This window comes from Heloderma suspectum, chromosome 4 (genome assembly GCF_057233095.1).
Source record: "Heloderma suspectum isolate Gila_16-S chromosome 4, 16-S_ref, whole genome shotgun sequence".
NCBI classification, from domain to species: Eukaryota; Metazoa; Chordata; class Lepidosauria; order Squamata; family Helodermatidae; genus Heloderma; species Heloderma suspectum.
In genome coordinates this window covers 8606953-8751131 of record NC_139461.1, presented here as the reverse complement: position 1 = coordinate 8751131, position 144179 = coordinate 8606953, and the positions used below count along the sequence as shown (strand labels likewise).

General features: G+C 46.7%; 1 protein-coding gene and 1 long non-coding RNA gene across 3 annotated transcripts; one reads left to right on the top strand and one right to left on the bottom strand.

Moving 5' to 3' along the window:
- The first annotated feature begins 46456 nt into the window (after positions 1-46456).
- Positions 46457-88085, top strand: LOC146346523 (uncharacterized). Its single transcript, XR_014789812.1, has 3 exons — positions 46457-46613; positions 71274-71489; positions 86647-88085. It is a non-coding gene; the product is annotated as an uncharacterized LOC146346523 (long non-coding RNA).
- Positions 55690-62019, bottom strand: ARC (activity regulated cytoskeleton associated protein). Of its 2 annotated transcripts, none has more exons than XM_084847944.1 (3): positions 58835-62019; positions 57799-57961; positions 55690-57374 (listed from the first exon to the last, which is right to left on the bottom strand). In XM_084847944.1, the coding sequence occupies exon 1, from the start codon at positions 61606-61608 to the stop codon at positions 60382-60384; it is 1227 nt and encodes a 408-aa protein (XP_084704070.1). In that variant the 5' UTR covers positions 61609-62019; the 3' UTR covers positions 55690-57374; positions 57799-57961; positions 58835-60381. The 2 variants fall into 2 exon arrangements, with proteins under 2 accessions (XP_084704070.1, XP_084704071.1); XM_084847945.1 differs by having other exon boundaries at positions 57799-57914; positions 58835-62013.
- Positions 88086-144179: the final 56094 nt, after the last annotated feature.

Genomic DNA, 144179 nt, shown 5'->3' with positions numbered 1-144179 from the left:
GTCTTTAAAGATAATTGAGCAGGTGGGTGCTTGGGATTGTAAATGGAAGGTGTGGGCGGCTTTTGAATACCTTCCTCAGGACTTGTATTGTGTATGCATGGAGTTGTTGCCTCTGTCTGCTGTTAAGACCTAATCAGCTTGAGCTTTCAGATTTAGAGGTAATTGAGTGCAGTTGGATGTCAGAACCTTGAGAAATGCTTTCACTTCAAACCCAGTGAAATCAAAACTTTGCAAGCAGAGTTATGACAATTAGGGAGGCTGAGTATTTTGTTTCAGTTCAGTTTTGATAAGGATTTGGCAACTTCTGCAAAGTTCTCCATATCTGTGTCAGAAATAACTTGAGATTTTATTTTATTTTATTTAAACCTGGGAGAAACTGAAGCTGACAGATTCATCTGTCCAGGCCCGGGGCTTTGAGTGCTTGGCTGTTAAAAGTCTGGGTTTGAATCCCTGTGTTTGCCATGTTAGTGCCAAGCGAGGACTGCCAACTTTTTTCTCATCTCTAACAGCTGCATGGCTGACAGAGACATCATGATCCTCCTTAAAGTTGGCTGGTGCAGATAGGTGGGAATTTCATTTCAGTTCATTCTTCATGAGAATTTACCAAAATTCACAAAGTTCTATATATTCAGGAGAGAAAGAAGTTGAGATTAAACATAATAATAACAGTAATAATGCTGGGAAAGTGAAACTGACCGATCAACCCATTCCTAATGACAGTTAGATGTAAGATGGAAAGAAGATGGGTCAGCTAGACTTGGATTCAGCCATGAGCTATGTAACAAGTAGAAATCAAAATGTATCCTCTGTATAAACCTATCAGAGATTTCTCCAAATTCTCTCTCTTGCTGATAGAATCAGTATCAAGCCTATGACTATGTGCCAGAACAGATGAGAGACTAAAAAGAAATCAACATGGCTTTCCTTGGTTCCAAAGGCTTCACCAGATGGAATATGCTTTGCCAGATGTGCAGAGACCTCCTGTGCTGACAGATACATATTGACTACTTCTTTGCCAGTGTTGTGACATCTAAGATCAGGAAAGATAGGCAGAGAGCCCAAATATTCCCTGTAAAACCTGCATCCTCCCTTTGACCCTCACAGAGGTGGAAGAACTGTCTGAATAGTTACTTCCCATTTCCAGTGTCTCTGAGCCTGCAAAAGGTCTTTGCTTAATGAGCTGCCAGGCAATCAAGTGCTCATCTGCCTAAAAGTTAAGAAGCCAGGGGTCTTGTTGGCTGAGAATTCCCAGAACCTTCAAGGATGTGCAACAGTTAATCAGATGGCTAAGGTGGATTATTTGTGACCCACAAAAAAAAATCTGTCTGATGCCACAGAAAGATCAAGTTTTGCATCAACCAAAGTCAGGTCAGCAACAAGTGGATGTATACATCAGAATAAAACTTGATTGATTACCAGACACAAAGTGCCCAAATGGGAACTCTGATCCATAATTGCAGCTCAAAATAGAATACTGATGTGGAGAAGGAAGTCTCAAATTTCTATCTGATTTAATAAGATGAGGATTCAGCTTAGTGTAGAAAAATAGCACCAGGCAGCAATGCTGTGCCTGGAAGAAACTACCATTGAAGACAGGGAAGGGCGGGAGGTCTGCATGCATATGCATAGGATTTGGCTGTAGGAAAGCATTTATAAAACCAATCCACAGGACCAATCCACTATGAAGAACGTGGACAATCTGTCCTCCTTGCAGGACCAAGGCCCTTCAGAGCTCAGGACAAGGTGAGAAAATGGTCTAGAAAAGGAGTGTGGAACTATTTTGTGGTGGGTGGGGGAGTGGGTTGTCCTCCACCAGGCCCACTGAGGGGTGGGTGGCCTTAGCCCTGATGTTGGGGGACAGGGCCATGTCCCCTGGTGTGACATCTCCCACCCTGTTTTTCTCTGTGTTGGAAGGAGGCACAGAATGGTGTCTCCTCCCAGCATGGAGAAAGAGACACGGGCTGCCGGTATGAGACTGGAGATAGCAGTGGGATGAGGGGCAGTGGGACTTGCCTGCATGGGGAAAAGTGACCGCTCTCCTGGGGTGGGCAAGTCCTGCCACTCGTGTGACCTTCTACCTCCCACAACCCTGCTGCTATGTCTGATCTGACATCAGAGCTAGTAGTGAGGATAAGGACTGGTGACCCACCTGCATCATGGAGAGAAGCCACTCTTCCTCGCATGGATGAGTCTCAACACCCAGGTTGCCCCACATCCCCACTGCTAGCTCCAATCTCAGATCAGAGAGAAGCAGAGATAAGGGGTGGTGGGACCTCCTGCACGGGGAAGAGGGGCTGCTCTTCCCATCATGGGCAAGTCTGGACACCTGGCACTGCCCCCACCCTCCACAGCAATCTCTGATCTGAGACTGGAGATAGCAGTGTTGCCTAAGGGCAGCAGGTGTTGGGATTCACCCACATGGGGAAGTGCAGAGCCTTACAAAATCTAGGGGGGCCCTGGTTCCCCACTCCTGGTCTAGGATAGCTCGGACTGCTTCATAGCTGTGTGTTCCTTTTCTTACAGAAGTGCTCACATGAAGACACAAAGATTGGAAGTGTTCCATTAAGACATTTGTGCAGTGGCTACTGGATGGAGTGGATCTAGACCAAGAAGATGCAGCTCAGCCTGTTCAGACTAGTTTCCCACTTTCCATGTGTTTGCAAGCTCTGGCACTGCACTCATAGTGTGTGTCAGCCAGGTGGTAAGCAGCTGAAGCAGATGCAAGTGCTGGCTGGCTGGTGGGCAGTTCATCTCCAATACATCCTCCAGTCCTCCTTCAGCAAGGAGTAGCCAACACTTAGGTCATCCAGCAGAACTAGGGCTGTAGCAGGCAGTGGCACCAGGCTAGCTCTCTTGGATCACCCGATTCCTTGAACAATGAAGATCCTGGGCTGTGAGCATGTGTTGAGGCTGAAGCCACCTGCGGTCTCTTCCTCAGAACAGCTGCCTGAGTGGAACATGGAGCAGGGCTTTCATCCCTCTGCACATCTGACACAGTGGTGCAGAGACCCTTCAGAAAGGTGGGACAAGGCTGAACCATTCACAAGTCTCCTTGTATCACAGTGGCATTTCAGGCACAGGGAATGCGTCATAACTCTTCAGTTGTTTTGGCCTACAACTCCCCCCATGCCTCATCATTATCTATGCTGGCTAAGGATGATGGGAGTTTTAAGCCTGTGGCATATGCCCTGGTTCAGAGATTGTCTCGAACCATATTGTCAGTATGTTGGCAACGAGTGATCACCTGTTTACTGTGTATACAGTCAGATTTCTCTTACAACCAGACCCCATCTAGAGCCAGTTCAAAACTTCACTCTGATACGGGTAATACAGAATTCTTTTTCTTAGAAACACACTCTCAGATAAGACTTGTATTTTTAATAGAAAATGTTAGCTTAAAAGTACTAAATACAAGAGCTTATGCATGCATAAATTCAAACACATGAAACACCTCACATTAGCGCTGTGCCGAACATTTATCCCACATTTTTTTCCTACAATTCTCATTCAATTTGATAGAAAAGAAATTGCTTTGGAAAGAAATTCAAAGGAGGAGAAATTTCGGAGAAATTCTCATGGGTTGGGTTTGGAGTTCTTGGGCTTACTTTACTTGTGAGGTGGCTGAGGAGTATGCATGAGTGTCCTGTCTGTCACTGTACAGCCATCTCTGTGGCAGCCTGTAGCCTCCTTGGCGTCCCACACTTCAGCTAAAGCCATCATGAGGAAGTCATCATGAGGCAATTCCTCCCATGGGGCTTTTTCAGTTCAGGAAGTGCAGGTGGCCTGGGAGGCTGCAGAACAATGGAAAGATGTGTAATAGAGTAAACACATGCAGTGCCCTCGGCCACCTCTCAGCTCAAAAATACCATCAAAAGAAATTCAGAGTTCTGCTTCAAAAAAGTGGAGGCCTCAACACAGTTACTGCTTTTGCCAGCTACAGAAGCAGTGCAATAAGCCAAAAACCCTGAGGAAAACAGAAAGAACCTGTGCTACAACCCCTGCCAATAGTAAGCCCCATCTTTGAGAAACTGTTGGAGAATTTCTCCTCCCCTAGGAGAAATTTGGTGAAATCCCTCCACCCCCGTTTCTCTGCCCACAAAAAGGCTGGAGAATTTTGAGAGGCCATTTGTGCACGGCTCTGTCTGACATCATTCTTCAACAAGGCTTCTAAGCAGAGTCAAGTACATTGGTAGTTCTCAATGATAATGAATATCAAGCTTACCAAGTTGATTCTACAGGCAGCACATTAAGGGTAGCAGCTCCTAAAGGACAGCTTCCACTGTTGTGTGTTCTGTATTCCCTCCACATACTCCTTGGATGCTATAAAATGTGTCTAAACTATTTTTACTATGGTTTATATTTCTTATCCAAGAATTTTAAAGATTACCTTTCTACTCTAAACTTTCATGTGTCTAAATAAGATTATCGAATTTTGAAGTTTCATGTTGAGATTAATGTGCATATCAACATACTTACTAAAACATCTTAGCTTTCTTTGAGATGTTACAGGTATATTTTCAACACAAAAATATTGACTCAACATCATCCTGTCTTGTGAGCTTGTTTTCCTTACATATTTGTGGTCTGGAATGAGGCCTCTTGGTCACTTCGCTGATGGCCCTTCTGGCCTTATAGTTTTATGATACCTGACTAAGTGAAAGTTGTAACCCCAATTTTAACATGGACACTTCCTTATCTCGATTCCTCTCTAATTAGTAAAAAGATGCTAGTGATCTACTTCTAATGGCCTGATGCAATTGTCTCTCATCTGACAAACCTCAGAGATGAGGCATTTTTATTACTCCTGGGTCAGAAAAATATGCTAGGTGCTATAAGGCACTGGGGTCTCATTTTTAATTCCAGAATTCTCTTGGAGGCATTTGATTACAGGATTTCCTAATTGATCAGCAGGGGTAAGATGATGCAACTATGAAAGATTTATTTGATCTGCCACAAGCCAGAACAGCTGGTGGACCACAAGATGTTTAGAGTCTACACCTTAGATTCAACTGCAACTATACTGAAAGGAAAGCAGAGGCTCAGGTAGGGATGTATGGACTGTGTAAAATCCACTCCATCTGTGTTTCACACCTTTTGTTCTGCCATCTGCCCACAGACGGATGAAAATATCTTTTTTTCGTCATGTGGAAAAATACGTAATTAAGTATTTATGTAAGTATTCACATAATTTGTGTTAGTACGTAACATTTAGCATATTGTCCCCATTCCGTTCAACTTTACCTCAGCAGAAACTTACATATTTTTCTACAAATTTATATGTGCAAATTTTGGGAAAATAAAAAAAAAACATCCAAAAGTCCACAGACTCCACACAGCCTGAGGGAGTCACTCCGCAGCAGATTCCAGGGGTTGGATTCTTAGAAATCCAAGCTCATTTTAGTCCATCTCAAATTTCTCCAGCATCCCTAGACTCAGGTATTGGGTAACTAGGGCCAGGTGTATTGGATTATTACACAAGAGCAGCAAAACTCTGGCTATACCAGATCTGGCTGAGGCTGGAGCTGCTCCAGGCCCTCCTTCTCATAGAATCATAGAATAGTAGGGTTGGAAGGGGCCTACAAGACCATCGAGTCCAACCCCCTGCTCAGTGCAGGAATCCAAGTCAGAGCATCCCCGTCAGAGGGCTGTCCAGCCTCGTCTTGAATGCCTCCAGTGTGGGAGAGCCCACCACCTCCCTGGGTAACTGGTTCCATTGTCGTATTGCTCTGACAGTCAGGAAGTTTCTCCTGATGTTCAGCCGGAATCTGGCTTCCTGTCACTTCAGCCCATTATTCCATGTCCTGCACTCTGGGATGATCGAGAAGAGATCCTAGCCTGCCTCTCTGCCACTTTATGTGGGTGAGCTTGCCATGCCCCAGCCTGCGGCCAATTATTCTGCCCCAGGAAGGGAACCAACGTTTTTGTATTACAGGAATAACAAGAACAGTAATAGTTAAGAAGAGGTCATTGTATCAGAGGTTACATAATCTCAGCAGTTCCTCCAGCAGCCCTGAAAGAATGGTACTGCTGCCCCCTGTTGCAGATGAGGGACTGAGGTTGAGTGGAAATGCCTTGGAAAGGGAGAGAACAGTGAATGAGGGATTGCCCAGTTCATAGCGTAGCCATTATTAAGCAAGGCCTGAATAATAAGCTTTGTTTTGAATGGCAATGTGATTAGGATGTTGCTCCTTATTACCTATTACTCTGACCTCCACTTCTAGTTGCCTCCTCATTCTTTTGGGTCATTCCCCGTGGAGCTAGATCAGTTAAGAGACGTGATAATATACTCTAGCTTGCCAGCAAATGGAGAAAGGAGGGGCACATTCCGCTTTGCTTTCTGGCTTTTAAGGAGAGGGTTTCACTTCCAATGTAGTTTCTCGACATTTTGCATTAATATCAGATAATGGCTTCTTGTAACAGAGATAGACTGCTTAATGGCAGTGTGTGTAAGTGACATCTCCTGAGTATCTTCTGCTCATTACCCAGGAGAGATTTTTCAAATTTTAATTACAAGCCAGGAGGAGACAAATCAATTCCAGGACAGCTATTTTCCCTTATCCCAGTTGATCTATTAAAACATACCTTGCCTACTGCTTTTTCATTCCGCACTTGCAGAGGGAAAATGTTGCTATACTGGGCCAGGCCTCAAGATGGCATTTGACACAACTCCCAGATTCCTTTGCTACTAAATAAGCTTCCTCAAAAACAAACTCCAACCCAATCATGAATAGGGATGTCTGTTGCAGGAAAATCCAGCCCTTTCAGGGCCCAACGGATTCCCACGATGCCCCCAGGCTCAGCTTGCCTTTGCGAGCTGAGCCGGGAGTTTGATCCCAAAATCGGGAACTTTTTTATTTTATTTTCTTTTTCTGCAAATGCAATGTGGAAATTATGGCCATAATTTGCAATACCATTTATGGAAGAAAAGAAAAAAAGAATGAATATGTTCCCGCCACCACTGCACAAAGCTCCCTCCCAACACTGGCAGGGAGAAAGGGACAGTTGCATGGTGGTGGAGGTGATGGGGGGAGGGGAGTGCCATGGCACTCCCCTACCACCCTGCTGCCACCACGCAAAGGCAGAACATCCACTAAATTGCCCAGAGTGCTACAGTCTGGGGGGCTGAGCCAGCAAAAACTCACAAAGCTCCACCACTCAAATGGATTCCTTCAACATCCCTAATCATGACTAGCCCTGTTGGGAGCCCCAGCTCCTACTGAGGCAGTGGGAGTGAAATCCAGACAAAGCAAGGCAAGGTTCAGCAGTAGGGGACGAACAAATCTGTCAGCATCGCTTTCTCCCACCTTCTTCTTCTTCTTTTTAATCTTTCTGTCCCATTTATGAAGAAATCATTATCAAAAAATGAAGTGAATACAATTCTTACCCATCTAGGAATGCCACATTCAATTGGTCCAGTTATTCGTCCCTTGGAGAAAACACTTTTGTACCTGCCTGTCATGTAGCTGTTAAAAATGAGGAGACCATCAGGGGGGGAAAGAAAGTGGCAACCCTGATTTGGCACCCCAAACATGGCTGAATGGAACAGAATGGAACTGAACGGAACGGAACAGAACTGAATGCTCACTCATCACAGCAGACTAAGTCAGCTGGGCTCAGACCAGTGGAGGCTGGTATCTGTGATGTCAGTGGGGTGGTGAATCCTCTCCAGGTTTCAGTCAGAGTTCTATCCAAGCATTCAGAGCCCCACTGACATTGGAACCACCAGCCTCCCACTGGCTCAGACGAATGAATCTGTGAGGCTAGGGATGTCACAGGCATCTGGCTGGGGGTCGAGGCATGGTGAGAAATCCCTCACCGGGCCACAAAATGGCGGCGTGGCCTTTTTTTGTACAGGCCAATTTGATGCAAATGGCCACAAAGTGATCATTTTCACAAGATTACAGGCAGAAATGACTGTTTATGCCTGTAATCTTGTGCAAGTGGCTGCTTTATGGCCGCCACTTGTGTGAAATCATCCTTTACAAAAAAGGCTGAACTGCTGTTTTTACATGAAAGGGAGCTTGGCAAGTGATCAGGCAGCCGCGCGCTGTTTGCCGGGCGCTCGCATAGTGCCTGGTGACTCGCCACATGTGGTAAGCAAGGGCTGGCAGCTGATGGGGGTCCAGTGAGCGGCGCGTGACCCAGACTGTGGTGAGTTTGCCCATCCCTATGTGAGGCTGTGGTCTATTTAACCCAGTGGGCTAGTGCTGTCCACTCCCAGTGGCAGTAGTTGAAATTATTTTAATTGGAAATTGAAGGTCATGCCTTCTGCATGCAAAACATATGTTCTAAAATGGAGCTAAATGGCTTCCCCTGCTTCTTCATGCAGTGAACCAGTCACATATTATTCACCACTGTTCTATTTCAGCACAAGGTACAAGCGCTTCCAGTCTCAGCAGGTGGCAAAGTGTGTGTGTCTGTGTGTCTGTGTGTGCACAGACTCTTTATGGGGGCATTATTCAACACCATTCTTCTGGAAAGAATCCCCTCTTGTTAGAGAATTAAGACATTAATCTGCAGCAGAAAAGAGGGTTACCAACAACAACCACCCAAATGCCATCATGACACAATATTGTCTTGTGCATTTGTGTAACTTGGAACACTACGATGGAAGCCAGGATGACTTTATACTCCTGTCAAGGGAGAACAGAACCTAGCTTCTTAAGTGGCAATTAGGGAAGCTAAGCTATTCATCATTTTAGATGATTAAGTATGGTGCTTAAACCAATTTCTCAAGATATTTTTTTAATCGAACTATCTTCATACCACACAATTTCACATGTGGTGTCCAACAGCAGGCACTAGCAAATATGTCAGGACTTGGTTTCTGTACAGATCTCTGGACTCCATAATATTTATGTGTTTGTGAGGCTCGCTGCTACATCTCACATCTAGCAGAAAACCATAGGGGCTCAGGGAGTCTCCGTGAATACATTAACAAGAGGACGCTTCAATATCCTACTCAACATTCCACCCAGACAAAAGCCCCACATTTCTTTGCAACTTGCCCACCCAGAGTAACACCATCTTAAGGGCATCCCAGATGGGTGTCCTGCTTTCATTCTTCTTTCCCATGACTAGCTTCTTTTCCTGGCAGAAAGGAAGCATCCAAACTGCTATTTAGAACAGGGGTAGGAAGACAGTAGATCTCTGCTTTAGACTTCAACTCCCAGGAATTCCTGCTCCCATGACCAATGGTCAGGAATTCTGGGAGTTGAAGTCCAAAATGTCTAGAGATCTACATTCTGCCCACCCATGCTCTAGAACACACTTTTTGGGAGTCAGGTCTTCTTGGATGTCTTCGTGCACCCATTGTGTCCTACCATTCCCATTATTGTTGTTATTGCTTTTGTTGTTGCTGCTGCTCACCTGGGTGCGATTTACTGTTCAGAATCCAAGGAGCCACAGACACCATTGATAAAGCAAGTCATAGAGTGGAAGCAAAGGTTCAGTGAGAAGGTTGAAAGAGAACTCCCTGCAGGTGGTTGTAGCAGTTGATGGAACCCCTAGCTGTTGCAAGCAATTGGGGGGCTTCTCACCTTATGGAGTTCACAGATTCCAACTAGGACATAGTGTGCTATAGTAAGTACACTCTTTTAAATAGGCAGCTACCTGCATAGTCAAAGTTAAATGTTGAACAACTTTGTTTCTGCATCTGCCTAGCATTTTGGATAGACTCTCTGTGGAATGGCAGAACTGGGCTGTCTCCAAGAGTCACTGCTAATAAAAATCTTATTTTGCTGTCAGCTTTATGGATCAACATTAAAATTGTTCTGTTGGCAGCATTTTTAAAGTTCATTAATTAGGATGGAGACTCTGCTGAGAATTCCTCCGACAACCTCTAAAGGAACATATCTTCTGAATGTCTGAGTAGGAAAAAAGATGTGCTTACGGGGACATTACACAAATAAGAGTTTTTCTTCATTTTTTCCTGCTGTCACTGTTAATAGTCTTTCTTCAAATTCACAAATGGCCTTTATGTCACATTAAGAGAAATGATGAAACAGCAACATTATCCTAATAGGACAGCGCTAAATCTGGTTCCTGTAAACTCCATGCATTTGTTGTACAAGGGGAAGTGGAGATGTCAATTTAATTGTGCCTGTAATGGTAAAGACTAAAGAGTGATATTATACTTCACTTTTGGATGAAGATGGAGGTAACATTTTAGTGTATTGGGGGGGGGGTATATTGATAGTGTTTTTACTGCCCTGAAATCACACATCCATTTTTTAACACCCTGAAGTGAGCTTCAGGAAGAGGGTGGGCATGTTTCCACACCTTGCAAGGGGAAACTCATGATAGAAGCAAATTGGCTATAGTCTGTACCATCATGAACTAGAGATGGGTGAGGATGTGACGTTTAATCTTGTTGAGGTTCTCTGAATTCCTCCTTGAAGCTCCATTCATCTTGTTCACACTCCCAAATGTGAGCATCCTTTTATTTTCAATCAGAAAAAAAATGTGCATTTCTGATCAGGGAAAACCACATTTTTAAAAGTGTGCATTTTTCCCCAATAAAAATGTGCATTTCTCCCTAGGCTGAAGTGTTAAAATGTAGATTGGGGGTGCTCATTTGCACAAGTGAGCACTTTTGAGCATGAATACAAGTTCAGGAATTGTGAAAAATTCCCATGAATTGTGTTCCTGCTTATATTAATAATCACATTCAGGGTTGTGAATGGGACTCATTGGCAGGATTTGTGATCTTGTGCATCCTTATTATGAACATACCTCTCCAAAATCCCTGGAGCAATTTTGCAACTTGTTTCAAGATGTTCACAAAGGCAATGTGCTACCCCTTAAAGGGATCAGAGCTGCCACATTTCAGATAGATAGGATGAAGCATCACTACTTTATAGGCAATTAAAAAGGCACACAGGCATAGCCTACATGCTCTTTCTCATCTCTAATCCTTGTAACATTTATGTGACCTGTAAATGCTGTTCCTACGAGAACTCCAACTGAAACAACTGAGAAACAAATGAGTTCTGGATGAAAATCCATTTGTTTGAATTGCCATTCATGACTATAACTGAAATGAATGAAATAGATGGAGCTCATTCATTTTGTTTCCCATTCTTAAAACAACAACAACAGCAACAACAATGAATGTACAGTGCTAATAGGCACATTGCATCATTCAACTGCAACATGTGAAGGCTTCCCTTGACACAGTGACATAGGAGCCAGAAACTGCTCCCTACCTTTAGACTGGCTTGAGACATGGGGTGTGGGCAACTGCAGTTACTGTTCTTCCATACTTGTCTGATGAATGAGAAATTCTTTTGGTTCAGATTTTTATGCAGATGTACCCAGATTGTATCTCCCAATCCTGTATGTGAACTGGAATGCATTTGCACAATTTTTGGAAGTTTGCGATGCAATTTCTAATACAACATTGTGCACAAAATCCATTATGTTAGGGCTAAATTGCTTGCAAAAAGTGTGCACACTAGGAAAAGTGTGTACAAAAATGTATATATTAGAAGAAATGTGCAAAAGAAAGTATGTGGAGTTTGGTTCTGACTCACCACCACCACCACAGAATTCACAATCCAAGGCAGAAACAGGCCAAAATGAACTTAATGCCTGGGAAAACTGAGCAAAACAGAAAATGACAGATTTGCCCATTTATGCACAATGCTAACCGAGCTCTTTGCTGTAATTCTGGTTTTTCTTACCAAATGTCCTGAGTCGTTTCTAGCTAAACTGATGAGGCAAGAGCCCCCCTTCTGTGTGGATGTTTCCCAAGCATTCAACAAAAGCATTGAACATTCTGAGCGGAGAGCAGTTCTGATCTCTTTTCAGTATTCTTTGAGAAAAAATGGAGACAGCTTCCCTGAACTGTGCTAGAGTTAGCAACAAATGGACACCTGATGATGATGGGAAGAACAAACTTCACAACTCAGAAGGGAAATGCATAGAAAACATCAAGGTGTTTCTGTTGTTGGTATTTTATTTTATCCTTAGATGGGCGGCGGCGGGGGGGTGGAGTGATTATAACCAAGAAGTTAGCGTCTTCACTTGGCAATGCAAATCCTTTTCAATTCCTTTTCTTTTTTATGGAAAAACAGCACCATCATCTAACCTCACAACTAACACTGGAGACCACACTCAGAAAACAATGTGAAAATAAATGCACATCAAAATAAACTTTCTACAAGATGTCCTTGGACTACTTGGGCTTTTTTTTTTTATGGCCTAGGCTAAAAATTATTTTTCTCCCTCCATGCACTGGTTTATTGAAGGGAATTGCATGCCTTCCTTGATTGATTTTTCGCAAGAGCAAACTCTTTCAGTGCAAGAGACAGGAAAAAGGGAAAAAAGGCTGTAATCAGGTAACTCAGTGGTGGGGGGGGGCACAGTTCTTAATCTGTCCCAGGCTCTGTTGCCCAAAAGGTCTGGGTGATTTATCCTCCCAGAAGGGTTTTCCCAGTTATCCTGAAACTTACCTGGACAGTGCTAGTCCTGGAGGAACCATAGATAACCCTTTCAGAGTTGGAGTCTCCAGGTTACTTCACATATGCTATATACTCCAGTAGTAACAATTTAGTCTTTAGGTACCATAACTCAAATCTCAGCACCAGCCATTAAAACTAAATGTTTCAATTGTTCGAGACCACCCAGGAAGTCTACAGCTAGTGCTGCCTGAGGAATTTGATCTCTGTGATTTCTGATGCAAACTTTCCTGGTCCATACCTCCTAGACCAATGTATGGCTTACCCATTGGATTTTTGCACTTCTCTGAATTTTGCACTGCAATTTTCAAATTTTAAAAAAGTAGCAAAAAGAGTTTTAAAATGTGCATCTTATGATAAAATGTGTTTTAATTGCATACATTTAGATAAAGATGTCTATAAATGTATGCCGTGTGAGAAAATATTCAAAATGCATGTTTTAACATGTGTCTATATATGAATTGTCATGCAATTTTTAAAACATTTTCCTGTATTGGTGTACAAATGGTATGGGACAGGCTAGTGAATGGACATGTGTGAAATTGACATGGATTGGAAATAGAATAGCGTGTCTGTCACTATCCATTATTGAGCTGTAGTTGAAACCCAGGACCAACTCTTTATCCAATGTATAAAACTGATTGGGTAAACATCTGTTAGCAAAGTCTTAGATTAGTGCTGAACAGAATGTTAGGAGAAATCCACAATGTGACAAATATCCAGTTTTTGTCTGGCTGTCAGTTAGATGAATTTCATTGTCATTTCCAAGTCTATGGCAGAAAGCCAATGTTCCATATGTTCAGAGCAACAGAATGTGGATATTAGGGCTGTTCACAGATGATGATTATGAGATTCAATCTTCACTTCAGAAAGGACCTTGTTTGGTCTTGGACTGCTTCACAGACTAGCCTTTTCATTTCATGTCCAAATCAGAATATCACTTCAGAAACCCAAAGTATAGTATATCTCTGCATTAACTGTGATGGAGAAATCAACAAATGGAAATAACTTTTTTGCATAATTGGATTAAATTCATATGCATAGTAGCTCCTTGTAAGAACATAAGAAGAGCAAGGCTGGATCAGACCAAAGGTACATCTAGTCCAGCATTCTGTGCACACAGTGGCCAACCAGCTGTTGACCAGAAACCCACAAGTAGGGAAGTCAGAGAAATCTGCAATGAAACCAAATGAGTCCAACTCATGGATTCCACAGCGGACTGTTTTTTTCCCCTATTAGGCAGATTCTGCAGACTTGCGGACTGGGTTTCTAAGTTTCCCAAATTTTGTGCAAATTTTGTGGTAGAACAATATGCATTAAAAAAGGCCAAAATTCACATTTCTCCCATAGGCTAAAGTGTGAAAATGCATATTTAGGGGCAATTTGTGCATTTTTGCATTTGCGAAATTGTGCAAATTCAGAAACAGAAACGAACTGATTCCATTGGTGGGCAACGGAGCAAACGGTGCCTGACAATCTGTAAAAAGCCAGAATGGAATTTACACAATCCATATATCCCTACCCACAAGCAGGACACAAGTACAGCAGCACTCTCCTGCCCATGTTCCCCAGCAACTGCTGCACATAGGCATACTGACTCTGATACTGGAAGTAGCATGTAGCCATCAGGACTGGAAGTTGTTGATAGCCTTCTCCTCCAGGAATTTATCTAACCATCTACTTGGATGAAGCCTGCCGTATGAAGCCAGCCTACCGACAAACAGGTGCAGGTGTGTTTATGCAAGTAGGCCATAAATATTTAGTTGTTTGGTTTTTAAAAACAAGGGACCTGCACATACCTTTTTATTATTATTACTTCACAGAATTGGATGAACTTTGCAAGAATAGTTCCCCCTTCTGACATAATGTAGCCTGCCAAATTTCAGACAGACAGGTGGAGGGGGTGTGTACAAAGGGAGACATTAAATTCTAGGATTTTCAGAATCAAAATTCATGTATCCCCCTATGTTTTGGAGGTGGGGAATTGTATGAAAATGACACATAGTATAGAGATAACCATAGGTATGTAACATGCTAAAGTTCAGAAGGATAGATGCAGGGGTTAAGATAGTATGGGTAGAAAACAGGGCATGGGGGTGATGTGTTCAAATGACAGCACCAAAGTCATACCAAAGCACTTTTAAGTATTTCATCCTTGCTGGAGTGGATGGATCTCACTTTATTGATCACACACACGTGCACACACACACACACTCACTCACTCACTCTCAACTCTATAGACCCTGTGCACTACACCATGTACTACACAAAGGATGCCTTTAAAGTTTGGGGTATTTTTGAAAGGCATTCCCTCTCTCCCTGCCCTTTTGTGGACAATTTGCTGTTTTCTTTGTGTGCCCACATTACAAGCACTTGCACAATTGGAGTGGTGCTTGGTACAATCATGAAACCCTATTTGTAAAGTCCCCAGAGCACTCCTCCCCCTATATTCTTTCAGGAAGATAGGGGGTGTCCCTACTCTTGTTCCAGAGAGAGGCATCCTGCTCATTGCTTGGTTTTACATTAAACTAGGGATGTACGCAAATCACTTACCTTTCGCGGATTATGCTGATGGTGGGGGGGGAGGTGCTCCGTCCCTCCCCCCGGAATCCTGGATGGGGGGGAGGCGCCCCATTCCTCCCTCCTGGAATCCTGGCCAGCTGGCTGTGCTCCGCAGCGATTCTGCGGAGCCGCCGGCCGGCTCCGCCAGCAGCCGGACATCCGGCCGCTGGCTAGCAGGGACACAAATGGTGGCGGCCGTAGCCGCCGCCGTTTGCGTCCCTGCAGTCAGCCGTGATAGGCTACGTAAATGTTTACATAGCCTATCACGGCTGACTTAAAAACAAAAACAAAAACGCACGTATGCAAATGGCGGCGGCCATGGCTGCCGCCATTTGCATTCCTTATTTTGGCACGTCTTAGTCTACGTAAACATTTACGTAGACTAAGACGGCAAAAATAAGGGGAACGCAAATAGCGTAGCATCTACACTATTTGCGTTCCCCTTATTTTCCCCGTCTTAGTCTACGTAAATGTTTACATAGACTAAGAAGTGCCAAAATAAGGAAGGCAAATGGCAGCGGCCATGGCCGCCGCCATTTGCGTACGCTTTTTTTTTTATGTCAGCCATGATAGGCTATGTAAACATTTAAGTAGCCTATCACGGTGTTTTTTAAAACCTAGTCGTGATAGGCTACGTAAATCTTTACATAGCTTATCACTTTTTTTGTTGTTGTTGTTTTTTTAACCTGGAAATGGCGGCGGTGGCAGCCGGTCAGAAGACCGGCTGCCGCAGCCGCAGCCGCCGAACCACAGCCACCGCCGCCACCGCCAGGAAGATCCACCCAAGGTAAGTCCCATCCCGGGGGGGGGGGCAGGGGAGCAGGCCGTTCCGCCATCAATTTCGGGGGGCCGAATGCGCTGGCATTCGGCCTCCCCGAGATCCATGGCACAACTTTCGTACATTCCTACATTAAACCCGGGATCTCCAGTCCAGTGTGATGCCCACAGACACTTTTCATCAGGGAACTACAGATTTTGTAAAATCTGTTCTGTCTGTGTTGCATGGATTGTTAGGTGCCTTTTGTTCCATGGTCTGCTCATTGGTGGAATTGGATTTTTTCCAATTTCCCAAACCTGCGCAAATTTGCAAATCTCTCAAGAGGCACAAATCTCCACCGAAAAGGTACAAATCCCTCCCCCATGTGCATTTTCATGATTTAGCCTATAAAGAAAATGTGCATTTTGAGCCTGTGGTTTTTTTAATGTATTTTTCTATTACCAAATTTGTGTAAAATTCCAGAAAGTAAAAACAAACAAACAGTCTGACAGTCTGTGGAGTCTGTGAAATTCAGGAAAATCTGGTCCTCTGTAGAATCTATGGGTCAGCTTTATAGAAATCCATACTAATTTGATTCCCTTACGGATTTCTCCAACTTTCTCCCTCTCTCTTCCGATATTCAAGATGCAATCCTATGCATGTTTGGATAGAAAATAATGTCCCACAACTCCCAGTGTAGCTGGGGCATGCTGGGAATTGTAGGACTTCTTTCTGTCTGACCATGCATAGGATCCTACACTAATTTTATTTATTAATATCCCCACCACCACCAAGCAAGGAGACTGGCATTTTGCAAAGTGCTGCCCTGCACCACCATCTTTATTTGGAGCCTGTGTTTTTGGTTTTGTGTTTCTCAGCTCAGGCTCCACCTTTGCCTTGTCCTTGACTACTTGGGAAAGTTTCTTTTACTCTTACCAGCTGCCACATGGGAAATTAGTGTTTTGTGACTGGCTGTGCCCACCACAGCAGCTATTATGTGAGAGCACCCATGGCACTCTCTCCAAACTCCAAATCTGCCCATCCACCCAAAAAGGTTGGGGACTCCTGCAAGCAGTCAGACAGGGGGCAACCGGTCTGGCAAGACCAGTTCTCTCATCCCCCAGCAGCTGGGCTCCCTGGCTAGAGCTGGCTTCCCCCTTGAAGTTGGTGGCAGTCAGATACCACCTTTCTCAGGAAGGGGCTCCTTGCCCTCCACTGTACCAGCCAGCCAGGGAGAAAGTGTTGCGGAAACTTAAATCAGGTTGTGGGGACTGGATGGAACTCCTCATACCTGGAGAAGTCACCCACTAAAGAGTCAGCAGTGGGTCTAGACATCTCCTAGTTCATGCTGCCTTTCAAGCCATCAGAAAAGACTTGCATGTTTGACACTGACAGCTGTCAAATCACCCACTGACAGCTCAGGAAAGGGGGAGCAAATTTCCCACTTGACAACCTGATCTTCAGGGTCTGGCGTTGAACTGACACTTCGGGTGCCCCGCTTCCACTGCATACTTACCCAAGTCTCACGCAAGTGGTGTTAACACAGATGCGGCCCTCTCCCCTTTTCCTAGCTCCCATTTGCAGTAACTGCGACAGCACTTCCTGAGAGAAGGGAGCGGGGGCTGACAAGTTGTTTGACAAGAAGGGAAAGTGGCTCTGCTGGGCTAATTGAAATAATATGTAGAGAGGATGAAACTGACAAGGAAATTGACAACAGGGGACATGCCTGAGGTGCTGCATAGCGGACGCAGGAGGACTTGCTCTTGGGCAATTGTGCAGCGTCACAATAAGAATTTGCTAAAGAACATGACAATATTTGTGCACATTTCAACACACACACTGCGCAATTTGCACAAATGGCAGAATGGGGGCGGGGGGAGACACACAAATTGCCTCCATGGGAAAAAAGAAGTGAAAATCTACGTATTGGCTCGACTTGCTACAGAGAGTGAGTCAGGGCCAGCAGAGGGAAGCAGAATGAAAGATGTGGGCCCAAACCAGAACAAATTCATTGAGCGTCACCCCCCAAACTGAATACTCTGACATCCCTACATTCATGAAAAGACCCTCCATGACTTTGCGACACTGCCATCTTGTGGAGTGCCTATACAGTACAGAGAATGAACCTGAGATACAAGCATGCCTGGTCATGGTATTTGTTTCCAAACTGAATGTATATTTTTCATTTACTGCTCTCAGTTCCAGAAGGCATTTGTGTAAACCTAGACCTCGAAGAACAACATCCTTTATCTTGGTTCTTGAAAAGTCTGCAGATGTGGGATAGTGGAATTTTTGAAAAGAAAAAGAAAAGCCATGCTTTTGCACAGAAGCATCCTGTGAAAAAACCCTCCCCAAATTCATCATGTATTTGCCTTCAAAAGTTGTTGTTGTTCAGTCGTTAAGTCATGTCCAACTCTTCGTGACCCCATGGACCATAGCACGCCATCATGCATGTTGAAGTCAGATTTATATTCTGGTTTTGGATTTCTTTTGAAATAGACATTTCTAAATCAGATTCCTCAAGCTTCCGTGGGGGGATGCCTCACTGAGCAGTTGTGGGGCTTGTTTCTATGAAAACATCTATAGCATTGCACTGTACATCTGTAATGTTAAAGACACTTATCTGGAAGTCCCATTCAGGTCACTGTGGAGCTTACATCTCAGAAAACATGCAGAGGCTCAATTGTCAAGTTCCAAAAAGTTCAGCCTATTTCTGCAATTATTTGTTCATTTAAAATCTAGTATCCTCCAAAAATGTGAACCTCAGACACAAAACATGGTCAAAGGAGAACACTTTTAGATACAAGCCCAAATGTAGGTCATAAAACCACATGTCCCCAAATGACTCTCCATTTGTGCCCAAGGATTTAGGGCCTATCATCTGTTCTCATGATTAGGGATGTGTTCTGAAGTATATATGAAGCAAAATTAAAGACCCTATCAACATATGGAAAGCGCTACCATTCAACAACCACAGCTTGTCCCTGATCAGGGATGTACGAGAATTTAGTTCCTGTTTGCAAATCATGTGACCATGTCCCATTCACAACCCCAGTGCAGGAAGACAGTCCTCAGGACATTTCTGTGTGCTTGTGTGCGAGAGAGAGATTTCCTGAACTTTTGTTTGCCTTCAAAAGTTGTTGTTGTTCAGTCGTTAAGTCGTGTCCGACTCTTCGTGACCCCATGGACCATAGCACGCCAGGCCTTCCTGTCCTTCGTTCTCTCCTGGAGTGTGCTCAAGTTCATATTCATTGCATCGGTGATGCTATCTAGCCAGCTCATCCTCTGCCATCCCCTTCTCCTTTTGCCTTCAATCTTTCCCAGCATCAGGGTCTTTTCCAGGCAGTTTTCTCTTTGCATTAGGTGGCCAAAATATTTGAGCTTCAGCTTCAGTATCTGTCCTTCCAATGAGCAGTCAGGGTTGATTTCCTTTAGGATGGACTAATTTGACCACCTTGCAGTCCAGGGGACTCGTAAGTAGGGGTGGACGAAAGTCACTTACCTGTCCTCGAAGGACGTTCGCGGTGGGGGGGAGGCGCTTCGCTGGTCCCCCCGCGAAGTTCAGGCCGGGGGGGGAGGCTTCCCGCCTCGGCCCGGCCGAAATTCAGGCCGAGGGGGAGGCTTTCTGCCTCACCCGGCCGAAATTCAGGCCGGGGAGGAGGCTTCCCGCCTCGCCCGGCCGCGAACGCGAAAGTTTAAAAAACAAAACAAAACGCCCCCTGATAGGCTACGTGACGATTCATGTAGCCTGTCACGGCTAGATCTGCAAAGTCAGCCGTGATAGGCTACGTCAATCGTCATGTAGCCTATCACGGGTGACTTTAAAAAAAAAAAAAAAAAAGCGCGTACGCTAATGGCGGCCCCCATAGGGAGCCGCCATTCGCGTTCCTTATTTAGTCGCTGTAGTCTACGTAAATGTTTACGTAGGCTACAGCGACCAAATAAGGAACGGGAATGGCGGCTCCCTATGGGGGCCGCCATTATCCGTACACACTTTTTTTTTTTTTTAAGTCACCCGTGATAGGCTACGTGACGATTAACGTAGCCTATCACGGCTGACTTTGCAAATCTAGCCGTGATAGGCTACGTGAATCGTCACGTAGCCTATCAGGGGGCGTGTTTTTTTTTTCTTTCATTGCAATGGTGGCGGCGGCAGCCGGTCGAAAGACCGGCTGCCGCTCCCGCCCAGCTCGAAGACCTGCCGAACCGCCGGCCAGACCCGCCGCCGGGAGGGACATTCGGCGAAGGTAAGTCCCGTCCCAGGGGGGGGGGCGGGGGGGCGGAGGATTTCTCCCCGAAACTTGTTCGGGGGGCCGAACACGTTGGCACTCAGCCCCCTAAAGTTTCGGGGAGAAATTCTCCGCCAACCCTACTCGTAAGACTAGAGTCCTCCAGCACCACAGTTCGGAAGCATCAATTTTTCGGTGCTCAGCCTTCCTTATAGTCCAGCTCTCACAGCCATACGTTACTACTGGGAAAACCATAGCTTTGATTCACACTTCCAAATATGCACACTTGTACAAGCACATCCTTGTGCAACTGGAGGAACTACATATTCTCAGCTGACAGAAATGCACACTTTTAAAAATGCAGATTTTTTCCCAATTAAAAAAGGGGGGGCAATATGTAAAGACCTCATGGGAACATTTACCTCATAGCATCTTTTCTTGGTATTTCAGTGAAGTGTGGGGAGCTTGGGAGGGGAGGGTAGTGCAGACCACTGGAGAGATGATAGTACAATGTGTCCTACTCTAGACTAGGGATGCTGGAGAAATTCAAGATGGACAAAAATGACCTTGGATTTCCGAGAATCCAACCTACGGAATCCGCTGCAGAGCAACCCCATCAGGCCATGTGGAGTCTGTGGACTTCTGGATGATTCTTTTTTACTTTCCCAAAATTTACACGTATAAATTCATAGGAAAATACATATGTTTCTGCTGAGGAAACACTTAAATATGCAATTATTTGAGTATTTTTCTGCGTGATGAAAAAAAAATATCCACACCCATCTCATGTGGGCAGACAACAGAACAAAAGGCACCTGACAATCCATGAAACACAGATGGGGCGGATTGTACACATCCTTGCTCTAGACTGAGTCTTGGCTCTTTGCAAGCAAATGCAGGGAGCTAAGCAGTACAAATGCAGGGAGCTAAGTCAGTCTGGTAAGCAGATGGTTAAGCAGAGAGGTTTCCTTCCAATGAAGTTTAGGCTAAGGCAGCAGTGGTCAAAATTCCAGGCAGCAGGCAGGCAACAAGGATGAGGCAATAGCAGGAGTGGTCAAGGTAACAAGTAAAAGGTCGAACATAGTAAATCAGTCAGGTACATTACTTGGTGGTGCAGAAGCAGGATCAAGAAGCAGTCCAAGTGTCAGCAGCACATCCATCACGGGGCAAAACACAAGGAACATAGCAGAGATGAGAACTGGCCAAGGCATTGCTTCCAGCACCTCTCAAGTTACCAGTGAGAGCTGATATAGCTAAAGCTACCAGAACCCCACCCAGTGTTCAGCAGCTTCCCATTAGAGGCTTTTCAGATGTCTTCCTCATGAGGAGGGCCCAACTCATGAGTAGATCTTTTCAGTAGGCAAGCTCTCCTTTGCCTGGCAACCATCCTTTCATGGACCTTAAGTCACCGGCATTCTTGGGGACCAGGTGGAGGTTCAACATCTCCTTCTGCCTCAGAAGCCAAACTCTCAACCTTAGGAAACAGATTCAAAGGCCTTGGCCCTGAAGGTCCTGCACCATCTTGGCTAGTGCTGGGATCTTCTGAGGGGGCAACTGGCTCTGATGGTTCTGCCTCCTCCTCTGAAAATAACTCCAGTGGCGGCAGGACACCTGAGACCACAACACAGTGGAATACAAGACACTCATCCACACCCCTTGGCCAGCTCATAGCTAAGGTAAGCATGAGAACTCTGCAGCCTGCCCATGAGAATTTCACCAAAACGTTCTTTTCCTTTGAAGTGCTTTTTGAGAGCAATTTCCTTTCTATGAAATTGAATGAGGATGGCCAAAAACAAAATGTGGAAGAAATTTTCAGCACAGCATTATGGTGCAAGACTCACCAAAAATCATGTGTGGTTCCCCAGTGCCTGCAAATATAGCTGAATTGGTTTTAAGATGCTTGCATCCTCCACAGATCGAAACCCCAGTGGCTACTGAATTGTATGAGCAGTAATGCAAGATAAAAATACATTGCAATTCCCTTTCCTATCCAATACAAAAATCAAATTTGTAATATAGCAGGTGATGAGAACTGAAATCCCCCTTTTATGAGCTAGAACTCTGAAACTTGCTCATTGAATGGCAGAGGGAGGCATCTTTGGGTATAACTCACATCGAGGCATAATTATAGAGGCAGGCAGGCATTTGGCTCAGTAACAGCTGCTAACAAGTTTTGTAGTCTCATTTTATTGTTTATGAGCATTCAGTGTGGTTATACATATTCATCAGGGATCTTTTTTCAAAAGATATTTAGGGATTAAAAAAAAACTGTGAGGAGAAATTCTTAGGGCTGCTCAGTTCCAATGTAGCTCTGGATTCAATAATCAGACATGAAATTAGATGAATCATGCTGACCAAATGGTTACTAGAGTTCAGGAATGTAGGAACTCATCAGCCAGGTGTGAGTGAGAGGAAGTGAACGGTTCTGCTCTGCAAAGTCTTGGCAAAGAGAAGAGTGCATCCATCCCACTCCATTCAAGGTCTGGAGTGGATTATCAATGTGGGAACGGTTTCCAGATTTCATTCCAGGCATGCACAAACAGGCCTAGCTGGCATAGAAAGTCAGCTCACATGCAGTCAGAGCATCTGAGCCAGCCACCCAGAGCATCCTCAAAGATGCGTGCCCCAATTGCACTCGATCTGCCTAGTGAAACTGCCACCCACTCCCCCGTGACACACACATAGCTGTTTCAGAAGGTGCTAAACACTAACCTTTCATGAAGAGAGGTTCCTGGTGCTGCTCTGAAAATGCTTGTGCCCCAGCTGCTCCTGGGATTCCTTCCTGGAATTAGGGATGTATGAGAAATTTGTTTCAGTTCGTTTTTGATCTGGATTTACCCAGTTCTCACCTTCCAGACCAAACACAGACCCAGACACAATCTGCAGTTGAAGTCCGTACTACTTTTACAAGTTTGTAATGTGATTTGCGGATCAAAAGAAATCTGTTCAATAGCATGGATATAATTGGAAAATACACATGAAAAAATGCATACTTAAAAAAAAAGGTGCAGATATACGATTTAATCAATGGGAGAAGAATGCATACATTTCAAAGATGAGCACAGTTCATGCATACATTTGGAAAAATATGCACAAAATTATGCATGGATTTTCATGCAAAAAAACAAACGAACAAAGCTTGCATTCTGATAGGGATTACAGGTGGAATGAGCTTTGAGATAGAATTGGGAGACCTTCCATGAGCTCTAATTTTGCTGATTTGCACCCTAGAATCTGGAAGAAAAAAATAGAGATTGCTTTCCCATGTTTGGCAGCAGACCATGTAACCCAGTATTCTGTTTCAAACAGCACCCAGCCAGGAAATAATTTCAAAAGCTTATCATGCAAAGAAGTAGTTAATACAAAATCGGACTCCAAGAGTGCTTATCAATGGGACCTTCTCAAACTGGGGAGAGGTAACGAGTGGGGTACCGCAGGGCTCAGTCCTGGGCCCAGTGCTCTTCAACATTTGTATTAATGACTTGGAGGAGGAGGTGCAGGGAATGCTGACCAAATTTGCAGATGACACAAAATTAGGGATGTCAGAGAATTCTGCCATGGATGTCGGGGAGGCGGAATGCCAGTGCATTCGGCCCCCCGAAATCAGTGGCGGAACTGCCTGCCACCACCCCCCGCCACCCCCGGGATGAGACTTACTTGGGGCGGATCTTCCGGGCGGCGGCGGCTCCAGCAGCGGCTCTGGTGGCAGGGCGGCGGCCGGTCTTCCGACTGGCCTCCGCCGCCACCATTTCCATTTTTTTTAAAAAAAAGATGTGGTAGGCTACGTAAAGATTTACGTAGCCTATCATGGCTAGGGTTTTTTTAAAAAAGAAATGTGATAGGCTACGTAAATGTTTATGTAGCCCATCATGTCTGACTTTTTTTAAAAAAACAAAGCGCGCGTATGCAAATGGCGGCGGCTACGGCCGCCGCCATTTACGTTAGTTATTTTGGCACATCTTAGTCTATGTCAAGATTTACGTAGACTAAGATGGCGAAAATAAGGGGAACGCAAATAGCATAGCATCCACTACACTATTTGAGTTCCCCTTATTTTCGCCATCTTAGTCTACGTAAATCTTGACGTAGACCAAGACGTGCCAAAATAAGGAACGCAAATGGTGGTGGCCGTGGCCATTGCCATTTGCGTACGCACGTTGTTGTTGTTGTTTTTTAAGTCAGTGGTGATAGGCTACATAAACATTTACGTAGCCTATCACAGCTGACTGCAGGGACACAAACGGCAGCGGCTACAGCCGCCGCCATTTGTGTCCCTGCTAGCCAGCGGCCAGATGTCTGGCTGCTGGCAGAGCTGGCCGACGGCTCCGCAGAATCCCTGTGGAGCGGAGCCGGCTGGCCAGGATTCCGGAGGGAGGGACGGAAAGCCTCCCCCCCACCATCAACATAATCCGCGAACAGGTAAGTGACTTTCGTACATTCCTACACAAAATTGGGCAGGATAGCTAATACTTTGGAAGACAGAAACAAAATTCAAAGTGACCTGGATAGACTGGAGCACTGAGCAGAAAACAACAGAATGACATTTAATAGGGAAAAATGCCAAGTTCTGCACCTAGGAAAAAGAAATCAAATGCACAGTTACAACATGGGGGATATGTGGCTCAACAACACTACATGCGAGAAGGATCTTGGAATTGTTGTCGATCACAAGCTGAATATGAGCCAACAATGTGATGTGGCTGCAAAAAAGGCAAATGCTCTTTTGGGCTGCATTAATAGAAGCATAGCTTCCAAATCCCGGGAAGTACTAGTTCCCCTCTACTCAGCACAGGTTAGGCCTCATCTGGAGTACTGTAGGTATGTACGAAAGTCACTTACCTTTTACGAAATTTGATTTGCGGTGGGGGAGAGGCGCTCCATCCCTCCCCCCAAAATTCTGGATGGGGGGGAGGCGCCCCGTCCCTCCCACCGCAAATCCTGGCCGGCTGGGTCTGCGAATGGTGGCAGCCGTAGCCGCCGCCATTTGCGTCCCTGCAGTCAGCCGTGATAGGCTACGTAAATGTTTACGTAGACTATCACGGCTGAGTGGGGAAAAAAAACCCACACGTATGCAAATGGCGGTGCCCATGGGCGCCGCCATTTGCGTTCCTTATTTTGGCACGTCTAGTCTACGTAAACATTTACGTAGAATATGGCAAAAATAAGGGGAACGCAGATAGCGTAGATGCTACGCTATTTGCGTTCCCCTTATTTTCACCTTAGTCTACGTAAATGTTTACATAGACTAGACGTGCCAAAATAAGGAACACAAATGGCGGCGCCCATGGGCACCACCATTTGCGTACATGTAGTTTTTTGTTTTTGTTTTCACTCAGCCGTGATAGGCTACGTCAACATTTACGTAGCCTATCACGGTATTTTTTAAAAATCTAGCCATGATAGGCTACGTAAATCTTTACGTAGCCTATCACTTTTTTTTGTTTGTGTTTTTTTTACTGGAAATAGCGGCGGCGGCAGCCGATTGGAAGACCAGCCACCGCAGCCACCGCCGAACCATCGCCAGAGCCACTTCCACCAGGAGGATTCGCCCAAGGTAAGTCCCGTCCCGGGGGTGGCAGGGGGGGAGACTTTTTCGCCACCAATTTTGGGGGGCCGAATGCGCTGGCATTCGGCCTCCCCGAGATTCGTGGCGAAATTCTCTGACATCCTTATCTGTGTCCAGTTCTGGGCACCGCACTTTAAGAAGGATGCAGACAAACTGGAGAGGGTTCAGAGGAGGGCAACGAAGATGATCAGGGGACTGGAAACAAAGCCCTATGAAGACAGACGGAAAGAACTGGGCATGTTTAGCCTTGAGAATAGGGATGGCGGAGAATTTCTCCCCGAAACTTCGGGGGGCCGAGCGCCAACGTGTTCGGCCCCTGGAAGAAGTTTCGGGGAGAAATTCTCTGCGCCCCCCCACCCCCCACACTCCCCCCGGGACGGGACTTACCTTTCCCGAATGTCCCTCCCGGCGGCGGGTCCCGGCGGCAGTTCGTCGGGTCTTTGTCAGGGGCGGGGGCTACAGCCGGTCTTTTGACCGGCTGCCGCCGCCGCCATTCCAATAAAAGTAAAAAAAAAAAAACGCCCCCGTGATAGGCTACGTGACGATTAACGTAGCCTATCACGGCTAGATTTCCAAAGTCAGCCATGATAGGCTACGTAAATTGTCACGTAGCCTATCACGGGTGACTTAAAAAAAAAAAAAAGCGCGTACGGCTAATGGCGGCCCCCATAGGGAGCCACCATTCACGTTCCTTATTTGGTCGCTGTAGTCTACGTAAAGATTACGTAGACTACGGCGAAAATAAGGGCAACGCTATTTGTGTTGCCCTTATTTTCACCGTAGTCTACGTAAAGATTTATGTAGACTACAGCGACCAAATAAGGAACTCGAATGGCGGCTCCCTATGGGGGCCGCCATTAGCCGTACGCGCTTTTTTTTTTTTTTTTAAGTCACCCGTGATAGGCTACGTGACGATTAACGTAGCCTATCACGGCTGACTTTGCAGATCTAGCCATGATAGGCTACGTAAATCGTCACGTAGCCTATCACGGGGGCGTTGTTTTTTTTTTAACTTTTTATTTCGCGGCCGGGCGAGGAGAAGCGCCTCCTCCCCGGCCTGAATTTCGGCCGGGCAAGGCAGGAAGCCTCCCCCCGGCCTGAATTTCGGCCAGGTGAGGCGGGAAGCCTCCCCCCCCGGCCTGAACTTCGCGGGGAGAGCAGCGAAGCGCCTCCCCTCCACTGCGAAAAGCTGCGAGACCAGGTAAGTGGCTTTCGTGCACCCCTACTTGAGAAGAGAAGGCTGAGGGGAGATATGATAGTGCTCTTCAAGTCCTTGAAAGGTTGTCACAGAGAGGAAGGCCAGGATCACGGCTGGACAGCCATCTGTAGATGCTACGCTATTTGCGTTCCCCTTATTTTCGCCATAGTCTACGTAAATGTTTACGTAGACTAAGACGTGCCAAAATAAGGAACACAAATGGCGGCGCCCATGCGTTTGTTGTTTTTTTTAATCAGCCGTGATAGGCTACGTAAACATTTACATAGCATATCACGGCTGACTGCAGGGATGCAACCGGTGGCGGCTACAGCCGCCACCATTTGCGTCCCTGCTAGCCAGCGGCCGGGTGTCCGGCCGCTGGCAGAGCCAGCCGGCGGCTCCACAGAATCCCTGAGGAGCGGAGCCGGCCGGCCAGGATTCGGGGGGGGGGAAGGGACGGAGCCCCTCCCCCCAGCATCAGCATAATCCGCAAACAAGTAAGCGACTTTCGTACATCCCCAACATGGAGGCTCGGGCTTTTTCATAAAGGCCAGTTTTAAACAAATGGTGGCCATAAAGTGATCATTACACAAGATTACATGTGTAAATGGTCATTTATGTCTATAATCTTGCGTAAATGGCTGTTTTATGGCCATCATTTACATAAAATTGGTCTTTACAAAAAGGCTGGGCCACCATTTTTATGCAAAATGGAGACTTGGCAAGGGATTACTGCGCATGGTGAGCAGCTGGTGGGGGGCTGATGAGTGGACCATGACCCAGACCACAGTGAATTTGCCCATCCCTAATTGATCCTTGTTAAGTCCTGATCTGGAACCTGACCCCACCCTTGTCTTTGATCATGTCTGGACAGGGATAACCTGGCTTCAGTAGCCTAGGTTCCGGTGTCATCCAAGTTAGATTACCACAGTGCTCTCAATGTGGGGCTGTCCTTGAAGACAGGCCCCATGCTGCAACTTGTGAAAAACGCTGATTTTGGCCCACTTTCACTGTGTGCCTCTATGTTTCTGAGCTGAATCGAAAGTGCTGGTCTGGACCTAAAAAGACTTGCATAAATCAGGACCGCAATACCTTTGTCCACAATAATAGATGAAGGCTTATGCACCACAATGGAGAGAACAGCTCCTATAGCGCCCAATAATAGTCTTCAAAAACATGTAGGAAGAAAGCCAGACTATGAAGCACGTGGTCTTTGATGTCTAAATAGTAATGTGCAGAGTATGGGAAAGGAACAGAACAACTTGAGCTCTTAATACAGGAGGGAAATTATTACTTGATAGGTGTAACTGAGACTTGGTGGGATGACTCCCACAACTGGAATACAGCAATTGAAAGGTATAGCTTGTTCAGAAAGAACAGGAGGAACAGAAAGGGAGGTGGAGTTGCACTATATGTTAAAAATACATATCTCTGCACAGAAATACAGGAGGATGAGCTTGGTAGCCCCATCAAGAGCATCTGGGTTAAAATAAATGGAGCAAAGAATAAAAGGAACCTGGCGGTCGGAGTCTACTACCAGCCACCCGATCAAGAAGAAGACAAGGATGAAATGTTTGAAAAGCAAATTGCCAGTGTTTCAAGGAAGCATGATGTAGTAGTAATGGGGGACTTCAATTTCCCCGATATTTGTTGGGAGACAAATTCTGCAAAACATGGCCCCTCCAGGAAATTCCTGACTTGTGTGGTGGATAACTTCCTCCTACAGAAAGTAGAGGAAGGAACTAGAGGATTGGCTATCCTTGACTTGATCCTAACCAACAGAGATGACTTAGAGCACAATCCTATGGAGATAGGCAGCCACCTCCGAACTCAGAGGCCACCGCCTATCCAATGCAGGGCAGGAGAAGTATGGAGGGGATCATTCCCTCCAAGCTTCTCCTGCCCTGCGTTTGGGGCTAGACAGACAATTTTGGCTATCTAACCACAGGAAGGTGGACCGGGGGAGGAGGCTGCCGGACGACACATGGGATGTGTCATATCAGCATTTCCACCTTCTCTGCCCTGGAACACCCCCCGGAATGCCCCGTTCTGGCCGCTCCACACTCGTCTTCCAAGAGCGGAGCACAGGGCTGTTCTGCACTGCCTGTGAGGCAGTGTGGAAGGGGGGGAAGGTTGGTTCTCCAGAAACAGACATCGGAGCACAGGCTCTGAGGTCGGTTCCCAGAAAACTGCATACCCTGCGGCCATCTAGCCGCTGACTAGCAGCCACAGGATTGCTCTCTTAGTGGATAAAGTAGCAGTTACAGGAACTCTGGGGGAAAGCAACCATGTTGTACTTGAGTTCTTGGTTATAGAGGAAGCAAAAGCCACGTGTAGCCAAATGCGTACCCTGGATTTTAGGAAAGCCAGTTTTAATACACTCAGAACAATGATCACTAAGGTCCCATGGCAAGAGACTCCAATGAGAAAAGGAGTCCAAGATGGGTGGGAGTTTTTTTGTTTGTTTGTTTGTTTGTTTTAAGGAAATTCTCAAGGTACAATTACAAAAGATCCAAAAAGAAAAAAAGGCAGAAGACAAAAGAAGAAGCCAATGTGGTTTCACGAAAAGCTTAGAAAAGACCTGAAAACAAACCAAAAAAAAAAAGAGGACACATATAGGAAATGGAATGAAAGCCAAGCTACAAAGGAAGAGTACAGGCAGGTAGCACAGAATTGCAGGGATGGTGTCAGGAAGGCTAAAGCTGAGAACGAGCTGAGGTTAGCAAGGGAGGATAAAAGCAACTAAAGGCTTTCTTGAGATACGTGCATAGTAACAGACAGAGGAAAGAAATGGTGGTTCATCTATTAAATAAGGATGGCAAAATGATCACAGATGACAAAGAAAAGGCAGAGGTGCTCAATTCCTACTTTGTCTCAGTCTTCTCCTGAAAGAGGGCCCATGACCCCCCTGGCAAAGGCGAAGTACAGGCTGAAGGGGCAGGTTTGCAGCTTGAGATCGATAGGCATATGGTCAAGGAACACCTAATTACTTTGAATGAGTTCAAATCTCCAGGGCCAGATGAACTGCATCCTAGATTAATAATAGGGATGTACGAAAGTCACTTACCTTTTCGCAGGGGTGTTTCGCGGTGGGGGGGAGGAGCTTCGCTTCTCTCCCCGAAGTTCAGGCAAGGGGGGGAGTCGTCCCGCCTTGCCCGGCCGAAATTCAGGTCGGGGGGGAGGCTTCCCACCTCGCCCGGCTGAAATTCAGGCCGGGGAGAAGTGCCCCGTCTCCCCAGCCGCGAAACAAAGTCTAAAAAAACAACAACCCGTGATAGGCTGCATAACGATTTACGTAGCCTATCATGGCTGACTTTGGAAATCTAGCCATGATAGGCTACGTTAATCGTTACGTAGCCTATCATGGGGGGGTTTTTTTGGTTTTTTTTACACTTTGTAATGGCAGCGGTGGCAGCCGGTCAGAAGACCGGCTGCCGCCCCCACCCCCGACGAAAGGCCGACGAACCGCTGCTGGGAACCGCCACCAGGAGGGACATTCGCCAAAGGTAAGTCCCATCTGGGGGGGTGGGGGGTGCAGAATTTCACCACCGATTTCGGGGGGCCGAATGCGTTGGCGCTCGGCCCCCCGAAGATTCGGGGAGAAATTCTCCACCATCCCTAATTAATAAAGGAACTGGCAGAAGAGCTCTCAGAACCACTGTCTATTCTCTCTGAGAAATCATGGAGGACGGGGGAAGTGCCAGATGACTAAAGGAGGGCTAATGTTGTCCCTCTTTTAAAAAAGGGTAAAAAGGAGGAATCTGGGAACTACAGACCAGTCAGTCTGACATCAGTCCCTGGGAAAATTCTGGAGCAGATGATAAAGCAATCCATCTGTAAGCACCTTGAAAACAATGCAATGATTACTTGAAGCCAACATGGATTTGTCAAGAACAAATCCTGCCAAACTAATCTGATCTCCTTTGTGATCAGGTCACCTCCCTTGTAGACTGTGGGAATGCTGTGGACATAATATACCTTGACTTGAGCAAAGCTTTTGACAAAGTGCTCCATGATATCTTGATGAGCAAACTAGCTCAAAGTGAGCTAGATGAAACAGTGATCCAGTGGATCCACAGTTGGCTACAGAATGGAATGCAAAGAGTGCCGATCAATGGCTCATCTCAAACTGGGGGAGGTAATGAGCGGGGTACTGCAGGGCTCAGTCCTGGGCCCAGTGCTCTTCAACATTTTTATGAATGACTTGGAGGAGGAGGTGCAGGGAATGCTCATCAAATTTGCAGAGGACACAAAAGTGGGTGGGGTAACTAATAGCCTGGAGGTAGGGATGTCAGAGAATTCCACCATGGATCTCTGTGAAGCCGAATGCCAGTGCATTCGGGGCCCCGAAATCCATGGCGGAACAAAGCCCCCTGCCCTCCCACCCTGCGAAAGGCGTGCGAAATGGAGCACTTACCTGCTGCCATTCGCGCTACTTTGCGAATGGCGGCCGCGTCTGCGGCCGCCATTCACTTCATTATAGCCATGATAGACTACGTAAATAATTACGTAGCCTATCACAGCTAATCCAGGGATGCCATTTGCATCCCTGCAGTGGCTGTGATAGGCTATGTAAATATTTACGTAGCCTATCACGGCAAAGAACAGGAACACAAATGGTGGCTGCCGTAGCTGCTGCCATTTGTGTAGGGATGGGGGAGAATTTCTCCCCGAAATTTCAGGGGCCGAGCACCAACACATTCGGTCCTCCGAAGGTTGTTTGGGGAGAAATTCTCTGCCCCCCCCGCCCCCCCCCCGGGATGGGAGTTACCTTTCACAAATGTCCCTCCCGGCGGTGGGTCCCGGCGGCGGTTCAGCAGGTCTTCGTCAGGGGCGGGGGCGGCAGCCGGTCTTTCGACCGGCTGCTGCCGCCACCATTACAAGAAAAGTAAAAAAAAAAAAACGCCCTTGTGATAGGCTACGTAACGATTTACGTAGCCTATCATGGCTAGATCTGCAAAGTCAGCCGTGATAGGCTACGTTAATCGTCACGTAGCCTATCACGGGTGACTTAAAAAAAAAAAAAGCGCGTACGGCTAATGGCGGCCCCCATAGGGAGCCGCCATTCGAGTTCCTTATTTGGTCCCTGTAGTCTATGTAAAGATTTACGTAGACTACGGCGAAAATAAGGGCAACACAAATAGCGTTGCCCTTATTTTTGCCGTAGTCTACGTCAATCTTTACGTAGACTACAGGGACCAAATAAGGAACACGAATGGCGGCTCCCTATGGGGGCCGCCATTTGCGTACGCACTTTTTTTTTTTTCAAAGTCACCCGTGATAGGCTACGTGACGATTAACGTAGCCTATCACGGCTGACTTTGCAGATCTAGCTGTGATAGGCTACGTAAATCGTTACGTAGCCTATCACGGGGCTTTTTTTTTTTTACTTTTCTTTTGAAGTTCGCGGCCAGGGAGACGGGGCGCTTCTCCCCGGCCTGAATTTCGGAAAGGCGAGGCGGGAAGCCTCCCCCCTGGACTGAACTTCGGGGGGAGAAGCGAAGCGCCTCCCCCCCACCGCAAATCAAGCTGTGAGACCAGGTGACTTTCGTACATCCCTACATTTGTGTTCCCTTTTTTTTGCTGTGATAGGCTACATAAATATATATGTAGCCTATCATGGCAAAATACAGGGACGCAAATGGCGGCGGCTACAGTTGCTGCCATTTGCGTCTCTGTGCAGCCCAGCGGCCAGATGTCCGGCTGCGGGCGGCCCCAGCCGGCGGTTCCACGGAGTCGCTGGGGAGTGGAGCTGGCTGGGGAGAATTTTGGGGGGAGGGACTGAGTGCCTCCCCCCACTGCAAATGTCACCCATTGAAAAGGTAAGTGGCTTTCATACATCCCTACCTGGAAGTAGGGATGTACAAATCCCTTACCTGGCTCCATGCAGGGGCATCCGCAGTGGGGGTGGAGGTGCTCTGTCCCTCCCCCCGGAATCCTCCCTGGCCGGCTCTGCGCCACAGTGGCTCCACAGAGCCACCAGTCAGGGCCGGCTGCAGCCGGAGTTCCGCCTACGGCTGAGCTGCTGCAGCCACAAATGACAGCCATCGTAGCGGCTGCCATTTGCATCCTTGCAAGCAGCCGTGATAAACTACGTAAGTATTTACGTAGCCTATCACAGCAAAGAGTAGGGATGCAAATGACAGCCGCTATGCCATTTGAGCCCCTGCTCTTTGCCGTGATAGGCTACCTAAATACTTATGTAGCCTTAGGGATGTACGAAAGTCACTTACCTTTTCAACGGGGTGATTCGCGGTGGGGGGGAGGCGCTCTGCACCTTCCCCCGAAATCCTAACCCAGCTGGATCTGCTCCGGGGAGATTCCTCGGAGCTGCCAGCTGGGGCCACCAGCAGCCGGACAACTGGCCGCTGGGCAGCCTTCCGGAAAAAAAAAACCCTGTGTACGGAAATGGTGGCGGCTACGGTGGCCGCCAGTTGGGTTCCCTTTTTTTTCGCCGTTTTAGCCTACGTAAATATTTACATAAGCTATTAGGATGGGGGGGGAAGGAACGCAAATAGCGCCCATGACGCTATTTGCGTTCCCCTTTTTTGCCATAATAGCTTACGTAAATATTTACGTAGGCTAAAACGGCGAAAAAAAGGGAACGCAAATGGCGGCCGCCGTAGCCGCCGCCATTTGAATACGCTATGTGGGGTTTTTTGCTTGCCATGATAGGCTACGTAAGTATTTACGTAGCCTATCATGGCAAAGGCAGCTATGCAAATGGCATGGTGGCTGCCATTTGAGTCCACAGCAGCTGGCCGAGAGACGAGCAGCTGCTTCCGGAGCCGCTGCCACTGGAACATCCGCCCCAGGTAAGCTTCATCCCAGGGGGGATTCCGCGGGGTGGGTGGGAGGCCATTCCACCACAGGTTTCAGGGGGCCGAATGCCAGTGCACTCGGCCTCACTGAAATCCGTGGCGGAATTCTCCACCATCCCTATGTAGCCTAGCATGGCTGCAAGGATGCAAATGGCGGCCACAGCAGCCCGGCCATGGCTGGCTGGGAGACCAGCTGCCACCACCGCATCCACCACAGGTAAGTTCTGTCCCATGGGAATTCCAAGGGATGGCGGGGGGTGGGGGCCGTTCCGCCATGGATTCCAGGGGGATGGATTCTAAAGAAGTCTTTAGAATTCAGATTCAAAACAAAAACAAGGTTCTAAAGAATCCGGCCTCACTGGAATCTGTGGCAGAATTCTCTGACATCCCTACCTGGAAGACAGAAACAAAATTCTAAGTGATCTTGATGGGCTGGAGTGCTGGGCAGAAAACAACAGAATGACATTTAGCAAGGATAAATGCCAAGTTCTGCACCTAGGAAAAAGAAACCAAAGGCACAGTTATAAGATGGGGGATACATGGCACAACAATACTGTAAGTGAGAATGATCTTGGAATTGTGGTAAATCACAACCTGAATATGAGCCAACAATGTGATGTGGCTGCAAAAAAGGCAAATGTTATTTTGGGTTGCATTAATAGAAGTATAGTTTCCAATTCACATGAAGTAGTAGTTCCCCTCTCTACTCAGCATTAGTTAGGCCTAGGGATGTACAAAAGTCCCTTTACCTGGCTCTGCTGGGTTCCGCTGGGGCGGGAGGTGCTCCATCCCTCCCCCCAGAGTCCTCGACGGCTCCCGCTCCACGGGGATTCCGCGGAGCCGCCAGCCGGCTCTGCCAGCAACCGGACATCTGGCTGCTGGCTAGCAGGGACGCAAATGGTGGCGTCCGTAGCCACCGCCATTTGCATCCCTGTAGTCAGCCATGATAGGCTATATAAAGTCTTACGTAGCCTATCACGTCTGGCTTAAAAAAAAAAAAACACGTGCGTACGCAAATGGTGGCGACTATGGCCGCCGCCATTTGCATTCCTTAATTTTGGCCATCTTAGTCTACGTAAATATTTACGTAGACTAAGTCAGTGAAAATAAGGGGGAACGCAAATAGCGTCTGCTACGCTATTTGCGTTCCCCTTATTTTGGCCGTCTTAGTCTACGTAAATATTTACATAGACTAAGACGGCCAAAAATAAGGAACGCAAATGGCGGTGACCGTAGCCACCGCCATTTGCATACGCGTTTTTGTTTTTGTTTTAAGCCAGACATGATAGGCTACGTAAGTCTTTACGTAGCCTATCACATCTTGTAAAAAAAAAACAACAACAAAGCGACAAGCCTGCAAATGGCGGCGGCGGCAGCTGGTCGGAAGACCAGCTGCCGCCGCCGCCGCAGTCACCGCAGCCGCCACAGCCCGGAAGATCTGTCCCAGGTAAGTCTCGTCCCGGGGGGAATCCGTGGGGTGGCGGGGGGGGTGGCAGGACATTCCGCCACGGAATTCTCTGCCATCCCTAGTTAGGCCTCATCTGGAGTATTGTGTCCCATTTTAGGCACCATCACACCAAACTTTTAGATGGATGCAGACAAACTGAGAGGGTTCAGAGGAGGGCAACAAAGATGATCAGGGGACTGGAAACAAAGCCCTATGAAGAGAGACTGAAAGAACTGGGCATGTTTAGCCTTGGGAAGAGAAGCCTGAGGGGAGATAGGATAGAGCTCTTCAAGGACTTGAAAGGTTGTCACAGAGAGGAAGGCCAGGATCTCTTCTTGATCATCCCAGAGTGCAGGACACGGAATAATGGGCTCAAGTTACAGGAAGCCAGATTCCGGCTGAACATCAGGAAAAGCTTCCTGACTGTTAGAGCAATATGACAATGGAACCCATGACCTAGGGAGGTGGTGGGCTCTCCCACACTGGAGGCGTTCAAGATGAGGCTGGACAGCCATCTGTCAGGGATGCTCTGACTTGGATTCCCGCATTGAGAAGGGGGTTGGACTCAATGGTCTTGTAGGCCCCTTCCAACCCTACTATTCTAGGATTCTGTACCTGATGGAATGTCTCTCCCAGTATGAACCTCTGCCATACACTACATTCAAAAACTGAGACCCTCCTATGAGTGCCTCCTCTGAGGGAGGTTCAGAGGATGCCAACAAGAGAGAGGACCTTCTCAACTTTGGAGTGGTTCTCCCCAGTGAGGTCTGCCTGGTGCCAACATTGACACCATGAAGCGTGATCAAGCTTAACCTCTTGGACCTTGCATGCAATAGTGTGTGTGTGCGTGCATGTCTGTGTGTGAAATGTGCCCCCATTCCAGCTCAGCACAACAAACACAAATCTGCAGGATTCTAGATGGGTTCTTCCTTAGTTTTCCCTTAGTAGTCCTTGCATCTTGAATTCAGAATGTACATTTCCTGCTTGGAACAGATTGTATGGTCTCATTTGTATTCCACTTATATCTACACAATGACTTCCAGTCCAGGGACCATCTGAAGCCTTGATTCAGCTCAGACTTTTTTTTCCTGTCCATACACAGCTGGGGGCCCATTAAGTGCAAGTAATTTACTTCTGCTCAGGTTTTCAGAGTTCTAACTCAAAATGTGTACCCATTTCAAGGTCACTCAGTGACAGGCATAGCATCTTTCTAAAGAATCTGAGGACTGAGTCAGAATGAACAGCTTTATATTGAGATACAGTAAAAACCTCTCACAGGAGTTTCTGTACCAAGGAACAACGTACTGAATCCAGAAAGCACTTTTGCACGTACAACAACGGCTTCAGTTGAAAAATTGGGCTTTTGTTTTCTTTCAGCAGCTTCCCATCACATGTAATGCTTTGTTGTAGGGATGTCAGAGAATTTCGCCACGACTCTCAGGGAGGCCAAATGCCAGCGCATTTGGGCCCCCAAAATTGGTGGCGAAACGGTCTGCCACCCCCCCGCCACCCCCGGGATGGGACTTACCTTGGGCAAATCCTCCTGGTGGCGGCGGCTCCAGTGGCGGTGCGGCAGCGGGGCGGCAGCGGCTGCGGCGGCTGCGGCGGCTGGTCTTCCGACCGGCTGCTACGGCCACCATTTCCAGTAAAAAAACAAAACAAAAACGTGATAGGCTACGTAAAGATTTACATAGCCTATCACGGCTAGATTTTTAAAAAATACCGTGATAGGCTACGTAAATGTTTACGTAGCCTATCACAGCTGAGTAAAAAAAAAAACACCGCACGTACACAAATGGCGGCGCCCATTGGCGCCACCATTTGCGTTCCTTATTTTGGCACATCTAGTCTACGTAAAGATTTACGTAGACTACGGTGAAAATAAGGGAATGCTATTTGCGTTGCCCTTATTTTCGCCATAGTCTACGTTAGGGGTGTCAGAGAATTTCTCGCCGAAACTTCAGGGGGCCGAGTGCCAATGTATTCGGCCCCCCGAAGTAGTTTCGGGGAGAAATTCTCCACCCCCCCACCCCCCTCGCCCCCTCCCCGGGATGGGACTTACCTTTCCCGAATGTCTCTCCCGGTGGCGGGTCGCAGCGGCGGTTCGGCAGGGCTTCGACAGGGGCGGGGGTGGCAGCCGGTCTTTCGACCGGCTGCCGCCACCGCCATTCCAAGAAAAGTTAAAAAAAAAAAATTGTCACGTAGCCTATCATGGGTGACTTAAAAAAAAAAAAAGCGCGTACGGCTAATGGAGGCCCCCATAAGGAGCCTCTATTCGCGTTCCTTATTTGGTCCCTGTAGTCTACGTAAAGATTACGTAGACTACGGTGAAAATAAGGGCAACACTATTTGCGTTGCCTTTATTTTCGCCGTAGTCGACATAAAGATTTACGTAGACTACAGCGACCAAATAAGGAACGCAAATGGCGGCTCCCTATGGGGGCCGCCATTTGCGTACGCGCTTTTTTTTTTTTTTTAAGTCACCTGTGATAGGCTACGTGACGATTAACGTAGCCTATCACGGCTGACTTTGCAGATCTAGCCTTGATAGGCTACGTAAATCGTCACATAGCCTATCACGGGGGTGTTTTTTTTTTAACTTTATTTCGCGGCCGGCGAGGCAAGGCGCCTCCTCCCCAGACTGAATTTCGGCCGGGCGAGGCAGGAGGCCTCCCCCCTGGCCTGAATTTCGGCCGGGCAAGGCGGGAAGCCTCCCCACCCGGCCTGAACTTCGGGGGGAGCAGCAAAGCGCCTCCCCCCCACCGCGAAGCAAGCTGTGAGACCAGGTAAGTGACTTTCGTACACTCCTAGTCTATGTAAATCTTTACGTAGACTAGACGTGCCAAAATAAGGAACGCAAATGGCAGCGCCCATGGGGTGCCGCCATTTGCGTATGCACTTTTTTTTCTTTTTTTTCCAAAGTCACCCGTGATAGGCCACGTGACGATTAACGTAGCCTATCACGGCTGACTTTGCAGATCTAGCTGTGATAGGCTACGTAAATCGTTACGTAGCCTATCACGGGTGTGTGCGTTTTGTTTTGTTTTTACTTTTTTTTTCGCGGCTGGGGAGACGGGGCGCCTCCCCCCCTGGCCTGAATTTCGACCGGGTGTGGCGGAGCGCCTCGCCCCTCGCTTGAACTTCGGAGGGAGAACAAAAGCACCTCCCCCCCACCGCGAAGCAAACTGCGGGACAAGTTAAGTCCCTTTCGTCCATCCCTACTAGGGATGCTGGAGAAATTTGAGACAGGCTAAAATGAGCTCAGATTTCTAAGAATCTGACCAGCCGAATCTGCTGCAGAGTACCCTCCCCCCCGCCCCCGGCAGCATGGAGACTGTGGACTTTTGGATATTTTTTTTACTTTCCCGAAATTTATGCATACTTATTTGTAGGAAAATACACGCGTTTCTGCTGAGGAAAAGTTAAATCGTATGGGAAGCAATACACTAAGTGTTATGTACTAAGGTAAATTATGTAAATTGTTATGAAACCTCTGGCGTAATTATTTGCTTATTTTTCTGCATGATGAGAAAAAACATACATCTGTCTGCAAGCGGACAACAGAGCAAAAGGCACCTGAAAACCTGCAAAACACAGAAGGAGCAGATTTACACAGTCTGCACTCCTGCTGTGTGGCAGCCCTCCTCAGTGGAACAGGGTGGAAAGAGCCCCTCCTTCAGAGGGCTGCAGGGGTGCACCATGGCAGGGGCCATGCTCAGGGGCGACAGAGGGCATGGCTTCACTTAGACAGGATGGAGCAATGTTTCCAACTCTGACAGCTGTGTAACTTTGGCTAGGAGGTTTTGCTGTTTCCATCTAAGGGCTATTCAGTGTGATGCTGCGTGAATTCACGAGCATGAAAGCAAAACAATCAAGCACGCAAATGAGGAAACAGTAGATTGAAACAGAATTTAAAAGACTGAAGAACAATCCTGCGCTTATTCACTGAGAAGTAGGGATGGACGGACTCGCCCAAGTCCATCTCGCACGCCACTTGTCAGTAGGGATGTTGGAGAAATCCCCCATGAACCCCAATGAGGCCTGATTCTATTGAATCTGGCCCCCCAAAGTCTGTGGAGGATCGGATCCCCTACCTCCTCCTCTGTCGCAAAGTCTTTGCCAGCAGATCCTGCCCACTGCTGGCTCCGAAGCCCCAGCAATACAGCCACCATTGCCTTATCGCTGGATGGACTGACAAACTGCGGACGCAAATGGCGGCTGGCGTAGCAGTAGGGATGTACGAAAGTCACTTACCTTTCTGCGGATTATGTTCATGGTGGGAGGGGAGGCGTTCCGTCCCTCCCCCCGGAATCCTCAATGTGGGGGAGGCAATCTGGTCCTCCCCCCGCAGAATCCTCGACGGCCGGCTGTGCTCCATGGCTGCTCTGCAGAGCAGCTAGCCAGGCCCAGGCCAGAGCTGTCCGCAGCTGGATTTCAGGCTGTGGAGGGCTCTGGGTAAAAAAAAACACACAACACGTATGTAAATGGCGGCGGCTATGGCCGCCGCCATTTGCGTTCCTTATTTTTCGCCGTCTTAGTCTTAGTCTACATAAATATTTACGTAGACTATTACGGTGAAAATAAAGGGGAACACAAATAGCGCCTCCCCCCCACCGCGAAAAAAGCTGCGGGACAAGGTAAGTCCCTTTCGTACATCCCCACCTGGATCAGCTTATCTTTGTGAGCTGAGCCTAGGGTTTGTTCCCCAAATCCAGGAACTTGCAGGGAGCGGCACTGCGGCAGAAGGGTGGGGGGAGTGTTCATCCACCCACCCACCCTCCCGCCACTATGGCGAGATGCTCTCTCTGTCCCTGTGGCAGGCGCAGAGAGAGTGCTTTGCTGCCGCTGCCCCAGCACTGGTACAGCATAGCAGCAGGTTGGGCAGGGACCAATCCCCACCCATGCATCTGCTGCTGCATCATGTTGCAGTGGTGGTAGCGGGGGCAGAGCAGCAGAAGGGTGAGCAGGGCGAAACCGTAGATACGAGCAAATGTTATTAGCTATGATAAATAAATGGAAACTCCAAAAAGGTGCTGCCATATCACATGAAAGAGCACTTTAAAATGCACTTATAAAAGTGCACTTTAAAACAACAACAACAACTGCACACTTTCTGAACTAGGGATGTCAGAGAATTCCACCATGGATCTCAGGGAGACCGAATGCCAGTGCATTCGGCCCCCCAAAATCCATGGCGGAACGGCTTGCCCCCCCCCCACCCCCCCCAGGACGAGACTTACCTGGGGCGGATGTTCCAGACGGCGGCGTCTCCAGCAGTGGCGGCGGTGGCGGCGGCAGCGGCTGGTCTTCCAACCAGCTGCCACCACTGCCATTTGCAGTCTGGTCACTTCTGTTTCTTTTTGCACAGATGTGATAGGCTATGTAAAGACTTACGTAGCCTATCACATCTCAGGGTGTTTTTTAAAAAAAACAACGTATGCAAATGGCAGCGGCTATGGCCGCCGCTATTAGCGTTCCTTCTTTTTGGCCGTCTTAGTCTATATAAATATTTATGTAGACTAAGACAGTGAAAATAACGGGGAACGCAAATAGCGCCCACTACGCTATTTGCGTTCCCCCTTATTTTCACCATCTTACTCTGCATAAATATTTACGTAGAGTAAGACGGTGAAAATAAAGGGGAATGCAAATGGCGGCGGCCGTAGCCACTGCCATTTGCATACGTGTTTTTTTTTTTTAAACCCAGATGTGATAGGCTACGTAAGTCTTTACGTAGCCTATCACGGCTGACTGCAGGGATGCAAACGGCAGCGGCTACGGCTGCCGCCATTTGCGTCCCTGCTAGCCAGCGGCCGGATGTCCAGCTGCTGGCGGAGCCAGCCGGCGGCTCCGTGGAAGCCCTGTGGAGCAGAGCCAGCTGGCGAGGATTCCTGGGGGGAAGGGACAGAGCGCCTCCCCCACCGTTGAGGATTCTGGGGGGAGGGACGGAGTGCCTCCCCTCCCAGCGGATGCCCTGACCGGAACAGGTAAGTGATTCATACATCCCTATTCTGAACACAATCACAAGTTCAGGAACTTGCAAGCTTTTCTGAAAAAAAGTTGTGCTCCTGTTTGCAGTCATGTTTGGGGTTGCAAATGGGGCAAATTAGAAATAAAAACAAACTGAAACAAAATGATCATACATCCCTACTCAGAAATTAATGGACCTGCTTCCTTTAAAATGTGGATGTAGCTCTGCTTATTTCTGAGCCAAATGTGAATTTGCCCTCCATAAAACCTGAACACCTTGCCTTCCACTGCTTCTACCCCCCCCCTTCCCCTTTAAACTCCAGTTACTGTTGGGGCTTCTAACAACAGGAGTTTTCCAGCCATAGGGAGAGGGAAGGAATGAGGTATCTTCCCATCTCCAGTGCCTAGCGAAAGACCCTGATGGCCCTTGAGAAATGCAGTTTTTCTAAGAGCTTGTGCAATATAGGGAGAGAGATAAACCAGGTTTTTTTTCTTTTCTGCAGGTCAGATTAAAATTAAAATAAAGGGAAGCTAGCATTTGCTCTTTTCTTAAGCCTCTGAAACTTTCTGTTCCCCAAACTATGTGATTTAGGTTATGCACCCCTGCTCTACACTCTTTTCCTGGCAGTAAACCCATTAAACACAGTGGGACTTACTTCTCAGTAGGGATGTTGCAGGAGTCCAAGAGGGGGTTGGGGGTCTGGCACACCCCACCCCGCTCAGCCCCCCAACTCCACTCTGTGGACCACTGTGCTTTCCCAACTTGGTGTGCGCCAACCAAGCCGGGCAAGCGTGGCAGCCCCCACCGGTCTGCCAAGCTGCCATTTTGCATAAAATGGTGGCTCTGCCTTTAACACAAAGGGCCTTTAAGGCAGCCATAAAGTGGCCATTGAGTAAATGGCTGCTTCATGGCTGCCATTTGCATAAAGGACACTTTATGCAAAAGAACAAGCTGCCATTTTTACACAGTATGGAGGCTCGGTGAGGGATCGGAAAGCTGCTTGCCACTTGCCGGGCACCTGCAGTCCACCCAGTGGCTTGCCACACATGGCGAGCAGTGGCAGGCAGCCGGCAGGGGTCCGACAAGTAGGGGTGTATGAAATCAACTTACCTTTCTGATCCGGAGCGTCCATGGGGGGGATGCAATCCGTCCCTCCCCCTGGAATCCTTCCCGGCTGGCTCCGCTCTGTGGTGAGTCTGCAGAGCCGCTGGCTGGGCCCATCCGCAGCCAGACTTCTGTCCGCTGTGGGCTGCGAGTGCAAATGGTGTCTGGCTGGCATAGGGGATGCCATTCGCATCCCTGCTTAGCCATGATAGACTACGTAAATCTTTACGTAGCCTATCACAAAAGGATCAGGGACACAAATGGCGTAGCGGCCGCCATTTGCGTCCCCTGCTCTTTGACGTGATAGGCTACGTAAATCTTTACATAGCCTATTGTGCGAAGGAACAGGGATGCAAATGGTGTATTTGTGTCCCTGTTCCTTTGCGCGATAGGCTACGTAAATCTTTACATAGCCTATCACGTCAAAGAGCAGGGGACGCAAATGGCGGCCGCTACGTAGGGATGTCAGGGAATCCCACCACGGATCTCGGTGAGGCTGAATGCCAGTGCATTCAGCCCCCCAAAATCTGTGGCAGAATGGCCTGCCACCCCCCCTGCCCCCCGCGGATCCCCCCCGGGACGAGACTTACCTGGGGCGGATGTTCCGGGCAGTGGTGGCTCCAGTGGCGGCGGCTGCGGCGGCTGCGGCGGTGGCTGCGGCAGCTGGTCTTCTGACTGGCTGCCGCCGCCGCCATTTGCAGTCTTGTCTCTGGTTAAAAAAAAACGATGTGATAGGCTACGTAAAGACTTAAGTAGCCTATCACAACCCGGTTTAAAAAAAAAAACTGCATACACAAATGGCGGCGGCTACGGCCACCGCCATTTGCATTCTTTATTTGTGTTCCTTATTTGCGTTCCTTATTCCAACAAAATAAGGAGCGCCATTTGCGTTCAAATCAAATTTCCTGATTTGGGCAAATTTCTGTAGTAGACTGAATCCACCCCGTTTTGGTCTATGGAGGAAATTTTTGTGCAGATTTGGGGAGATTTATGCAAATTTCACATTCGATCACCACTCAGTTTTTGCAAGTTTCTCGTTTATGCAGAGTAAGTGGTGATCGCAAATGCAAATGGGAATCAGGCACGAGGTGAGCGGTGAGACAACATTGGGAGAATCCTAGTGATCTCAGACATCGCTTGTTCTCCCAGCCCTAGGCATAGTCTAGAACTGTATGGGATTTTGTTAAAACATCCTTCTAAAATGGTGGTTAACAACTGTTGCATCCTGGGTCTGTTTAGGGCAATTCTGAGCAGGTTCTGTCATCACTAGACTGTTTGGGGATGTCCCCTCAGGTCCCCACAACCACCAACAACAAAGAAAAAAAAATCTATTCCTGAAAACCTTGGGGTTTCCTCAAGCGTGTGTGTACCTCGCTCTTTTGAGTGGGTGATGCTGTTTTGGCTACATCAGCAACAGCACCCACAGCCTGGACATCAGAAACAGAACAATAACCCTAAGGAAATAAAGAGAGAAAGAGAAGGGGTGGAAAGTCATTGTCTGGGCTTCAAACTTGTGGAAAAGATTCTCTTTTGAGTTCTCCTTTAATGAAGCCAGCTTTCCAAAGGAAGCTTGAGCTTTCATTGAAATTGTAGGGTTTGGGATGCCACAAAATGCCAATGGGCAAATCTTCCACTAGATGTACTGATTATCACAAGCAGTAAGAAACCTGCCTGTCTCCCTAGCAATGGTAACCATGGAAGCACTTGTACATAATGATAAGCTTCCCAACTCATTCATGTGCTGGTCATTTTCCCCTGATTTTCTGACTAAAAGGGGGACTTGGATGGTCTGTGCTAATTAAAAGTTCCAAACACCATCCAAATCCCTCTGTGGCCTGCACTTCCTTTGTCTTCCATTGGAAAACTGCCTACAATTAAAGATGGGTTGGGCTTCTACCAGATTCCAGCCTGAAATCATGTCAATAAAGGGAGATCTCTGACGAAGGGAAGAGGAGGAAGAGGGCGGGGCGGATCAGGTGCAACTGAGATGCTTGAGGATATGCAGTAAATTGCAAAAGTCATTTGGGGAGTGAAAAAGCATGGGGAGCGATGGTGCCAAGAAGTAGCAGCCACCAGCCAGGGGAAAGAAAAGTGCTGAACAGGATTGACTATTCACCCATTCCAAGAAAAATTACTACCTTATGGAATGGCAATTACTGATTCAAAAACAGAAACTGGAGAATATTAAAAACAGCACCACTGAAAAGTCTTTCTCTCTCCTTCTCCCTCTCCCTCTCCCTCTCTCTCTCTGGTCACTACCACATGTGGTCAGGGCACCCAGAGAAAGGCCTCACATGACAGTCTCAATGGATGGGCAGTTTGATGCCAGAAGGTGATGGATCAACAGGTATTTGGGTTCAGGCTGAATCCACACTTAGCAGTTATACCTTTATTATACCGTTATCAAAACTATTGGTGCCCATTGGTGCCATGTGTACCAATAGTTATGATAACAGACAGTATGATAATGGTATAACTGTTATGTGTAGATTCAGCCTCAAAGACACATCAGGCTTTAAAGGTTATGACCAGCACTTTGAATTGAACTGAATTCAGAAACTCAAGAGTACACTGCTTATTGTGTGTCTCACCATTTTAACCAGGTATCCAGCCCTTTGGTTACTTGTGACATGCAAACAAAAAATGATTATTGCCCTTTGCAAACCTCATGTAAACTGACCAGGAAATCCAGTTAAGAGGTACATTCTGCTGTGTCTCAGGAACCGGTCTTGACCTGGGTGCAAAATCAAATTAGAAGTCAGTGCCATTGACCAGTGTGATTTTCTCTGAAAAACTTACTCCAGAAAGTAATTTGGCTGCCACATTTACAGCAGGAGCAATTCCTGAACACTCTTCAAGGGTGGCCCCCACACAAAGCACGTTGCAGGAATGTAACTGGGAAGAGACCAAGTGCACTGTGGTCAGATCTACCTTCTCTACGGAGGGGCACAAATGGCACACCAGCCAAAGCTGGGCAAGGGGCAGCCTCATAGCAGCCACCTGGGTGGGCACTGAGCAGCAATGCTGGATCCAGGAGTACCCCAAGCTGCAAACATGATCCTGAGGTTTATGCAATTCCCAAAGTGCAAAGAGTCCAGTCTCATCCAAAACAGGCTGTATTCCCAAACCTACATTAGCTTGTCTACGCTGACCAACAGCACCTCTGTCTTGGCTAGATTAAGCCTCATTCCTATGGTGAACTGATGAATGCCTGGTGTTTCCCCTAGGCCTGAGTAAGGCTGTTGGGGGAATCAAATCTGCCCCTGAAGGAAGGGGGGGCGTAAAATGTGCAATGTGTCTCTGTATACTCTACACAAGCGATGGGCAACTTCAGGAGGTCCAAGAGGCCATTTTCTCCCTATGGATCACACTCCATGAGGTGCCAATGAGTCCATCCCCCCCCAAAAAAAAAACATTTTGGAGTTCCATAGTGCCAAAAGAACAATATTTTTGCCACTGCCAAATTCAGTGGCACAGGGGCAGGGCGGGGGATCTGTGTTGCTCACCCCTTGTCTACACAAAGATATACAGACCACAATGAAAAATATTTTTCTAGGTTGTTTTTTTAAAAAAAAAAATATCCAAAATATTTTGAATTTTTTTAAAAAATCCATTTCATGTTTGTTTGTTGTTGTCAACTAGGAACTGGGGGTGGGGAGTATCAATGCATATCTCCCACCTCTGAGGAGGGTACTTGTTCATTTTATTTATTTATTTTAAAAAATGTCTTGGCTGCCTTTCAGGGCAGGAGCCCTTCCAAGGCGGCTCACAGCAATCAAATCCATAAAGAACAGTTAAAATATTAAAAGTTATAAAAACATAAACACAATAAAATAGCGGTAAAAGCAACTTAACATACAATCCTCTCTAACCCCCTGGGAAGGAGTCGAGGCAGAAGAGATGGCGTCTCAGTGGAGACATAGTAACCTGCTTTCTGTTTCCATAGAGACCGGTTCCAGTTGTGCAGCCTTGATGGACATCTCACACCTTTTTGGTGTGGAAAGCCCTTTGATGTCATAGAAACCCGCAAAATATGTATGCACTCAGAAACTACTTACCACCAGGGATAGGAGGGGTGGGGCAGGTTATAGAGGGCATTCTTCTTATTTCCCGAATCCCCCCCTTTTTTTTTTCTTTTGGTGCCAGCCAGAATGACAGAGCGGCAAGCTTGGCTTCTTTGTTTTCATCACATTGAAAAGGTACAAGGCAGGCAAATGTCCAAATTTGGCTGCGATTACAGGGGTGTGGGCGGTCCGTGGGTGGATGGGGAAACAAAGGCGGCTGAGTGCTTGTGATTCCCAGAACTACTCCTGGGGTGGGTGGGGTGGGGAAGAGAATCCAGATGATGCAATGATCTCATGGCACGAAGGGGAGCTTTCGAGAGGCTTGCCTCCATAAACAGCAAGATGTCTGGCCACTGTTGCAGCAGAAACTGGACAATTTGTGCCTGGCATAGACTGCTGATGGAAAGCCAATGCATCTCAGGAAGGGAGAGATGTGAGTAATGATTTTACTTTGACACTTCGCTGACAGCTCCGATTACCTAGTGAGTCACACATGGGCATGTGAATAGCCCACGCAGTGGGTGTAGGTGGGCAGAGATGTTGGTACTTTGGGTCAAAAAGTGAGGGGGGTGTGAATGTGTCAGGCCTGAGTGTTCCTCTTAGCTCTTCTAGTTACAAAGGCCAGGCCGCCTCCATGACTTCTCATCCACCAAGCTGACATTCAGCCTACCAGATGTGAATTGTGTCCAGGGGAATGCCAAATGTCTCTCCAACATTGTCTTTTGACTGCCCCATTGGCAGGTGGTTCAAATGGCTGGTAGAGCCAGCAGGGGGTTCATCACTTTCATGGGGAAACAATGGGATAAAAGCTTCAAGAACACAGCTTACTGGCAGTGACATCAGCAGCAACTCCTTCTGTTGGTTTCCAGAGCATTTTCCCCCAGAAGCATCACACACACTGGGATGGGGGGGGGGGCTACCAGCCAGTGGCCACTAAGAACAAAAATCCTCCCACCATCACCAGCTGTGGAATGCAGGCAGCAGAGGTGAAAGACAGTGAAAAAGGGTGTAAAAATTCCACATCCCCTTTCTCTTCCTTCCACTCCCACCCAAATGTATCTGCACGTTCTCCTTGGGGAACCTTTGGCCCAGCACTAATTAGGGTGTCCCCCCACCAAAAAAAATTCAACATCCAATTCACAGATGGTGAAAATGGGGTGGGGAGGTCATTTCAGCAATTCTGAGGGTGGAAATGTGGGAACCGAAAAAGCCTACTTTAGGCAGAACTCTGCTCTGGGGTTGTTGTCGTTGCTTTCTCATTGGTGGATGTCACCACCCCCAAGGGACCCCTCTCTGTGTGATAGCTAGGAATGCAAGAGAAATTCAAGATGGACAAAAATAAGCTCTGATTTCTAAGAATCTGACCTGCAGAATCCACTGAGGAGTGACACCCTCAGGCCACGCAGAGTCCATGGACTTTGGGATGATTTTTGTTTTACTTTCCTGAAATTTACACATAGAAATTTGTAGGAAAATATGTAAGTTTCTGCTGAGGAAATGTTGAATGGAATGGGGGACAATACACTAAAGATGTTACATACAAAGGCAAATTATGTTAATACTTACATAAATACTTACACAATTATTTGTGTATTTTTCTGCATGAGCAAAAAACATATTTGCATCCATCTGTGGGTGGAGGATGGAACAAAAGGCACCTGACAATCAGTGAAACACAGACGGAGAAGACTTTACACAGTCCAGACATCCCTAGTGATAGCAAGTTATGAAGTAGTACCTGAAAAGTATCTGATGGCCACTGGGGGTGTGTGGGGTGGGGGGACACTGCTGAAAAACACAGGCGGAAATGGAGAAGTAAGATGAAAGGGGGTGATCAGTTTCAGCCCACCTTGTGTCCCCAATATTGCCCAACATTTTCTTTTGGAGAACTTTCACCTCCTCCCTCAGCTGACTGAAAGGGTCTTTGCCATAGAATTAGCATTACAAACATGTGTCAGTTCTGTGAGAATGACCTAGTGATGATGGCAGATGGTGAAGTCATAAGACCATAAGAAGAACCATGCTAAATCAGACGAAGAGTCCATCTAATCCAGAATTCTGATCACACAGTGACCAACCAGGTGCCCACAGGAAACCCACAAGCAGGACATGAGTACAACAGCACCCTCCCACCCATGTTCCCCAGCAACTGGTATACAGAGGCATACTGCCTCCAATACTGGAGGTAATCTATAGCCAGTTTCTCATATTTCTAGTCTTTAATTCAGTTCATCTTGAACTTATAGAATTTCTTCAGTCTTAATTTTGGGTCATCTGAAACCATAAGTTGTTGTTTTTTTAAGTTTGCATGAATATTCATAAACACCTTTGAGCCAATTTCTTCTAATACATGCATTTTGTATGGATTTCTGCCTAATATAAACATTTAAGCAAGCAATATTCCTAATACAATGAATTTTTAATGTTATGTTCCCTAATATAAACATTTGTGTATGCATTTTCTTAAAAAAAAATTGGGGAACTCCATTGCAGAATTTAGAAAAGTGCCAATTACAAAGGACAACTGAGTTTCAGTTTGCATAGTGGTTTAAAGTGCAACATTAGGTAAGTTCACTGAATGAACTTCTCTCCCATCCCTAATCATTACTTGTAGCCAGTGATACTATTATCCTCCACTCCAGGAATGTGTCTAATTCCCTTTTGGAGCCATCCAAGTTAGTGGCCATCACTACATCTTGTGGTAGTTAATTCCATAGTTTAACTATTCAGTGTGGCAGAAGTACTTCCTTTTATCAGCTTCATGGGATGATCCCAGGTTCATATGAGTGCTATAGCACCCTTCTGCCCATGTTCCCCAGCAACTGGTGCATGTAGGTAAACTGCCTCTGATTACTGAAGGTAGCATAGAGGCATCAGGACTCATAGCCATTGATAGCCTTCTCCTCCAGGAATTTGTCTAACCCCCTTTTAAAGCCATCCAAATTGGTGGCCATCTCTACATCCTGTGGCAGCTAATTCCATAGTTTGACTATGCACTGTGTGAAGAAGTCCCTCCTTTTATCTGTCTTGAAGCTTCCACCAAATCACCTTCATGGGATGACTCCTTTGGGGTCTAGTATTATGAGAGAGGGAGAAAAATATCTCCCTATCCACATTCTCTGCACCATACATAATGTTGTACACCTCTATCACGTCTCCCCTCACTCACCTATTTTCTAAGTTAAACAGCCCCAAACACTGTAACCTTTCCTCAATAGGGGATTTGCTCCAGCCTCTTGATCATTTTGGTTGCCCATTTCTGCACCATTTCCAACTTTACATTATCCTTTTTGAGGTGCAGTGACTAGAACTGTACAAAATATTAGGGATATACAAAACGGCTTACCTGTTTCGTTTCATGACATCCGTGGTGGGGGGCAGGTGCTCTGTCCCTCCCCCCGAAATCCTCGCTGGACAGCTCTGCTCCATGGCAACTCCACTGCTGGCTGCACAGGGACGCAAATGGCAGCTGCCGTAGCTGCCGCCATTTGCGTCCCTTTTTTTCCGCAGTGATAGGCTACGTAAATACTTATGTAGCCTATCACGGCAAAATCGTGACGCGAATGGCGGACGCAGATGCAGACACCATTTGCAAAGCAGCGCGAACGGCACCAGGTAGGTGCTCCATTTTGCACGCCTTTCGCGGGGTGGTGGTGGGGGCTTTGTTCCGCCACAGATTTCAGAGGGCCGAATGCACTGGCATTCGGCCTCACTGAGATCCATGGCAGAATTCTCTGCCATCCCTGCAAAATATTCTAAGTGTTGTCTCAAAATAGATTTGTGTAATGGGAGTATGATGTTGGCAGATTTATTTTCTATTCCTTTTCTAATTATGCTTCACATTGAATGTGCCTTTTTCATGTCAACTCATACTGGGTCAACATTTTCACTGAGCTGCCCACCACAACCCAAGATCTCTTTCTTGGTCAGTCACCACTAGCTTGGATCCCATCCGTGTATACATGAAACTAGGATTTTTTGCCCCAGCATGCATCACTTGCTTACACTGAAACCCATTCCCCCAGTTTGGTTATATCCTTATGGACCTCTTTGCAATCCCAGTTTGTTTTAACCACCCTAAACAATGTGGTGGAAGTAGCAAACTTGACCACCTCATTCCTAATTCCAGATCATTCATGAACAAGTTAAATAGCACTGATCAAAATGCAGATCTCTGTGGGAGCCTCCTGCTGCCTTTCTTCATTGCATCACTTAAAAGCTGCTAATGAACAAAGAGCCCCTATGTGGTTGGGGGAATGACAAAAGGGCACCTTAGTGAAAGAATCATTAAAAAGATCTACTAGTAAATGACACTAATCAGAACTATTCTACAAATATCTGCTTCCTGAATGGAAAGGAGAAATGGTTTAATTTCCATGTTCCTTGGTGTCAGCCTGTTGCCCAAGGGGTCCTCCACTGGGAACAGATCAGATGACTCTCTCCAAGCCAATTTGTATGTTACCAAGAAATGGCAATTACATGACTCATATCCTGCCCAGGTGTTCATAACCCACAGGTAATAAACGCATGAAGGAGCTATCAAAATGTGCAGGTCAGCCCCACCCACTAGACCAGGGATGGGAAAGTAAGTCTAGGTGGGAGGACGACTGAACCTCACCCAGCCCTCCATAGGCCCAGTGAAACCAGGGTGTGTGGCCATCTGCCCTGACATCACCCACTCCCCAGCCAAAGTGCTGTCTGGAGCTCCAGGTACCTCATGTGGTGGGGCCGCTTTACCACTTCACCCACCCCACATCCTCCTCAATGAGGGAAGGTGTGATGCAGACAAAGCCATCCTCAAAGACATACTGGCTGGAAGGTGCCCCAAACAAGGCACAGGCAGAGGAGTGATCCTCCACCCCATGCTTCGCTTGAGGTGGTTTTGCCTGCACCATCCATGCCTTCCCTCACTAGAGAGGATGCGGGTGTGTGAAAAACTTAGTTTGCTGCTCCCCCGCCCTGCAATTGAGAGGTAAAGCAGTGCCCTAAGTAAGGGGCATGCCCCTGTTATCAGAGCTATCCCCTCCCTGCCCCTGCCCCAACCCCTGGTAGACTCCAAGTGATGGGGCCTGGGGAGGGGATAGGTCCATAAATGCCATCTGTAGGACCTTCACAAGCTGGATTAGGCACACAGACCAGGCAGGAGCCCTACATCCTGTATATGTATTACCTGATTTGGTTTCTAACATCGCTTCTGTGTCATGACTAAGGATGCTTGAGGAACTGGATATTTGCAAATTCTGAAACATGATACTGCTCACCTGATGGGAGGGGGGTCCAGCCACTCCCTTTTAGACATGATCCCCCTTCACATTATAGAACCATGTAGAATGAACATATTCAACCACTGGCCTTTCCCCCAATTTTTATGTGTTCATTTGAAGAACAGCTATGCTTTGGCTCTAGGCACATGTTTTCCCCTCCACCTCTGCCAGATCCATGACGGAGGGCACAATCCTATGCATGTTTAGACAGAGAAAAGGTCTACAACTCTCAGCATGCCCCTGCCAGCATTGCTATGAGAATAGATTATTCTTCTCAAGGAACGCATTCCCACTCACCTTGGATTGACTAGAAATGAATTGAGCCAGTACCCCCAAATTGGAACTACCCTAGTTCATTTTCCCAGTTAGTCCAAAGTGTGGAAAAAAAACCCACCAGCTGTCCATAATGCCCCAGATTCCCTTCCCCTTCAAAACTTTTGGGATGGCAGCAGGAGCAGAGGTACAGGAAAGGGGTGGTTGAGAAATTTGCTCTGTCAAGATGTTGCAATGGATTTACCTGATCCACAACTCCCAGAAGCAAATGAGCAAAAGGCTGGATGTGCCCGATCTCATCTGATCTTGGAAGCTAAGCAGGGTCTGGCCTGGTTAGTACCTGGATGGGAGACTGCTTGGGAATCAGGCTTCCTGCATGGAGCAGGGAGTTGGACTCAATGGTCTTGTAGGCCCCTTCCAACCCTATGATTCTATGAATGCAATGTGTGGTCAAGAAATCCATACATTTCTGTGTTCACAATGTGTCCTCCTGTGAAGCAAAAGGAAATGTGTACAATAACATGCACACATTTGAAAAATGCACAAAGAAAACTGCAAACATTTCTGAAATGTCCACAAACATGCTTTAGTCAATGGATGGCTTTGCGCAACAATGCACACTTTTGAAAACATGTGTACAGCAAATATGCGCATGCTGAACAATGCACACCAAAAATGCATACAGATTTATGTGCAGGGAAGAAAACAAACACACACACACACAGCCACATGTGGAACTGGGATGGAATGAGCTTGGAGGTGGAAAAATGTGAACCTCAGTGGGATTAAGTATGACAGATTCGCCTGTCCCTAGTGCAGGATGCACTGCTATGTCCTCCATTGGCAACTGGACATTTTTTCATGGTTCATTGTCATGGGTAAGGGACAGACATTCTCTCTTTTGCTTTCCTGCCACTTGGTAAATCTGGGAGGGGAAAAGAGAAGATGTTTTAGGAACTGGGGAGGGATGGTGAGGAGGACAAGAGGAAAGCCAGGAATTCTTCCCTAGCTCAGATTTTAATCCACGTTGGGTTTCACGTTGGATTAGCTAACCTACATGCTCCCTGGAGGATTTCATGCCAGTCTCTATCTTTCAACTTAAGCTACCTCACGAGGTTGTTGTGAGACTAAAATGGGTGAAGGATGATCTTTGTGTGCTCTCCTGAGCTCCTTGAAGGGAGGGCAGGGTGGACATGAAATACACAGAAACAGGAGGCCATTTTTCCATAAACAAGGAGCCTCCATATCAATGTAATAGCCAAACTGAGTTAGGACCTGTTTCCAAATGAGAGTGTATAAGAAGAAGCCAAGAGGAGCAGGGGGCTGCCTATGGGATGCCAGAAGTGCCTCTCAACATGGATAATTTTAGTGAGGCAGGACCAGATGGATCACGCCCACCCAAAATGGGTTCTCCACAGATGGCAGAAATACTAGAGATTTGGTGCCATTTTGCTTTTCGTAGGTTTATTTTTCAACAGATGTAACAATTGAACTGGGGGACACCAGTGGAGGAGAACAGGGAAGAGTTTATTTTAAAGGATGATAAATATATAGTGTGAACTGGGGGGGGGATAGTTTAGTGGGAGGCCACATGCTTTACATGCAGAGCATCCCAGCTTCAGCCTTCAGCCTCTCCAGATACAGTGGATCAGATAAATCTGGATCAAATGAACCAGTGGTGTGATTGGGAATATGGCAGTTTCAGAAAATCATATAGGAGGCCCCAGGTTCAGCTGTCATCAGATCCAAACCTCAGGAGAGCCTTAGAAGGTTCTATGCCCAAGATTTGAGACTGGTACTGCCAGTGGAGGCTGGTGGCTCTGATTTCAATGGGGCTGTAAATCCATTCTGGGTTTCAGTCAGAACCAGTCAGAACTCTAAAAGAGCTATCCAAGGTGCTGATCCCTATCTTCAAAATAGGTTAGATACCTTGGATAGCTCCTTTAGAATTCTGGCAGGTTCTGACTGAAACCCAGAGTGGATTCACAGCCCTCCCAAAAGTGGAGCCACCAGCCTCCACTGGGCGCTGCCCATCAGAATTAATCATATGTGCCCACTGGTAGGTAGCAACTGAGTTGTTCATGGAATCATTATACTGGAATACATACTGCAGCCATCTATTCTAACTACAGCTGTGCACAAATGGCCTCTTGAAATTCTCCACCATATTTGTGGACAGAGAACTTCTTCAGGAGGAGGAGAAATTCTCCAACAATTTCTCACAGGTAGGGCTCACCACTGGCAGGGGTTGTAGAACAGCTTCTTCTTTTTTTGCAAGTTTTGTTTGTGTCTCTGTTTTTTGGTGTGTGTGTGTGTGTGTGTGTGTGTAACAGCTGCAACAGCATCAACTGCGTTGGCAGCCTGGCCCCCATTTTGTATCCACCATAATGCAGGTGTGAGGGGTGCAGTGTTGTGTCTAGCTCCAAGGAAGAGGCGGAGCTAATGCTCAGCCAAAATCTGCCCTCCTGTTTCCTGGAAATTCTCGTCTCCCCTGAAAGAGGCTTCCATTGTTCTGCCTCATTCCCAGGGTGTTTTATAATTTATTTTGGTGGGTTTTTTTTAGCTTACCTACTCATTGTAAGGCAGCCAAGGGTGCTGTGTGGGGTCTCTCTCTCCGTCTTTTACACATAGTTCCATTGCACTGCAACCACCCGGGCTGCCTGCACTTCCTGATCTGAAAAAAGCTCCTATGGGAGGAATTACCTTATGATATTTTCCCTGGGCTTTAACTGAAGTGTAGGAAGTGGAGAGGGCTGCAGGCTGCTGGAGAGACGACTGTACAATGGAAAACAGCCAGGACACTTGCACTCACTCCTCTGCCACCTCCTAAGTAATGTAAGCACAGGAAACCCCAACCCAACCCATGAGAATTTCTCCGAAATTTCTTCAGCATTGAATGTATTTTCTATCAACTTGAATGAGAACGGTCAGGGGGGAAAATGTGGGAGAAATGTTCGGCACGCCACTTATTGTAACTCTCTGTGAAAGAGGCTGGTGTCCTCCAGACAACAACTGTACTGAAAAGAGTTGGCATACCGCAAAACAAACAAACTAGAACATGGTGAATATGGAGCAAACGGACTCACCCAACTTCAGGAGTTTGCCTTATACCAGTCTGTTTGTCCATTAGCCCATTATTGTTGACTCCAGCCTTCCCCAGCCTAGTGGCCTCCAGATGTTTTGGCCATCAGCTCCCATCTGCACTAGCCAGTGCGAAGAATTGCCAGGAATGCTGAGAATTGTAGTCCAAAATATCTGAAGGGCAGGAGGTTGGGGAAAGTTGCTCTACTCTCAGATGGACATCCGTCACATCACCTGCTACCGTATCCTTTTAACTGGAGATGCCAAGGACCTTGGGTATGCAAAGTGTGTGCTCTACCACTAAACAATGCCCCCTCCCCTAAAGAGAGTGAGTAACCCAATCCACACTGTACAGGGAAAGCAAACTAGACTAAGGGAGCAGTCCTATTAGGACAGGCAGCTACCTCCGAATTCAGAGGCGACTATCCAGTGTACAGCGGGAGGGGCATGGAAGGGATCCTCTTCTCCATGCTCCAGCCACCCTCCATTCATGGCTAGACAGATGATTTTGGCTGTCTAGCTGCAGGATGTCAAACTACAGGGTGGGGAGGCTGGATGACACATAGGAAGCATCACACTGGCACTTCCACACTCCTTGCCCCTCCCCGCCACCGGGAACTCCCCCTTTTGCCCTTCTCCATGGTGCTCTTAGAAGCACAGAGCCTGGGAACAATCCGCATCACCTACAAGGCAGCAGAGGAGAGGGCGGGGAGGCAGTTCTCCGGGAACTGACTGATCCTATGTCCACTTAGCCACTATCTAGCAGCCATGGGATTATGCCCTAAATCTTGTAACATGTGACCTCATTACTCTAAGCCATCCACATAACATATGGAGTATGTCTGTGTGGGGGGGGGCAAGGAGTGAATGAGATGCAAGACTAGGATTATTGTAGGCAGTTATTATGTTTTATTGTAGAAATCTACAAAAGCAAATGTTTTCCTTCTATGAACAGACTTTGCTGCAATTGTCTTGCAACTGCAGAATTCTGTTTTTCCCACAGCAACAGTGGCTGACACAGCCTCTTACGATTCACAACCAGTGTGATAACATGAGGAATGAGCGGCCTCATACAATCAGAATAGGGTCAAGTGGGTTTGGGCACACAAGAAACCTTGAGCTCCCAAGTCTATGTATCAAGACAACAAAACATGATGCATCAGTAGAGCCACCTTCTGTACAACACACAGTGAACTCATGAGACTCAATAGCAAAAATAGAATCAGAAGTAGAAAGCAGCTTTGTTTTGATTAATACTATACAATGGATGAGATTCATTTTTGGTTTCACAGATACATCACACACATAGCCTTCCACATGGTTCTCCCTCAGGAGAGTAACGTCACCAAATCTCTCAATGAGAACTGATGATACATAAACAAGAGTGCTACAAATAAAGCTGCCATTGGTTGGAAGCAATTGGCGTAGTCAAAATCCAGCAATCCAAATGGCTAGCTCTCCAAATAAGCCCCAGAGCCATGATGTCACCCAGTTGCCATCTCAATTAATGTTTGCAATGTTGAGGGGGAAATGGCAAGAAATGAAAAAAGGCCAGCCTGGATAATTAGGGGCCTCTAAAGTCCACCATTTTCTCATTTTTTCTCCACAATATTCCTATCCCAGAAAAGTCTTCTTTTGATGGCTGAAGGTGCATCATGTGTCCAATTTCCAAACATACCAGAATTTGGTGATGTGGTATGATTTGGCACATTGGCATACATTCATAGACAGTTACACCTACACAAGAGCAGTAGGCTAAGTAGTTTTGGAAGAAATAAAACAAATCCAAAACCATCTCCAATCCAACCTGTTTAACAGGTGGAATATGAAGCGAAACGTCTTTGAACATCAAAAAAGGTTCTGGTAAATGCATACTGTGTACAATGGTGTATGTGTGTATGCTTCTTAGTTAGTTCACAAAACAAAATGGGAGCATCATTCAAATCAGCAAACGAAATGCACTCCTTGTGGTACTTCTGGCCAGTGTGGAAAGCTGGACATGCCCCATTCATTGCACATGATGGCCAGCTGTCCTGTGACTTCAAGGGCCATCTCTGTAGTTCATCTTTGATTCCAAGATATTTCTCTGAACATATCTCTAGCTTCAGCTGCCCCAACTCCATGGGCAATAGCATTGCCAAGACATTTTGGACTGACCCTTTGAATAAACTGAATTTTTGAGCCTCCCCCCACAACAAATCCTCACTGTTCTCCCCAGTTCCAGCCAATTTCTACTCCCAGAAGGTCCACACACAAGTCCTGATGCCCCCAACCCCAGAGTTCATATTGCTGTAGTTGCCACTTTGAGGCGTTGCAGTTTCTCTGGTGGGTGTGGTTCCTCAAATGTCATTTTTCTGCTGTTGCATCCTTCATGGATCTCTCATTGTGCCTTTTCTCTGCCCTCCCACCCAAAAAACTACAGCACTTGCCCCAGTAAGTTGGCATTGCTGCCTTTTTTGTCCAGATGTGGATCTTTCTGGGCTGCACTTCCACAGTTCACACTTCTTCCTCACTCGGAAGTGATGGCTTCAACGATCACAGAGGTGTCTCTCTGGTTGCAGAAGGAAAAGCATTCCCTAAAACAAAGGAGTGTGAGGGTTAGATGGTGAAGTAAGGAAAGAGGGAGAAGAAGAGCAAATGATATAGCTATCCTGGAGGAGTTGTGACTGCTGGTTCCCCTATGGCAAAGTGCTAGAAGAATGGAAGTTCAGTGGAGTGGAGAGGATCTGGAGAAGACATTTCTAAGGTTGGGGAGGGGGTGTCATTAGCCTAAACCTCATTCCTGACATTTCACTAGAAGTTCATTTGCTTCCTTATGGGATCCCAAAGCAAAGAGGAATCCCCAGTGTCTGTTCAGTGTCACAATACTCCAAATCAGGAATCTAAATTTCTCCTCCCATTGGGGAGGGATTTCATTATGATTTCAGTAATGAAATGGGCATTCAGAGCAGGCATCTGGTGGGGGACCGAAATCTAGCCATCTAGCTGAGAACTCGTTACCTTCTCCAGGCGATCTCTCCGCGGGAGCTGCAGTGCTTTTGGATTCTGACGTCCATCCAGCCCTGCTGCATGCTGGGATTTTCTGAGCCGCCCCTCCGCCGTCATCTTTGCTCCACCTGTGGTTCAGGAAGAGCTTAGCTCACAGCCATTTCTGAATGAATCACTGCAACAAAAGCAGAACAGGCACTGTAATACCTTGCATTAGGCATTTCTCACTGTCTTCCTAAGTGCGCCTGAACAGCATTCTTTGTCTGACTGAGCTTCACCCTGGCAGCCCGCTATTACAGCTGAGCAAAAGCTTATGCAGGGCAGCCAGAAAGTTGCCTTTTCCCTATGACCCAGTTGCTTCTTGTTCTGCTTTTGGCTCCTTAGCAAGTAGCAGCTGGGGAGCAGGAAAGAGTTAAGCAAATAGGGAGGACTGTCTGGCTCTTCCCACATTTCCTGCATACCCTCTTGGCTGCTGGGAAGGCAGTGGAGGGGAATGGAGCTACGAAGCTGATCTCATTAGGCTCATATGCTAAAAAAAAAAAGCCATCACCTGCCCAACACTTGGATGAGAGAGTGATCGGAGCATTCTCAAGAGGAAATATATAAAAAGTTATATTGATTTCCCATCTCAGGGCAGCGAGGCTGGATCAGACAACATCTAGGGTTCCCCAGCTCTATATTTCCCTATGCTATGAGAAGAGCAGCAGAAGTAGAAATGGAAAAAAAATGGATTTTGTCATCTCAATCCATATAACCTCCTCTAAGCCACTCCTATTTGCTTCCCCCAGCAATATCAACCCTAACGTAACAATATCTTCTGTTAACCAACCATGGACCACAGCCCATAGGTCCTGCTTGGAAATGGCACCTTTAAATTGCCCTAACTACCTACTCCCAAGCACCAGTCATCACCATCATCATCATCTGACTTTGATGACGTTACTCAATCCCCAAAGACTGAACTTGACACTTTGCACTTAAGGCTGGTCTTTATCAGTTAACATTTATATCTGTAAAAAGCAGAAGGATGAAGGAAGTAGCATCTTACCTGTGGCCTTAGGGAGTTGCATTCTGAGGGCTCACAGAATTATTTGGGTGGCTGCTGTTCTTCACCACTTCTCTTACAGCAATGAAATCAGGAGCAGTCTTCATGCACATTCTCTGTTCTTCTTCTGCTTTGTTCTTTTTCACATTGTTGGTTAGTACTTCTAGTCATACAGACAATGACTAGTATACCATCCTAAGTGGCTGCAGCAGTTTCCTTCCTGCAGTTCAAAAACTCTAGAGGGCGCAAATTTTCTGTAGTATGATTTTTTTTGTTTCAGTGTTCTCTCTCTCTCTCTCTCTCTCTCTCTCTCTCTCTCTCTCTCTCTGTCTGTCTCTCTGACTATCCAAGTTTCTCAAAATTGCTGGCCTTTTGCTTCTTAGTGCTGGGAAAAGCAGTACAACCTGAGCTTTCTTCTAGCACTTCTTTATACAATCAAGTCAGCTTAGGGGAGGAAGACCATCAACATTCCATGTAGCTCTGCTTCCAAGACCACAGAAGGGCATCACATCTTTGGTACCTCATCCCATCACAAAAATGCCCAGTCCATCTTTCAAGTGGCAAAAACTAGAAGAGGTTCAGTGGGTGCAACAAGATGAGAATGGCTTCACTTCTGAATTCAAGTTGTGTTTGATTTTTTTTCCCCTTAAAGTAGTCTAGGACGCTAATCCCTGTACAGTTTTGAAAGCACTGTCTGCTATTTTCCTTTCTTTAGACCCTTTTGATATTTGATAGCATCTCTTATTTGCATACTACATAGCCATAAGGTAAGAACACCTTTGCATCCTGAAGAGGAAAGCATGTACCCCATCTTTGCTAGACTCTCTCCTCCCTTGTCTAATGTAGAGAATAAAGCAGCAGGTTTAGCTGTGTGGAATGTGTGGATGATGGAGCTGAAGGACCTTAACAATCAGGTCAGAACCAACGAGAATCCAAAGACCCTCTTGGAAAGAAAAATGGGAGCAGGTGTTGGGTTAATTTGGTGGCTGAAACTCCTGCTCAACTTCTCCAGGTTATCCTGAAACTTGCTAAAGAAAAAAAAAAACTTTCCCAATCTGCTTAGAGTTCAGACTCAGTTGGAAGAAGGGAGGTAAAGTCCATTGATTAGTGTAGAGGTAAGCAAAGGTTGTCTCAGGAGGTCCCTGGAAGGAGGGAAGAATGTCTGGAAGGAAAAGCATGTTGAAGGACAGTACCGATGTAGGTAGGAAGGAACTTCTTCTGTTGTGCCCATTTAAATCCCTTGGAAACCCATGCCCAAGGAGGTATGACTACCTCTGTCACAAAGAACAGTTGTCTTTGTAATATAGTCCAGTCCTTGCAACTGCTTTTTTAAAAAAGAAACCTTCAAAAGAGCCATAAACTCAGCAGCTTGAACCACCTCAGGTGATTCAGGCTAGCCATGTTCTCCACCGTGGTCAGCCCCAAAGAAAAAAGCAATTCTCCTCCTATTGGCCATTGGAGTGTGAAAACAGCCTCAGACCCATTGTGGCTGAAGTCTTCCAATGAAAGGAAAGCATCTTCCTAAATAAGCCACTGACTCCTTCCACAGCTCATATCACTGTGGCTGGAGGGGCAGAAACATCTGGCTGAGTACCATCACTAGCCACTGGGCTGGCAGTAGTGGAAGGAGGCAAGCTTTCCACTGAGTCCCCTAGCTGACGCTCAGGGGTCCTCTGGGGACTGGGCTCCTCAGAATGATTGAAGTTGCCCTCAACTTCCTTGCCTCTTTGGATCAGCTGTTCTAACGTTTTGGGGTAGGGGTGGCTAAGGAAGCGCTTGAGTTTGGGCTGGAGGGTCCCTACCACATACTGGATGACCTCCTCCTCCTCAGCTTCAACATAGAGAGTCTGATATAGGTCCCTCTTGCGCCAGAGGAACTGGTCCAGGGGCTCTCCATCCTTCTGGGGGAGATCCAGCTCTTGCTTGATGGCATCCCTTGTCAGGGTACCCTCACTATATTGAAGGAACTCTTTCTTGAACTCCAGCCAGTTCTTGACAGAGTCCTGCTTGTATTCCCACCATTTTTTGGCAGGACCATTCATGTGGTTTTGGATCTGAGAGAGCCAGTACTCCTCAGTCCCACCCACCTGCTTCAGATAATCCTCCAAGTGAGTCAGGAACTCCCTGGGATCCTCAAAAATCTGGGTCTCCACTGGGGAAGGTGGAGCATCTTCTGGGACAGTGACCCACTGATAGGAGTCATGGGACTGAGGCACAGTAGAGATGTCCCCCAGTGGAGGAGGAGTCAGGGCATACATCTGACTCATGTCTAGTGCATAATCATAAATCTCCCCCTCACTGGGCCTGATCTCTGGGCCTCCTACCCCCACAGAGACAGCTTGCCTGGAATTGTCCCCATGGCAATACTTCCCCCCACCAGATTCCAGCCGGTCAGCCCATTTCTCCAGGCGGAAAAACACTTCCTTCCAGACATTCATCTCTCTCTTGACCCACCTCTCCAAGTGGGCAATGGTCTCCTGGCATCTAGACAGGCAGGCCTTAATGGATTTCTTCCACCTCTGGTTCTCGGCAGCCGAGGGGACATGCTCCTCGAGGTTGTTCTCAAGTTTCCCCACTGATTTCTGCAGGCCTTTCAGCTCCCTCTCCACCTGTTTTGACACCTCAGTCAGGAGGTGCCGGTGGGTTCTCCTGACGTGGTCTAACATCTCAGCCCTGCACTTCCCTATCTGAAGGATGACATTGGGCTTGTTGTTGGCCACACTGCGGTGGCCCTGGAAAGAGTGGATGCTCGCGTGGTTGATATTATCCACCTGCATGGTTACTAGCTTGGCAGCAATGAACTAGCTTTGCCTTCACCCCTTAAAGTGGTCCTCTTTGCAACCACCCTGTCCAGAAGTGGACTACTAGCTCCCCCAAAAAATCACAAACACAAATGAATCAGAAATCACCCCAGAAAGAGTTGTTGTCCGAAGTAGCGCTAAAGCCAAAGTCCAGGAAGGGAAAGTTCTTTTCTGCCTCGAATCCTTCCTCTGCCTTTAATTCCCGAGCTGAACTGCCGAGCCACTCCTCAGAACGTTGTAGTGATGCTTTCAGCTGTTGCTGGTATCTCTGCTGCTGCTTCTTCCCTGCTTTCTAGTCTTCTGAGAACTTCACACTAACAAGTGTCTGACACTCTCTCTGTCTCAGCTGCAAACAGAGAGCTATTCAGTTTCTCTCTGTGATCTGCCAGTAGCTCAGACGGATACCCATACTTATACTCCACACAGCTCCATATGTGGGTGTAGCCAATCCTCTTTGCTCATTGGCAACTTGCTTCTGATTGGACAAGGAAGATTCAGTGGAAAACACAGCTCCTGGCAAATCTCCCAGCCTCCCCCTCCCTGTTTGCTTTTCCCACCCCCTCGCGCACACCCCCAGACTTGAGGCGAGAAGCACTTTAAAGGTTTTTGAGACAGTTGGATGGATGGATGAGTAATTCGTACCTTTTCTCCCCCACCTCCTTCCCTTTGGCTCCCTCTTTCTGCCCCCCTCCCCATACCAAAGAGCAGAGAAAGAGAAAAGACTTATTCATCTCTCTGCTCTTAACTCAGCAAGGTCCTTATTAAAACACTTTCCTCAAAAGACCCCTGACAAAAGAGGGAGGCAGATTAAAATTCAGTGTGTCACACTCCAGTGGCCAGCCATAGGTTACCCACCCATGCCCCCCACACACACACACACGTACAATACACTCACACATATGTGCCTGGAATGATATACAACATCTTCTGATTGAGCAAAAGGCTAAGGGGTCAGCGGGGAAAGATAGGAACAGGGGGCATGGGTTTATTTTCCAAATGGGAGGCAAGAACTGGGGTGCGACCATTTTAGACACACAGTAGTAACCACATGCTTTCAAGGGGTGGGGTGGGGAATATGTCATGGGATGGATGCGGGGGTGTCCTACCCCATCCAGGCATTCCAGCAAATTAAGTCCTCCCCTTGCAAAGCCTGCCAGTTACTAAGCTTGAATCAGTTGCTTAATCACACACTCAACCCACAGACGCAGATGAAGCTACACTTGTTCCTGGCACTTGTCGATGAAGCAGGAACCAGGAAGTCAAGCCATAAAAGGACACCGGGGGCTTATATAACTGGCAGACAAAGAGATTCCCTTTCTAGCAAGAGAGAAGGAGAGAAAGAGTTTCCCCTCCGGAACTCCAACCCGTCATTCGAATGGAGGACTAGGATGACAGGATGATGATGATACATTTTTAGGATGGGGGCTGCTATCAGGAGCTTACTAAGCAAGGTTGGGGAGTTATGTAACCTGGTGATTACATACCAGAATCCCCCACTCCCCAAATACTTGTTTGGCTTCTGATCTGGGTAGATTTGGCTGATTAAAAATAATGACACAGCTGAGCTGAAGCACTTAGTTCTAGAGGGCCTTATTGGAGTCTCTCCTCTGTGGGGTCCTGCTTGTGGGGTGATGCTGCCTCTAGGTGTTGTTGGAGCCAGAGGTTTCTATTCCATGATGTCTTGATGTGTGTGTGTTCTCCTTTCCTTCCCACACTGAGATAGGAAGTCTGAGGTAGACTTCTACTCATATTGACTTGAATGCAAGTAGAAACCTCCACACCATTGGGAACACCAATGAAGCAGGGCAATTCTCATGGCTTCCTTCAAATTCTTCAGTTGATTTGATCTGAGAAGGAGCTCCCTCTCCCCATTCCAATGTGCTTTGAATTTGACTTTTCACAGCATTCTGGTAGTAACTTTACCAAAAGTTACAGCAACAACAGCCATCAAAGAAATGTAACTTGGGGGAAGTCATGACCTGGGTAATTCATGGGGTAGCCTTCACAGCCTACTCAAAATGAGAAGGTACAGACCCAGCTGAATGCATTAGATAGTCACCAAATTTTCATTTTGATTTCATCTTCAGGAGAACATAAGAACATAAGAAGACTCATAGTGGATCAGACCTAGGGATGTGCAATCCCACCCCCGTCTGGGTTCTCCAGATGCCCACCCAGGCCCTGCCCCAGTTCGCCGGTCCCCAGACTGCACTTGAGCCCTTTCCACACTCAGCGAGCAGCCTGTACTCACCCCAGCAGCCTCATTGAGTTCTGTGGTCACCAAAATGCGCATTTTGCGAATGTGCATATCTGTGTATGTGGGAAAATGCTCATTTTTGAAAAAAATCCTGAAAAGAATCGGGCTTCCGCACCATCCCTAATCAGACCGTAGGCCTCTCTAGTGCAGCATTCTGTTCAAACAGTGGTCAACCAGATACCTATAGGAAGCCCACAAGTAGGACATGAGTGCAATAGCATCCTCCCACTCATCTTCCCCAGCAACTGGTATACAGAGGTATACTGTGTCAGATACTAGAGGTAATATATATCCATCCTGACTAGTAGCTATTGATAGCATTATCTTCCATGAATTTGTCTTATCCCCTTTTAAAAACATCCAAGCTGGTGGCCATCACTGCATCTCATGGAAGCGAATTCCAAAGTGTGACTATGAAATGTATGAATGAGTACTTCCTTTTATCTGTCTTCAATTTCCCACCATTCAGCTTCATGGGAATGGAAACGGAAGCCTCTTTCATGGGGAAGAAAACGTTTGGGAAATTGGGGGACAAATTTTGGCATGAGACTACCAAATTAATCACTATTCAAATAAATTCATGGTTGAAATAGGATTTAAATTCAAGATGCCATCTACCCTATACCAACCCCCAAAGCTTACCCTCACTGCAATTGAACCATACTGGCTGTGTACATATTTTAATGATAATCTAAGTACATAAAGTACTGCAGGGGGAAAAAAGGGGTTCAGCTCAGACCATGATTCCTCTGTTATTGCTTCTTTGGGGAGCGGGTGTCCATCTTTTGTCTATCCTTCCTCCACCTTTTATTTTGGCAGCATACCAATTCCTTTCTGTGCTGCTTGACTTTTTCTAAAGAGAGAGAAAAAGAAGAGGGGTTCCCTTTTGGATTTCCTGGGGAATATCTGGCTGATGAAGATGCCATGACAACCATTCGTGTGGTACTTCTAATAAAGGAAGGTGAGCAGACAGAAATGGAGATGGGAGGGGAGCCGGAAGTAGAGGGTGGGGGACAGAGAAGCAGATGGCAAAATTGGCATAGAAATGCTGAAGGAGAATGGGATGGGGGGAATGTGCAGAAAGGAGGGGATGAGAGGGGTGTGGAGCAGGCAGATGGATTTTGGCACAGAATAATTGAAAAATGAGTAACAGGAGCAAGCAAGATGAAAAGGAAGTCCACAAACAAATTGTGGAGGGGAGATCAGATATGGAAGACCTGGCTTTGTCCATATTTGCTCTCTACCCCCTACTACTTATACTAGATTTCACTTGTCTCTCTTCTGTTCACATTCTATGTTTTATGTACTCCTAATATAGGTCCTCTCCAACTGCATACGAATCTCACCCAGGAAATATGGAGGAGTTTCTTCCTCCAGTCCATATTGAGGAAAAGCTCTATCATTCAGGCTGAATCAGGCCCAGCACCAGGCCTTGGTGGGCCCCCAACAAAGTGTCACTCACCCCCCCCCAGTGCTGCTGCCACTATTGCTGCCACCCCGCCCACCCCACTTTGCATTATCACTGGACACAGCCATTATGGTCAGTCATCCCCCACCCCTCCCTCCTTCACCCCTTACTGGATGCTGCCACTGCAGCAAAAAAAAACCACACATGCACTTAACCAGCAACTGATGCTTTTGGATAGGAGCCAGTCTACCACTTCACTCCCAACAGGAAGCCACTACATTAGATTTCCCCACAGAATCCAATGCCCAATGCCAGCATTGGGCATTGTATTGTGACAGATCTAAGACTGCGGCTGCCCACCGTGAATGGGAGCCAAGAGGCAGATTAGCACCTATCCAAAAGTGGTAAAAATGGCAGAATCAATGACACAAAATAAGAGAAGTAGCGTGATTGTTTCTCAGGTTGTATAATAGATGCAGTCTGCAGGATTTTGCTTTTTCTGGAATACGATATAGCTGAAGGGAAGATGTTTCTGTGTTGATGCCATTATTGCTGTTTAAAATGCCTTCCCACTTTCAATGCCTCATTCTCAGGCTGCAAAAGGGGTGGTGGTGGACTTCATTACTTATCTGGGGGGGGGACATAAATTTTCAAAAGGTTTGGTTGCAGGGGAAAGCAGCAGCAGCATTCCCTCTTTTTTCAACAAATATCTTCTTAGAGAGTTTGTCCACTGCCACAAATGGTGATGGAGCTACAGCAATTGGCTCCCACCCCTGAAAATGCTGAGAATTTCTTCCCACCCCCTATTCCCCCCCGCCTCTCTCAGTTTAGTTTCTGCTTGCAAAACAGGTGAGTACGCCCTGTTCACAACCCCAAACACAAGTGCAACCAGGACAACATATTCTCTGAAAATGTTCGCAAATTCTTGAACATGTGCTCACATTAGGAATGTCTGAGGGATCTGGTTGGGGGTGGGTGGGGCTCGATTAGCTTTCATTGGCTCAGGCCCCCAGACTTCAGTTCATCCTCTATAGCTGGACCTATGCGGCAAGTCATGCCAGCTGGTGGATTTTCGTTGGGATGCTTTTAAAAAAAATTGAGCAAATTACAGATGTGATTTGTGCAAATTTTCATAAACTTCCCCTTTAAAGCCACCCATACTTTTGAAAAATTATGGCATAAGAGGCAGGACTCAGCCATCCCCTTTGAGTGGCAGCCGATGTGGAAGTGGCCCCCACACAATCCTCCTTACCAGAGGGGGATGTGGCCATTGAGGCAGAGGTTGATCTGTCAGCACATGCATTTTCTCCCTCTCTCATCATACTAGAACCCAATGGGCTGGCTGGTGGAAGATTCAGGACAAACAGAGTACTTTTTCATACAGTGCATAGTTAAACTATGGGCTTTGCTACCACAAGCAGTAGTGATGGCCACCAATTTGGATGGCTTTAAAAGGGGATTAGACAAATTCATGAAGGTTATTAGGGACTACTAGTCATGATGGCTATATGGTACCTCCAGTATCAGAGGTAGTACGCCTTTGTACACCAGTTGTTGGGGAATACGATTGGGAAGGTGCTCTTTCACTCATGTCCTCTTTGTAGGCTTTCTACAAACAGCTGGTTGGCCTTGTGGGAACAGAATGCTGAACTAGAAGAGCCCAGATCCAGCAGGGCTCTTCTTATCTTCCTTTGCAGATATGTGGTTGATAAAGAGCCAGAAATGTGCAGGTTTCCAACCTGGCAACTGTCCATATAAATGCTGTCACACAGTGCTAAGGTGCTCAAATTACTACTTTAAAAGCTTGGGGTAGCTTCTTTTTTTGTTTAACGAGACTTTGTTGCTAGGACAACCAGATGCAAAGGAGGGCTTGGCTCCTGCATCTTTAATAGCTGGGGGGAAACTGGATTTTTGGCTGGTGCAGCTAAGCTCATCCTGGCATGATAATATGTGCCCTGTCTCTCTTCTGGCCATCTATTACAGCTATAAGAAACTTGCCCCCACTACCCAATTGTGGGGATGGACGGACTCACCACCACCTGTTTTTGCCAGGTGCTCGCTGACCCGCCACCGCTCGCTCCCCCCAGACTCACTCCCCGAGCCTCCACGGTCACCCAGACCCTCTCACCAAGTAGCCACACACCCAGTGAGCGGATCTGGCCACTGCCTGTCCCCTTAGCAAGCTGCTATTTTGTGTGAAAATGGCAGCCCAGGGATTTCTGGGAATCTAATGCTGCGTAAATGGCGGCCATAAAGGGGTCATTTATGCGACATTACAGGCATGAATGAACCGGACTCCACCCCCTTCCCAGACTCTCACGACATCCCTAACCAATTGTCAAACCAAACTTTACTTCTGAAAAAATGAGAAATTGAGAGAAAGTGAAATTGACTGATTTGTCCATCTCTAGCAGCACCACACCATGAGTTTGTGACAGCTGCAACAACACCTGAATTCATCTCCCATAGACTCTGTATTGTATATATATATATATTTTCTACTCCTGGTCCTGCAGTTTAAAGCTTTCTTGTTCAGAGACACAACTGCAGGTTGGAGGAGCATTTTGAGTTGCTAAAGGAGAACTTTTCACAACAGGGCAACCAAAGAACACCCCTCCCTCGCTAGATGCATTCTGTATACAACCCAGTGAACTGAAATGAAAGTGACCCAAAATAGCACAGAATGTCAATTTGGCAGGCTAGTGCTATGAAGTGCTTTCAGAAAGATGTTTAGGTGTGGGGGTGAGATTAAGAAAATATATTTTCTCTATTTTTTGAAACCATCAATAATTACTCCTTTCAACGTATACAATCAAGTGCAATTCAAAATGTCTGAAGTCCTGGGACATTCCATTTGCTTTGACTTGCACCACTCAGGGGTGCTACTTGTTCTGTTCTCAGTGTCTTCGCAAAGCGGTTGCATACTGTACTTCATTGTTGAGAGCCCACTCCTTCCAGGTGGGGGTCAGCCTAAGAGAAGAGTGGGTGCAGAGCTCAGGGGCAGAGCTTAAATGCAATGGTTATGGGCAAACATGATTTCCATTATTATTATCGCTATCCACACAGTACAGTTGATTGGCATCTCCCAAGTCCCCCCCCCCGCTTTTTTCTCAGAACACTCATTACAGGGTCAGACAAACCTGTTTTCTTCAGCTATTTAAAAATTCTCCATTCGCTCATTTGGAACCTGCCATCCCCTAATTTTCTCGGCAGGCAGATGAGTGGGCAGGGATCATATTAATGAGCTATTGATTACAATCCACTTATAATCACTTCCGTGCCATGTCAAGCCATGGGAGGCTTAATCAAGAGAAGAAACAAACCAATTTTGCTCATTAGCTTTGCGCCTCTTTTTGTTGAGTCACTTGAACCCAGTGATTGTCCATTATTAGAACTGTGGGATTAATTCAATAATAGAGATGTGAGCCTAGCAAGCCCATCACATGCAGTGTACATTGGCCTTGATGTTGCACTTGAGATAGCATCACCATTTATAACGTATCTTAAGGCAAGGGATGAGATTAAATGGAAATTCCTTAACTTTAATTATATTACTCACACACCTATTCTACTGCTGCTTTTATTTATCCTGTGCTGTTTTTCTGTTCTGTTCCATTTACTAAGGTTTATTGTCAACTGCTGTGATGCGCATTTTCCCAAAATGGCAGAATGAATGAATGCGCATTTTCCCAAAATGGCAGAATGAATGAATGAATGAATGAATATATATATATATATATATATATATATATATATATATATATGTATATATTCAGTACTCACATCTGCTGCTCTTTCTTTGCAAACTCAGGCTGGGTTAGTTGGGGCTCCTCTCAGGTTGTGATCACACACACTTCTAGCTTCAAGAAAGCTAGAGCTTCTTTCTTTGACCTGGAATGTTTGTTTTTGTATTTTTGTTTAGTTTTGTATTTTTGTTTAGCTTGTTTTTGTATTTTTGTATAGTAAAGCCTTCATTGCTGAGTACACCAAAACTGTATCATCCTATACACTCAAAATACAATAACCAAATTAATGACTGTCCTGAATTTCCGAAGGATCAGTATGCACTCCCTGCCTTTCAACAAGATGGGATTAAGTGATAATGGTGAGCCCTTCTGACTGCATTTTATACTGCCTTTCCTCCAAAGAGAACAGGGCAGCATACAGTCAGGGCCAGAAATATTGGAACAAGGATAACTGTTTAGGCAGTGGGCCTCTGTACACCACCACATCAAAGTTGAAAGGAAACACACCCAGGTGGGAGTGAAGTCAGGACTTTCAGCTGTAATTCAAGGGGTTTGACAAAAGTGGGGCACCAACCATTCAGGAAGGACAGCCAGTGGCAAGCACACACACCCATAGTTGGGGGCTCATAAGTAATGGAATAAATGGCTGACAAGCAGCTGCATGGCCAGGTGTGGCCTGTTTCCTGGGCACCCCATGACCAATCAAGCAGATAAAAGGCCTGGAGGTGGTTCTGAGTGTTACATTTGCATTTGGTAGCTGTTCACTGGAACTCCCAACATGAGGTCCAAAGAGGTGTCCATGCCAGTGAAGGAGGCCATCATTAGGCTGAGGAAACAAAATAAACCCATCAGAGAGATAGCAAAAACAGTGTGAGTGGCCAACACAACAGTTTGGAGCATCCTGAAAAAAAGGGAATTAACTGGCAAGCTCAGCAACAGCAAAAAGCCTGGAAGACCACGGAAGACAACTAAAGTAGATGACCGCAGAATTCTGCTCATAGTGAAGAGGAACCCTTTCACAACATCTAGCCAGGTCAAGAACACTCTTGCGGAGGTAGGCATGTCATTGTCAACATCGATAGTCAAGAGATGGCTTCATGAATGTAAATACAGAGGCTTCACAACAAGGTGCAAACCACTGGTAACGCTCAAGAACCGAAAGGCCAGATTAGCCTTTGCCAGCAAACACCGAAGAAAGCCTGCCCAGTTCTAGGGATGCACGAAAGTCACTTACCTTTTACGAAATTTGATTCACGGTGGGGAGGAGCCTCTCCGTCCCTCCCCCCAAAATTCTGGCCTGGGGGAGACGCCCCGTCCCTCCCGCTGCGAATCCTGGCCGGCCGGGTCTGCAAATGGCGGCGGCCATAGCCGCCGCCGTTTGCGTCCCTCCAGTCAGCCGTGATAGGCTACGTAAATGTTTACATAGCCTATCATGGCTGAGTTAAAAAAAAAAAACCACGCATACGCAAATGGTGGCACCCATGGGCGCCGCCATTTGCGTTCCTTATTTTGGCATGTCTAGTCTACGTAAACATTTACATAGACTATGGCGAAAATAAGGGGAACGCAAATAGCATAGATGCTACGCTATTTGCGTTCCCCTTATTTTCGCCGTAGTCTACGTAAATCTTTACGTAGACTAGACGTGCCAAGATAAGGAACGCAAATGGCGGTCCCCATGGGAGCTGCCATTTGCGTACGCGCTTTTTTTCTTTTTTTTTCCAAAGTCACCCGTGATAGGCTACATGACGATTTACATAGCCTATCACAGCTGACTTTGGAAATCTAGCCGTGATAGGCTATGTAAATCGTTACGTAACCTATCATGTGTGTATGTGTGTGTTTACTTTTTTTTTCGCGGCCGGGTAGACGGGGCGCTCCTATTCGGCCTGAATTTTGCCGGCGAGGGATGGGGCGCCTCCCCCCCCAGCCTGAATTTCGGCCGGGCGAGGCAGGGTGCCTCCCCCCCCTCGCCTGAACTTTGGGGGGAGAACCGAAGCGCCTCCCCCCCACCGCGAAGCAAGCTTCAAGAACAGGTAAGGGACTTTGTCCATCCCTAGTTATGGCATGGGCATGTATGGCTGCCAATGGAACCAGGTCACTGGTGTTTATTGATGACCTGACTGCTGAGAAAAGCAGCAGGATGAATTCTGAAGTGTATAGGGCTGTACTTTCTGCTTAGATTCAGCTGAATGCTGCCAAACTGATAGGACGCCGTTTCATATTGCAGATGGATAATGACCCAAAACATACAGCAAAAGCTACCCAAGAGATTCTCAAGGCAAAGAAGTGGGATGTTCTTCAATGGCCAAGTCAGTCATCTGATCTCCACCCAGTAGAGCATGCTTTTCACTTACTGAAGACAGGACTGAAGGCAGAAAGACTCACAAACAAGCAGCAGCTGAAAGCAGCTGCAGTAAAGGCCTGGCAAAGCATCTCAAGCAAGGTAACTCAGCATTTGATCATGTCCGTGGGTTCCAGACTTCAGTAGGGATGGCGGAGAATTCCACCAAAGATTTCAGTGAGGCTGAATGCACTGGCATTCGGCCCCCCAAAACCCATGGCGGAATGGCCTCCCACCCCACCCCGCCACCCTGCGGAATCCCCCCGGAACAAAACTTACCTGGGGCAGAGGTGGCAGCAGTGGCGGCGGCTCCGGCAGCAGTGGCTGGTCTTTCAGCCGGCTGCTGTGGCCGCAAATGGCTGCTGCAGATGCAAATGGTGGCCGCCGTAGCAGGCGCCGTTTGCATCCCTGCTCTTTGCCGTGATAGGCTACGTAAATACTTATGTAGCCTATCATGACAGCCTGGCAGGACGCAAATGGTGGCCGCTACAGCGGCTGCCATTTGTGTCCGCAGCAGCCCGGCCGCGGCTGGAACTCCGGCTGCGGACGACCCTGGCCGGTGGCTCCGCAGAGCCACCGCGGAGCAGAGTCAGCCAGGGAGGATTCTGGGGGGAGGGATGGAGCGCCTCCCCCCCCACTGCGAATCACACCTGCGAAAAGGTAAGTGACTTTCGTACATCCCTAGACTCCAGGCAGTCATTGACTGCTAGGGATGTCAGAGTATTCCACCATGGACTCCAGTGAGGCCAGATTCTTTAGAATCCACCCCCCAGAATCCGTGGTGGAATGGCCTCCCTCCCCCTGCCACCCAGCAGAAGCCCCCCGGGATGGAGCTTACCTGGGGTGGATGCGGCGGCAGCTCCGGCAGCGGCGGCGGCAGCTCCAGCTGGTCTCCTGGCCAGCCACTGCTGGACTGCTGCGGCCGCAAATGGCGGCCATCGTAGCGGCTGCCATTTGTGTGCTTGCAGGCAGCTGTGATAGGCTACGTAAATATTTACATAGCCTATCATGGGCTACCGTAGGGACGCAAATGGTATCCCCTATGCAGGATGCCATTTGTGTCCGCACCAGCCCAGCAGCGGCGGGAGGCCCTGCTGCGGATCGGCCCGGCCAGCAGCTCTGTGGCATGGCCGCGGAGCAGAGCCAGCCAGGCAGGATTCTGGGGGGGAGGACCGGATTGCCTCCCCCCCGCCCAGTGGATGCCCTGACCAGAACTAGGTAAGGGATTTGTACATCCCTATTGACTGCAAAGGATTTTCATCCAGGTATTAAAGGCGATCCTTGAGTTTGAAATGATGTTGGTTTGTTCCATTACTTATGAGCCACCAAGGATGGGGGGGTGTATGCCACTGGCTATACTTCCTGAATGGTTAGTGCCCCACTTTTGTCAGGCCCCTTGAATTACAGCTGAAAGTCCTGACTTCGCTCCCATCTGGGTGTGTTTCCTTTCAACTTTGATGTGGTGGTGTACAGAGACCAACTGCCTAAACAGTTATCCTTGTTCCAATATTTCTGGCCCTGACTGTATATAACCCCCCCTCCTTTATCCACACAACAACCTTATGAGGTGGTTTAGACTGAGAGACAGCAACTGGCCCAACAACATCGTCCATGCATTGTGGCTGAGCAGAGATAATTTGAACCAGGCTCTTTCTCAAACACTCTAACCACTGCACAACACTGTCTGACCACTGTTTCTTCCTTTAGAAAGTCCAGAGTGCCTTACAGGAAGGCAAAGTTCAAGTGGCCACTAATCTAGGTCAAGCTCAGATCCATACGAGCCTTGCTTCAAGAATGCTAAGCACTGAGTGTTCCCAGACAACTACCCATCATTATGTGAAAAATGATTGATCTCAGCCAGTTAGTACAGAATGAGATGGTTGATCTTGAATGTTGCAAGTTTTAAATGTAAGTCACCTTGGGGGGCCCTGTTTGGGCCAAAAGGTGATTCATAATCTTTAACAATAAAAAATAAAAGAAAACGATCTCTGGAAATGGCCAGCACTGCCCACAAACAAAAGGCTGAGGTTATTCGCCGACTGTGCTTGACCCACATCTAAGATTTAAGCTCTGCTTGCAATGTCAGCCAAGGATTTCTCCCCCACCCCACCGCTAATGTAATAGAGACCAGTTAGAAGGGCAGTCTGTCCTACTTGTAGAAAGACCCATTCTACGTTGCGGAGTCACAGTGCCCCCACCCAAGGTAGTGGGTTACTAGATTAAATATCCACAACATCTCCAGGTAGGACAGGGAAAACAAAACAAAAAAGCTGCTGCCTGAAACCCTGGAGAGCCATTGCTGCCAGTCAGTGCTAATAATACTAGGCTAGATTTATTTAGCAGCTTCTTATGTGCCTGTGATGGATATTCTGCAATTCATATAGTGCACTCTACGTGGGGTTTTGCCTAAAGTGACATTATAAAATGAATTTAATGTGGAAGTTCTCTGTCAAGTGAAACAACCAAGGAAACTGGAAGGAAGCCAAACATCTCGATAAGACCTGTAAAACTAAAATCACCTCTTTTCTAGTTATTTGTGCACCTGTTCTTCTTACTCAGAGGGTTTTTCCCCCTGACAAGGGCCACACTGAAGTCTAGCTTAAAGCGGCACCAAGAAAACCTGAGTGGTGTAGTGGTTTGAGCAACTTCCACCAACCTGGTGCACTCCAGTTTTGTGAGACTACAACTCCTAGCATTCCCAGGCTGAGGCAGCATGGACATGCTGGCTGGGATGGTGGGAGTTGTAGTCTAACACATCTGGAAGGCACCAGGTTGGGGAAGGCTGGTTTAGAGTGTTGGAGTATGACAGGGGAGATGCAGACTCAAATCCCCGAGATGTGTAAACCATTCCTGCCCCATCCAACTAGTTTGTTTCTCTTGCCTGAAGGTGTGTGTCTGTGAATCACCTGAGCAAGAGAGAAAACAGTGGCTGTATGGACAGACCCCACCCAGCAACAGAAGTGTAAATCCTAGCTGAGTGTTTTGGGCTTCAAGAATTATTGTATGGGCTGTGGTCCCTGAAGCACCCCTCATGCCAGATAACACAAAGTGGTACCATGACATATATATTTATTGTTCAAACAGTATTGGGGAATAACAAAACTTTGCAATGATGAAACAAGCAAGACACATTACTTCCTACAATAAAATTAGGATGATTCAAAGCATAATAGAAATAATGGCTAGGATCTTCTCATTAGAATTATATTTCTATTCCTCCAGCCAAACAAAGCAGTCAGCATGGAGATCATATAGTTACCTATCTGGCAGGCATGGTTAGGAGAGGTTAGTTAATTAGTTGCAGTGGAAGAGGAGACAAAGGCAAAGTGGTGAGTGGGCTGGAGAAAGCCCAGGGGCATTCTATTCTGAGTTGCTGTGTGCTCGCCATGTGCTCCTGGGACCTGCAATTGAAGGGGCGTGTCCCAAGAGCTGGGACCGAAGGGGCGTGGCCTGATTACTCTCAGCAGCTGTGTGGGTGGGGAGTTTCATTCTGTTTCCTGACTCCTAGCTGAGCAGAGCAGGGGAAGCTGCCCCTTCTAGTCAAGGGGCTATACAAGCAAGCAAGCTCCCAGACAGCGAGTGATCAGACAGAGCAAACAGGGAGAGTGAGCAGGAGGAGTTCAGCAGGGGATGTCGAGCGGGAGGTCCCTAACATTTTTTTAAAAAGATCTTTTTCTTGTAACACACACTTCCATACCAGTGGGACTCTCTTTTTACCCTCCAGTGAATAGGGATGTACAAAAGTCACTTACCTTTTTGCGGATTTTTCATGGCGGGGGGGAGGCTCTCCGTCCCTCCCCCCGGAATCCTTGACAGGGGGGGAGACGATCTGGTCCTCCCCCCTGGAATCCTGCCCGGCTGGCTCTCCCCTGCAGCAGCTCCGCGGAGCAGCCAGCCAGGGCCATCCGCAGCCGGATTTCCAGCCACAGACAGGCTGCTGCGGACACAAATGGCGGCCGCCATAGCGGCCGCCATTTGCGTCCAGCCAGGCTGCCATGATAGGCTACATAAGTGTTTATATAGCCTACCACGGCACCCCCCCCAAAAAAAAAACAGCGTACGCAAATGGCGGCGGCTACGGCGGCCACCATTTGCGTTCCCTATTTTTTGCCATTCTAGTCTATGTAAATATTTACGTAGGGTATTACAGCGAAAAAAAGGGGAACGCAAATAGCATAGTAGGCGCTATTTGCGTTCCTTTTTTTTCACCGTTCTAGCCAACATAAATATTTACATAGGCTAGAATGGTGAAAAATAAAGGAACGTAAATAGCGCCCACTACGCTATTTGCGTTCCCCTTTTTTTCGCCGTTTTATCTTACGTAAATATTTATGTAAGATAAATTGGCAAAAAATAGGGAACGCAAATGGCGGCCGCCGTAGCCGCCGCCATTTGCATACGCTGGGTTTGGGGGGGGTAGCCGTGATAAGCTACGTAAATTCTTACGTAGCCTATCATGGCTGCCTGGCTGGACGCAATTGGCGGCCACTACGGCGGCCGCCATTTGCGTCCGCAGCAGCCTGTCCGCGGCTGAAAATCCAGCTGCAGACGGCCCTGGCCAGCTGCTCCGCGGCCTGGCCACGGAGCGGAGCCGACCATCAAGGATTCCTGGGGGGAGGACCAGATGACCTCCCCCCCCCGTCGAGGATTCCGGGGGGAGGGACGGAGCGCCTCCCCCCACACTGCCAAAGATTCCGCGAAAAGGTGAGTTTCGTACATCCTTTTTTTTTAATTGGAACAAAATTTTCATACATCCCTACATCCCCACACACCTAGGAAGCTCCCTGGGTGACCTTTGAGCAATCACCACTTGGATCAGAGGGAATAGGGGATTTATTTATCCCTTTCCCCCTACCATAGTCCCACTATGATTATGAATCAAGGCTCCTGTGGTTAATGCTAGCACCAAGGGGAACTCTCCTCCCAATGCAACTGGCAGCAATGGGGAAAGGGAATGTGATCTGGAATGGGACTGAGGTGGGGGTAAGGGGTTAACAACCCCCCCATGACATGGCTGTGATCCAGATTGCCTGTTCCTTCTGTGGTTGCTATCCGCTCATTTAAAAAAAAAAACTAATAACCCAGTTGCTGATTGTATGAATAATATATTGTGTAGCTTGGCCCAAGGACAGAATTGCTGGATATGGCTTAGGACAGCTTTCCCCAATCTGGCATCCTCCAGATGTTTTGGGCAACTCCCAGCACTCATGACCATTTGCACATCCTAGCAGGGGCTGAAGGGAGTTGGTACAACACATCTGGAGAGGACCAGGTAGGAATGAAAGATACATTTGCTCTGTTCACATTTTATATTGAACTTACCCAATTCTGCACTTTCACACCACTATGCACCTGAAACTCAAGTTATCCTTTCATGTTTGACTTCTCCAGATGTTGGAATGCATTTCTCCCCAAATGCATCCAAAAATACATATATCAGGGGAAATAAGATTTAAAAATGCATTGTATCTGGAAAATTCCTTGCGAAAATGTGTATAGTGGGCATAAACCTTAGGGAAAATGTGCACAAAAGTGATTTTTTAATATAAACATTTCAAATATATATCAGAGTTCGGGGTAAACTTGAACTTAAATCTGGCAAAATTTTCAGAGTTTGCAATGAACCAAATTTAAGATTGGGTGGACAAAAGAGAGAGAAAAACTGATCAAAATGGAAATGGAAAGTTTTTTCCACCTTTAGCACCAGGTTGGGAAAGGCAAACTTAGGGAGCTGCACTCAGAAACTAGTAGCATCATCCAACATGATAAGGTAACTAGACCGGAGAGCTTCCCTGCTTCCTACTTTTGCCCTACCAATTTCTACTTGTTTTTAGGCATCTCCTGTTCGCTGGCATGGCAGCTCAGGGAATAAATTGCCTGATTCACACTGCCTTTTACCACCATACACGTCTTCCAATGGGACCTTGTTGCTTTATCCATAGAACAGAACAAAAGCATCACATGAAATGCACACAACCCCAAATAAAACCAAGACTGAGATTCTCAGTGAAATGAATGGGAATCTGTTCTCTAAAGAGTTTCTTTTCAATGTTCTGAAAAAGTTGTCTCTCAATGCGAGACCTTGATCCTAAATTGTTGTTTCATCTCATCAACCCTGTCCCTTCATCCTCTTGACTCTTCCAGCCTGTTGAAAACCTCCCGGCAAACATATACAGCGGGGGATTATAATTACTAGAGATCTGCACACAAAGAGTGAGTTGCTTAATTGAAATCAGGCTCTAGAAATGCAGTGGACCTCCTTCTCTTCCCCCCACAGATAATGCTTTTAGTGAGGGGCTTCCCATGCCCCAGTGCTTTGCTGAAGTCACTGAGCTGCCAAATTCTTTTGTCTGTCAACCCCTTTTCTCCTAGCAACTCACAGTCACATCCTGTATCTCCATCATATAGAAGGCTTTTTCTCCAGTCCACCCACTTTCACTTTGGACCTCCTTTCCTAAATGCGTTGCACTCAATTCTGTGTCAGACGTCCTTTTACTTCCCTCAGAAGCCCTGTGCAGATGCTCAAAGTAAATATGTGTAAACATGGGGAGGGGGATAGGGGCTGCTGTTTCAGCCCTGGCCCCAATGTTCCTATATGGATCATAATTCGGCATCATTTATGATCCAGCATACATAGGCTATGCTTCCTTCACTCTCTCTTACCTCTCTTGCTCCTCTATTTGGGGTGTCTGTGTCTGTGTCTCTGTGTGTGTGTGTGTGTGTGTGTGTGTGTTTTCTGTTATAATACCTCAGAAGGCCTCTGTCTTTTGGACCTTCACTTTGGATAGCCCTGTATGGTCCTCCAGGGATATTTGAGAACTTCATTTCAGTATATTTTTGAAATGTTTTGCCCAGTTTGCAGCTTCCAGATTGAACATGGGCTCAGATGTAATCTGCCATTGAGGTCTGTACATTTCTGAGCTTGCTCGCTAACGTTGTGGAGAGACAAATGAGGCACTGAGATGAAACATGCTGAGTGGTTTGTGTGATTTCCACCACCACCCAGTCCCCGCCCCCCACCCTAATTAGATCAACTCAACCAAAATAATTGCCTATTTTTTGCCATTTTTGTAGCTATTGGTTGTAAGAGCCCAGATTTTAGTTGGATGAAATGGACTTCTTTAGCCCTTGACCCAGTTATTTAGGTGTAAAGAAATCCAGATGAACATTCCAACTGCTCGGATGTCTAAAAGCACTAGGGATATATGAGGTCATATGCTCATATGATGGGCTGAAAGAGAGTGAGGGAGACTGACCTAGTAGGTTTCATAGCTGAATGGGGATTTGAAGTATGTATGGATGAACCTGTCAGTTTTGCTTTCTCTCCCATTTGTTTGTTTGTTTTAACTCTCAAGTTCTTCCATCCCATATATGAAGAAATTTGTGGATGTTGGTAAATTCTTATCAAAACTGAAGCCAAACTAAATTCTCACCCATCTGTACCAGCCAAATTCAATAGGGACAGCTATTGGGACAGCTAATTCAGCTATAGGGACAGCTATAGGGACAGCTATTGGGACAGCAAATTCAATAGGGACAGCTATTCCCAGCATGGAGAGGACTGTGGTGTACCTGCCTACCATTGTAATTCTTAAAGATGAGGAGCCTGTCAGAGAAAGGAAATCGCAACCCCAATCCAATACTGGCGTGGTTGAATACACATGATTTCAAAGCCAGACTTTTAAGAGCAAAGCATTCAAAGTCTTCTGCCTGATGAATAAATCTTTCAGTGTCAGTTTCTTCCACATTGGGGGTTTTTAAATAATATCTCAAGTTCTTTCTATCATGTCTATGAAGGAATTTGCAAATTTTGGTAACTTCTTATTAAAAAAAAGACAGAAATACAGCCAAAAGAAATGATCACCCATCCCTAACTCTAACCACTGCCCCACACTGTATGTTTTTTTCTTTGTTTGATTTTTCTGAATCCAAAGAAAGAAAACTGGGTGCTCATGTGGCCTCATCTTTGATGGCAATCTGCTCTATATCTACCTGCCTGTCTCCCTCCCCTCCTTGGTTTTCTGTCTAGTGCCTTTTCCTGGCAGGCCACATTCCTCTCTCATCATAGGGGGAGGATGGGCAAAATAGCACAAGTAGATTTGTGAATAAACATGTGCTTATCATTGGACAAACAGCTGAGATGACTGAAGGTATTGGGAACCCTGAAATTCTTGGCACCAATGTTCTTTCTAGGAACAGGTGATATTTGAGACCGCCAGGATTCCCCAAGCATCGTCTTGCCATTCATCTTGTGCCCAGCTCTCATTCATGTTTGTGATCACTTCTGGCTTTGTGCAAATGGGAAACTTGCACAAATCGAGCAGTGATCGAAGAGGAGATTTGAGCACATTTTCCCCAAACTGCACAATTTTCCTCCATAGACTAAGGTGGGGCTGATTCAGTCCATAAAGGAAATTTGCTAAAATTAGGAAATTTGTGCAAATTGAACTGGGAATCAGGAACAAGATGAACTTGGGCATGTGTTCGACAATTCACAAATATTTTCAGCAGGCACATGCTTGTGATTGCGCTCATGGTGGAAGCTTTGAACGGGGCATGTTCGCATGTTTTGCAACCCAAGATGAAATTCCCATGCATCCCTAGTTCTTTCACAGGGTAGAACTCATTGCATGCTAGTTGCCAGTATTTCTGAGGCTGGCTGTAAAATATGCCTGTTATCACAGAATCATAGAATCATATAGTAATGTATGCGTTTGCAGTGTTAGATGTGAACCAGGTAAGACAAGGTTAAAAATCTATTTCCTTGTTACTTCTCCTGTATTGAGCAGAGGGGAACTAATTAAGCATATTGAGTATCTCTTTAACTCAGAGAGAAAAAGGGGGCGAAGCTTAGTGTGTCAGTGAGGACAACTGACCCAGTGGAGGCAGAGGTCCTGAGGGTTTTTTCTTCTTCTCAGTTTCATCAGGTAGAAGCTAGAGAAGGTACAATTAGGGATGGGTGGATTGCTTACCCCATTCCAGGGGGAGGGTCTGTTGGGGGGGGAGGCAATCCGTCCCTCCCCCCGGAATCCTCCCTGGCCAGCTCCGCTCCACAGCAAGTCCGCGGAGCCGCCAGCCGGGCCCACCCACAGCCGGACTTCCGTCCGCTGCCGGGCTGCAGCCGCAAATGGCATCCAGCGTAGCGGGTGCCATTTGCGTCCCTGCATTAGCCGTGATAGGCTACGTAAATATATATGTAGCCTATCATGGCTAACGCAGGGACGCAAATGGCGTAGCAGGTGCCATTTGCGTCCCTGCATTAGCTGTGATAGACTACGTATATATTTGCGTAGCCTATCACGGCAAAGAGTAGCGACGCAAATGGCATAGCAGATGCCATTTGCGTCCCTCCTCTTTGCTGTGATAGGCTATGTAAATACTTATGTAGCCTATCATGGCTAACACAGGGAGGCAAATGGCGGCCGCAGACCAGGGCAGCCATTCGCGGCCACAGACCAGAGCAGCGGACGGACCAGACCGACAGACGCCAGGTAGGGTCCATCCCGGGAAAATTTTGCAGGGTGGTGGGACGGGACTGCTCCATTCTGCCACGGACTCCGGGGGCCAGATTCTAAAGAATCTGGCCTCATTGGAGTCCATGGCAGAATTCTCTAACATCCCTAGGTAAAACCCAGGGCAGGAGCATCACACTGGCTCTAAGGCTTGTTGCATCAACTAGGTGACAAAGTAACCTAGTGTCTGGAGTACTCTGTGGGGAGTTGGTTATGTAGCTGAGTTTGGAGACTGTTATTTACCTCCCCTAAGTGCAGCTGTCTAGGGAGGACTTTTTTAAAAATCTATTGTTTGCCTTGCTTTCATCCACCAAACAGTAGGATCCTCTGCCCAATTAAACTCCCCATGGCCTCTTTCTGCTTGCTGAGCACAGTACTCAAGAAGGTTTGCTTTAAAAACTCGCTTATGATTAGAATGAGATCACATTCCTTTTTGTAAAACCATACTTCCCTGAATGGATGTTATAGCTACTTCTCTCTGGGGCTTAATTGGAGCCAGGAGGTCAACACTGTAACTTGTCTGCCGTGTCAGCATCATGTTTGGAAAATCGACCTCTGACCATGTACCAAATATCTGCAACTTCCAACTGACTAGTGAGAGCCATCTGTGCATTTCCAGTTAAGGGGAAAAGGTGTAGAGTAGGGCTGTGCACCGCTTCAGTCCAAAGCCCAAATAACGAGTTGAAGCAGGCTGCTTCGGAGGCACCTTCGCATGATACAAGGTGGAGCACAACAGCATAAAGGTACCCCAAAGCAAAGCGGCTTCTTTACAAAGCTCCTCGGTGATTCGGAGCTCTTACGGTGAGTTCCAAGCCATCCAGACAGCCTGGCACCAGAAGTATCAACTTGAGAAAGTTCAGTGAGGGGTTGAGGAGGGAGGAGGGAGGAAGAGGAGGGAGGGAGCTTTGGTGAATGGAAACTTGCAGATTTGCAGATGACACCAAATTGGGCAGGATAGCTAATAGCTAATAGTTTGGAAGACAGAAACAAAATTCAAAGTGATCTTGATAGACTAGAGTGCTGGGCAGAAAACAACAGAATGACATTTAATAGGGATAAATGCCAAGTTCTGCACCTAGGAAAAAGAAACCAAATGCACAGTTACAAGATGGGGGATACATGGCTCAACAACACTACAAGCGAGAAGGATCTTGGAATTGTGGTAGATCACAAGCTGAATATGAGCCAACAATGTGATGTGGCTGCAAACAAGGTAAATACTATTTTGGGCTGCATTAATAGAAGTATAGCTTCCAAATCCTGGGAAGTACTAGTTCCCCTCTACTCAGCACTGGTTAGGTCTCATCTGGAGTACTGTGTCCAGTTCTGGGATTGCAGATGTACCTGAAAGGTTGCCTGCACTCATAAAGCCCACTGACAGGTATTCCTTTCTTCTCAACCATGTGGGAACAAATGATACTACCAAGCAGAGCTACGAAGAAATCATGTCAGACTTTGAAGCTTTGGGAAGGAAACTCAAGAACTTTGGGGCCCAGATAGTTTTCTCATCCATCCTTCCAATAGTTAGAAGAGGGATAGAAAGGGAAAGAAAAATACTCCAGGTGAATGACTGGCTATGAAGGTGGTGCCAACGTGAGATATGGATTCTGGGACCACAGGCTATACTTCCTGGAAGATGGACTGTTGGCAAGGGATGGGTTGCACCTCACAAGGGCTAGGAAGAATTCCAACAAGAAAAAAAAGGTGGAAAACAACTAGGGATGGCGGAGAATTTCTCCCCAAAACTTCGGGGGGCCGAGCACCAACGTGTTCAGCCCCCCGAACAAGTTTCGGGGAGAAATTCTCCACACCCCCCCGCCTCCCGCACCCCCCCCCCGGGACGGGACTTACCTTTGCCGAATGTCCCTCCCGGCGGCGGGTCCGGCCGGCAGTTCGGTGGGTGTTCGTCCTGGGCGGGGGCGGCAGCCGATCTTTCGACTGGCTGCCGCCGCCGCCATTGCAATAAAAGAGAAAAAAAACGCCCCCATGATAGGCTACGTAACGATTAACGTAGCCTATCACAGCTAGATCTGCAAAGTCAGCCGTGATAGGCTACGTCAATCGTCACGTAGCCTATCACGGGTGACTTTAAAAAAAAAAAGCGCGTACGGATAATGGCCCCCCATAGGGAGCCGCCATTCCCGTTCCTTATTTGGTCGCTGTAGTCTACGTAAATCTTTACGTAGACTACGGCGAAAATAAGGGCAACGCTATTTTCGCCACCCTTATTTTCGCCGTAGTCTATGTAAAGATTTACGTAGACTACAGCAACCAAATAAGGAACGCGAATGGCGGCTCCCTATGGGGGCCGCCATTCGCGTACGTGCTTTTTTTTTTTAAAGTCACCCGTGATAGGCTACGTGACGATTGACGTAGCCTATCACGGCTGACTTTGCAGATCTAGCCGTGATAGGCTACGTTAATCGTCACGTAGCCTATCACGGGGGCGTTTGTTTTGTTTTGTTTTAACTGTTTAGTTCGTGGCCGGGCGAGGCGAGGCACCTCCTCCCCGGCCTGAATTTCGGCTGGGCGAGGCGGGAAGCCTCCCCCCTGGCCTGAATTTCGGCCGGGCGAGGCGGGAAGCCTCCCCCCCTGGCCTGAACTTCGCGGGGGGAGCAGCGAAGCGCCCCCCCACCATGAAAAGCTTCGAGGACAGGTAAGTGACTTTCATGCACCCCTATGGAAGGACGGCCAAGCTACAAAGGAAGAGTACAGGCAGGTAGCACAGAATTGCAGGGATGGTGTCAGGAAGGCTAAAGCTGAGAATGAGCTGAGGTTAGCGAGGGATGCTAAAAGCAACAAAAAGGCTTTCTTCAGCTACGTGCATAGTAAAAGACAAAGGAAAGAAATGGTGGTTCAACTATTAAATAAGGAGGCCAAAATGATAACAGATGACAAAGAAAAGGCAGAGGTGCTCAATTCCTACTTTGGCTCAGTCTTCTCCTGAAAGAGGGCCCATGACCCCCCTGGCAAAGGCGAAGTACAGGCTGAAGGGGCAGGATTGCAGCTTGAGATCGATAGGCATATGGTCAAGGAGCACCTAATTACTTTGAATGAGTTCAGGTCTCCAGGGGCAGATGAACTGCATCCTTGAGTAATAAAGGAACTGGCAGAAGAACTCTCAGAACAGCTGCCTATTATCTCTGAGAAATCATGGAGGTCGGGTAAAGTGTCAGAGAGGACTGGAGGAGGGCTAATGTTGTCCTTATCTTCAAAAAGGGCAAAAAGGAGGAACCTGGGAACTACAGACCAGTCAGTCTGACATCAATCCCTGGGAAAATTCTGAAGAAGATTATAAAATGATCATTCTGTAAGCACCTTGAAAACTATGCCGTGTGATTACTTGAGGCCAAAAGGGATTTGTCAAGAACAAATCCTGCCAGATGAATCTGATCTCATTTTTGGATCAGGTCACCTCCCTTGTGGACTGTGGGAATGCTGTGGAGATAATATACCTTGACTTGAGCAAAGCTTATGTCAAAGTGCCCCATGATCTCCTGATGAGCAAACTAGCTCAAAGTGGGCTAGATGAAACAACTCTCAGGTAGGGATGTATGAATCACTTATCTGGTTCCGGTTGGGGCATCCGCTGGGGGTGGGAGGCGCTCCATCCCTCCCCCCAGAATCCTCGACGGGGGGGGAGGCGATCTGGTCCTCCCCCCCGGAGTCCTTGATGGCCGGCTGTGCTCCGCGGCGGCTCCGCAGAGCAGCTGGCCAGGCCCAGGCCAGAGCTGTCCGCAGCCAGGTTTCTGGGCGCGGAGGGCTCTGGGTAAAAAAACACAAAAAAAATGCCTATGCAAATGGCGGCGGCTATGGCCGCCGCCATTTGCATTCCTTATTTTTCGCCGTCTCCCCCCCCCGTCAAGGATTCCGGGGAGAGGGACAGAGAGCCTCCCCCGCCCAGCGGATGCCCCGACTGGAACCAGGTAACTGATTTGTACATCCCTACCTGAGAGTAGTTTCATCTAGCCCACTTTGAGCTAGTTTGCTCATCAGGAGATCATGGGGCACTTTGTCAAAAGCTTTGCTCAAGTCAAGATATATTATCTTTGCTATTTGCGTTTCTTTCTTTTTTTCGCCATTCTAGTCTACGTAAATATTTACGTAGGATAAAACGGTGGGGGAAAAAGGAACACAAATAGTGCCCACTACACTATTTGCAGTTCCATTTTTTTCGCCGTAATTGCCTACATAAATATTTATGTAGGCTAGAACGGCGAAAAATAGGGAACGCAAATGGCGGCCGCCATAGCCGCCACCATTTGCGTACACCATTTTTTTGGGGGGGCATGCCGTGATAGGCTATGTAAATTCTTACGTATCCTATCACAGCTTGAAGGACGGCAATGGCGGCCTCAGCAGCCCGGCCGGGGCTGACCAGGAGACCAGCCGCCGCCACCGCCGCCACCAAATCCGCCACATCCGCTGCAGGTAAGTTTCATCCCAGGGAATCCACGGGGGGGCAGGAGGCCATTCCACCACGGATTCCCGGGGGGCAGATTCTAAAGAATCCAGCCTCACTGGAATCCGTGGCGGAATTCTCTGCTATCCCTACTCTCAGGTGGATCCACAGTTGGCTACAGAATCTGACTCAAAGAGTGCTGATCCATGGGATCTTCTCAAACTGGAAGAGGTAATAAGCAGGATACCACAGGGCTCAGTCCTGGGCCCAGTGCTCTTCAACATTTTTATTAATGACTTGGAGGAGGAGGTACAGGGAATGCTGATAAAATTTGCAAATAACACAAAATTAGGTGGGAGAGCTAATACCCTGGAAGACAGAGACAAAATTCAAAGTGATCTTGATAGGCTGGAATGCTGGGCAGAAAACAACAGAATGACATTTAGTAGGGATAAATGCCAAGTTCTGCACCTTGGAAAAATGCACAGTTACAAGATGGGGGATACTTCGCTCAACAATACTGCAAGCGAGAAGGATGTTGGAATTGTTGTCGATCACAAGCTGAATATGAGCCAACAATGTGATGTGGCTGCAAAAAAGGCAAATGCTATTATGGGCTGCATTAATAGAAGTATAGCTTCCAAATCCCGGGAAGTACTAGTTCCCCTCTACTCAGCACTGGTTAGGCCTCAGCTGAAGTACTCTGTCCAGTTCTGGGCACTGCACTTTAAGAAGGATGACAAGCTGGAGAAAGTTCAGAGGAGGGCAACAAAGATGATAAGGGGACTGGAAACAAAGCCCTATGAGGGGAGACTGAAAGAACTGGGCATGTTTAGCCTTGAGAAGAGAAGACTGAGGGGAGATAGGATAGCGCTCTTCGAGGACTTGAAAGGCTGTCACAGAGAGGAAGGCCAGGATCTCTTCTCCATCATCCCAGAGTGCAGGACACGGAATCATGGGCTCCAGTGACAGGAAGCCAGACTCCGGCTGAACATCAGGAGAAACCTCCTGACTGTAAGAGCAATACGACAATGGAACCAACTACCCAAGGAGGTGGTGGGCTCTCCCACACTGGCAGCATTCAAGATGAAGCTGGACAGCCACCTGTCAGGGATGCTCTGACTTGGATTCCTGCACTGAGTAGGGGGTTGGACTCAATGGCCTTGTAGGCCCTTTCCAACCCTACTATTCTATGATTCTGTGATCCTGTGATCCAGCAGGGCTCTTCTTTTGTTCTTATGGTCCTGTCCTGACAGCTGTCTGAGGGCGCCACATTCTGGGGTGCAGGGTTTGCTGCAGTTTACAGTTCACATCTGTCTTGTCTTGACTTGTCTTTGTCTTACAGGCCACCAGTGCACAGAAGTTCATAGAAGAGTTGGCTGATTGCCCCCCTGCTCGCCCCATAAGTTCTTTGGGCTTTTTTTAGTGTTCCAACTGACCACTTCAGAAAGCCCTGTGGATTGGAAAGGCAGCAGTGAGTGTTCCCACAGGCATCCAGAACGTCCTTTCTTATCAGAGACTGGGCCCTGTTGTATCCATGTTTCAGTTCCTTCCTTGCAGGAAAAGTTGCTCGGTGTGGTGTACTTATCAGAGCATCTATCATCATCTCCACTGCCCTCCACTTCTACTTCTTCAAGATCAGTTGTTTTCATCTTAGAGTAGGGGAAGGCCCTTCCCCCAAGCGTCATGTATAGGAGAAGTGCATTTTGCATGTGCAACACAGAGGGCCTTCTTTGTGGTGGCACACTCACTTTGGAATACCCTCCCAAGAGTGGAACACCTGACACTGTATTCCTTTCTGCACCAGGTTGAAACCTTTGTATTTGTGTAGTTTTGTCTTTTTAAAGCATTGGATTTTCAGATGATTTAATATTTTCTTTCTTCACAGTTTTCTTGTATTGTTGTTTAGTGTTTAATATTTTCTTAACATTGATTAATTCATATTTTTATGTACATTGCCCTGAAATCCAGGGTTTTTTGGGAGGGGTGCAGGATGAAGCTGCTGTTTCGAGATTATTACAATAAATAAATAACTGAGGAGGAGGGTGCTCAGGGGTGTGTGAGCAGAATCAAGGCAGGGGAGCTTTTTGCAACAGGCTGTGCCCTACTGTGACAACATATGCACGCCTGTTCCAGGTTTTTGCTCCACTCCTAGCGCATAATGCACACTGATCAAAACAGCCACATAGATGAATGGTATGGGTGCAGAGATTAAATTGCAGGAGAGGGAAGGAAGTATCATAGTGTGACAATGCAATCTTTTTTTGTGTGCGTGCCTTTCGTGACCTATCATGAAATGGAAACCGTGATGGACTCATCGGATGTGGTGCTCTGGATGAAGTCCATATATTAAAACAAATGGAAGAATGCTGGATTGCTAACACATTGCTGCTGTCCTGCAACCAAGATCGGGAGAAATTCAGATGGGGAGAATTTCTGAAGGGGTGTGTGAAATGTCCAGGTGACAGGGTGTGCCTTCCAGATAGGTTTAGGCTCCAGTTAGGGATGTTAGATTTTGTTTGTAAATCCGTTCTATCTGTGTTTTGTGCATTGTCAGGCATCTTTCATTCCATCATCTGCTCAGTGATGGAATCTGGGTGTGCAGTTTTTTTAACCAGAATTTTGTCCTACTTACTCTAATGTGCATTAATGCCGATGTCGTCCTGTGCACTTGCACAAACCCACTAATATGCATTAGTGTGAATGCTCCCCGCCACACCACCATGAAAAATGGGTCTGCGAGCCTGCGGAATCCACTGGTCGGATTCATAGAAAACTGAAATCATTTGAGTCCATTGTGGATTTTTCCGACATCCCAGCTCCAGCGCCTCCCGTTTCATAAGTGAAATGTTGCCTGTGCTTGTTCCTTCTGCAAAGGAAATGTCAGATACAAGGGTACAGTCGACTGGAAGGAACAACAAAGAGGGAAGAGGCTGCATTTATTAAGTCTGGGGAGCAGAAGTGAGAAAAGAAATGAGTAGACAGCGTGGGATGTGTGTGTGAGAGAGAGGGGGGAGAGAGAGAGAGAGAGAGAGAGAGGCAGACTTCATTGCTTTCCAGGGTTTCTCTGTGTCAGCACTCCTTTCCACACCCTTCCATTTTGGGAGAGGGAGGGGACTGAAATCTATGGGGAAACTGTGGGGTAGAAAGAAGGACTGAGACACCAGAAAGAAAAGGAGGAGGTATATTATCCACCCACCTATGAATCAATGAAAAAGCCAGGAATGCAGGCTGGTCCTTTTATTCTTATTTCTGAACAGAGGAACTCTTCGGGAAAGGCAGTGCTTATAGAAGCAAGGATTGCTAATGGGTGGCTCATGGGATGTGGATCAGTGAGGCCTGTGTTCAAATCCCTTGCCTCAGGCCTGACACTCACTGAGACACTTGTGACTCTCTCATAACCTAACCTACCTCATAGGGTTGCTGTGAGCATAAAATGGGATATCTCCACAGATGCTCCCTTTGTTCCTGGTTGGGATAAGATAGAAATAGACATGGCCTCATGGTGAACTGCAGGAATCCACCCACGTGGAGTCAGTGGTTAAAAGCGGGGGGGGGGGAATCCCATAAGGCCTTTATCCAAATTGTTTTGTAGCCCAGATAAAAGTAAGGGTAGGAGTAAATAAGTGTGTGTGTGTGTGTGTGTGTGTGTGTGTGAGGGATGGGAGAATGTTGCTTAAAGGACTGCTGCCTGCTGAGTTAAACACACAATCTCTGCTGGATTCTCAACCCCCTTGCTGGATTCTCAGCTCACTTGCTAATCTTTCACCAAGATGTATGTGGAGCGGGGAGGGCAACACTCAGAGGTTTCTGTAGGCTGCATTTTGGGGGAAAGAATTATCCTGCAGTTCTGTGCTAATAATAGAGTGGGAGGGAATATGTGGGAATGAGAGCTTTGGACAAAGAGCCTGAACATCCGCTGTGGCTGGAGAGGATTTCTCTGGCAGGCACCACCCACTGTCACTGCATGAAGAGGATACTTGGCTTTACCGGAACTGTCCAAAGATGGTGGTGGAGGCAGGGGGTGGCTCAGCCAGCCCCATGGAATTAGGGATGGGCAAACATGCAGTGCTTGAGTTGGCTGAGCTTCTCCAAATTCCTCCTCAGAACTAGGGATCATAGAATCATAGAATAGTAAGGTTGGAAGGGGCCTACAAGGCCATCAAGTCCAACCCCCTGCTCAATGCAGGAATCCAAGTCAGAGCATCCCTGACAAATGGCTGTCCAGCCTCGTCTTGAAGGCCTCCAGTGTGGGAGAGCCCACCACCTCCCAGGTAATTGGTTCCATTGTCATATTGCTCTGACACTCAGGACGTTTTTCCTGATGTTCAGCCGGAATCTGGCTTCCTGTAACTTGAGCCCATTATTCCGTGTCCTGCACTCTGGGATGATCAAGAAGAGATCCTGGCTTTCCTCGCTGTGACAACCTTTCAAATACTTGAAGAGTGCTATCATATCTCCCCTCAGTCTTCTCTTCTCAAGGCTAAACATGCCCAGTTCTTTCCGTCTCTCTTCATAGGGCTTTGTTTCCAGTCCCCTGATCATCTTTGTTGCCCTCCTCTGAACCCTCTCCAGTTTGTCTGCATCCTTCTTAAAGTGTGGTGCCCAGAACTGGACAGAGTACTCCAGCTGAGGCCTAACCAGTGCTGAGTAGAGGGGAACTAGTACTTCCCGGGATTTGGAAGCTATGCTTCTATGAATGCAGCCCAAAAGAGCATTTGCCTTTTTTGCAGCCACATCACATTGTTGGCTCATATTCAGCTTGTGATCAACAACAATTCCAAGATCCTTGATTCCAAGAATTTCTCCACGAATCTCCTGGAGGCCAAATGCCAACACATTCAGGCCCCGGAATTGGTGGGGAAATTCTCCGACACCCCCCGCCCCTCCCCCGGGATGGGACTTACCTCGTGTGAATGTCCCTCGCGGCGGCGGGTCCCAGCAGCGGTGCGGCGGTGGGGCGGTGGCAGCCGGCCTTCCGACCGGCTGCCGCCGCCACCATTTCCAAGTAAAGTAAAAAAAAAAAACGTGATAGGCTACGTAAAGATTTACGTAGCATATCACGGCTAGATTTTAAAAGTCAGCCATGATAGGCTACGTAAATCTTTACGTAGCCTATCATGGCCGACTTTGGGGGAAAAAAAACGCGTACACAAATGGCGGCGCCCATGGGTGCCGCCATTTGCGTTCCTTATTTGGGCACGGGTAGTCTACGTAAAGATTTACGTAGACTATGGCGAAAATAAGGGCAACGCAAATAGCGTTGCCCTTATTTTCGCCATAGTCTACGTAAATCTTTACGTAGACTACCCCTGTCCAAATAAGGAATGCAAATGGCGGCGCCCATGGGGCGCCGCCATTTGCGTACACGTTTTTTTTTTTTCCAAAGTCACCCGTGATAGGCTACGTGACGATTTACGTAGCCTATCACGGCTGACTTTGGAAATCTAGCTGTGATAGGCTATGTAAATCATCACGTAGTCTATCACGGGTGTGTGTGGTTTTTTTTAACTTTACTTTTTTATTTTGTAATGGCGGAGGTGGCAGCCGGTCAGGAGACCGGCCGCCGCCCCCGCCCCTGACGAAACGCCGCCAAAACACCACCGGGACCTGCCACCGAGAGGGACATTCGCTGAAGGTAAGTCCCATCCCAGGGGGGGGCAGGGGGCCGGCGGAGAATTTCCCCACCAATTTCGGGGGGGGCTGAATGTGTCGGCACTTGGCCTCCCGAAGATTCGTGGAGAAATTCTCCGCCATCCCTGGTGTGAATGCAACTTAAGGAAAGGGTGGATATTTCCAAGAATTGTGTTCCTGCTCATATGCACGATCAGCTTTGCAAACGGGATATGTTTGCATGATTTGCAAACAGGAATGAAATTCTCTTCTTTTTTAATCTATTTTATATTGTTTTTACAAATAAAATGAACACTACCAACAATATAATCAAAATCTTCCAACATTACAGTATTCTAAAAAAAGAAAAGAAAGGAAGGATAGCAAAAGAAGGAAGAGGGGGAAAAAGAAAAAAAAAATCAAACTTCAATAAAAACAAACCAAATATCCAAACAGACTTATAGCACAGAAATAGAAGCAAACAATCCATTTCCATTAGCCATAAATTATTACTATTCAGTTAACACATATTAATAAACATTAAAGGTTTAACCAGCAAGGAACAGCAACAACAATAATCCCATAGTGATATTAATAGTAATAATACTAATAATGAAATAATAATAAGTAATAATACAGGAATGAAATTCTCATACATCCCTAAATGCAATGACGGCTATGCCTCTGCTAACCTCAAAAGCTCACATCAGGAGTTGCTGGGGAGACAAGAAAGGGCTCTTGCACAGTGCTTCTAGAGACGAGTTAATATTTTTCAAAAGACATATTTCTGAGAAAGGTTCTCAGTTTTGTTTTGTTTTTTCCCTCCCCCAACCCATGGGGGGAATAAAGCTACATTGCAGAATGTTCTCCAAATATTCTCTCCCATTGCTTTGTGGCAGCTCAGCTGCTATTCCCCCACGAGACCCAGACACACACACACACACACACTCACAATCCCCTGGACTGACACTAGTCCTAGAGCACTGTGGAGGATGCAGTACAGTGGTCATGCTACTTACACACCACTTGCAGCAGTAGTTGGAGTGGGGGAGGAAAAAAGAAAGACACATTGCTAATGGTGAGCCCCACCCTTGAGAAAGTGTTGCAGAACTTCTCCTGCCATGGGAGAAATTCCATAAAATGGTCCCCACAGTTTCTCTGTCTACAAATACGGTGGAGAATTATGAGAAGCCATTGCATGCAAATCTAGCTTACTGACTCTACCACCTTCTGACTCCATTATCACCTCCTGACAATTATCAGTAAGTGCAGACTTTTCTTTGGCCTCTTATGCCACCATTGACAGCTGCCACCACTGAATTGGTTTGAACCAATTGTCCAGTTCTGGGCACTGCACTTTAAGAAGGATGCAGACAAGCTGGAGAGGGTTCAGAGCAGGGCAATGAAGATGATCAGGGGACTGGAAACAAAGCCCTTGGAGGAGAGACGGAAAGAACTGGGCATGTTTAGCCTTGAGAAGAGAAGACTGAGGGGAGATAGTATAGCAGTCTTCAAGTACATGAAAGGTTGTCACAGAGAGGAAGGCCAGGATCTCTTCTCGATCATGCCAGAGTGCAGGACATGGAATCATGGGCTCAAGTGACAGGAAGCCAGATTCCGGCTGAACATCAAGAAATACCTCCTGACTGTCAGAGCAATACGACAATGGAACCAATTCCCTAGGGTGGTGGCGGGCTCTCCCATACTGGAGGCATTCAAGACAAGGCTGGACAGCCACCTGTCAGGGGTGCTCTGACTTGGATTCCTGCATTGAGCAGGGGGTTGGACTCGATAGCCTTGTAGGCCCCTTCCAACCCTACTATTCTATGATTCTATGAACCCTATGTAAATTTGGCACAAATTTTATGCTGCAGGACTGATATGATTGTATTGTAGTCCCCCTGTGGCTCAATCTCAAGTTCTCTGTTAACATAGAAATGTGATAGCCACACAAAGGTTCATATGGAGTTTGCCACACTAATGCTTCCTCTGTTCCCAAGCCAGCCTCTGATGTTTATTCTATCTATCTATCTATCTATCTATCTATCTATCTATCTATCTATCTATCTATCATCATCATCATCTATCAATCAATCATCATCGCACTTTCCCACCCCAAATGCACCTCAAATAGTTTACAACAGTCATGACAAAAATCTAGCTAAATACATACACCCCCACCTCCCCACACACACACATTTCAATATAATTAAAAGCAGCAGATGCAATTTTAATATAGAATTAAAGGGCAACATGCAGTTTCAGCCCATCTACTCCCCATGCTCCTGTAAACAAATAAAAATAATAACTAATTTCCTGAATGTAAAAACTGAGTGGGTGTAATCCTGTCCCCCCCCCCATATGTTCGTTGTATGTCTGAAAATGGCTAATGAAGGTGTCCCTAGTGGAAATTTAATTATTACTTTCTAGCTCAGTATGATGTCTTGGTGGATTTTGCCTTAAATACCAATGATGCACATGCATATACTGTCTTTTCCCCAGCTTTATCCTCTGTCAGGTGATACTGGCCCTCCTCTCTTCCATGACATGGCTATTGCATCCAAGAACACCCAACTCAAAGCTGTGCAAGAACCTGAAAGTACTTGAAGCTCCCCAAATGAATTGCTGCTGCTCACGCTCCACGGTTGTTTAATTTGAAGGCTTAAGGGAAAAACAAGTCACCATAGCTGAGATCTTATCCTTTATATCTCATAACATCTCTGATGCTGTGGAGGAATGTTCACATTTTATCAGCAGCATGAATTTAAGTAAGGATCTGCTTTCTGTCTGAAGTGGTTTAAAATTAGTCCATGCAGAAAATCAGTGTACACAAGCAAGCTCTTATTCCTTTGTGTTCCTGACTATGCGATGACTTTTTGCTTAGGGGCATTTTGACACATTCTTGAGAGTATAAAATAAACATATATACATATATATATATATATATATATATATATATACATATATATATATGAGAGACAGAGAGAGAGACAGAGAGAGAGACAGAGAGAGTTATGAAGCCTTCATTTAAAACTGCTAGAATGATTCATATTGTTGGTGTTGCTCTTATCATGCATGTTAATATTATAGTACCCCTAGGTTATAATTAAACAGACAAAAGATATCAAATAAACAAGAGCGGTCTCTTTCTTTCCATCAACATATTACTCAGCCTCTGCAATGTCATCCTGTGTTTTTTGTATGTGTTTTTCAAAATTGAACCACCAGCACCATTGAAATGTGCAAGTGCTCCCCTACATTTGCAGCCTTGCCCAACCTTGGTTCCAAGATGTTGTTGGATTACAACCACCATTATCCTTAGCCAGCATGAACAATGGCTGTGGGCGAGGGCAGTTGTAGTCCAACATCATCTGGGGACCCAAGGTTGGGCAAGGCTGCTCTATAGCTTGCACAGCACACACACGTGTGTGCGTGTGTGTGTGTGTGTGTGTGTGGAGGGGGAAGATTTTAAGAACTAGGGGAGGGGTCTCTGTCTGTCTGTCTGTCTGTCTGTCTGTCTCTCTCTCTCTCTCTCTCTCACACACACACACACCTCCAATGAGCTATGGTCCATCCCCTATACTATACAATATAGATAATGGTAAGACAGAAAACAGATTATGTAATAGCTAAGAAATCAACTAAAGCATTGACCCAAACATTTGAAATGTTAGACAGAGAATACAAATCTGAAGTTGGAAAAGAATGCACAGAGAGCACAAGCATGTAAAACTCAAACAGATCCGAATACACAAAGGAATAAAAGAGGAGGTTTATAATGGTGTTGAGTTAAAATGGTGCAACACAAAAGAAATATTGCATTAAAGAGCAGCAGGATGAAGGTGTAGGATTGAGAAGACAATAAACAAGAAGGGTATGCATGGGAAGTGAAAGGGGGCGGCAAAACAAAATTTAAAGGAATTATGTTTATTGTGAAAGCCATGGTGGGAAAAGAAGGCTTAAAGAACAGTGTGACACAATGGAAGAATTAATTGGGGTGGGTTAGGGTATTTTTAGAAATATGATGTTTTTAATGTAGAATTTTATTGTTTCTATTATTGTACATCACCCAGAGTGGCTTGGTGACCAGCCAGATGGACGATTAATAAATTTAATAAATAAATAAATAAAAATAATTAATATAGGATGGGTTGATAAAGCCTATCAAATTGTGTCTATGGGGCGGGGGAGGTATCATGTACATGAATTGTAGACTCATTTGCCAACCGTCTATCCTTATGTAGCCACAACAGCCCTGTCCATAAACTAGGGAAGGTACAACAATGCTCAGGGGGACCCCAAGGTTTGCAAGTACAACACATTTTCTTTAGAAAGCAAAACAGCCTAATGAAGACTGAGCATGCTCAGTAGTCACAGATGGGTGACTGATGGAGGTCGGTGGGAGGTGGGGGGAATGACAAACTGAGGGGCATGGAAGAAAACATGGCTGATGATTGGTTGGAAGAATGAACAGGAGCACTCCATAATGCAACACTTTCAGGGCGGGGGGGAGAGATTGTCTTCCCTCATTTGCTTTAGACAGCATTCCCCTGACAATGATGCCAAAACATCTGGAAAGTACCAGCTTGGGGAAGGCACATAGATTATAGACACACACACACACACACACACACACACAGAGAGAGAGAGAGAGAGAGAGAGATAAGGGGGAGGGAGAGGGAGAGGGAGAGAGGGAGCAGGACAGGTACATCGATTAGATGCAAACAAGGATTTTAACACTGTTAACTAAATGCAAGGGTCTGCAGAAAGTTTGGAAGAATATTCAGAGAAGCTATCCTCCCTTTTCAGCCTTCAGCACAAGGCAGTGGAACTGTCCAGGAATGAATGAGAGGGCCAAACGCTGAGCTGGAGAGGAGCTGTCCAAAAGGTGGCCAGCTAGGTCCAGAACATTTCTGCTGCATGTTGCATCAGCAGGAGCTTCCAGGCAGCCTGGCTCCTCTACCTTCCTGGCGCACTCTTGGACGTACTCAAGCCGCATTGAGCACCATTTTCTTGGTGGAAAGGCAGGCTACAAATTGAATATATATATATATACACACACACACACACACACACACTGTGTATGTGTGTGTGTGTGTGTGTATAAATAAATAAATCTGGGCCTGATGCCGACTGTTCTTATGGTCAGAGTTCCTCCTCCTGAGTAGGAATCTCACACAGGATGCCTCATGTTGCCAAGGGAGGACTGTGTTTTTTGGATCATTGCCATCTCCATTCTGGAGGACCTGATAGTGATTAGTGGGGTCCAGTGTTAGCGTATGAGTTCATTGAGGACACAGTTGTTCTCCTAAACCTGCAGGGTTCCTGGTGGGATTTTGGCTGGTGGTATGGCTTCATGGATTCCCTCAGGATGCATGCTATTCCCCTGGTATTTGTTCATAGTAGGGCCCATAGTAGGGTTATTCTTGGATGATCCAGAGGCTGGCATGTCCTGACAGCTGTACATGATGCTCAGTCATGTAAAAGTAGGGATGTATGGATTTTGTAAAATCTGTTCCATCTGTGTTTTGCAGAACATCAGTTTTGCTTTTCGTTCCTTCATCTGCTCATTGGATGAATCAGATTCTTTCCAATTTCATTAATTTGCACAAATTTGAACTTGTGAAAATGTGCAAATCCCCCCCCCAAAAAAAAACCAAATCCTCCCAAAATGTGCATTTTCATGCTTAAGCTTAATGGGGAAATCCACATTTTCGGCCGGTGTTTTTTTGTTTTGTTTTAATTACTTATTTTTCTATGACTGAATTTGAGTAAAATTCTGGAAAGTAATAAAATTGGTCCACAAGTCTGTGGAATCCATGCAACTCGGGAAAAGCCAGTCCACTGTGGAAACTGCAGGTCAGATTCATAGAAATCTGAACTCATTTGATTCTGTTGCAGATTTCTTTGACATCCCTATGGGAAAGTAGCATTATAACTGAATATTTCCAGCATACTGATGATACCATATTCCAGAAATAATTCTAGATGATTCCCTGCTATGTTTTCATGTAGATTAGGGGTGTACAACCTTTTTAGCTCCAAGGACCAGATGTGATGCTGGCTCAGTGCTCACACACACACACACACCAGTGATTTGGACATGGATTACTGTTTCCTCACTGTCAGAAGTGGCAGGGACAGAGAAATCCATCTGAGGATCTCTAGTGGAGGTGGTAGAGAGTACAGGAGCAGGGAAATTAGAAGGGGGGATTTTATGGCAGTCAGAGCAAGTTGTGCAATGTAGATTTTGGAAGCATGGAAGACCCTGCAGAAAAATGCTCCCTGGGCAACAGCATGATATCGTTGAAATAACTATGTTTGCTCCTCCCCCTCCTCACAAAATGGCCACTATTATAATGAAGGAAGTGATCACATAATGTAAGGACCTTGGGGGGGTGTCGGGGAGACATGGTGTCTCTGTAACCCTCTGCGGGATCCCAGCGGTTGTTCTATGCAGCGTCAGGGTAGAGGGCTGGCTGGTGTTTCTCTTTCCCCAAAGCTGCCCGTTTACACTTTACTTTCCGCAATAGAAACAAATGGCACTCATTCACTGATATGGAAGAAAGTAAAAGAGTTTGGGAGACTCCTTTGGGTTGGCATTAAATATCAAGCCCGGGTTAATCAACATAGTCCCATCCTACAATCTATTCTGTTTCTTGGTGATGCAAGACTGTGACAAAACACTACAGCTGTCTGTGCACAAATGGCCTTTCAAAATCCCCCACCCTGTTTGTGGGCAGAGAAATCGGAGGGACAATTTCACCAGTTTCTTCAAGGGGAGGAGATATTCTCACACAGTTTCTCGGAAATGGAGCTCACCATCAACATCGGTTGTGGCATGGCTCCTTTCTCTTTTCCTCAGGATTTTTGGTTTTTTGTGTTGCCACTGCAAGTGGCAACAGCAGCAAATGTGTTGGCACTGCATGGTCACCATTTTGCATCCTTTACCATGCCCCATACCTAGTATCATCCAAGGGCTCTGTGTGTGTGTGTGTGTGTGTGTGTGTGTGCATGGAAGGGGGAAGGGGGAACCACAAAAATGGTGGAGAAAATTGGGTGGCGGCCAAGAGTCCAGTGAATGTGTGTTTTCTTTGCATTCTACATCTCCCTGTTGCTTTGCAGCCTCCCAGGCTGCCTGCGCTTCCTCATCCCAAAAAGGGCGGAATTACCTCATGATGTCTTCCCTTGGGTTTTAATTGAAGTGTGGAGAGCCGAGGAGGCTACAGACTGCCAGAAAGATGAGTGTAGAGTGAAAGATGGGTCACTCATGCACACTGCTTGGCCACATAATAAGTAAAGTAGGCACAGGAACACTGAACCCAACCCACGAGAATGTCTCCGAAATTTTATTTTCCTTTGAATTCCATTCCATTTCATTTTATGTCATTTCATTCCATTTATTACATTTCTATACTGCCTAATTGCCAAAGTTCTCTGGGTAGCTTACAAAGATTAAAAACCTTAAAAATACAATATTGTACATAGTATAAAAACCATTTATATAAAGACATATAAACAAACAACACACACACACACACACACTTTTAACAATCAACAATAATTGCTTTTCAAAAGCAATTTCTTTTCTGTCAAATTGAACATGAATGGTCAAAAATCTGGAAGCAGAACTTTTAGGCACAGCGTTGCATAGAGACTTTTAAACTGGCATACACACACGCGCGCATGCGTGCGCATGCACACCTTTTTTTTTTCAGGGTTGATTGAGTCCTGGTGCACAAACTAAGTTCCTCAGTTAGCTGTACCTCAATCTAAGGGTGGAATCCAGCACTGGAAGAGTGGACTTCCACTTGCCAGATGAGAATTTCTCCTCCTCTCCTCTCCTGTGCACCTTCCTGCGCCCTCCCAAAATCTGCTCCAGGGGGTCCCCCAATCCCTGCCCCAGTTCCTACATCACAGGAAAGAAGGGTATGTGGAAACTACAGTGGTGGTGGTGGTGGTGTGTGCGTGTGCGAGAGAGAGAGAGAGAGAGAGAGAAAGAGAGAGAGAGAAAGAGAGAGAGAATTGCTGGTAAAACACATTGAGGAAAAGGGTTGGCTCACCCGCCATTAGCACCCTACCCCACTAAAATGTTAAGATTACCATTCTATGCACACTTAACCGTGCACATTGAATACAGTGGAATTAATTCTTGAATAAAAATGCACAGGATAAGAATGTGTGTACTAAGGCTTAGGAACATTGGCTATTGCTTTCATAAGACCTCAGATGGACCAGAATGTGCAGATCAATGTAGACTGCATTCTGGAAAATGCATAAATTTAGCCTGATGTAACAAGGTCCTATTCTTCCACCCACCAGGTGCTCAGACCTGGATGTGGGTTCTTTTTCAATACGTTTCCGCTTTTCTCCTTATTTGGTGCATCCGGCACCCTGCACTGAAGTTGTTCTTTTCCCCTCTTCCTCTCCAAATGGTTTTTGCAGATTGCTTGTGCTGTTCCAAAGAGCTAAAATTATCTCAATTAAGTCTTTCCTCCTCCTTCCTTTGTTGATTCTTTTTGCTTTCTGGAACTCTCCTTCCTTCCGGGTGGCTGGAAGGCGGCTCAGTGTAAAGAATTGTTCAGCAGAATAAGCAGCTCTTTGGGAGGGAACACAGTACGTGGGAGAGAAGACGCAGGATGCAAAAGGAACCCAACACCTACTGACCCACAAGAGCTGAATGCAGGTTAGTCCCTGTCACCGCCTCCCTTCTCTGTGGCACTTACTTGACCCATGAGGAATGGACAGCATTTCATGGTCTATACTGCCATACCTTGGCTCAACTGTCAGTATTAATCATTACTATTAATACAATGTTTGTAATTCATTTATACAATTCCATCAATGTTCATGGAACTTCATAGAGCAGATGTCCCCAACCTGGTGCTCTCCAGATTGGTTGGACTACAACTCCCATCATCCCCAGCCAAGAAAAGCACACCCCACCCACAATATGTTCACCCCCAAATTATTCTCTGTTAAAAACTATTTCAGAAGCAACCCCTCCCCCATTAAACTGAATGGGAATGGTCAAAAACACATGCAGAAGACATTTTCAGCACACCACTCACAATTTATAGGATGCCATCAAAATCTGGGGCACCTTACAGCAGGGCTGAGCAACCTCAGGTATAGGGGGCAAATCCAGTCCTTTCTGGGGCCCTAATCTGGTTCTGTGGAGTTCCCCACATGGCCCACCCTCATTCCCCCTAAACACCAATTGTTTCGTGGTTTTCTGGCTTTTGCGCAGGTTTTTCTCCCATTCTGAAACATTGAGATGCTTCCCCCTAAGGCTGAGTTACTCACAGTCAGTAAGAGCTTTAAACTAAAATAGGCTGGTAATTGGGGGGATTTTTGGCCCCACCCCTTTTGCCCCACCCACCACTGGAATGCAGCCCCCAAGAACTTCTCCAAAATTGAATCTGACCCACAGGCTGGAAGAAGTTCCCCACCCCTGTTTTGCAGAGGAACATAAGCACAAATAAAAAGGACAGCTCTGTACCCCCTAAGTAGCTTAAAACCTACATTTTGACAGCTGGGGAGACAACAGAAGGAGGGAGAGGGAAAGTTAACAGACAACCGAAAGGAGAGAGGGAAGTACAAAGGCTAAAAACTAAAAGATTCATATTGGAGAGTATCTTTTTCAGGGAACTCTGCAGTCACTTGTAGAAATGCAGACCCCTGAAGAAGGCCCATATGTATTAGTCAGCTCCAAAACACATGCAGCTACTCCTTGGAATGCAATTACATCTTTTTTTCTGAGACTTCATCTCTTTATTCCATTGGGCATTTCAGATGTTCTCCAGTTTTGTTTGATCCTAAAAACAATATGGGGCAGGTGGAAAGAAGGGCATCAAGGGGAACGATTAGGAGACTACAAATGCTGATCAGGAAAAAAAGGGGACACAGGAACAGCTTAGTCTGTGCTGGGGCTCTCCAGGACACAACCCCAGAACATGTTTTCAGTGCTAAGGCTCAGTCCTTGGGTGTGTGAGGTAACACTATGGATGAGAAGCTTTCTGAGCATGTGCAGAGTGGCTCTCCCCTCACTGCTGAGTAACCACAACCTGCCCATACAGGTTCTGGGTGGAAGGGATGGGCTTCCACGCCAAATGGTGTGACTTGTAGCCATTTCAAAACTGAAGTGTGCTGTGCATGAAGACAGACGCTCTGTCCACAGGCTGAGCCAACTGAGATATTGTGCTGCTGTAACTCCATGGGCAATGCATGTATGTTGCACACTTAAAGCCTCAGTCTCTGGCATCTCCAGTTAAACCAGCCCATGATCGCAGAGATGCTGAAAAAGACGTCTGCTTGTTACCATAGAGCAGGGCTGGCCCAAGGGCTGCATATGGCATGTGGCAGTGTGCCGGCACCACCCACATGCACACACATGCTCTTGCCCTGCCCACAGCTCAGCATGCAGGAATGGGTAGCTCTGAACCTCCCCTACCTGCCTGCCAAGATCAGGGGATGGGATTGCTGGGGGTGGGCCTGAGCTTAAAGTCCCAGTTGCTGTTTCCCCACTGCCATTAGGAAAAACTCTTTCCTGGCAGATGCCTTGTTCTCACTGCCATTAATTAATCTATAGCCATGTATTATAAATCCATATCCAATCAACATCCAAATAATGATTCTGTGTTGTTGTTGTTGTTGTTGTTGTTTAAAAGAACAATCAGAACCTTTTAGATTCTGCCAATAGGTTATTGTTGGCTAGTTAATGGCTTTTAGATTCCCCTGTGATCTTGAACCTCACTGATACAACAGTGCTCCCTATGAAGTTGCTTGTTCAGAATTTTACAGAATACTATCTGCTGTTTGGGGAGATTCCTTTTCTTCTGTGGGGGGGGCACATAAAAGGCAAGAGAGAATGGAAAGGGTTTCATAGGAACTTAATCATCAGCATATAGCCAACCCTTACACAGATCCTCCTAGCCAGAGCAAAAGGGAAAAGGAAAGGAGCAGTATGTTGACTGAAAGTCCATCATGGACCTATTTCAAATGTATTTCAATATTTAGCACTTGATTAATGGATAAAACTGCACTGTAGCATGAAGGCCTCCTTAGAAAGCTAGAAAGCAATCATTCCCTTTAATAGCGAACTCAGGCGGGTGAGTATCATCAACAGAGCTGGAGCCAAAATGGTGCTACTGAGAAACAGGAGGGGCATATCAACATGATTGGCTGAACTAGAAGGTATGCAGAAGTGCAAAACATTTTAAGAAGCATCCAAAGGAGGAAAAACCCTAACCCCCCAAATCCCACCTCAATGAAGACTGTGCATCCCCAGTGGCCTCCTGTCCTGGAGCCATCAAACACTGAGTGTTGGCTGGAAAAGAAACATGGAAAGGTGGTGGTGGTGAGGAAATTAGCCAACTGAGTCCCTAACAGTTTATAGTATTCTAGAAGAGGGTCTCTCTGCCTGCCTGGGCCCTGACAGAACCAGTCCTGTTAGGGCAGGAGTGGTCCACTTGTGGCCCTCCAGATGTTTGGGCCTACAGCTCCCATCAGCCCTAGGCAGCATAGCCAATGTTGAGGAATGATGGGAGCTGTAGGCCAAAACATTTTCTTCCTCCACATTTGAGGGTCTTTTCTCTTCCTCCATCTCTTCCTGTGGGTGGGGGCTGGTGATATTGGCTGAGAAATAATCCACACAGATCTTAAACAGACTGTGTGAATGAGAAGTGAAAGTGAGCTCTGCCATGGATCCCACTCACGGTGCATGGAGTGTGGATTACCAACTATGCCCACAGAGACAACCAGCTCATGGTGGTTGGGGATGAGGACACCAAGCATGAATGTGATTGCCCCCCATATATTGGGTTAGATCTAAACGTAGCCATACATACAGTAGACTCACTGAAATCCATGGGACTTAAGTTAGCCATGACCAACTCACGTTCCATCACTGTCAGTGGGTCTACTCTTAGTCTGGATCTAGCCCATTGACTCTACATGGGCTTGGATGCAGATTCAGTCATATTGACCCATTGATGTTAATGGGTCTATACTAAGTATGACTAAATCTGGATCCACCTCATGGCTTTGAAGGTTTTTAGAGTGAAGAAAGCTGGCATAAAGATTCTGGTGGTGGGCCTTTGCTACCACATTTCTATCTTGCCTGTCCATTGTCATCCCACAGAAATTTTCTCTACACCCCTAAATAGTAGGAATCAAAAAAGAAATGGAAGAAAACTTTTGAAAGTCAGAAGTGTTCAAAACTATGCTTTGTTTTCAGTTTAGCTCGGCTTTCTTTCATATGCATCTCTCACTCAAAGAATAATGCCTGGAAACATGCCAACAACCATTAAACCTAACATCCAGTAAATAAAGTGACTGACAAGGAGAGAGAGAAACTGCAAACAGAATGAACTGAGTACCAAATTTAGGATTCACATTTTATAAATGCCAATTAAAACTGCTCATTTCCATTTTGAAATGAACACATACACTTCTTCAGGAACTTGACAAGATCCCCACCTTCACTTCAGTGCTTTGGATTGACATTCTTCATCCAGTCTGAAGTATATTTGGAATGTTGATTCCAGCATCTGAGCGTCTGGAGAAAAAATTGACTCTCTGAAGCATTTATTGTAAATAAGCATTATTACAAAGCACTAACCATTAATGGCCCACCAGAATTCAGCATCTTTGCAATGCGCCTGACACTATTTTGGTGCAAAAATGCTGCAGGCAAACGAAAGCACCCATTCCCCCACCCAAGGGCTGCACATTCCACCCTGAAGCTTTATGCAATTCTCTTAATCACTTGGAAGGAGGGAGCACTGAGGAAAGGTTTGTCTCAAGCTGGGTGACCTTTGAAAGAAGGCTTAAAAAATATTGAGAGACCTTTTCTCAATGAGATCTCCTTCAGGAGACTGTGGAGAAAGGCAGGAGAGAGCAAAAAATAAAAGAGCAGGGGAGAGAAATAGAGATAATCACCAAACAAGCTTTCCAATTGATTACCACTGAGAATGAAAAATCAGGAGGGGAAGAAAAACAAGTATATTTGAGGCAGGTTTGTGTTGTTTTTTTTAAGAAAAAAGAAACAAACAAACAAAAAACAAAAGTAGAGAAGTTCATGCTGCATTATAGAATGTGTCCATTCTCTCTTTAGGCAAAATGCCAGTCACAAGAATAAGTGGACCATCCCTACGATATCAGGTCACACAGGAGTGATATAATAGATAAAGCATTTATTCCCAAACTGCATACTGTGGAGAAGAGGCACTCTAGCTTGCTGTCATAGAACTGTTGGTGTACCATGACAAAGGCATGAAAGATGACTGCAATCCTCCTCACCAGGGGTAGGCAACTTGGTGTTCTCCCTTTATTTGTTTGTTTATTGATTTCATTTCTATCCCACCCAATAGCTGAAGCTCTCTGGGCAGTTCACAAAAATTAAAACCACAAGGTACAGCATAAAACAATATAAAATGTAAAAGCTTAAAAGGATCATATAAAAGTACAACCAGAATAAAACCTAGCAGCAATGCAGAGATTTAAAATACAGATTTAAAACAGCAGAGCTAAAATATTAGAGTGCTAAAATGCTGGGAAAATGAAACGGTCTTCACCTGGCACCAAAAGGAATACAACGTACATTCCACAGCCGGGGTGCCACAATAGGAAAGGCCTTCTTCCTGCTAGCCACCTGGCTCACTTCCTTTGGCAGGGGCTCCTGGAGAAGGACCCCATTAATCTCAGGCCATTGGCCATGATGGTTGGCTTATGAGAGTTTCAGCCCTACTATACGCTAGGGATGCTGGAGACATCCACTGCGGACCCAAATGAGAACCAATTCCCCGGAAACCGATCTCTGGATTCCGCAGCAGATGGGCACCCTGCTTACCTGGCACATCTGCCAAAGTTCATGGGGCAGCTCTCCAGCTGTCTAAAAGGTGCAATAGGCTAAAACAGCAGCTGCCATTAGCCTATCATGGGAAAATTACTACCATAAATTGCATAGACTTTTGCAGCCATAAAGCACTTCATTCTATGTAAATTGCAGTGTGAACGGCTGAAATTTACATAGAAAGAAGTGTTTTACAGCCGCAAATGCTGTAAACTATGCTATTTATGGCAGTAATTTTCCTGCAGTAAGCTAATGGCAGCTGCCATTTGTCCCAGGTAAGTCGTTGTGCATGGAATTGTGCTATACATTAATGAATGCTCTCATGAACCCAAAGCGTCTGTGTCAAGGAGAGGCTGCCACTTCATCTCAGTATGATCCACTGTTGCCTCTTTCCATCCCAATCAACCTTCAGGGAGTGAGTCATTCTGCCATGTGTCTACATAGGGTAGCCTTCCCTAACCTAATGCCTTCCAGATGTGTTGGACTACAATTCACATCATTCCCAGCCAGTCACTTTGTCAGGAATATGGTGGAGGGAGTTTCTATAACTGAGCTGACTTTTCAAAGGGCTGAAAGCTTGACCCAAATCTGGAGTAGTTGGTGAACCAAACTTAAGACTGGAGAAATTTGCAAGATGAATGGAATGTAAGATTGGGAAAATGAGAAACTGACAGAAACTGAAATTGACAGATTTATCCATCCCCAAGCAGTTTACAACTGTAGTATGGTACAGCTGACAATATCCCTGGCTTTTTCAGCATGTTGTGCTTCCGTATATTTTTCTTTCTTTTTGTGGAAAGGAGGTGAGAATCTTGCCCTGGAGACAAATTGGAGATTCATAGACTTGAGAACTACTTTAAAAAAAAATAACCAAGTGCAGCCAGTCCCTCCCCTCAATAGCCATCCTTGAACAACAATGTTCCGACCCTTGAGCCTCATGAGATCTAGGAACCTAAAGCTTAATGATGCTATTTACAGAGCCTGACCCCCTGACAAGAAGGGCAGTTTGTGTAGCAACATGGCCCCTGCGCCACTGACTGGAATACAGAGCATCCCCTGAACACAGAATACATCCATCCCTACTTTGAATGATTGAGAATTGGTCCTGGTACAAATTGTCTGCTTTGGACATACCAGCTGCACAATTCCAACAGGAGAGCCAAATGGAACACTTCATAGGAAGCCTTAGAACGTATTTGTGTTCATCACATTTGAACATAAAGTGCTCTTCTAATTTCCGATTTTCATTCCCAGAGCCTGCTAAGCAGTTTAAAAATCTGAATTAAAAGGCATAATGGAACAAAGTCGGACGTCAAATGTGTTGCTCCAATGCTCTGCGCTTATTGATGTAACTTGGTAAGTGCTCATTAAAGACACAACATGACTTATATAACCAAATCAGGAAATGTTTTGAGAAGGCAGCTGAACACCTAGATCCTAAGAAATACCAAAAGAAGATATATGACACAGAAGTCCTGTTACATTTAATTGGATGATTCCATATTTCAAGACGAGGCTGGACAGCCCTCTGTCAGGGATGCTCTGACTTGGATTCCTGTATTGAGCAGGGGGTTGGACTCGATGGCCTTGTAGGCCCCTTCCAAACCTACAATTCTATGATTCTATGATATAATTGCCAAATTCAGAGATCCACATATGCTCAGTTTACTGAATTGCACCTAAACCAAAGGTTGAGATGGCTGAGGTGAAGCAGAGACAGGTGAAGCAGGGAGAGCTGTCTGCTCTGGCCAGGTAATTTCTCATTCTCAAATCAACCCATTCAGGGATACGATGTTCAGCTGGTTAAGGAAGGATTTCACTTTCCCAGAAGGGTCAAGTATGTAGTCGGGGGGTGCTCGCAGATCCGTCATTGTCACTGGAGACTCAGTTAGCCTCAGTAGTGCAGAGCATCTGAATATGCTTAACCCTCATTTGAGGCCACCAATTCAGGGGTTTATTAGAATAGAATGAACCATTTGTCAGCCATTTCACAAACCTCAAAATTGGCTGTTTGGTTTCAGCAATATCTCATAGGATCATAGAAAAGTAGGGTTGGAAGTGGCCTATAAGACCATCAGGTCCAACTCCCTGCTTAGTGCAGGTATCCAAATCAGAGCATCCCTGACAGAGGGCTGTCCAGCCTCGTCTTGAATGCCTCCAGTGTGGGAGAGCCCACCACCTCCCTAGGGAATTGGTTCCATTATCATATTGTGCTAACAGTCAGGACATTTTTCCTGATGTACAGCAGGAATCTGGCTTCCTGTCACTTGAGCCTATTACTCCATCTCCTACACTCTGGGATGATGGAGAAGAGATCCTGGCCTTCCTCTCTGTGACAGCCTTTTAAGTACTTGAAGAGCGCTATCCTATCTCCCCTCAGTCTTCTCTTCTCAAGGCTAAACATGCCCAGTTATTAAAGTCTCTCTTCACAGGGCTTTGTTTCCAGTCCCCTGATCATCCTCATTGCCCTCCTCTGGACCCTCTCCAGTTTGTCTGCATCCTTCTTGAAGTGCAGTGCCCAGAACTGGACACAGTACTGCAGATGAGGCCTAACCAGTGCTGAGTAGAGGGGAACGAGTTCTTCATGGGATTTGGAAGCTATGTTTCTGTTAATGCAGCCCAAAAGAGCATTTGCCTTTTTTGCAGCCACATCACATTGTTGTGATCTACCACAATCCCAAGTTCCTTCTCGCTTGTAGTGTTGTTGAGCCACATATCCCCCATCTTGTAACTGTGCATTTGGTTTCTTTTTCCAAGGTAAAAACTTGGCATTTATCTTGGAGTCCAATCTTCTAGCCAACTGTGGATCCACCTGATAGTTGTTTCATCTAGCCCATATCTCAGGAGCAAGGTGAAATTCTTTCAGAGAAAACAGAATCGGAGCTGCTGCCATTTTGGTGCCCCCCCCCCCCGGAACACCCTATCCTGCTGATAATTGAATGTTGGTATATTCAAAATGGCTGCCACCATAAAACAATGGCTGCCTCTTTTGCCACTCCCTGTATGTGTGTGTGTGTGTGTGTGTGTACACACACACACACACAGATTTATAGAATGGGTACACTGAAATACTCCTCCAAAAAAATGGAAGATAGAAGCAGAACTATTCAAAAATGTATGGCAACAAACAAAAACAAACAAAAAAACACTGAAAGATGCTTTATATAAAAGCAGACTGAAAGTTTTAGAGGTCATCTCATGGCATATTTTTGGGTGCAGGAGTAAGAAGAGAATCAGAGGGTAACACTGCAATTCTATGACATCTAATAGGAACTAAACCCCATTGAGTTCAATGGGACTTGCTCCCAAGTAAACATGCTGAAGCAACAGTGTAAGGATTCAGAGAAATAAAATTGTTTCTCCTTGAATTACCAAGGGTGCAATCCTATGCATATTGAGTCAAAAATGTCCTACAATTCCCAGCATGCTCCACCCACAGCTGGCTGGAAGGATGCTGGGAGTTGTAAGACTTGTTCTGTCTAAAAAATGCATAGGATTACGCTCTGAGCCAATTTCATTCAGTTTTGGTTGAATTACTGTTTCTCCCCAGCCCTAAAACGTAGGGTGGAAGCATCAGGGCTGCAGGACTTGCCCCAGCCTATCCATGTTTGCCAGATTGTCTGTTGGGAACTCCCCCCTGCCCCATACATGAGTTCATTCTATCCTATTCCTAATGAATGCCTGAACAGGGCTAACGTCACTGGCTCTGGGAAGGTTTCATTCGGTTTTGCATGAAGGAACCCTTCCTTTGCCTTCTTGGCACACTACTGCCAATCAGTTTCGCTGGATGGCTGCCCTCTAGAATTTTGAGAGCAAGGGGAGAGAAATTCACTTCAGTCCATTTTCTCCTCACAGCCGATAATTTCATAAGCCTCGATCGTGCCTCTCCATCACCGTTTTCAGTACTAGAAAGCAGGACTCCCTGTCAACCGATAAAAGAACGTTTGGTTGATTTATCTTCTGCCTTCTTACTAATTGCTCAATGAAATCCAAATCACATTTGCATATGGTCAGAACCTCAGCCTTCTGGCTCTCAATATTTATTTCTGAAGCTGTATTCTAAACATGTAATATGTATGGACAAAAGGGCATTCTGCACATGGTCAGAGTCCTCCTTTTTCTACATGATTGCTTCATACCTGCCTGAGCCTTGATACTGGGGCAGGGGGGGAGCATGAAATCCCTGGCACAGAGAGAACCCTAAATAGGGACAAAGCATGAGGCTGGATTGAAGTGGTAGAACTGCAGCTGCCACCCCTCCCCACCCGATCCCCCCTTTTTCCTGACTCACGCAACACTCTGGAGGAGCAGCAAGCCATGAGAGTGTGAGATGTGTAACACTGGGTGGGAACGGGCAAGGGGGTGGAGGTGGCAGCCTCTCCCCACACCTACCCACACACTGTCATACACATGCACATTCAGCGTGCTTCACTCTCCCTGACTGGCGATCCCTCTCTGCTCTAATTGTGCCACGTAGCCCACACACAGCTGACAGGGCCCCTCTGGGTCTCTGTGCCAGCTCAGAATTGCTATTTCTGATCCCCCACGCGACATTTCCAATCCAGCTCGTTCTTGACAGAGTCCCCACCAGCAGCAGCCTTTTTCTTCCCTTCCAAGCACTTCAGCAGTTGCTTTCCCATAATTTCAGGACTCTCTACTGAGCTGACCTTCCTTCCTTCCTTCCTTCCTTCCTTCCTTCCTTCCTTCCTTCCTTCTTTCTGCTCTCTTTCCCTTTTCCCATGTCTAGCTCCCTTCATCTCTATACCTTGGGATTTAAAACGGAACACATTTCCCAGTTTCGCTCTCTGGCATTTAAAATGGATGCACCATGGGGCGGCAAACAATGAATGGTACCCCAGGGTGTTAAAAGATTAACCCCCAGCTAGCTAAACCCACTGCAAGTAAGGGGAGCCCAGAATTGCACTCAAACATGATTAGGGGTATCACCTGCAGAAGAGAATCCATCCAGACCCAGGGCTTTGATTGCTTAGCTCTTAAAAGTCTGTCTTTGAATCCTGTGTATTCATCCATGTTAGTGCTGAATTAAAATTGCTACCTCTTCCCCCCCCCCCTTTTTTTTCTTTTTTCTTTTTTTTTTAGAGGCTCCTCAACACCTTCAACAACTACATGACAGGCAGGTACAATATGGCCCTGTCCATGCCGGGAACAGGTATATCTGTGGCTGGTGCAGATGAGCGAGGATATTGTTTCAGTTTATTTTTTTACAATAATTCACCAGTATTTACAAATTCAGGATGGAAAGAACTTGAGATTTAAAACAAACAAACAGATCAAATGCAGGAGAAAGCAAAGTAGTAACTATTTGACCTGAATGACCTGTGTTTCCATGAGATACTGATATGACTTGGACTCCAACCGTGCCATTTTCAGTGGCAACCATGACACAAGAGACACATAGAACAGTCATAGAATCATAAAATAGTAGGGTTGGAAATGCCTTTAAGACCATCAAGCCCAACCCCCAGCGCTTTACAGCCACAAATGACATAAAATACTCCATTTATGCCTGTAAGTTTCCCCCCAACAGGCTAATGGTAGCCACCATTTGTGTATTGTGTTTTATAGGAAGCTAGAGAGCCACTCCAACAACTCCGGAAGACTCAGCAGGGCTCCAGAGAACTCTGCAGGGCCCCAAGCAGCCCAAATTGCCCCACAATGGACAACCCTGGACCAGACAGTGGGGGGTCCGGTTCTTACATCCCTAACCATGGGCCATAAAACAGAGGAAGGCCATAATTCAGTGGTAGAGCCCATGCTTTGCGTGCACAGAAGGTCCCAGGTTCAATCCCCAGGATCTTCAGGTAGGGCTAGAAAGAATCCTGCCTGAAACCCCGGAGGGTTGGTGCCAGTCAGTGTTGACAATATTGGGCTGGATGGACCCAGGGTCTGACTCAGTATACAGCAGCAGCCTATGTTCCTGTGCTCCATGATAAAAAAAAATACATATGCAAATAGAAAAGCCAACATGATGAAATGCAATGCAAAGCCCACTTAACAAAATAGTATTAAAAAGGAGGAGCTAAAACCAGCCAAGAAAGAAAACGGGAGTTAAAATCATCAACGTTTAATAGGGATTAAAAGATCAAAGATTTGAAAAGGTCTAGGAGAGTAAAAAGAAGATGTCTGAGCCTGGTGATGGAAAGAACACAATGTTGGCCCCAGGCAAATTTCCTTGAGCAGAATATTGCATAACTGGGGGCGGGGGGATGGGCACTTGGATGTTGCAAGGGGGATGGATGTTGGGGAAGAGATTGTCTCTTAAATCATGAAGGGTTTTGTGATGCTCCTGAGCACCCAAGGCATTGATTACAAACCTTGCTTTCAGCTGTCCATGTGCTCCAGGCCTTAGCTGTGGCTGCCTTGCATTTTAGTTCCTTTAACTTCACCTGAAGTCTGGGGAACTCCTTGAGTTGTTTTCCATGCAACGCATCTGCCACACATTATTTTCACATCAGACTTGCTATGTGGGTGTCTCCTTGCCCTAATTTCTGAGCAGAAGCTTTTCAGCACAAGGTGTAGGAGAGATCGGCACCTGCATCGAAGGAGAGAGAGAGTGAAGGGAAGGTGGGTGGAAGAAGAGACAAGGAAGAAGGAAGAAATCAAATTTGCTCTCCTAAGCAGTTATAATTTAGCATGGAAAGCAGTCATGGGTAATTATCATCACTATGAATAAATTGAAGCTTGATTTGATCTGTGGGCAGAACTGCACATTATCTCAACAGTCATGGCTCCCCAAAACTTTGCTTGCCAATCTGAATGTGGAACAGGTATTCCTCTCTCCACAGGAGGACAATGAGAATGCTGAGTTCTGCTGATACCCCACGTTCTTCACAGAAATGGGCTCATGGCAAAAGAAGAGGAGATTAAGAACAGAAGAAGAGGCATGCATCAGACCAAAGGTCTGTCGAGTCTTGATCTCCAAATGGGATGACCTTTGCTGGGAGAGGGACAGGGGGAGTGTGACCCTGTTGATTCTCTTGGACCTCTCAGTGGCTTTCAGCACCATTAACCATGCTATCCTTCTGGATAGGCAATCTGGGCTGGGAGTTGGAGGTATTTCATTGCAGTGGTTCCACTCCTACTTGGATGGCTGATTCCAGAAGGTGGTGCTGGGGGATCATTGCTTTGTCCCTTGGCAGTTATGCCATGGGGTGCCACAGGTCTCTATTTTATCCCCCATGCTGTTCAACATCTACATAGAACCACTGAGAAAGGTTATCCAGAGATATGGACTGAGGTGTCACCAATATGTGGATGACACCCAGCTCTGGGCAGTGGGTGTTCTTCTGAAACAGTGCCTGGATGTGGTAATGGACTGGATGAGGGCCAATGAACTGAGAGTCAAGCCAGGCAGGATGGAGTCTGCCTTACTAAGTAATGGTCAAGCTGTTCTGGAGAGAGTTGCACTCCCCCTAAAGGATCAGGTTTGTAGTTTGGGGGTGCACTTGGATCCAGAATTGACACATGGGGGTCAAGTGGAAGGATTTCTTCAGCCTTGGGGTATTGGGCATTGCACTGCAACTCAAGCTACAAGAATAGGGATGTCGCAAGCACCAGGTTGAGTCCAGGAGGCTGGCAGACTCCGCCAGGCCTGGTCCCTGGTCTCGCCCCCCTTGCAAAGAGGAGATGGCAAGAGCAGTTAGCACATGCAGTGATGAGAACTCTGGCTGTCAAGCCCTTGTACGCACAAAGCTTAGGGATGTACGAAAGTCACTTACCTGTAACGAAATTTGATTTGCGGTGGTGGGGAGGCGCTCCGTCCCTCCCCCCGAAATTCTGGCTGGGGGGGGCGCTCGGTCCCTCCCCCCTGAAATTCTGGCCGGGGAGGGAGGCGTTCTGTCCCTCCACCCCCGAATTCTGCCATTTGCGACCGGGCCGCAAATGGCAGCAGCCATAGCCGCCGCTGTTTGCGTCCCTGCAGTCAGCCATGATAGGCTACGTAAATGTTTATGTAGCCTATCACGGCTGAGTAAAAAAAAACAAAAAACCCGCGAGTACACAAATGGCAGCGCCCATAGGCACCACCATTTGCGTTCCTTATTTTGGCACATCTAGTCTACGTAAACATTTACATAGACTACGGCGAAAATAAGGGGAACGCAAATAGCGTGGACGCTACGCTATTTGCGTTCCCCTTATTTTCGCCATAGTCTACGTAAACGTTTACGTAGACTACACGTGCCAAAATAAGGAATGCAAATGGCGGCGCCCATGGGCACTGCCATTTGCGTACACGCGGTTTTTGTTTTTGTTTTTTACTCAGCCGTGATAGGCTACGTAAACATTTACGTAGCCTATGACGGTATTTTTTTAAAATCTAGACGTGACAGGCTACGTAAATCTTTACATAGCTGTGATAGGCTACGTAAATCTTTACGTAGCCTATCACGTTTTGTTGTTGTTGTTGTTGTTGTTCTACTGGAAATGGCGGCGGCGGCAGCCAGTCAGAAGACCAGCCGCCGCAGCCACCGCTGCCGAACCGCTGCCGAACCGCCGCTGGAGCCGCCGCCGCCAGGAGGATTCGCCCAAGGTAAGTCCCGTCCCGGGGGGGCGGGGGGGCAGACCACCAATTTGGGGTTTTGCCACCAATTTGGGGGGGCCGAATGCACTGGCATTCGGCCTCCCCGGGATTCATGGCAAAATTCTCTGACATCCCTAACAAAGTCTTTGTGCACACAATGGTGGCTGTGGGGACTCAGGTGGCCACCCTTGTGCACACAAGGGCTTGATGATCACAAGGCCTTGACCACCAGAATAATCATTGCCATGTGCACCCCAACAGCTCTTGCTATCTCCTACTTGCAAGGAGGAGATGGCGAGAGTGTTTGGGGCATGCGCAGTGACAGGGACTCTGGGACTCAAGCTCTTGTGCATATAAAACCTTTGTGCACACAAGGGATTGACTGACAGAGTCCTCATTGCACAGGGGAGGGGTGGCTGTGGGCATGTGGCTCAGAGGGCAGGGATGATGCTCCTTTCTCCCCCTACCATCCCACCTACCATGGCAGAAGCACCTTGACAGGAGGTGATGTACGAAGTAGGGATGTCCGAAAGTCACTTACCTTTCATGGATTATGTTGATGGGGGGGGAGGCGTTCGATCCCTCCCCCCGGAATCCTCACCGGGGGGGCACTCTGTTTCTTCCCCCCGGAATCCTCCGTGGCCGGCTGTGCTCTGCGGCAGCTCTGTGGAGCAGCCGGCCAGGCCCAGGCAGGATTTCCGGCTGCGGAAGGCTCTGGGTAAAAAAAAAAATGGCCGCCGCCATTTGCATTCCTTATTTTTGCCCTCTTAATCAACGTAAATATTTACGTACACTATGATGGCAAAACTAAAGGGGAACGCAAATAGCGTAGCGGGCACTATTTGCGTTCCCCTTTATTTTCGCCGTCATAGTCTACGTAAATATTTACGTAGATTAAGACAGCAAAAATAAGGAACGCAAATGGCGGCGGCTGTAGCTGCCACCAGTTGCGTACGCAGTTTTGTTTGTTTTTTAACCCAGTAAAAAAAACAACAACAACAACGTGATAGGCTACGTAAAGATTTACGTAGCCTATCACATCATTTTTTGTATTTTTTTTTAACCCAGTCATGATAGGCTACGTAAATCTTTACGTAGCCTATCACATCATTTGTTTGTTTGTTTGTTTGTTTGTTTGTTTGTTTTACAAGACAAATGGTGGCGGCGGCAACCGGTTGGAAGACCAGCCGCCGCAGTCGCCGCCGCCCGGAAGATCCGCCCCAGGTAAGTCTCGTCCCGGGGGGGATTGGCGGTGGGGCGGGGGGCAAGCCGTTCCGTCACGGAGTTCAGGGGGCCGAATGCACTGGCATTCAGCCTCACCGAGATCCGTGGCAGAATTCTCTGCCATCCCTATCCAGAAGACAATCAACTCAGCATAAAGCTACCTCAAGGCAGAAGAGTAAGGTTTGCATATGAATTGTAGCATAGACTTCAATGGCACCATCATGGTCAGACTTTGGATTGGATTGCGGCACATTTGCCAGAATAGCTGGCTGCCTCTTGCACTAAGCTGTGGACAAAAGGCTTTTTTTATTAATATTGTTGGGGTTGATCCATTTTTTCCCCAAACAAAATTGTGGAGGGGAGAAGCTTGTGGGAGGTTGACCAACAAACACCCCTCCTCCTGGCTTAGCTAAGGATGTTTCACAATCCTGGTAGCAGCAAAAACAAAGTTCCCCAGAGCTGTGGGTGACACAGCTACTTTTAACCCCTAGTGTGCTGTAAGTAAGGGCAGGAAGAAATGACTTCATTGAAACTAATACGAGTGAGGGGGGTGCTTCCTGCCCTCACCTACAGAATCCTAGAGGGGGAAATAGCAACTGCCTGACACTGAGACTCCAGGGACCCCTGCCATGGCCAGCGCGATATTTAACACTTGTTTCCCCACCAAAAATGGCTGAAACAGCCCCTGAACTTTGCTCCCTGTGACCGGGGGGGGGGGGGGCTGGAAGAAATTAAGCTCAGCCCTAAAAGACCCCATAACATTCTAATAATCTCTGCATGTAAGAACATAAGAAGAGTCATTCTGGATAAGACCGATGGTCCATCTAGTCCAGCATTCTGTTCATACAGTGGCCCGCCAGCTGCCTGTGGGAAGCCCACAAGCAGGACATGAATGCAACAGCACCCTCCCATCCATGTTCCCCAGCAACAGGGGTACATACGTATACTGCATCTGACACTGGAGGAAGCATTTAGCCATTAGGACTAGTAGCCATTGATAGCCTTATAGAATAGAATCATAGAATCATAGAATAGTAGGGTTGGAAGGGGCCCACAAGGCCATCGAGTCCAATCCAACCTCCTGCTCAATGCAGGAATCCAAGTCAGAGCATCCCAGACAGATGGCTGTCCAGCCCAGTCTTGAATGCCTCCAGTGTGGGAGAGCCCACCGCCTCCCTATGGAATGGGTTCCATTGTCGTATTGCTCTAACAGGAAGTTTCTCCTGATGTTCAGCTGGAATCTGGCTTCCTGTCACTTAAGCCCATGGTTCCGTGTCCTGCACTCTGGGATGATCGAGAAGAAATCCTGGCCTTCCTCTCTGTGACAGCCTTTCAAGTACTTGAAGAGCGCTATCCTGTCTCCCCTCAGTCTTCTCTTCTCAAGGCTAAACAGGCCCCGTTCTTTCCATCTCTCCTCACAGGGCCTTGTTTGTTTCCAGTCCCCTGATCATCTTTGTTGCCCTCCTCTGAACCCTCTCCAGCTTGTCTCTGCATCCTTCTTAAAGTGCAGTGCCCAGAACTGGAGACAGTACTCCAGATGAGGCCTAACCAGTGCTGAGTAGAGGGGAACTAGGACTTCCTGGGATTTGGAAGCTATGTTTCTATTAATGCAGCCCAAAAGAGCATTTGCCTTTTTTGTAGCCACATCACATTGTTGTGATCTACCACAATCCCAAATTCCTTCTCGCTTGTAGTGTTGTTGAGCCACATATCCCCCATCTTGTAACTGTGCATTTGGTTTCTTTTTCCGAGGTGCAAAACTTGGCATTTATCCCTGTTAAATGTCATTCTGTTGTTTTCTGCCCAGATCTGGGTGCACACACTGATTTTTTTTATTATTTGCTTATCTCTGGGCTTCTACAAACTCGCCTTGAGGAAAGTTTATCCCTAGGGATGTACGAAAGTCATTTACCTGTGACGAAATTTCATTTGCGGTGGGGGGAGGTGCTCCGTCCCTCCCCCCCGAAATTCTGGCCGGGGGGGAGGTGCCCCGTCCCTCCCGCCGCGAATCCTTGCCGGCCGGGCCGCAAATGGCAGCGGCCATAGCCGCCGCTGTTTGCATCCCTGCAGTCAACCGTGATAGGCTTCGTAAATGTTTACGTAGCCTATCACAGCTGAGTGAAAAAAAAACCACACGTACGCAAATGGCGGCGCCCATGGGCGCCGCCATTTGCGTTCCTTATTTTGGCACGTGTAGTCTACGTAAACATTTACGTAGTCTACAGCGAAAATAAGGGGAACGCTATTTGCGTTCCCCTTATTTTCGCCGTAGTCTACATGAATGTTTACGTAGACTACATGTGCCAAAATAAGGAAAGCAAATGGCGGCGCCCATGGGCGCCACCATTTGCGTACGCGAGGGTTTTTTTTTTCCCACTCAGCCGTTATAGGCTACGTAAACATTTACATAGCCTATCACGGCTAGATTTTCAAAAAATACCATGATAGGCTACATAAATGTTTACGTAGCCCATCACTTTTGTTTGTTTGTTTGTTTGTTTGTTTTTTACAGGAAATGGCGGCGGCGGCAGCTGGTTGGAAGACTGGCCGTCGCAGCCGCCGAACCGCCGCCGGAGCCGCCACCGCCAGGGACATTCGCAGAAGGTAAGTCCCGTCCCGGGCAGAGCGGGGGGGGCAGACCGTTTTGCCACCAATTTCAGGGGGCCGAATGCGCTGGCATTCGGCCTCCCCGAGATTCGTGGCGAAATTCTCTGACATCCCTATTTATCCCATGATTCGGCTGATGTCATTCAAGGTCAGTGACCATACAACATGTTGCCCTCCATCTTCCCTGTGGCCAGTTTAACTCAGCATCAGTCCTGAAAAATGGCCAGTGAAGTGGTAAACCTAAGCTGGTTCTGTGCTGCTTTTAGGGATGTACGAAAGTCACTTACCTTTTTGAAGGGTGACATTCACAGCGGGGGGGAGGCGCGCCATCCCTCCCCCCGAAATTCTCTCCGACAGCTCCGCTCCGCGGCGATTCTGTGGAGCTGGCAGCCGGGCCCGCCAGCAGCCGGACATCCAGCCGCTGGGCAGCCTGCAGGGACGCAAATGGCGGCTGCTGTAGCCATCACCATTTGCATCCCTGTATTTTGCCTTGATAGGCTACGTAAATATTTACGTAGCCTATCATGGCAAAAAAAAAACAGCTAACGCAAATGGTGGCAGCTATGGCGGCTGCCAATTGCGTTCCCTTTTGGGGGGCTGTGATAGGCTACGTAAATATTTATGTAGCCTATTACGGCAAAAGAGGTGGGTGCAAATGGCGGCCACTACTCCATTTGCGCCCCTCTCTTTTGCCGTAATAGCCTACGTAAATATTTACGTAGGCTATCACGGTAAAAAAAAAAGGGAACGCAAATGGCGGCGGCTGTAGCTGCCGCCATTTGCGTTCCCTTTTTTTTGCCGTAATAGGCTACGTAAATACTTACGCAGCCTATCACTGAAAGAGCAGTGGCGCAAACGGCTTAGTGGCCGCCGTTTGCACCCCTGCTTTTTGCTGTGATAGGCTATGTAAATACTTACATAACCTATCATGGCAGCCTGGCTGGATGCAAATGGTGGCCGCCATTTGCATCTGCAGCAGCTGGTCATGGCCGGAACTCCGGCTGCGGACGGCCCTGGCCAACAGCTCCACAGAGCCGCCACGGAGCAGAGCCGGCCCAGCAAAGATTCCAGGGGGAGGGACGGAGTGTCTCCCCCCCACTGCGAATCCAAGCTGCGAAAAGGTAAGTGACTTTCATACATCCCTAGCAGGGACGCAAATGGCGTCCCTGCGTTAGCCGTGATAGGCTACGTAAGTATTTACGTAGCCTATCACGGCTATAGTGATGAAGCAAATGGCGGCTGCGGACACGGCCACAATTCGCAAGTCAGCGCGAAAGGCCGCAGGTAGGTGTCCCGTTTTGCACACCTTTAGCGGGATGGGGGGCGGGGAGACTTCGTTCCACCATGGATTTCGGGGGGGGCGAATGCACTGGCATTCAGCCTCACCGAGATCTGTGGCAGAATTCTCTGAAAACCCTAGCTGCTTTATACCACAGCTAGTGGCTCAAACGACTGGATGGTCTTCCATGAAGAAACATTCCCTGCACCTAGAAAGTTAGCAGGTCAGTGAGGAAGCTTCTGAATCTGATCTACCCCTTTCCTCTGAAAGGCAAGCTTTCTGTGTGCATGAAGTGCTTTAGAATGGAGTATTCAGTAATGTGGCCCTCCCATATGCACGCGCGTGCGTGCGCGCGCGCACACACACACACACACACACACACACACCGGCAGCCTGAAATGGGTCAGCCCATGTACAAATTTAGCACTTCACCTGCTCTTTGTGAGAACAAGGCTTTCATCTTTCAGCTCGCTCCATTGCTCTCATTTTGCAGCTAGAATGAAAGACTTTTAGCAGAATCCCCCACATCTTCTTCACGCCTCTTCTCCATCAAGAAATTTGCATTGCTTTCCAGTGTGATTCCCCCTCCACACACACACACACACACACACACACACACTACTTTATCCCCATTCCCTCCCCTCCCTCCTCATTCCGTGGCCTTATCAGGCTGACTCCCGAGCAGATGGGTCTACATTGGCTGGTTGCTGCCAGGAGTCTGAGTGGGTGGGCAGCGGAGCACTGAAAAGTGTGTTACTAGTTATTTCTATTCCTCATTCCTTTCAGGGAGGGGGTGAGAGCTGAGCTGTCACTCGAGGGGGAATGCGATGGCTCACTAACACCCTCGTCCACCCACCGCCTGCCACCGCCTACCCATGGTGCTTTTTTGGGGCTACTGGGGGAATACATTACAAACTGAGCAAGTTGGAGATGGGGGTGGGATATGATGATCCTTATAGGCATGAAGTACACCTCTCTCTCTCTCTCTCTCTCTCTTTCTCTCACCATCCCTGTTCATTTTAAAATATTATAGGACCTGTCAGTTGCTTGAACATGAATGCTTTTGCCACGATGTCTCAGAGTCGATTCACATTTACAAAGTGCATAACTAAGATATTCTTTTTCCTAAGATTTTGTCTCTCCAAAATGTAACATGTGAATGTGGCCATCCCATATTTGCGAACACATGGATCCTACTGGGGCAAGTGTAAGAGAGAGAAAATTGATTTTATCTCCATCAAGTACACACCCCTTGGGAAAACCTGGATTTGCTGCCACATAATGGGGCTGTTCACACCATACACCAAGCCACACTCAGTGATTGAGTATTTTCTCCTTCCTTATTTTTGGCTGTCTTAAGTCTACGTAAATATTTACGTAGACTATGACGGCGAAAATAAAGGGGAACGCAAATAGCGTATCGGGCGCAAATATTTACGTAAATATTTACGTAGGCTAAAACGGCAAATCAAAAAGGGACACAAATAGTGCCCGCTACACTATTTGCACTCCCCTTCATTTTCGCCGTCATAGTCTACGTAAATATTTACGTAGACTAAGACGGCCAAAAAGAAGGAACGCAAATGGCAGAGCCGGAGCCACCGCCATTTTCGTATGCATTAAAAAAAAAAAAAAGGGATGTGATAGGCTACATAAGTCTTTATGTAGCCTATCATGTCTCTGTAAAAAAACAAAACAAAACAAAATGACAAGACTGCAAATGGCGGCAGCGGCAGCCGGTCGGAAGATCAGCCGCTGCAGCCGCCACCGCCGAAGCCTCCACCGGAGCCGCCGCTGCCTGGAACATCCGCCTCAGGTAAGTCTCATCCCGGGGGGGATCTGCGGGGGGGCGGGGGCAGGCTGTTCTGCCACAGATATCGGGGGGCTGAATGCACTGGCATTCAGCCTCACAGAGATCTGTGGCAGAATTCTCTGACATCCCTTTGGAGGTGGTTTCCTTGAATTGATCTGGAACGGGTTCCCTGACAACAGAAAGCTTGAAAATGATTGCACTAGAGGAAAGCCGCTTCCATTGTCACTGCTCTGGGGCTCTTTGGGTACTTCCCAGTTTTCTGATTCTGTGAGAACACAGCACTACCATAAAAGGACACTCAATCTGTGCCGAGTGGCACAGTGATGCTGGGATACTCAGATGGTCGCTGGCAGGGAAGCGGAAATTTATTTAAGGCTTGTGATGACGCAGCGTTGCAGATTGTGCTGGAGAAGGCAAATGTTTTTGCAGCAGGGACGTTTCAAGGCAACATCGCTGAACTCACCCCTAGCCTGTGGGTGATGCTGTGATGGGCTGTGTGTGTGTACTACTTCTAGATTAGCAAAGGTTGGATATTGGGGTTGTCAATTGTTCATTTAGTGAGGAGAACAAGGGAGATATAGACAGTTCTGCCTGAAGGGCAAGACAAGCAATGATCAGGAGGCATCACCCTCAAAATGCAGACCTAGAAGGGATATATGTAGGTGCCAGGGGATTCACGAGGGTCACCAATACAGCCTGGATTTTATGATGATGGGAGTTGTAGTCACACATACCTACAGGCCTAGGGTACACTGATGTACAGAGATGGCAGCAGCACTTTCAATTTGGGTGATCCTGAGATATAGTAATTGAGAGAGAGAGAGAGAGAAGTATTTCTCTCTATCCACTTCCTTCACAGAGCATTCATGATTTTATAAATCTGAGGCCCCTTCCCCTGTACTGCTGCTTGACCTTCAAGATCTTTTTACGTACCAATGTAGCTGTTTCCCCTACCATCCTGTCATGCTATGCAGCCCCACTCTCCAGTTCACCTTGCTTGCCATGAAGGCAATCACCAGCCCCTCCACTTGTTCTCCCCCAGCTACAAATCCTATCCAGTTGCAGGTTTCATATGCTCTGTTAGGGGGCTGGCCCAAGACATTCTAGGGCCTGAGGCAAAGGACAAAGATGGTGTCCCACACACCATTCCAATGGAGAAGCAAACTGGACAGGCAGTTGATTGGACCAGTGTCCTCCACTGTACCTGAAGGCAACAGGACAGGTTGGGGGTGCAGGATGGGCACACAATGGGGGGGGGCCCCTCAGGAGCAAAGGCTTGGAGGCTGCTTCTGCTTTCCCACAACATCTGTAACCTGAAGCACTTGCCTAATGGTAAGGCTGACCGTGGTGTATCTGTGATGATGCTAATTTCTAAGCAAGATAGGAAGGAGATGGTGTTGTGGTCTCTCAGGAGGTCAACCCCATTGACCCACTGAAGTATTGGCTTCCTTATGCTGAAGATGGATCCATAATTTCAAGTAGAGTAATATGGGGGGGGGGAGTTGCCCCCAGGCCAACTCTCATAAAGTGCTAAATTCCTGCTAGATGTTTGAAAGATGTCAGCAATTCTTTGGAGGCTTGTGAGATGTTTTTTGTGCCATCCCTCTGTTTTAGTTCTCTAGGAAGAAGGGTGGGGGAGGAAACCTGCTGGAATTTCTTTTCTTTGAATCTTTTCACACAGCAGATGCGAATGACATTTCTCTGAGCTTGTAGCAGAACTGGCACATTGCTTGTGATGACACTCAGTGCAAAGCAGTGTCAGAAGCAGAAGGGAGAAGTCCTGCAACTCCTGCCATAGAGGAAACTTGGAGTAATAAATGCAGTATGTGGTGAGATGGGGTGGGGTGGGGTGGGAATGTACAAAAAGGTGGCTAAAGGTGGGAATGATTTTGAATGGAGAAACATCTGGGGTAAAAAGAAGGTACCTCAATCTTGCTAATTGCTTTTTTTACACCAAATTGCAAGTAGGGTGGGGCCATAATTCTGTAGCCTTATTTTCTTTCCCAGCAGCTGGGGAGGAGAGAGCTGAAGTCCTACAAAAACAATTAGAACTGCAAAAAGGAAGGACAGAGAACAGAGACAAATTTGTATTCTCTAGATAGGGCTTCCTTTGGCTTCACTGCTGTTGCTACTGTCAGATTCATTTTGTAAATATGTTTTCTACTGAGGAAACACAATACATGAGGCTATTTGCATTTGTAAGTTCTGGATAATTTTGGATCCAGCATAACTGCAGGACCGCCACCATGGTGGCGCTGCTCAGCATCCAATCTGTTCATCTTCTCTTCCCTCTTGGAAGGAGACAGACAGTTCCTGATCCTGATAGTGTCCATCAAAATAGGTCTTTTCTTTCTCCAGCTTCTGCAAGGTGTAGAGTGTGTGTCTATGTCTGAGTGAGGGGTGTGTGTTGGGGGGGTACCCTGTTCATTTGTCTTTAGAAATAGTTAAGTTGCTCTTATTCTAGAGGATACACCCATAAACAGATAGCCATGATATACAAATGGACCTCCATATATAGAGGGACTATACCACTGAATATCACCTGCCTGTGATCATCAAGAAGCATCTGGCTCATTGATGCCAGACTAGGTAGACAATTAGCTGATGCAGCAAGGCCATTTTGATGTCCCTACATTGTGAGTAGTCTGTTTCTGTCTTGGAGCCCCATCTCGCTTTTTGTCAGGAGTTGCTGGATCTGTGCCTGGGTCCCCTGTGTGGTGAACCATTGAACAGCAGTAAATACCTTCTCGCCCTGGACTGACTCTGCCAACCCAGGCTGCAGCTGGCCATTGGATCCTTCTACACAGGAAAGAGTAAAAGAAAGCTTCCTGTTCCTGCTGAGTCTTGCTCAAGCAAGATGGCACTCATGAACTCTGGTGTGCTCCATGGTTATTCTGTGGACCTGACCTGGCTTGTCCATAGCTTCTAGTTCCTAGCTCCTAGCTCACCTCAGACTGTTGTCTGTGAACCAGCCATGACACTTCTATTGAAACCATTAGCAAAACTCACCCAATAGCTTTAGGACGTCCACATTTGCTGATGTGGATCCTTTCTCCACTGAGTGTGATGTGGGGGGATCCTTTTTGCCTGGTACTTCTTTGGGGGCTCCCCCTGTTGGTCCATCCAACTTTTCCTAAATCTCAGATATAGAGAGGAGGGGGTTGCTGTTATCTGCTTCCCCGACCCCATCTCCTTTGTTCCAGCCCTCAGCTCAGGAACAAAATCCCAAGGTTTTCTCCTCTGCTGCCAGCATCCCTCATCAAATAGGGTGTAACAAGCCATCTCAGTTCCCAAGCTGCTCTTTGCCTCTTGTGGAACATCTGGACCACACTGAGAGGGCTGCCACATCCCAGTGGCCAAGGCAACTCAGCTGATCTTCCAGTGTTCAACCGCTCATGTCCTCACCTGTTGTGGAGCTTCTGGGTGTAGGAATGCTGGAGAAATCCACTGCAGACCCAAATGAGGTCAAATTCCCAGGAATCCGACCTCCAGAGTCTGCAGCAGACAGCCCCCCTTACCGGTGCATCCTTGGATTTCATGCTGAGCAACCCTCCATCTTTCTAAAAGTTGTGATAGGCTGATGGTGACTGCCATTAGCCAATCGCGGGAAAATTACAGCCATAACTGGCATATTTTCAGCCATTTGTGGCCGTAAAGCACTTACTTGTACCTAAATTGCGGAGTAAGTGCTTTACGGCTGCAAATGGCATAAAATATGCCAATTACGGATGTAATTTTCCCACCATCAGCTGATGGCAGCCACCGTTAGTCTATTTCAGCTATTAGAAAGATGGAGGGTTGCCTTGCAAACCTCAGTGGAAGCACCAGGGCTCTGGGGAAATCTGTGGGGCCCCAAGTGCCCCAGATTCCCCCGCAGCAGACCCCCCTATAATGGATGTTGGGGGTTCACCCATCCCTATCTGGGTGTTCCTGGCCCTTCCTCCTCTACCCAGGTGAATCACATTTGTGAACTGCCCTGCAGGAGGAGAGGAGTAGTCCAGTTGGCTCCTAGGCCTGTACAGACAGTGTGTATGTCTTTCTATTAGGGCTGTGCATGGACCCCCCCCCCCCGATCCACTTTGGATGCTGCTTCAGATCCTCTGAGGTGGCCCCTATCCGCTTCAGATCAATTTGGACCCCCTCCGCTTCAACTCGGATCCAAACCCAAAGTGAGATTCAGATATCTGGATCACCCGTTTTTGGCATTTTCCCATTGACTTGCATGGGAAAGCACAAGGGGTCATAACTTTCTTAGTTTTTATGATATAGGCATGACATTTGGAGACCTCTCCACCCCCTGGGGAGGAGGCCACCTGCAAAATTTCAGACAGTTTGGCCCAGTGGTTGTTGTGCTAGGCAGAGTTAAAATCTGATGTTTTCCACAGAAACCCTCAAAGAAAAGAGTTGTAACTTCTCCCTGTTTCCACACAGGCACATGACACACCTTGGCTTCTCCCAGCCCCCATCAAAGGCATTGCACCCCCCAAAGCCCAGGCAGTTTGGCCCACTGGCTTTTGTACTGGGCACAGGTGAAATTTGAGTTTTTCCAGGAAAACTCCCCAAACAAAGAGCTGTAACTTCTCCCTGTTTCCATGGACAGGTGTGAAACCTGGGCCCTCCCAGCCCCCCCTTGAGAGCATCCCACTCACCAAAGCTCTGGCAGTTTGGCCAACTGGCCTGTGTGCAAGGCACTGGGGAAATTTGATTTTTTCCAGGAAAGCTCCCAAAGCAAAGAGCTGTAACTTCTCCCTGTTTTTTTTTTAATCTGTTTTTGTTTATTTCTAGCACACACTAAATGAGTATTTTGATCATATCTTGAATGAACATAGTCAGTGCATATCCTGGAAGGGCCACTGATTTTTGAAAGTGGTCAGTGCCTAGCCCAGAAGGGCCACTGATTTTTGAACGCTGGAAACCTCCACGTGGTAGACGTATACTTCCCCCACCCCATCTCCTCCATGGTGGCCTGCCTAAGTCTCTTGGGGGTGAGAGACGGAGAGCTTGCAGGAGTTCCAGAGGCACTACCAGCCCTGCTGCTGTCCTGCTGGGGTGTGGGGGCCTCTTCCCCGAGCAAGTCCAATTGGTGCTGCCTCCTTACGTGCAGGAGCAGACTGCTGGTGCTGTAGCACCCTGGCTGTTTCCCCCACTCAGAGATGCCTTGCAGTGGTGGTGGATCCGCTCCCAACTCAGAGTGGTCCCACACAATGCTGCTCTGACATTTTGGGGAGGAGGAGATCGAGACTGCCTGCCTTGACTCTCAGGGGGGGCACCACATGAGCGGGTAGAACAATGGAAGACGGGTCAGACACTGGGGCCTCTGTCTGCTTCTCCTCCTCCAGCATACCCTGGAGGATCTCCTCGCCCTCCACCATGTTGAGGATGTCAGACACCTCTGACCTAACGTCCATCAGGGGGCTCCCCTCTTCCCCTGCAGAAGGAGATGCTGCTCCACCTTGGGCAAGAGTGCGACTACTGCACTTGCCCACACCAGCCTCCTCAAACAGGGACCTCTGAGCATGGCAACTGGCCTCCACGCTCTGCTGCCCTACTGCACCAGGGCACACTATCTGGACTAGGGGGCAGACAGCTGGCCTAATGGTGCTGCTAGTGACAGCAGCACGGACCTCGCCCACCTATGCCCCAGCCAACACCCCGAAGATGCCACATATTGCGCTGGATTTCTTTGCCACACAGTGGAGCGTTATTGGAATAAGAAGGTAATTAATATAAATACTATGTGTCTAGTGCTTTTTCAACACCATCTTGAAATTGGGACATGTAGCGCTGGTGGAACAACAACCTAGCACACACACACATGGACACAGACACACAAGAGCAGAAGAAAAGCAGAACTACCTAAGCAAATGATGAATGTCTTTAATTTATTGTTTAATATTTCATGTTATTTTATGGAAGGCAGGTTAAGTTCAAGAAATACAAGAGGATGGCGGAGGCGATAAGATAAGAGCCAAGAGCAAGCACACAGTAAAAATAAAAACCCTTCTTTAATTTCTGTTTTGGGAGGATCAACACAGAGAAGACACAGACGGTTCATTTCAGCATGGGGGTGGGTGGGGACCAAACACTACACACATAGGCTGCTATGCCTTGCTTTAAGAATTTAGAAAGCAAGAAAAAACTAAATGCTTGAATATGACTTTAAAAGGGCAGGCAGGGGGAGGAGGAATATGCCCAGAAGTCAATGTTTGCTTTTAAAAATCAAAATAAGACTGGGTTTTAAAAAATCTAAAAGAGACAGAGTTGACTGACAAAAATGACAAGAAAATAGAATGGAGAAAGCAGAAGTGACAGTTGACCTTAAACAGCACATGCAACCTTTTCCAGAGTCCACAAGTGACATAAACCAACAAACACAGGAATGGCAAGGGAGAGGGGAGCGTAGCAGCATTGAGTGAGGAAAAGCTATGTTAGTTTGAAAAAATATGGAAAGGAGAGATGAATCTGATCAAATACAAATAGAGGTAGAAAGAAATAGAAGAAGGTGGCTGGAAGAGGTGCTGCAAAAGACACTGTCCCAAACGGGATAGACAAGCAAGGAGCGAGGGAAGGATCCCACTACAACCAAGCTGTTTCCTTTTAGTTTAAATTTTGAGGAAAGCCTAATGGCAATCAAAATCAAATAAATTGAAGGAACAACTCCTAGGAATGCATGCACATGCTCACACACACACACACAATCATCTCCCCACACCAGCCCTCTCCCAAAGACATAGCTAGCACAATGACCGAACACAGTCTTTGCCAAAGTTTATCTACCCCCTTCCTCCACCACTCTCTCTGATTGGAGACTGCTGATTTGGGTTCTGGCTGAGAGTTCCTATTTGCCAAAGCACACTCCCTCCTCCTCCTGTGCTCACCTTCCCACCTCCCCCTGCCTTCCCACATCTGCTCGCCTTCCCCCTCCCTCCCTCCTCCTCCTCCTCCTCCTCATGCCCCTCTGCGTGAGCATTCAGAAGTTGATAAATTTTGAACAAAGCCTGTCTGGACTCCTCAAGCATTAAGGAGAGCTCCAAATATACAAGGCAGAGGAGGAGCTTCATGGGGGGTGCTTCACCCTGGGGTGCCTTGGTACTGCTCTGACCCGCCTCGTATCACAAGGATTTTGCTCCAAATAAGCCCACTTCACCTTGTTATTCGGGCTTCACAATGAGATGGTGCACAGCCCTACTTTCTATGCTTCCCAGTCAATGGCCACTTGTCATTTCAACATTGACTGAACTGAGCTTCCTAGTTAACATCATAAATTTGGTCTCCATTGTTCCATCCTTCCACCTCTGAAGTTTTTATCAATCTGAAAGTCACCTCTCAGAAAATTCCTCAGGGCAGGATGAGTCAGACAGTTTGGAAAGGCATGAGTATCATGGGCTATAAGCTAATAAATTTCCTGGAGGTAATAACCATTCCTGTCTAGTTGGACTTACATCTCTAGATTTAAGTGAATTTCATATATCTTTCATCACCAGCTTATTTTAGAGGGCAAACAGAATTTACTGTGCTTTTTACATACATAGTGGATTTAGTTGAGGGCCAAAAGATATCTAAAGCAATATAAGTGGAAGGGAGAGACAATGTCTCACTTAGAATGTACATAGAAAGAAGCACTAAATGCTCAAAGGCTACCCTATACATTGCTTAGTGGTTTTACCGCAACCCTTTAGGCATGCCATTATTATCCTTGTACCAGCCAGATGCCCAACGGAATGTTTCAAATCTGCAGCATGCCTCAACTTCCTGGTTAGTGGTTAGAGGTTGGAATCTTGAAATATGCAAATAGGAGAAAAGGCAAGGTGAGGGGGGAAGACAGACCTAGTGGCTGTTGATGTCAACAGTGGTCATTAACTCCACCTTCTCCATACTGCTGTTTCTAGGGGAATGTTGCATTATGGGTGGTGCATATCATGCAATGGGTCACTGATTCCCCAAACTCAGTTTATTGCAGGGGTGGGCAAAATGTGGCCTATTCCCCCTGCCCCCCCCCTGCCCAATTTGCTGCAATGATAGCAAAAACAGTGGCAATTTCCAAGGAAACGAGGTGTGCAGGGAGCCCACAGCTTGTTTGCAAGCAACATCATGCTCCTGCTTTACAGGAAGGATGAAATCATGTTTGTGGCACAACCTTACTTTGAAGTCAATGGGCCTTAAATTACTTCCCCAGGGATAGTTTGACCCAGGTCAGATTCATTTACATTGGGTGCAATTAGCTCTGTCACAGGAGAATGCCAACCAACCTCAGAGGAGTGATTGGAAACAGTCCGAGTTCAACAGGGAGTCTCCCGCGTTAGCTATGCTATCAGTTGCTTTGGATCTCATATCCTCCAGGACTCCGAGATCAATGGAACTGAGATGTTAGCAAGGAAGCCAAGCTAACCTGACCTCTGAAAGTCTAATTATGCACCCAGGGTTTCCTTTAAGAGCTTACAAAAGGTTGTTTCAGGGGTCAGTTTTCTGGAGATCAGTGGGCAATAAGCTGGGTGCTGCATTCACCATGGACATACACCGCCACAAATGCATTATGCACACAGACCTTATAGAAACTAATGGAACTTGAGAAGGATATGTTTCTGCATGGATTGTCCCCTGCATTGCAGGTGCCATCTGCTCAGAATTTGTTACCAAGTGTCCTTTTACCTGGATGTATGCCTGAGTGTGCACTTTGCGACATTCAATCCTGACACTTGAAGGGATATTTTAATCTCGAGCACTGAGCGTCCCAAAGCCTGGTACCTTACGGGTTGAGGAGGTGTGGAGTTTGAAGACACAGCTGCTTAACCCAGCAGTAATTTATTAAAATGAATGATAAAATACACCCAAAGGATCAGTCTAAGGCAATCAGTATTTGGTAGGGTTATATTCCATTCATACAGACTAATGGTTCTAATTATTAAGGCAGACACATTAAAAGCAATGGTTTATGTGATCAGCAAGTTGGGCAGGGGGGATGGAGAAGACCTAACAACAGGGGAAAGGAGGAGGGAAATGAATGTAGGGATGGCGGAGAAATCTGCCATGGACTCCAATGAGGCCAGATTCTTTAGAATCTGGCCCCCCGGACTCTGTGGAGGAATGAACTAACCCCCCCTGCAACCCCCTGAAATCCCCCTCCCCAGGATGGAACCTACCTGGCAGCAGCTGGTCCGGGTCAATGTCTTCATCTGCTGCCAGGCTGCGGAACAAAATGGTGTCTGGCATAGCGGATGCCATTTGCATCCCTGCTGTTGGCTGTGATTGGCTACATAAATATTTACATAGCCAATCACGGCCAACGGCAGGGACGCAAATGGCGTCCCCTACACCAGACACCATTTGCATCCACAGACCGGCCGTGGCAGGAAGTCCGGCAGCGGCTAGAGCCAGCTGGTGGCTCCGTGGACTCCCCGCAGAGCAGAGCCGGCTGGGGAGGATTCCGAGGGGAGGGACGGATCGCCTTCACCCCCCCCAGCGGATGCCCCGGAACAGAACCAGGTAAGTGATCCGCCCACCCCTAGATGAATGTGAGGAATGGCAGGGGAGGAGAAGAAGGCTGCTAAGGAACCTAGCTGAGCTCGTGGGAAAGAGGCTGGTAAGGAACAGCATTATGAGTTGATGTAGCATTGTTCCAACACACTTGGAGGACACCAGGTTGAAGAAAGGATTTTTGGGACTAGAGTCCACCTGCAGTCCATTAGGCTGCACCAGAGGGAGGGTTGGATCTGCAGAGCTACTTCGCCAGCTGTGCTAAAAGATCAGCTCCACTGGGCTCCTTCCTCAATCGACATCTAGTAGTAGCAGCCACTCCATCAGGCTTCAGCAGAGGGAAAGAGGTGAGATTGCTGGGTAGGGATGGTGGTGGTGTCTGGTTGGAGGCTCAAACTCGGTGGATTACTGCCAGCTCAGCCCCTGCACTGGAATCTGAGGACACTGCACTGGCCCGACTTGGCTCAAGTCGGGCCAGTGCGGCAGGCCCCGCCACTCTATTAAGCTACTATTCTGCACAAAATGGCGGCTTGGCTTTTTCCACGAAGAGGCCCATTTACGCAATTTACATTTACATTTTTGTTATGGATCTCATGTAAGCTGCTCTTGGGAGCCTTTTCAGAATAACAACCAGGTAAAAATGCTTTAAATAAATAATGTGTGTATCAGTGGAGGCTGGTGGCTCTGAAGTCAGTGGGGTGGTGAATCTGCTCCAGGTTTCAGCCACAGCCAGTCAGAACTCTAAAGGAATTGTACATTTACCTCCACAGAAAGGCCAACCTGCCATTGCGTGCAGAATGGAGGAGCAGCAGAGGAACAGTTGGCCCCACTCTGCTCACCAGTCGCCCAGGGACTGCCTGGCAGCTCACCGCGTGCAGCGAGCTGGGTTGAGTGGCTGGTGGGCATCTGGTGAGTGATGCGTGGCATGGATGTGGGTGACTTCACCCATTCCTACTGCAGGGCCACTCCATCACCTCTGCTGAGAGACCAGATCCCCCGCCTTCCCCTCTCCCTCAACTGTTTCCTGTCAAGCTGGTCATTATATGAACTTTGTAACTGTAAGAAACAGTGCTTGAGCTTGCTTTCCCCCTCTTCCCTCACCATCCCCTTTTTCTTTGGTGTTGTGTCATAGATTTTAAGCCAGCAGGGCAAGGACTGTCTTTTTTGTTGTGAATCTCATGCAAGCTGCTCTGAGGAGCCTTTTCAGCTAAACAACTAGGTAAAAATGCTTTAAATAAATAATGTGGATATATATCTGTCAAATGAGGACCACACTCTGAAGTGAAGCTTTGGCCATAATAAAATTTGTTAGGCTTTAAGGTGTCACAAGACTTCTTGTTGTCTCACAGGAAAGTGACCATTTTGGTTTGCATTTTTCTGTATTTTTATGGCACATTATATTTGAGACATTGTGCAAAAGCACACTTAGATGGTAAAGGGAGAGTTTTCCCTTTGTGTGCTGATAATGAAGAGTAGGGATGTCTGTCATTTGAAAATCCTTTGGAGCCCTATGGATCCCCACTGCCCACCCAGCTTGGCTTGCTTTTGTGAAATCTGGGAACTTTGTGGGTGCGTTTTTCTCATCAATAGAAAGTTGTGCAAATTGCAGCCACAATTTGTGTAATTTGTGCAAATTCCAGTCGTAATTACAGCTGGAATGTGTGCAGATTACTCAAATTGCAGCCACACTTTGAGCACATTTCTATTGATGAAAGAAAAACGAACAAAATGGAAAATCTATGAGCTGGCCTGACTCGATGCAGATCAAGTTTGGTCAGCTCACATGGAAGTGAGACAAAGTCTGGGGGAGCAGGGAGCAGCTGACAGCTCAGCAAATTCTACCCCCTGGACAGAGTCCTCCAACATCCCTAGTGAGGAGAGCATTGCTAGTGGCTGAAGGCACAGACAACATTAGAGGACATGTAGGCAAGTAAGGATTTTAAACAAAGCATTTGGAGGTATAACAGATCATATTAGGTCCTCTCTTGAGAATGTTGACAGAGGATCAAGCTGCCTACTAGTCTGTAGACACCTTTCAATTTATTTATTTTTCAGACTTGGCTGGTACTTGACCCATCCTTAACGTGAAAAAACTGAACAGAAGATGGCTTTTCTGAGATCCAGTGGCGCCATCTACTGGAGAAACAAATGATAAGTCTTTAAGTTTCCATAAGAGTTACTCGTGTGTGTGTGTGTGTCTGTGTGTGTGTGTGTGTGTGCACGCGCGCTCACACGTGCACGCGCGTGCGTGCGCTTGTTTGCTGTTACATGGTAATAGCTACTCTCTGGAATTTCTTAGCGAAAACAACGCCACTAATGGAATACAATGCTTTACCCAACAGGTTGCTAGGAGATCTGCTAATTTTAAGAAGGGATGCTGGTGTAACCATTGCCTTTCTTTCTGCTCTTTGAGAATCTCCTTCATTAACTGGCTTCACCAATAGATCATACATGGAATCATTTTAGCCATATATTCTTTCTTTAAGTAAGGGAGAGGGGAAGAGCAAACTCATACTTTTGCTTTTCAATACGGATACTTGCTACGTCATCAGTATCCTCATCCACATCCTAACCATCACCATGCCAGTGTTTACAACACTTTAGAGCAGTTGTGGGGAGCCTGTCACCCTCCAGATGTTGTTAGAGTCCAAGGCTCATCTGACCCAGGCAGCAAAGCCAACGATAACATACAAACAGAAGAAGAGCTATGCTGGATCAGACCAAGCTCCATCTAGTCCACCATTCTGTTTACACAGTGGCCAACCAGCTGCCCAAGGGAAACCCACAAGCAGGACATGAGTGCAACAGCATCCTCTCACCCATGTTCCTTAGCACCTGGTGTACATAGGCATGCTGCCTCCGATACTGATAGCACGTAGCCATCGGGACTAGTAGCCTTTGACAGTCTTGTTTTGGAAGGATGGAAGCTTTAGGCCAATGACATGTGGAGAGCCACAAGTTCTGTATACCCTCTCTAGAGAATTCAAAGCACTTAACAGATATTATCTGACTGCAATCCTGACAATTTTGGAAGGTACATGTAGGGATGGACCAATCTGTCAATTTCAGTTTCTCACAGTTTCTCACTTTTTAATCATAAATTTAGATCCCCATTTCAGTTTAAGATTTTTTTAAAAATCCACACAAAAATGTGTACATATTTTTGTACACTTTATTCCTAATGCACACATTTTGTGTGCAATTTTCCTGAAGATATGCATTTTTGCAAGAGAACTACTCCTAATATAATGTATTTTAAAATGTGTATTTTAAAATATCATCATTTTTATGCACGGTTTCCCCTAATATGCACATTTTGCCAAATTCAGAGAAGTGTAAATTTCAAGGGATAACTGAATTTTGGTTCATGTTAGGGATGTCAGAGAATTCCACCACAGACTGAAATGGGATTGAATTCCCTCCAGTCTGTGCCATGGAATCCTCTGCGGAATGGCACCACGAGGTCCTGCAGAGCCAGCAATCATGCGGCTTTTTTTTCGTCATCTGCAAAGAATCATGGAATTTTTGTAAATAAAAACGCAGTGTAGTATATTCTGATAATAAATACATAAGTTTAAAAAAAAATGAATTGTGCTCACCGCCTTGTTTGTGGGTGTTCTTTTCAAATTGAAATCCTCCGTCTCCGTTTACTTTCAGCCAAAACACTTCCTCTTCCTAGGGGCTTCCCAAAAGAAGGCTGTCTTAGGTGTTCCTGAGTGATAAACTCTTTGTTTAAAGCAATGCTGTTTTAAAGAAAGAAAAAACCTTTTAAAATGACTGTGCCGCTCCTGGACCGGCATGGTCATTTTAAAAGGCTTTTTCTTTCTAAATCACAGAACACCTGCAGAAGCTATAGGCACATTACTTAGTTCAAGAAACAGTTCATGGCTAATAACAATAACCATGCCAGAGATCAGTCCAATTATAGTTTCCCTAGTCAGGATCTCTGTGGTTCAGAATACAAGGCAAGATCGAGGGTCAGAACAAATCCAGGCAAGAGATAGGGATGGCGGAGAATTTCTCCACAAATCTCCGGGAGGCCTAATGCCAACGCATTCGGCCCCTCGAAATTGGTGGTGAAATTCTCCGCCGCCCCCCCCCCCAGGATGGGACTTACCTCGTGCGAATGTCCCTCTCGGCAGTGGGTCCTGGAGGCGGTTCGGTGGCGGTTCGGCGGGGGCGGCGGCCGGCCTTCTGACTGGCTGCCGCCGCCGCCATTGCAAAATAAAAAAGTAAAGTAAAAAAAAAAAACCACACCCGTGATAGGCTACGTAACGATTTACGTAGCCTATCACGGCTAGATTTCCAAAGTCAGCCGTGATAGGCTACGTAAATCGTCACGTAGCCTATCACGGGTGACTTTGAAAAAAAAAAAAGCACGTACGCAAATGGTGGTGCCCATGGGGCGCCGCCATTTGCATTCCTTAGTTTGGCACATCTAGTCTACGTAAAGATTTACATAGACTACGGAGAAAATAAGGGCAACGCAAATAGCATTCCCTTATTTTCGCCATAGTCTACGTAAATCTTTACGTAGACTAGATGTGCCAAACTAAGGAACGCAAATGGCGGCGCCCCATGGGCACCACCATTTGCGTACGCGCTTTTTTTTTTTCAAAGTCACCCGTGATAGGCTACGTGACGATTTACATAGCCTATCATGGCTGACTTTGGAAATCTAGCCGTGATAGGCTACGTAAATCATTACGTAGCCTATCACGGGTGTGTTTGTTTGGTTTTTTACTTTACTTTTTTTTTCGCGGCCGGGTAGATGGGGCGCTCCTCCCCAGCCTGAATTTCAGCTAGGCGAGGCGGGGCGCCTCCCCCCCTCGCCTGAACTTCGGGGGGAGAACCAAAGTGCCTCCCCCCCACCGCGAAGCAAGCTGCGGGACCAGGTAAGTCCCTTTTGTCCATCCCTAGCAAGAGAACATTTCAGGCAATTCAAGACATGGTCCAAGAGTAAGTTACAAAACTAGAATTTACACACACAGGCAGAGATTAGTGCAACAATAGATTCTACGTCAGAATCACCACAGTGCATGTGTCAATTCACACCAAAGATCAAAGGTCATGATTTGTCCAGGCTAGGGATGTTGGCGAAATCCTCAATGGAACCAAATGAGCTCAGATTTCTATGAACCCATGCCATGGATTCTGCAGGACACTGGCTTTTCCCAACTCACATGAATTTTGAAGACTTGTGGACCTTTTTTTTTTTTTTTCCTTTCCAGGATTTTACACAAATTTAGTCATAGAAAAATACGTGTTGTTAAAAAACAAAACAAAAACAAAAATATGTCCACCAGAAATGTTTGCAAATTCTCAAACATGCTTCCATTCCATTTGGACAAGCTGTTTGGTTTTGCACACCCACGTTTTAATCTATCGGGGAAATCTGTGCAACCTTGGAAATTAGCACAAATTTGGGGATTTTTGGTGCTACTTTCAAATTTGATCACTGATGTTTGTTTTGCACAATTTTCCTGTTCATGCAAAATGAACAGTTTTCAAAACAGAAGTGCAAATTGACAAGAGATGGATGTTTGGAGAGTCTTGGTGAGCTCAAACATGGGTGGTTGACTCCTGAGCATCAGGAAATAGGAACTGTCACTGGTAAATTAGAGTAAATGCATGTTCTTCTGCTACCACCTCGTTCCTTTTTTTCTGCTTTTTTTTAGGTCATCAGAGCCATGGAGGACAGATAAGGAGGAATCACATGAATAAAATCTAATGGCATACATGCATCCCTGCAGTGTACAAATGTTGCTCTCGGATTCAGCTGAATGAAGCCTTTATTGTGCATGCTTGACGGATCTTGAGCTTGTTGAAGTTCTCCAGATTCCACCTCAAAGCTCATTCTGATTCATGTCCATATCAGTTTGTGAGGTGGTGTTGCTGCTGCTGCTGTTCACACAAAGGTTTGTGCATAGTTTGGTGTGCATTTTTCCAAATGTACGCATCAATAGTGTGCATTTCTGAAAAGTATGCATTCTTCTCCCAATGAATGAAGCACGTTTGTCTAGATTTAGTACACACTGTTTCATGGACAGTTCTCAAATGTACACATTTTTGAATGCATTTTTCTATCATCCACAAATTGCATCACAAGCCCAAAAATGTATGGATTTCAACCATAGATTAAGTTTGCATTCAGGAGGTGCAAAGTGAGCAAGTTCTGGTGTAAAACCAACTGAAATTGATTTCTGACACATGCCTAGTTTGGCATACAAGCACTGATCAAAATAGTGCTACTGGCATCCACACACACACACAAATCTGCCTTTGTTGAGAAGAGGGACAAATTCTGGTAACAGCCCAAATTTCTGGATTTTACATGGACAGTTCTGCCAACTAGCTTTGAGGTAGAAAATGCACATGTGTTCAAAGCTGTGTACACATGCACAATAAAAACAACATCCCCGCGAAATCCCTGGATTACTCTTGTGCGTGTTTGTGGGAGGTGGGCTCCATTCATTTTGGTGGGCCTGAAATGGTGCAAGCCTGCTTTGCTAGTCTGGCTGACAAGCACTGTTACTGACACCCACCTTTTTAATTCCTCTGGGGCGCTGACAAAGCATCCCTTTGGAGTTCTGGAACAATACTCCTTCAGGGCCCTAGAGGTACTGAGGGAATTAAAATGGCAGGCATCAGCCACAACCACCCCAGGCCCAGAGCTGAGAGGAGTGCCAGGCCCGGGTGGCTCTAACTGGCACTTTGGGTTGGCAGTGGGCCCCCAGCAGTGCCCCAATTGGTGCTCAACAGCTGCCCAGCAGTGCCAGTTTCTGACACGAGGCCTGTGAAGTAGGACAGTGTTGTTTCCCTCATGTTGCAAAGCCTGACATACGAACCATGTCATGCCTAAGAAGTGGGTGGAGTAAGATTTGAAGCTCACAGAGTCCACCCTCTTACCCAACTGTACTGCATCAGCTCCTTCATCCTCTTCCCTCCTCTACCCCCTCCCCTTCCCTAAACAACTTTCAGGAATAATCAAACTGAGTGATCTTCAGAACATGGCCTGAAAGGAAGTGTGGGTCATTTGAGCTCCAGCTGTGCTGATGACAGCTTTCCTTCTGAGTCCCCCCCACCACCGCCCACACGGCCCACGCCTTTCCTTTTTTGCTGCAAATGCATAAGATGGCAGCATGGAAGGAGCATGAGTAATTTCATGGCAGGGAAACAGTTTCACATAAGGGCAAAGGGGAGAAACGAGACATAGAAGAGGCTCAGCCCATTAATTCCCAGTGAGGTGTTTGTCTGCCTTGGCATAATAACTTAGGGATGCATATTGCAGTGTGGATGGGGATGGAGATTGACTAACCTTCCCAAATTGGCTGTCAGACATCCATCTCCTTAATCGGTGTCAGGCATAACTCAGCACAGCTGCCCGGGGGACAATGGTCTCTTTACAGCGCAACCCTATCTTCTCAATAGCAAGCCCCACTGAGTTCAGTGGGACTCACTCCCAGGTAAGTGTATGTAGGATTGCAGAATGAAGGACAGGTCTGTCAGCACCATTGGCTAGGATTGCTAGGGCTGATGGGAGTTGCTGACCAACAACACCTGGAGGTAGGGATGCCCGGAGTTTGTTACATCCCTTCCACCTGTGTTTTGTGGACTGTTGGGTGTATTTTGTTTCATCATGTGCTCACTGAGAGAAATAGGTTTTTGTGCCAGAATTTGGTTATACTTGCACTAATTCACAAGCCCCCTAGCCCAAGTCTGTAGAACTGAAATCTATTGAGTGGGTGATGGAATTACGGAAGTCCATCCTGGGAAAATCTGGGCCTCTTCGGGCTTGACGGATTTCTCCTGAGCTCCCAGCTCGCCTTGCATTAGCAAGCCAAGGTGCAGGCTCCTGACTGGAAGTCTTGGACTCCCACCAGGTCACCATTCACAAGTCTTTCCTTCTCCCTCCCAGGGTCCAGGCAGGGGAAGGAAAGACTTGTACACAGTGACCAGCAATGGTGACAGCTTATTTATTTATTTATTTTTTCATTTCTATACCGCCCAATAGCTGAAGCTCTGACAATACTGGTGGTGGAGGGAGGTGGGTGGCAGTGGCAGGGACTTCTGCATGCAAACCCCTCATGCTCTCCTTGGTGGTGCCGGGCAATGATGGCCGGGACTCCTGCCATCACCGCGACTCCTGCCATCATCGGGCCAGCTTGCAGACTGCTGCCACCACCATGTGCAAGCCCCTCATGTTCTCTATGCTGGTCAACATCAGCAAGGAGAGCATGAGGGGTTTGCACAGAGCCATAGAATCATAGAATCATGGAATAGTCGGGTTGGAAGGGGCCTACAAGGCCATCGAGTCCAACCCCCTGCTTAGTGCAGGAATCCAAGTCAGAGCAACCCTGACAGGTGGCTGTCCAGCCTCGTCTTGATTGAATGCCGCCAGTGTGGGGGAGCCCACCACCTCCCTGGGTAGTTGGTTCCATTGCCGTATTGCTCTAACAGCCAGGAAGTTTTTCCTGATGTTCAGCCGGAATCTGGCTTCTTGTCACTTGAGCCCATTATTCCATGTCCTGTACTCTGAGATGATCGAGAAGAGATCCTGGCCTTCTTCTCTGTGACAGCCTTTCAAGTCCTTGAAGAGCACTATCCTATCTCCCCTCACTCTTCTCTTCTCAAGGTTAAACATGCCCAGTTCTTTCAGTCTCTCTTCATAGGGCTTTGTTTCTAGTTCCCTGATCATCTTTGTTGCCCACCTCAGAACCCTCTCCAGTTTGTCTGCATCTTAAAGTGTGGTGCCCAGAACTGGACACAGTACTCCAGATGAGGCCTAACCAGTGCTGAGTAGAGGGGAACTAGTACTTCCCAGGATTTCGAAGCAATGCTTCTATTAATGCAGCCCAAAATAGCAGTTGCCTTTTTTGCAGCCACATCACATTGTTGGCTCATATTCAGCTGGTGATAGACAACATTTCCAAGATCCTTCTCGCTTGTAGTGTTGTTGAGCCACGTATCTCCCATCTTGTAAATGTGCATTGGGTTTCTTTTTCCTAGGTGCAGAACTTGGCATTTATCCCTATTCAATATCATTCTGTTGTTTTCTGCCCAGTGTTCCAGTCTATCAAGATCACTTTGAATTTTGTTTCTGTCTTCCAAAGTATTAGCTATCCCGCCCAATTTTGTGTCATCTGCAAATTTGATCAGCATTCCCTGCACCTCCTCCTCCAAGTCATTAATAAAAATGTTGAAGAGCACTGGGCCCAGACTGAGCCCTGCGGTACCCCACTCGTTACCTCTCCCCAGTTTGAGAAGGTCCCATTGATAAGGGACCTTCTCAATCTTTGAGTCCGATTCTGTAGCCAACTGTGGATCCACCAGATCGTTGTTTCATCTAGCCCACTTTGAGCTAGTTTGCTCATCAGGATATCATGCGGCACTTTGTCAAAAGCTTTGCTGAAGTCGAGGAATATTATGTCCACAGCATTCCTACGGTCCACAAGGGAGGTTACTTAATCAAAAAATGAGATCAGATTCATCTGGCAGGATTTGTTCTTGACAAATCCATGTTGACTTCAAGTAATCACTGCATGCTGGTGGCAGAAGTCTGACCAGCTCACAGACAAGCGAGACAGAGTTCGGGGCCGAGCCATCAAAAGCTCAGTGGACTTGACCCCCCCCCATGGATTCCTCCACTGCCCCTAGGTGGAATGGTTGCATCTTGTCTGCAAACAAGTTGAAATCATGAGAACAGCAGGCAAGGCAGTCTTATATGGGGATTACATTGGGACTAAAGATATGGTGCTTTTCTACATGAGGCTGTAAATGTGCTGTATCTACTTTTGGTTTTGTTGCAGAATTGAGATCCAGAACCACACAAAGAGCATTTCCTTTCCTGCTGTTCTACTTCATAACACCTAGGGGGCACTGTGGTATAGCAGAATAGCATAAATACACAAGAGAAAAAAATGTGTTATTTCACTTTCACAATAAATGCCACATTTTCCCTGCTGTAAAACAACCCTCATCAAAAGTCATATACCTCGACTTCAGCAAAGCTTTCGACAAAGTGCCCCAAGATCTCCTGATGAGCAAACTAGCTCAAAGTGGGCTAGATGAAACAACAACCCAGTGGATCCACAGTTGGCTACAGAATCGGACTCAAAGAGTGCTTATCAATGGGACCTTCTCAAGCTGGGGAGAGGTAACGAGCGGGGTACCGCAGGGCTCAGTCCTGGGCCCAGTGCTCTTCAACATTTGTATTAATGACTTGGAGGAGGAGGTGCAGGGAATGCTGATCACATTTGCAGATGACACAAAATTGGGCGGGATAGCTAATACTTTGGAAGACAGAAACAAAATTCAAAGTGATCTGGATAGACTGGAGCGCTGGGCAGAAAACAACAGAATGACATTTAATAGAGATAAATGCCAAATTCTGCACCTAGGAAAAAGAAACCAAATGCACAGTTACAAGATGGGGGATACGTGGCTCAACCACACTACGAGCAAGAAGGATCTTGGAATTGTTATCGATCACAAGCTGAATATGAGCCAACAATGTGATGTGGCTGCAAAAAAGGCAAATGCTCTTTTGGGCTGCATTCATAGAAGCATAGCTTCCAAATCCCGGGAAGTACTAGTTCCCCTCTACTCAGCACTGGTTAGGCCTCAGCTGGAGTACTCTGTCCAGTTCTGGGCACCACACTTTAAGAAGGATGCAGGCCAACTGGAGAGGGTTCAGAGGAGGGCAACAAAGATGATCAGGGGACTGGAAACAAAGCCCTATGAAGAGAGACTGAAAGAACTGGGCATGTTTAGCCTTGAGAAGAGAAGACTGAGGGGAGATATGATAGCACTCTTCAAGGACTTGAAAGGTTGTCACAGAGAAGAAGGCCAGGATCTCTTCTTGATCATCCCAGAGTGCAGGACATGGAATAATGGGCTCAAGTTACAGGAAGCCAGATTCTGGCTCAAGATCAGGAAAAACTTCCTGACTGTAAGAGCAATACAACAATGGAACCAATTACCTGGGGAGGTGGTGGGCTCTCCCACACTGGAGGCCTTCAAGACGAGGCTGGACAGCCATCTGTCAGGGATGCTCTGACTTGGATTCCTGCATTGAGCAGTGGGTTGGACTCGATGGCCTTGTAGGCCCCTTCCAACCCTACTATTCTATGATTCTATGAAAAGTGCTCTTCAGACACAGAAATGAAAGTGTCGGGTCACAACATCATCTAAAGAAACTGTAAACAACTGTGAGTAGGGAACGATAAGTGCACAAAAAATGCCTCATGTAGAAAAGTTCATGCTCCCACTCTGCCAAGTGTCCCATCAGAGTATCTCTCATGGTGGGGATGTTCCTAGCATTATATATCCTGCATTCTATTATTAACAATTCATGGTGAACTTCACTATCAGGCAAGATGGCAGAGGGAGCCACTGCATTTACCCATGCCTGGAAGTTCCCAGGAGGCAGCTCACTGACCACTGTTCAAAAGGGAACGCTGGGCTAGGTGGCCCTTTGATCTGAGCCATTAAAGCAGTCTTTGTTATCGTTATGGCCCTCAAGGGAGAAGACTCTGCTTCTAGTTTTTTTTGTGAAGAGAATGGCTAAATAAGTTTCTTTAGGGAGAACTAGGGATGTCATGAGAGTCCTGGAAAGTCCACTTGCAGCCCCCCAAACCCACTCGCCCAGCCTCCGTGCTCACCTGGACCCACTCACCAAGCAGCCCCGCCCCTGGAGAACAGGACCAGCAGCTACCTGGTCCCTTAGTGAGCCAACACCTTGTTCTCCCTCCTTGCAACGAGGTGAGAACAAGGGGTTGGCAGGCAACTCCTGCCTCACCACCTGTTATGCCTGCACAGTCTCCTTGCATGAAAGAGGAAAGAGGCCATGCAGCCTTGACCAGTGGGCCCGTCGCCTCCCACCAGTTGCACATCCTTCTCTCCTTGCACGGAGGGCAGAGCGTGAGGTTGGTGGGCGGTGATGGGGTCTCCGTCGGCCACCAAATGGCGGCTTGCCATCAAGGCAAGTGGGCAGCTGTGCAACTTTTGGGGACACTCGCCAGGCTGTCTGGAAGCTTGTGTGGCACCACGAGCAAGGGTGGGTGGTGTCAGTGTGGCTCATTGAGCACCTGACAAAGATGGGTGCGGGTGAGTCTGTCCATCCCTAGTGAGAAATGATGGCTAGAATATGGTCATTGATGGCTTTTTATGTCTGGTGACTACTAGATCTTGGGCACATCCATACACATGAGTTGGGGACATAAGCTGATCCAGCAAGGTAGTTATAATGTCCTTATCTTTATCCTATGCTACATCATTTTAAATGGAAAGCTACCTGGAGTACACACTTCCTGCCATTTTGGAGCTACACCTCTGGAGGACAGATAAAATAAACACAATATGGATGACGAATGTAAGCTAGAAATTATTCATGTTGTGTACAATTATCCCCATGCCCCCAGTCCAAAAGAATCCACAACTACACATGAAACCTACCCACAATGCAACAGATTCTGAAACTCTCTAGCAAGGCAAAGTTAAAGCATGTTACATGTTCTTTGCTTGTTCTCACAGATGCTTCAGCAGGATGTTAAGCAAGCTTAAAATCACCTTAAAATGTCTAAAAATCACTTTGAGGCATTTTTTCATTTCCTCCAAGCTCAGCAAATCTTGTCATTTTTAGTGTAATTATGTAACATATACTCCTCATTTCCATTTCTTAAATATGCACTTTTGTTAGTTGTTATTTTATCATCCTGACTCAGATCTTTTTCTCATCATCTCTAATTGCTTTTAGAAGCTGGGAAGTAGTCATGATTTTTATGAGGCATATATTGACTAGCTTGATAACTTAAAAGTTTTTAATACAGTCGAGGTGGCCCAGAAGGCAAATATTTAACAATTTAGTGTCACATTGGAAACAAACCATAAGTCATACATCATTTTCTTTTTCTTTTTAAGAAAACCTTTGTGCTTAGTTTAAAACATGATATGATCAGTCTTTGGAACAGCAGTTTAGAAATCTCTGCCACCAGCAGTTTTGAATCTTAGTCTTAGATTTATCACTAAAAACGTGTTTTAAGTTCCTATAAGGTTTGTGTTAGGTGAAGATTTTGAATTAAAAACAACGGCAATGCAGGTATCGGTCTTTCTAAAAAAGAACACCAGACCTTCATTGCTAGAGCAGATCAAGGGCCTGTCTGGTCCAGCCAGTTGTCTCTGTAGATTCAGCAAAACTATGAAGTCTGCCTTGAAGCTCGTTCTGACATGTGTCTATACCAAATTGTGAGCATTTTTTTCTTCAAATGAACATTTGTGTTTACTTTGTGTGTGTGTGTGTATATATGTTTCCAAATTTACACATCAATTGTGCGCATTTTTGAAAAAGAGACGTGTTTCTCCCATTCATTAAAGCATGTTTGCGAATGTTTTTTCCAAAGCACACATTTTTTCATGCACATTTTTTCAAATGCATTCATTGTATTTTATTCTTTGGTGCATGAATTGCATCACAAGCTTGGAAATTTATGAATTTAATGTACAAGAATTTCATGTCAAATCACTCAAAACTGCCCCATTCACAGCCCTGAACTTGAACAGGAATGCATGCTCTCCAAAATGTTATCAAACTCCTGAATTTGCAATCACTTTTGAAAAATACATTTTAAAAATGTACAATTTGAAATGCACATTTTAAAAAAAATCATTGCCATGCTGCAGTCCATGGGAAAAGAGCACACTTTAAAAAAAAAATGCATATACAACCATACACTTTTCCTGTTCAAAAGATCTGAAAAAAAGGTTGTAAACAAACATTGAAATGAGCCAAAATGAACTTCAAGGTGATTTTCAGATAATACAGTTGAGTTCAAAAATTGCTGGTTCTCCCATCCCTACTTTGATTGCAGAGATTGAATTTGAGTCTGGGAGGCATGAACTGGATAAAGTCTGGCCAAATGCAAGCTGAAAACTAATTTTTCAGTGAGTGCATCTTCGGTCTCCCCTCACTGTGTGAACAGGGCAGTTGTGGTAGGAAATTCCACAGGATAATTCTTGGTTCTGAAAGAAATACTGAGAACTGAGCCAAAGTTTTTTAGCAGCCATTTTCCTGAGAAAATTTCTGGTTTCCCCCTGCCCTTTTTTTCTCTCCCCTCCCCCCACCCTTTAGAAAAAAGAAGACATCTTTGCAGAATTTTCTCCGAATTTCTCCATTTTAATAGCATCCAATACCACACATGCATGTACACACGTGCATGCACACACACTCAATGTTCCAGAAGGATGCTAGGTCCAGGGAATTGCAGAAGGTTCAACATAGTGGCCAGGCTGCTAGGACAATTGCTGCTGCTGCCACTTAAGGGGAGGAAAAGGAAGAAGAAGCTGTGCAATTACTACTGGCATTCCAAATGGCAGTAGCATTTTGCCAAAAAAATTGTTGTTTAAGGAAACATCTTGCCCTGAGGGGATGGGAGAAGAAGAAGGCCCAACTTGGTGAGTTGTCAGAAGCAAAT

Excerpts from the sequence above, each read along its gene's own strand:
- ARC (XM_084847944.1), bottom strand. The coding sequence starts at position 61,608 with ATGCAGGTGGATAATATCAACCACGCGAGCATCCACTCTTTCCAGGGC.